The 103,529-nt window shown below is 45.2% G+C and overlaps 4 protein-coding genes, 1 long non-coding RNA gene and 2 pseudogenes across 10 annotated transcripts; 1 reads left to right on the plus strand and 6 right to left on the minus strand.

Annotated features, from left to right (window-relative positions):
- Positions 1–6,713: 6,713 nt before the first annotated feature.
- On the minus strand, positions 6,714–26,165 carry SCN2B (sodium voltage-gated channel beta subunit 2). Of its 4 annotated transcripts, none has more exons than XM_072822212.1 (4): positions 26,030–26,165; positions 11,455–11,621; positions 10,972–11,182; positions 6,714–10,487 (listed from the first exon to the last, which is right to left on the minus strand). In XM_072822212.1, the coding sequence occupies exons 1-4, from the start codon at positions 26,037–26,039 to the stop codon at positions 10,288–10,290; spliced, it is 588 nt and encodes a 195-aa protein (XP_072678313.1). In that variant the 5' UTR covers positions 26,040–26,165; the 3' UTR covers positions 6,714–10,287. The 4 variants fall into 4 exon arrangements, with proteins under 4 accessions (XP_072678313.1, XP_072678311.1, XP_072678314.1 ...); XM_072822210.1 differs by lacking the exon at positions 26,030–26,165 and adding an exon at positions 19,194–19,464; XM_072822213.1 differs by lacking the exon at positions 26,030–26,165 and adding an exon at positions 17,984–18,173.
- A 1,261-nt stretch (positions 26,166–27,426) lies between these two features.
- Positions 27,427–55,641, minus strand: JAML (junction adhesion molecule like). 2 transcript variants are annotated; one of them, XM_072822215.1, is made up of 11 exons: positions 55,533–55,641; positions 55,147–55,230; positions 49,682–49,745; positions 46,370–46,524; positions 43,997–44,222; positions 39,111–39,226; positions 36,583–36,820; positions 33,386–33,524; positions 31,048–31,108; positions 29,579–29,665; positions 27,427–27,925 (listed from the first exon to the last, which is right to left on the minus strand). In XM_072822215.1, exons 1-11 carry the CDS (start codon positions 55,569–55,571, stop codon positions 27,854–27,856), a joined length of 1,281 nt encoding a protein of 426 aa, XP_072678316.1. In that variant the 5' UTR covers positions 55,572–55,641; the 3' UTR covers positions 27,427–27,853. The 2 variants fall into 2 exon arrangements, with proteins under 2 accessions (XP_072678316.1, XP_072678317.1); XM_072822216.1 differs by lacking the exons at positions 55,147–55,230; positions 55,533–55,641 and adding an exon at positions 55,284–55,426.
- Positions 43,487–43,558, minus strand: LOC140631340 (U4 spliceosomal RNA; annotated as a pseudogene).
- A 972-nt stretch (positions 55,642–56,613) lies between the features above and the next one.
- MPZL3 (myelin protein zero like 3) lies at positions 56,614–80,870 on the minus strand. The gene is made up of 6 exons (XM_072822217.1): positions 80,712–80,870; positions 71,585–71,751; positions 68,223–68,433; positions 66,465–66,630; positions 64,151–64,214; positions 56,614–59,663 (listed from the first exon to the last, which is right to left on the minus strand). Exons 1-6 carry the CDS (start codon positions 80,782–80,784, stop codon positions 59,637–59,639), a joined length of 708 nt encoding a protein of 235 aa, XP_072678318.1. The 5' UTR covers positions 80,785–80,870; the 3' UTR covers positions 56,614–59,636.
- Positions 80,398–82,518, plus strand: LOC140631056 (uncharacterized). The gene is made up of 2 exons (XR_012028731.1): positions 80,398–80,963; positions 82,255–82,518. It is a non-coding gene; the product is annotated as an uncharacterized lncRNA (long non-coding RNA).
- Positions 81,810–94,280, minus strand: MPZL2 (myelin protein zero like 2). Of its 2 annotated transcripts, XM_072822218.1 has the most exons (6): positions 93,991–94,270; positions 92,835–93,001; positions 92,352–92,562; positions 88,871–89,018; positions 85,747–85,822; positions 81,810–84,177 (listed from the first exon to the last, which is right to left on the minus strand). In XM_072822218.1, exons 1-5 carry the CDS (start codon positions 94,046–94,048, stop codon positions 85,759–85,761), a joined length of 648 nt encoding a protein of 215 aa, XP_072678319.1. In that variant the 5' UTR covers positions 94,049–94,270; the 3' UTR covers positions 81,810–84,177; positions 85,747–85,758. The 2 variants fall into 2 exon arrangements, with proteins under 2 accessions (XP_072678319.1, XP_072678320.1); XM_072822219.1 differs by lacking the exon at positions 85,747–85,822 and having other exon boundaries at positions 93,991–94,280.
- A 4,818-nt stretch (positions 94,281–99,098) lies between these two features.
- Positions 99,099–99,214, minus strand: LOC140631337 (U4 spliceosomal RNA; annotated as a pseudogene).
- Positions 99,215–103,529: the final 4,315 nt, after the last annotated feature.

A 103,529-nucleotide genomic window follows, 5' to 3' on the forward strand; every position in this document is an offset into this window, starting at 1 on the left:
GCTTGAGAAATGCATTAGTGGCTAGAAGATTTCTACATTTATAGAGCACTTTCCTCAAAATTTTTCAAAATCCTGGACCATTGATCCAGCTTGGAGGATCTTCCTGAGGGTGCTCAGGGAGAGGGTGACAGAAGGTCAGGCTCATTCTCTCCTTCCTTTGAGAACCATCTCTTTGAGGAATCCTCCCTATTTGGCCCCCTCCGCCCAACTCAAGAGCCCCCAGTCTCTGGATGGGGGTGCAAAGCAATGTCACAGCACCTCGGCTCTTTGGTTCTCTTCCCACTTTTGGCTGGAAGTCCCTTGAGGGTGGGGATGGTAGCTTGGACACAGCTTCCAGTGCACCTGAGAGGCTTGATCCTCCGGTGATGGGTAATGCACACTCAGGTCTTGGGAGAGCCAGTTTTCAGGGATGCAGTGAGGGAGCAGGCCCCATGCCAAGGAGCTGCCAGGGAGCTGTCATTTGGGGGAGGGGAGGTGGCGGCGGAAGGATGAGGAGACTGGGCCCAGATTTAAAGAGAAGGAGGTTGTCTCCTGGGAAAGGGAGTCATGTAGATTCTCTGAAACAGTCAATCTAATAGTCCTCTCCGAGAGCAGATGACCTGTCAGTTCCTGTCCTCCAGGGAGCTGGATTGGAGCTGGAGGGAGAGCTGTAGAGGGTCAGTGTGTGGCTAGGGAGAAAGGGAGCCCCCAGCAGTTCAGGGGAGGAGCTCCACGTCCCAGTAATTGGGAAATGCTCTCCCATGGGAAGGCATTCATGCAGGGGTGGCTGTGGGGTAGGGGAGGGGTCCCACCTTCTACCAGGGCAGGTAGATAGAAGGTTCCCCGTCTCCTGCCAGTTCTCAGAAAGGCTGTCAAGACCCTGACAGGGGAGGGAGGGAAAGGGAATGCTCCTAAGAGGTCTTTTTTTAAGAGGAGTTTCTGCTAAGTAACAGGAGCCTGGCAGGGAGCCTCCCGCCCTTGGCTCCCCCAGGCCCTTGCTGCCCCTCTCCTCTCCACCCCCACAATCCCCTGCGCAAGGCTCCTGTCTCTGTCCCTGTCCGAGCCTTGCAGGTAACGGAGCTCACTGGCAGTGGCGCAGACTCTGCTCTGGGAGGCAGAGAACATGGGGCTCTGTGGGGAGTCCCTACACCCCCACCTCACAGCTCCTCTCCCACCAGCCTCTGATCTACACCAGGATCTGCTTCCACCACTTCTCTGAGCTGTCCTCCCTCTGCTTATGCAGAGTCCCAACCTCAGGACAGTGGAAATGCAGGTGACATTCTCGCCTGCATGCCTGCATTAATTTAAAGTTAAATGCCCTCAAACCCTTCTGCCTCTGGGTTGGGGTTGGGTGGATCCTACCTGCACGAAGTTTTGAGCGCCTCCTCCCTCGTGCACCTACATCTGTTCCCTGCGCTCCACTCCTTCCCTCCAGCTCAGAGTGCCTGCTTGCCCACCCCCAGCCACAGTGTCGGCATCCACTGAAGTTTGGCAGGTGCCGAGGGGGTTAACAAGAGAGCATGCACCAAACCGGCCCGCAGGCACGTGGTCTAGCAGTCCGACTGGGACCCAGTACTGGCCACTGCCGCTGCTCCCCAGCCCGCCTCGCCTGGTGGAGTTGGAGTAGAGATAAGCTCTTCCTGAACCCTCCACTTTCTAAGGGCTCTGGGCACAGGCAGGTAGGCAGGCACCTCCTACATCCCACCCACCCCGGTCTTCTGTTTTCTTCCAGGTTCTTTCCAAACATCCTTTCGGGCAAAGGGGGTGGGGAGCCCCAGACAGATGAGCTCATTGGGAGGAGGAGGGCCGAGGGAGGAGGGAGCTGAAGCATCCTGACCAGAAAGGTGCTCACCGGACAGTCCCAAGCTGGGGAGGGGCGTGTGCCCATTTCCAGGAGCAGGCGTCTGCTTCCCCGCTGCAGCTCAGAGATGGGGTGAGTCCTGGACATCTCTTTATTCTGGGCCACATCGGGGTGGGGTGTGAAGTCCCAGGCCGGGGTCTCAGCTGCCCCAGCCAACACCCCAGAGCTGTGCTTACTCCCTGCTTCATGGGTTGCCATGACCCCTGCCCTCCCGTCAAGTGAGCATGGGGGCTCAGGAGGGCTGGGGGCTGGAGGCATTGGGAAATCGGTGTCAGCCCGGCTGCCCCATGGGACTGCCTTGTCGGCTGGATGGCCAGATGTCCTGGCCCCTGGACCTGGTTCTGCCCTGAAGACTGGTGCTGAGACGCATCGACCAAAACAGAAGTGTAAAATGGTGTGGAGTGCCAGGCAAGACTCGCTGAATGTCCTGATCCTGTCCGCTTTGAGCACTGTAGTGCAGGAGCCCAGATCTGGCAAAGGGAGGAGACGGGAGGGGAGGGGAGGATGTGGGTAGGAGGGAGACATGGCAGGGGAAGAAGGTGGGGGAGATAGAGAGGCGGCTCCCTGGAGTGAAGGGTAACTTGGAGAAGTCAGAGTGTGACACAGGCCCAGGAGGAGGGGTAGGGCCCGGAGACAACTCCTCCCCCGGGCGAGTGAAGAAGAGGTTTTGGAGATTTTTAGAAACCAAGAGAGGAGAAGGCGGCCACCAGAGACCAGAGCTGTAGTAGCCACAGAGCTGTGGAGTCAAGGGCTGGGCAGTGGAGGGCAGCGGGGTGTTAGGGGCCCACTGAGAAGGCTTCGCCTCTGCTTCCAAACACTTTTGCCCTTCTCTGGTCCATGGTCATCTGGTGGGTTGGCGCTGAGCCACCCTTCCCCCACTCTCACTCCTAGGGCTTTGGGCCGAGAGAGACCAGTCCTCAGCCCCGTTCTGTCTGCATGACATGGTGCCTTTGGCATCACTCTGCCCTGGGTTTGAGTCCTCTGCCCTGCTCTAGCCTTGGACTTAATAGAGCAGAGCCTTGGCCTCCCCATCTGTAAAAGTCAGAAAAGTGCCCATTTGGGGAGTTGCCCTGAAGATTCCGTCAGCTGACATCCATGGAATACTCAGCTCGGGGCCAGGGGCATGGTCCATACTCAGGAAACCAGGAAACTGGTGGCCATCCTTACCTGCCCAGCCAGCTCTTACTCATCAGCCCCCCACTACACCCCCCAGCTCTCTGGGCTGGACTCAAACCCAACCCCACAGCCCTTCCCAGCAGCAGAGTGTCCCCGTGGTGTGAGCAGGACACAGGGCAGGGAGGGGAAGCTGGAGACTTTGATGAAGCCAAATGCCCTCCACAGAAGAGAAGGCTGTGAAGACTATTCTCTACAGTCTTGGCTGGAAGGACAGAGAAAGCTTGGCCCTGGCCAAAGGGCCAAGGACGCAATTTCTGCATGGCCTCATCTTTGGAAAGAGGGTCCCGAGGATGCGTGGCCCCAAATTTCTGCCCTCTTCCAGCCTATTTCTCACTGTGAATAGGTGCTTACCACCTCCCCTCCCCCCACCATGGATAATCAGGTAAAGAGGAACAGGGTAAGGGGGCACAAGGGCACAGAAGCAGGCTGGAGTAGAGTGTGACAGGGTTAGAAGGCAGAGGGACAGGAGCTTGACCCTACATGTGTCATATTTCTCTTCGGGCAAGCAAGAGTTAATCCCCCTTCTATCACTTGAATCCTAAAGTGAGAGCTGCAGAGGGATAATCGTCAGTGAACTTAGAAGTCATCTAAAAGTATGCCCTGATATATGAATCTTCTCAGCAACACCCTCAAGCTATACTTGAATACCTTCCAGGATGGGGATCTCATTACCTCAGAGAAACTCAACCCTCTGCACAGCCCTGACTTACATTGGATCAATATCTGTCTCTGCCCGCCTGCCCTAGTGTTTTTGCCTTGGGGCAGAATGGGACAAGTCTCATCCCTATCCCGGTGGCCACAGACCCAGCCACCGTATTGGCCAACAGCTGGGATGCACACTCTCCCCCACCCACAGGCAGAGAACAAACCCTCTCCATCTGCCCATTTGCCCACAAGAGGGGCTCTCAGTCTATTGAGGCAAACAGTTTCTACTCCCTGTGTCACCTGTTTACGGGGCAGTTGTCATTGTTGAGAAGCAGAAGCAGCTGTGGCTGAGATCAAGGTGACTTTGCCAGGGCTGTAAGGGAAGCCCCTCCCGTGGAATCCCAAGTAGCCAAGCTGAGTGCCCAGTGCTCACTTGCCCCCTTCCCTGGCACTTCCTGGGCTCTCGAGATCATTATTGCCAGAGAAAAGGAAAAGCTACTTTATCAGTCTTTCTCTTGGTTCTAGCCAGAGGCCTCCTCAGCCCTGCAGGGCAAGGGGCTCCTAGGCTAGGCCAGTCTATCTTAGGATCAAACCTATGTCAAGATGCCATGATAGAGCTCTCAGATGGGCTGCCCTCCTCAAGGCCCCCTGGAGCTCTCATCCACTGGACAGGTGGAACTTGTCTTGAAGGGTGGCTGGTGCCCTGGACATCAGCATGGCAGTGTGCAGCCAGGGAGGACTAGAACCTGGTGGGCTTCAGGGTGAGAGGTCTGTGGGGGGCAATGCTCCCAGGGCCACATGAGAAGAGTTCCTGCAGATCCTTGCCAGCGTGGACCTTCTGAGACCTCAAAATGCCGTGCAGGAGGGCCAGAGACCTAGTGGGGGCTCATGCTCCTGTCCATCAAGCTGCCCAGCCCACCTCCCCTCACCTGAAGGTTTTCAGGTACTACCCCCAGCCCTGCAAAATGAGAAGGAGACACATAGTCTAAGAGGGGCTCATATAAAAGCATGAAGCAAGCTACACTCGGGGTGTGGGAATGGGACTCTGGGAATTGGAGCCGGGAGACATGCGTCTCTTGTCTATTGATGGGCATCAGGTCAACCTGGGGAAGGCCTTACCTAGGGAAGAGAGACTTGGTTGCCAGCCCAGGCTCTTCATTAGCCAACTGCGTGACTTTGGGAGAAACACTTTCGCTCTCTGAATCTCAGCTTTATAAACAGCCTTTGCGGGAGCTCCACCCAGCCCCAGCTGGGGAGGGGCAGACAGGGTCCCGGGCTGTGTGTGTAGCTATGCCCAGCTGTGCCTAGCTGTGCCCAGACTGTGGACTGTGGGAAGAACCACCGACCTAGAGCCTGATAGGAGATCCTGTCCTGTCCTTGACGCATCGTGTGGCCTTAAGCCAGTCACTTCCCTGTTGTGATCCTCAACTTTCCCTTCAGGATACTCTGGAGGCTTAGCCAATGGTCCCCAAGACCCCTCCTTGTCTCTGATGTTGTAAAGATCTCCTCTCCCATCCCACTCCCTTTGGCCTTTGGGACCTGTCCTAGGGACTCTGAAATCACCCTCTCCCCGTGCCCATATGGACTCCTATTCCAGGCGGCAGGCAGTGGGTGGCTGGATGGGGTGCCCAAGCCCTGCAGGGGGCTCCGGCAGGAAGTGAAGGAGCCGCGGGAATGGAGAGGCTCTTGTACAGACTCCTCTATCTCAAATGGGGGTACAGAAAGCCGGTACCGATTCTGAACCCCAGAATGGCAGCTAGCTCTTCCCCCACAAGGCACCTCATTCTGCAATCAGAACTACCCCCACCCAGGCCCCAAGCAGGCTGGACTAGAGAACATCAATTTAAGGAGATTGCCAGAGCCAAATCCAACTCTCCCAGAAGCCAGGCCCAGATCCAAAGTGTTCTGGGAGAAAAGCCCTAGAATGAGGAAGATGCTGGCCCTACCCCAGAGAGAACCAGCCAGAATCCCTAGTGCCTTCTGCTGCCAAGTCCACAGGCTTTGCCTCAGTTTCCCTAGTTGTCAGGTAGAGAAGCACCGCCTGACACACCATCCTTGGAAGGGCTCAGGGACTCTGGAGGACAGACACCCTTTTAAGCCAAGGTATCTGTGGTTCAGTTGACTACCAGCCCCCTCTGTTTAATGCTGCTGCTCCTTCTGGCTTCGCTCCCAGGTAGCAGCAGCAACCCCCTCAGGTGCTACAACTACAGGGTCAGGGTCCTCTGGAAGTATTCTAAAGTGCATCTGGCCACTGAACACTGGCAAAGGTCTCTGGGTCACCAGGGAGGAGACAGAAATGACCAAGAAACCAGAACAAAAGTAGGAACCAACCACTTCCACTTGCCATTCAGAAAGTTGAAACATTTCTTACGTTTCGTGTGTGTGCATAGGAGAAAAACGCAGAGATGGAGAACAGGTAGCAAAAGAAAAAAAGGCTGGGTGTGTCCGGACTAGTGGAGCCCCTCCACCAGGGGGTCCTCTTTGGTCCTGAGCTTCCGAAGATCCAGGTGCATGTAAATAAGATCCAGCAGGACTCAGGTGGGACCTGAACATCCTGACTCTTCCCCCAGACACCCTCAACCTTGAAGGTGCACGAGGGCAGACTCAGAGCCACTGTCAACTGTTTCTTTCCCCCGAGTCCAGAGCAGGCAAAGGAAGCATCTGTCTGGTCAGACGCAGCTCAGACACAGGCAGGCAGGAAGGATGGCCCACCCATCCATGGAAAAAATAGGCAGCACCCACAATATCAAAGGTTGTCGTCATCCCAGAAGTAATCAAGAGGCCCCCCAAAAGTGGAGAGTGTTCAGACACCCTGTCTTCAGGGTGCTTCCAAGGTGGATAGAGTCCTCCAGGATTCTGAGAGAAGGCAAAGAGGGAAAGAGATAAGGCATTCGTCTACATGAGCAGAACAGAAGGACTGTGTCCTTGCTGTGGGCCCGGCAATGGCAGTGGGATTCCCATGAGAGGAGCAGGAGGGGTCCCTGGCAGGATCCTGGCAAAGCCTCCACTTGCCCCGCTCTGGAACCCTGAAAAAAGCCACACTCGAGGGATGTTCGGGGGAGATGATCTGTTTATTGTAGCCAATAGATCCAAGCAATACAACAAACTGCAAAGAAAACACAGCCTGCTCCCCAAAGCAGACACATCACAGCAGCTGGGTCACAGAGGACCATCGAAGTTGTTCTCCCCACCACCCCCTCCAACCACCCTGCAGCACAGAAAACCCAGAAAGTGCATAAGTAGCTGAGTTTTCTCCTCCAAGTGCACAAAAAGCAGTAAGAACATTCCATAATTTGCCTTTGGTGAATCAACTCAAAACACTGAGAAATGATGGTTTTTCCCTCAACACCCAGTGTAACTTTTGGAGTGGATGTAGTGAGATGTTTTATATTTGTATATATAATATATCTATACCTATATATAGACTATGTACAAATGCATCAGCAAGCTTCAATAAAGGAAGACATTAGCACGAGGCACAGCAAGAGACACAGGCTGTCTATCCTTAAGATGAGTTGCAAGGAAAATTTCTTGATTCATCACTCATTCCAACTGCATCACGCCATTCCTATGGCCTGGGACTGTCTTTTGGGACCTGGCCAGTATTTTCCATCGTCCATCTGCTTTAACCTGACCTTGTAAATACCAGCCCAACTTCCCCAAGGGGACCTCCAGGGAGAAATATGGAACCAGTCGGCTTTTCCTTTTTATAGATTGGGAATAACTGTGATTAGTCCATCGCTAAGGGGCAGACAGCCGTTTTCAAAGCCAGTTTCAAGGCACCTCAAGGCATTTCAGTCCTGAAAAATTGCACTCTGCTCTTATAAGCTCAATCGCATGGGTTGGCCAGCCCATCTCCTTACAGTGGCCCTTAAATTAGGAGGAAGAGACAGACAGGGAGTTCTAAGACAGCAGGAGAGGCAGGGGCTGTTGGGAAAACCAGCAGACTGGACCCAGGAGAGCGCAGTGATGGGAACATGCAGCCGCAAGTGGGAAAAGTGGGACGTGAACCCACAGTGCAGGGAGAGGAGCGGCTTGCTGGTATAAACTAGAAAGCAGGGTAGAGAAATGGCTGCTGTGGAAACATGTCACGGGTTTCCCACCTCTATGCACAGAAGCCCCATCTTGTTCCCAACCTCACGGCCCTGGGGGAGGCAGCTCTAGGAGACCTCCTCCCGAAGAGATTCAAAGAGGCTGCAGGAGAAAGTGCACAAGAGAGTGGGGCAGCTCGGGAGGGCCCCCCACCCTGGGCCAGAGCGTTGGAAGGAAGGAGCCCAGAAGTCTGGAGCTTCTTGATGGGGAGTTGGGATTTCTTAGAATAAACCTAGGGAATCGCGCAAAAAGTTCCCTAAATGTGAGGCGTGCCCCGCATCAGCACAGATCCTCACTCATCCTGGGAGAAGAGAATACTTGAGAGGTGGCTGCGAGGAGAAATCTGCGGGCTGCTTCTGCGTATCGCAACCGCCCTTGGTCTCAGCTGCCCATCGCTCCCCTCGTGGCTGGTTGGCTCCAAGGATGGCTGTGTCCTCCTGCCCCAGGCATCCTGGTGGCTTAGCCCACCCCCATTGGCAGTGTGTTGATTGGCAGTTAGGTACTGAGCTGGACTCCCCCCACCCCGGAGCTGTCACCCAGGCTGTCCGTCCCCCACTCTGTGCCCACTCTGCCTGGCCTGTCACCCTGTTCCCTGTTGAATCTCCCACCACCACCACCACCACCACTACCCGCCTTCCTGCCTTTCTTCCCTTCCCAGGGCCCAGATTTGGGACTGTCTTCCTTCTCCAACTCCAGCCCTGGAAGCAGTGGCTGCAGAGGTGGAATTAGATGCACCAAAAAAAATTAATCTTGGTCCCCACAGTGCTGACCTGGCAGCTTCCAACTGTGTTATGGCTTTGTGTGCATCCCTGGCACCTGGCACAGTGCCTGGCACACAGGAGATGCTCAATAAATGGATGTCGAATTGAAGTGAATTAAACTGAACCTCATGGATGCTACTGTTCTCTCCCCAAACTGGCCATCTGATGGGCAGAGGCAGAGAATGGTCCCTGAGACTGTCCCTGAGACTGTCACAGTCCTGTCTCCACTCACTTTCCCCAGACCGGTTCCTGCCCAGGACGCTGACTCCCAGAACCTGGGTGGGGTCTGAGCTCCTGGAAAGGCCAGGGAAGGGCTGAAGGTCAGTCAGTGTGGGGCAGGGGCAGGGCCTTGCCAGCAGCTCTGCCCTCCTGCTCCATCCCTCCATTCCCACCGGCCTGGGAGAGGAGCAGCCCTCCCTTCCGTCCCCTCCCCTCCTTATGGAGAGGAAAACTATGGCTCTGTTGATTCAAACTGGAGACTGAGGAGCCAGAGGAGGGGATGGCAGGACCCTTGGTCTCTATCATTTTGAACCCGTTTCCCCATCTGTAGTGGGACTTGCCTGGTTGATCCCTGAGGATCTTCCAAGGTAGTGTTCACGTCAGCAGTTTCTCTCTGGTTCTCTCCCTCTCTTGAGGCTTAAATGATTCCCTCTTAATGTGAGTAAAATGGCAGTGAAAGTTGGCTCTCCATAAATGCTACCTTCCTCCCCACAGAGGGAGTCCCTGGGGCAGGGAGGGTATAACATGCCCATAGCGTCTCAGAAGCTCCAAGGCTCCCCTCACTCTCCCCTCGGGGTGCTCCCTTCCCAGTCTCTGCCCAAAAGCCAACTAAAAGCCCTGCTGATGGTACCTGGGAAAGTTCAAACACAAAACACAAGGGCCCAGAGGAAGCCCCGACTCCCCACACCCACTGCTCCGCGTGGCGTGGCGCCTCCCCAGCCCCACACTCAGCTGACAGGGAGGTCACCAGGTTGGAGAAGCCAGCCTGCGACCAACTCCATCTTACAGTGCCACCCCCACCCCTTCAGATCTTAGCTGACTTTGAATTTTGTCTCCTGTTCTTTATGGCTATGGTGAAAAATGATACAACCTCCCCACCGCCCAGCTTGGCAACTCTTCAGCACAGTGCTCCCCCCTCCAAATCCCAAGAGATTAGCAGCCCACAGAAACCCCCCAAGGCTTCTGTGGTAGCAGCTACTGATGGAGAGGGGGTAAGAGCATGGGTCCCCGGGCTTAGGCTCCTCTCCACCTGCCCTCCGGCCCCAGCTTCCCTGCAATGTCCAGGAAACACAGTCGTCCCTCTGACACGCCCGCCACCCAAGTTATAGGAACCCACCAGCACCCCCAGCCTGACAGGGCCGCCAGGGCTGGAGCGGCTCCGGGAGGCAGCGCAGGAGAGCCCCTCCGCCGCCCGCAGGTGCTCCCTGAGGCCCACCAGACCAGTGCACAGACAGGGCCGGGTGGGCGCCCCGTGTCTTCCTGGGACCCTCTCACAGGCCTCCTGCCTCCACTCAGGGGCCGGCAGTCAGAGCCCACTTGTCCCTCCCCTGGGGGCCCACACATCCCACGCGCCACGGCAGGTTTCCCAAATGAAAGAGAGGTGGGTCACTCTTGGTGCAGGGTGGGGGACACGACGTGAGGGGTTCGGGGGCCCCCAGGTGGGCACTGGGACCCCGGTTCAGGAGAAGCACACCAAGAGAGGGCAGGCAGGGGCACAGTGTGCGGGGCGGAGGGTGGGAGGGCGACAGGACGCGAGGGGGGCTGCGGGGCCTGTTACTTGGGGCCGTCGTCCGCGTTTCCCTCTCCATCAGTCTTGCCCTCCTCGTCTGTCTTCAGGTCGTCGGTGCTCAGTTTCTGCTCTTTTTTCCTCCTCACACACTTTACTACCATCAGCACCAGGATGACCACCGCCAGGAAGCCGCCCACGGAGGCGCCCACGATCACGGCCACCGTGGAGTCCCGCTCAGGGGGCTCTGGAGAAGGAAAAGAAACAGACCCACTGAGGACCGGGGCCCCGAAAGGGAGCCTCCCCCAAGCACCCCCTCCCTGCGGTGTGTGCCCCCCCCCCACCCCCGTGGTCCTCACCGGATGCTCTTGGTGGAAAGGTCCTAACTGTACTATTCACTCACCGTGTGACCCTGGGTGATGCCCTCTCTATAGCAAGTGCCCAACAGATGAGAGCTGCTACTACGATTCTTTGAATCATGACCGTGACTGGGGTCATTATAAGGATAAAACCTGGTCTTAATCCTTAACTTAATCCTTACTTAATCCCTGGTAAATAGGGTGCCCAGCACACGCTGGAGATTCAGTTCTCTCCACCCCAGCCCTGCTCTACCCCAAGAGCACAGCCCCTCCCAAGGAGCCAGGGGGCTCCTCCTGCTGGAGGGTGGTGGGTGGGACAGGGGCCCCCAGGGCAGCGGGCTCCCCACCCTGCCCGCCCCGCCCGCCCCTCACCTTCCATGAGGACCTGCAGTTGGATCCTGCCGTGGCCGCGGTGGCGGTCGGGCGGGTTCATGATGTAGCAGTTGTAGGTGCCCACATCTTCGAGCTGCACGTTTCTCAGCGTCACGGACACATCATACTTGCTGGGGTTCCCCGAGAACTCCACGCGGTCCCGGAACCGCTCCAGCTTCAGGTTGATGATCTTCATGCGGAACTGGAGGAACTGGGGATGGAAGCTGGCTGAGCAAGGAGCCGCCAGGAGAGGGGGTGCTCCTCCCCACCCCACTGGAAGAGAGGCGGTTACCTCCAGGGCCTTACCCTCCCAGGGCCACCCAGGCATGACAGTACACCTTCTGCCAAAGTCCCCTGGAGCAGACTAGCCCACCAGGATCTCCAGGGTGCTGGTCGAGTGTGTGGGCAGGTGGTGAGAAATGGGGGCTTCATGCCCAGGGGCTCCCGCCCCCTCCCTCACCTCCACCTCCATCCCGGACTCACCATCTCCTCCGAGCAGTTACTACACTCCTGGTAAGTCCAGTTTAGGGAGAACTGTTTGTGGTTCACTGTATAGCAGGAGTTGAAGGTACAGGGCAGACGGGCATTAGAGCCATTGAGGACGTTGAGGGTGGTAGGTACTGTGACCTCCATGCTCCGCCCTGGTGGCACTGTGGATAAAGCCACAAACTGGTGAGAATTCTGGTTGCGGGGGTGAGGGGGGAGGTTAGGGATGGGGGCAAGCCTTCTGCACCTGCTGTCAGTGGGGCAGAGCTATGGCAGTGGATTGGGTCCCTTACGTCTGAAATTAGAGAGTGGAATGCAGTGGGCAAAGCTCCTAAGGGGTACCTGATGTGGGCCTTGGGGTAGAGCAAGGCTGGGGTGGAGAGAACTGAATCGCCTACCAAGCCAGAGGCAGACAAATGGCCCCAAGACTTACCTAGGCCATGGTTGTGCAGCCACTCCTCTGGCTGGCCTGCCCCAGCTTTACACTGCCACCTGCTAACTGAAGACCTCGGACTCTACTGTACTGGCCTCAGGTTCCCCTTCTTCCCCACCACTTCCAACCATCTCTGGTGATCCAAAGCTCCTCCAGCTAAAGCTGCAGTGTCTCCCATGTGGCAGAAAGCCTTCAGACAGATGGAGATTCAGAAGGCCTTGCTCTCTATACACCAAGACCAGAGTGAAGCGGCGTGCCCAGCCCAGCCCAGCCCAGCCCCCTCCTCTCCCCCCAGCTTCTAGCAAGCAGGAAAGAAGGCAGACAAGCAGTGGGAGGGAAGATGCATCCCAGAATAAGCACAATTCCAAGGGACTGACGGATGGTTCTATGAGGACAGGAGTCCCTTCTGCAGATGTCAGGCCTGGAAGCACCACAGCAAGGAGCTGATCCAGGCTGAAGGGGTGGCAGGGTGGGAATGGCAGTTTTCTGTCAAATCCTACAAGGAGCACCAGCCCTGGGCCAGAAGAGCTGGGTGCTGGGGCTGCCCGGCCCGCTCTGACATTCGAAGCAGAGCAAAGTCTAGGGTGAGGTAGGTGAGCCCAAGCCTTTCCAGTTGAAGCTGCAGTGATCGCCATGGGGCAGAAGGCCTTGAACACAGAATCGAAGGGAGGACCCATCCTCAGTGTCAGGCAAATACCTCCTTAAACTGTACACCATAGGCACCTCACTGGCCTCACCCAAGTCCTGACCTTAACACTAAGATTTTCTGCCAAAATCATCAAAACATCATCCCAAAAGGTTCATTTTCTTTTTTTTTTTTTTTTAATTTTTTTTTAATTTTTATTTATTTATGATAGTCACACAGAGAGAGGGAGAGAGAGGCAGAGACACAGGCAGAGGGAGAAGCAGGCTCCATGCACCAGGAGCCCGATGTGGGATTCGATCCTGGGTCTCCAGGATCGTGCCCTGGGCCAAAGGCAGGCGCCAAACCGCTGCGCCACCCAGGGATCCCGGTTCATTTTCTTTATAGGGGATAAACAGTAATGGTCAGTATGAGCCATGCATTTGCTCATTTACCCCCTATTTTTAAGCCACTCCCTATGCCCCACGCACTTAGCCTAGGCCTTGGGGGTTATTGCTGTGAACAAGCCAGGCCCGAGTGGCCACAACACAAAGCTTATGTTCTAGGGAAGGGAATCGACGTTCACAAGAAAAAAAATAATAATGTGACTTTACGTCATGATGCATGGTGGCCATCGTAAGGGGTGCTGTTTCCTGTTGGTAGTCAGGGAGGACTGCTTGGAGGGGCTGACAGGTAGGCAGCCCCTGGCAAAGTGAGGGAGTGAGCCATTTAAAATTCTGAAGGAATCAAGTTCCAAGCAGCAGAATATTAAGAGCAAAGTCCCAGTGGCTGCAACAAGCTTTGTGTGTCTGAAGCACAAAGAGTGGTGATTCAAAGGGCAAGTGGTGAGACCTGAGGTCCCAGAGTTAGGCAGGGGCGAGGCCCTGGGGGCCTTGGGGGCTAGAACTGGCAGTTAGGATTTTCATCTCCAAGTGAGATAGGAAGCCAGCAGGGGACTCAGTGGGGGTGAGGAGGCAGGGAGTCAGAGGGCTGACTAGGAGGCTGTGGATGCAGGATTAGTGTAGACAAGGAGATCCCATGAGATTCAGGTCCCATTCCAGCTCTGCCTTCAATCGGCTGGGAGAATGTGCGCAAGCTCCTTCACCTTCCAAGCCTCAGTCCCCTGCTCTGTAAAACTTGGCTAATGACACCCACCTCCAGGGATTGCCATGACCATTTTAAAAAGATAAAATATGTAAAGCATGAAGCATGATGGACAGTCGCAGCTCCTGTTACCCTATGTTCTCAAGTTCTCTAAACAGGAAGGCCTTCTGGGACAGTCTCCTCCTGGCAGAGGGCAGCCCCTTGGAATCCCCCCAGCTCTGGCACAAGGCCCAGCCCCCCCCCCAAACCCCTGCAGTGACAGTCCAGCAGCATCCCCTACAGGGCTCTGGTTTCCCAAACAACTGTGTAGGGCACTGCTGATGGGCCCCAAGCCGGAAGGACGCAGCCTCACAGCAGCCTGCAAGTAGGACTGTCAATCTGCTCAGCCCATCCCTCAGGATGAGTGGCCAGGGCTAGCGGACAGGACTTAAGGACAGGAGATTCTCCAAAATGCTGGCCCTAGAGGTCCCAACAGAGCCTCAGGTGGAGGGATTAGGCATGCACACCCACCTGCAGGGCCGTGGGTTCGGGTTCGTGTGTGGGCTGAGTACTCACTAGGGGAGCGTGAACTGGGGAGGCTGAGTGGGCCTGCCAAGAAGAACAAAGCCCAGTTCCCACAGCCCCGCTTTCATCACCATTATGAAAGCACCTAGCTCGGCGCCAGGCAAGGAGGAGGTGTGCGGCAAATGCCACTGCCGCCCCTGCTCTGCAGAGGCAGAGAATCTGCAGGGAAGGAACCCGGCAGGGCCTTGTCCTGAGTTCACCTCTTACCCGGGAAAGGCCCTGCTTCTCTAACCCCTTCCAAGCTCGAGCTCCGGGACCTTCCCAGGGCCCCCTACCAAAAGGGGTCTCCAAGTGACCCCACAAAGCAGGGGCTGTGAATCGGGCTGACCTATCCGCAACCCCTCTCCCAGCCTGGCCCACACTGCTCAGGCTAGAACTTGAACCCCCAGGGCAGCCCCCTCCACTGTGAAGGAGCCAGCATCCTCCCGCGTGGAAGGGCAGAGCTATGGGGAGGTCCTTCCTGGCTGGCGGGGGAGGGGGAGCACAGGTGCAATGCAGAGTCCCTTTCCCGCAACCCTGCAGCATGGCCCTTGCTGGAGGCTCCAGAAGGAACCGTGCACCCTCTAGTGGTCAGAGATGTCCAGCCAGTCCCAACTGCAGATGGGGCGCAGGATCACCAGATCAGAGGCAGCCAGGCAGGGGCACCTCCAGAATTGTGAATCTAGACCCACCGCCTCACCAGCGAGGCAGGTGAGGCCCAAGGGAGACACACAGAGGACAGGGACGAGCCCAGGCCAGACCGTACTTCCTGGCTCCTACTCCAACGCTCCCATGTCAGCCTGAGTCCCCACCAGGGCTTTAGGTCTCTCACCAATCCAGGCCCCCATTAAGGAAACCACCATGCAGCAGGGTCAGAGCTGTGAGCAAAATCCCAATAAACCCTGCGGCTTCAGGAAAGTAGCCGAGTCTCTAGCAAGGGTCCCAGAAAGGACTTCACAATAACAACTAAGTGCTTGCTGTGTGCCAGAGGCTGTCTTACCCATTCCAAGAATATGACCTCATTTGATACTTACAACTGCCCTATTACCACCCCACTTTCCAGACAATGCAATTGGGCACAAAGAAGTTACACGAACAGCCCAAGGTCACAGCTAGTAAGTGAGAAAGCTTGATTTTAGCCCAGGCTGCTGGGCTCCAGACAGGGGTGAGGGGCTGAGACTGGGTGACATTCCAAGGCTTGCGAGGGACCGAGGGACCGCCAGGCCTCCCACTGTCTCCATAGCAGAGCAGCTTCCAGCTCAGGGCAGGCTGGCCAGAGGGGAATGGTCCTGTTTAAAGGAACCTCCATACAAGGAAGCCCAGTCCTCCTGCTTGCCCCATTTGAGACCAGGTCGGTCTCCTGATTTCCAACTCATAGAAAGAAAATGAGAATTATTTAGGAGCACAGTGAGGATGTGGCTTCTGGTCTTAGTTCCAAGGCATCACTGGCACCCAGGCCCCCACTCTTTCTCTGGGGGCACATCTGGGCATCCCAGGCCCCATGTTATCCACTATTCTAACTGGCCCATCTTTCAGAGATCACAAAAATTTGCTCACTTCCGGTGAAGCGCTACCTCCTGGAAGGTAAAAGTGAATTTTCTTCACTCCTCTTTCCAACCCTACAGCAACCGATGAGGTAGGTTTATTTTCTTCTTGTTTAAAAGAGAGTGTCAAAAAAAAAAGAAGAATAAAAAATAAAATAAAAGAGAGAGCGTCCAAGCAGAGAAATGGTCCCCCCAAGCTTCTGGAGCACATTGTCTCCTGGAGCAGCCCCAGCATCCCAGGGGAGTGTGACACCCAGACCTCGCCTACTGCTTTCGGACCCTCCCCCACACCAGGATGGAAGCCCAGTCTACCCCCCACGCAGCATGTCCTCATCACCCTTCCACTGGCTCCCTGTTGCTTTCAGGATGGAGTCCAGGCTCCTGGGCACGGCTTCCAACCCTCTGCCATCTGGGACCAATCTAGGTCCTGGCCTCCTCTCCTGCCAGCTCCCAACCCTCCATGCTTCCTCCACTCCGGTGATCCCCGACTTCTTACTTTTTCTGTTAACCCCACTTTCTTTCACACCACCATGCCTCTGCACACAAGCTTGCTTCAGGTCGGGAAGCTCGTTCACCCTTCTCCACCTGGGGCCCTCTTACCTGTCCCGCGGTTCCCAGCTAACCAGGCATGCCCAAATGACAGCATCCCCAGTGCCTGGGCCCTCACCCCAGCCCTGTTCTCGCTTCTACATGACCAGAAGGCAGAACGGCATTGTGGCCAAGCGGCCTGATCTTTGGCAAGATAGTGAACCTTCCGACCTCAGTTTCCTCATCTGTAAAATGGGGGATGATAATAGAACCTGACTTCTAGGGCGCTTGTGAAGATTACATGACTTGCTAATGTAGGAAGCTCACAGCAATGCCTGGTGCATAGTCAGCCCTTGACGGAGGCTAGCCGCTGTCATTGTCATCATCATTATGATTATCATTGTGGCAGCACCTATGATGCTGTGCTCTCATTATCTGTTCATGTGCCTGTGCCCCCCAGGAGGCTCTGGGGAGCTGATTTTTGCTCATCTTGGTATCTCTGGATCTAGAACAGTATGTGATATGCAGATGGGCACTCAATAAACGTCTATAAAAGGAAGGAAAGGCCTTTTCCCTCCATGTCTGGATCCCTGCCCCCAGCAGCAGACATGTGCAGTGGACTTCAGTGAGGACCAGACTCCACCTTCTAGGCCTCGTCTAACATAACCCACATTTGGATAACTAGATTGGTACCCGCAGAGCCAGTGGTCTTAAGAAAAACTCTGGGAAGTCCAGGCATTTGGATTGCTTCTAGATAAAAACTAGTCTCACATGCTTTTCTTGTGTATAAGGCAGGTTGCCCAGCTGGTCCTCTTCCCCCTTTATCAGCTCTATGGTTATTCTCACAAACCCTGCCCCTAAGGCGGCCCCTCCTTCATAATTTGTCCCTCCATCTTGGGGACTGATACCACTACAACCACCAAAGTTCCATTGTGCCTCTGAGCCCTGAGCCTTGGAGTGCCAGGGCAAGCCTCATCATAGCATCGATCAAGCTCCCCGTTCCTGCATCCTCTACCACCCAGGTTTGCAGAGGCCCTAGCTTCCTCCCACCACTGCCTCACAACCCCCACTCCCTGACCTCTTTACTCCAGACCCCATCCTTCCCCTAAGATACACCCTGGTCACAGTCATGGAGCCCCCTTCCCTCCTTCACTTATATCAGGCTCTCACAAGACTGTCCCTCTCCCACAGAAAGCTCTCCCTAACTCCCAAAGGAGTCACCTGTCCTCCATCCCTGGCTCCTTACACACAGGTCAGCCACCCAACTCCCCATCTTTTTGCCTGCACTTGAAATTCTTTTATCACTGTTGATATAGCAGTACCATTTCTTGAACATTGGGGGCAGTAGAGTCCAACAGGTAAGTACCGGAAGTCAGACAAATGAGTTCAAAACTCAGTTCACCTTAAACTAGTCATGTGACTTTAAGTCACTTAATTTAAATAAGTTAGTTACTTCATTTCTCTGTGCTTGTTTCCTCATCCGTAACAGAAGGATATAGCAGTATCTGTCTCATTCGATTACTGATTACCGTGAGGACTAAAATTCTACAGCATCTGAATGCATGACAAGCATTCACAAAGTTCAGCTCTTATTGAGCACCTGCTGTATGCCAGCTTCCCCCCCAAAAAAACCAGGCATTCTCCAGTTTACCCACAAAGGAACCAAATCTCAGAAGGGTCAAGTAACTTGCCTATGGTCATGGGGTAAATGGCAAAGATGGCTTTAAACCCAGAGCTGATTCCAAAGCTCACCCTCTTGATACTGCTCCGCGCTGGCTTCCGTCACATTCCTGCTCTGTTGTTGACATGTCCAGTAACTCAGCAAAGCTAATGGGCCTTATGGCTTTCGTCACATTCCTGCTCTGTTGTTAACATGTCCAGTAACTCAGCAAAGCTAATGGGCCCCTTATGCCAGGGGCTCTATGTTGTCTCTGTCTAGGACTCCTGCCTAATATCCAACACAGCACACCAGAGAAAGAGGAGACAGAGAGAGGAAGTGGGATTCCATGATGGGGAGTATCCCACTGACAGTCCTTGGACTTGACCAATGAGTACACCACTGATGAGTAAGTGTAGGAGCAAGAATGAAACTACCCATAAAGCAGGCTTGCAAATAACTCTCTAGCCCACCTACTCACCAGGAAGTCATGAGTGGTCAAATATGAAATTAACATGTGGATCACTTGACAAGGCAGTCAGTGAGGCTGGGCTGCTCTTAAAGGGCCACAGCTACACCCAGCCCGGAGTTCCTTTTTTTTTTTTTTTTTTTTTCCTTTTTCTTTTTCTTTTTTTTTCCTGGTCCCTTCTCCTGGACCCTTCCTCCACTCCATCGGGCCCAAGTCAGAGGCCTCCATCTGCGCTTGCTTCAGCAAATCTCTTCCCAGTGCCAAGCTCATACCTCAAGCCTGCTTCCCACCTGCTCCCCCACACATTTCAAAAAATCAATGGTATAGATTTCCAGGAAGCAAGACCCAGACTCAACTTCCCACTTCCCACTCCCCCAAAACATTCTTTCTTCATATCCTGAATCCACCAGATCCCAAAGATCAAGGTCTGCAAGAGAAGCCCCTTAAGGGAGCAAGAAGACCCAGGACCCCATATTTGTAGCAGCTTAAAAAAAAAAAACACGAAGAGATTTTGCAGATCGACCTACCCTCTGCCCCCACCCCCACACAAGTCCATTTCAGGGAAATCCAAAGAAAAATCACCTCCCGTGATAACCCTCACCCCCACACACACAGGCACACTCAGATCCCACAACCCAACATTTCCATGACCAAGTAGTCAGCGTTATGTAGTCCCCAGTAATGTCTTCCCCAGTCCCCGTTCATTAGCTCCCTTCCCAAGGACATGAAGGGAAGCTCAACCAATATCTTCTTTCCTGCCCCCGGCCCCCATCCTCTTCCAGCTGTGGCTACACTTCTGGACCATCAGGAGCATGCAGATGTGCAGTCTAACTTACCCAAAGAGAAAAAGAGACTGAGCCCCGTGAGACTGAAGGCAGGGCGAGGTAGCCAGGCATCTCTGTGCATTTTCAGAGACTGAGATGTTAGTCGGGTGGGATGGGGGAGAGGGTGATTTGAGGGGCCGAGGGCTACAAGGGAGGAATGGTTAGATGCTAAAAAAAAAAATGCACAGATGTACTTCAAAGACACATACAACATTAAGGAAGCTTTATTTCCATCTCTCTAATATGGCCGGCTTGTATGTTGCTGCTAAAAAGAGAGAGGGAGTGTGTAAGGGAGAGAGAAAAGGGGGGATGGAGTAAATTTTGTGGTTGGTGGATTTTGAAAAGCAGGTGGGAGGGCAGGAAAAAAGTCTTTTTGAAAAGAACAAAGTTCCCCAGCAATTCTCTCCCAATTAAACAAGAACTAAAGCAAATCCTGCCTTTCTTCTTCTTCTTCTTCTTCTTCTTCTTCTTCTTCTTCTTCTTCTTCTTCTTCTTCTTCTGTGCTGCTGCTGCTCTTAGATGATTGTTGGGATTTGAAAGTTGTAAAAGAGCTCATTCATTTCAAAACTGCTGTAAAGGGGGGGGGGACTATTTTGTCATTTAAAAACACCCAAAAAAGGAGATGCTTGTTTTGTGTTATTTGGAAAGGGTTCAGGGAAGTGAGTTAGGGAGACTTTCTGGAAGTAAAGACTTCCTCGTTTTTCTACCATTTCCACTGAAACCAGAACATGTCCAAGTAGACCAGTGTAAAAACACCTAAGAGATCTTGCAATTGAATGTAATAAGAACCTTTGGGGACTCCTGATACCCAATCAAATCAATAGAAAAAAAGACATTTTTTGAGACAATTGGGAAAAAAATAAATGTGGGCTGAGTATTAAATTATATTAATGAATAATCCTTAATTTTGTTGAGTGTGATAAAAATATTGCGATTCTGTTCTTGAACGTCCTTATCTGTATTTTTTTTATTTAATGTCAATTTAGTTAACATATACTGTATTATTAGTTTCAGAGATAGAATTTAGTGATTCATCAGTCTTCTATAACACCCAGTGCTCATTACATCACGTGCCCTCCTTAATGCCCATCACCCAGTTACCCCGTCCCACCACCTGCCTCCCTTCCAGCGACCCTTAGGTTTGTTTCCCAGAGTCAAGAGTGTCCCATGGTTTATCTCCCTCTCTGATTTCATCTTATTTATTTTTCCTTCCCTCTCCCTATGTTCATCTATTTTGTTTCTTAAATGCACATATGGGTGAAGTCATATGGTATTTGTCTTTCTCTAACTGACTTATTTCACTTAGCATAATACCCTCTAGTTCCATCCACGCTGTTGCAAATAGCAAGATTTCATTCTGATGGCTAATATCCCATTGTATTTCATACCACATCTTTATCCATTCTTCTGTCAATGGACATCTAGGCTCTTTCCATAGTTTGGCTAATCTTCTATAAACATTGGGGTGCATGTGCCCCTTCAAATCACCATGTTTGTATCCTTTGGATAAATATCTAGTACTGCAATTGCTGGGTCTTAGGGTAGTTCTATTTTAAATTTTTGAGGAACCTCCATACTGTCTTCCAAAGTAGCTGCACCAGTCTGCATTCCCACCAACAGTTCAAGAGGATTCCCTATTCTCTGCATCCTTACTAACACCTGTTGTTTCCCGAGTTGTTAATTTTAGCCATTTTGATCGGTGTGAGATGGTATCTCATTTTGATTTGGACATCTTTATCTGTTATATACCCTGGAGGGTTTATAGGTAAGATGACAGGGTGAATTGAATTTGCTTTAAGATATTCCAGGAAAAAAAAAAAGAACTGGGGGAGGTAGGTGACACAAGCACAGGTGTGACTTCAATGAAGTTGGTGGCAGGTGCAAAGGACTCACTATACAATTCTCTCCTGGGTTGTATATGCTTGAAAACTTTCCTTTTGAAAAAGGAAGAAAATATAGGCAAATAGCACAAGTAGGAGGACTTGTGGTGGAGAAGCAAAGTGGCCCTGGGCACAGAAGGTGGCTCCCACGCTTCTGGGGAGACATTGAAGTAGAACGCAGGTTCCTGTGCAACAATTCTTCACACTTGCAATGGGCTATTGAGGCACCAAAAAGGGAGCAATGAATATTTTTGAGCTATAACTCCACCTGTGATACCCCAACTGGACTGTCACCCTGGGATAGGCAATTTATTATTATCTCTCTCTCTTTTTTTTAACTTGCAAATGGAGAAACTGAGGATAACCGAACTTACCCCACCCAAAATGACTTATGGTAGTCAAGGGCAGAGTCAGAGCAGTATTCAAACTGAGGTCTGTGTGAAACAAGGGGTACTTCCAAGTATTCCACATTGCCTATCTCCCAGGGGAGGAGACCCCAGACCTTGCACCAGGATGTTTAGAGGCACAGGGAAGAGAAGACTGGAATGGACAAAGCAAGGGACCTTTGCATAGGATATAAAAAGGTGCTAAATCGCAGGGTGTAGAAGAACAGAACCGGGAGCCCAGTGCAGAGTCTGGCTCAGAGCAAACACTCGAGAAACAGGTGATACATCACTGCACAAGAGCATGCCTGAATGAAGGAACCAAAGAATGAATGAATGAATGAGTGAACGAGCGAATGAATGAATTTGATGAGGAAATAGGGGAACACAGACAGCATCCTGAAGGCAGGTTTCTAGCCACCAAGGCGGCTGAAGCTGTGCTAGGCTGGGAGGAGTGATGTGAGTCAGGTTTTGTGGCAGTTGCTGAAGGCAGAAGGGTGGGTGGAGAGGTGCCTGTCCCTGCCGGATCTTCAGCCTCTGTCACTTGACTAGCATCTGGCTGTGGCTGGTTCAGCAGGTTTCTCCAGCAGGCAGGTTCCTCCACCCGATGCACAGCCCACAGGAAGGGAGCAAATGAGCAAAGGCGCGGAGGGGGCAGCCTAGGGAAGGTGTCCTCCAGTGGCCACGGTCCATCTCCCTCCCCACTGCCCTCGGGCCGCAGTCCTCCTCCACCACGCAGCGGCCAGGCTGCAGGTGTGCCCAGGGGAGAGGCTGGCACCAGCCCGGCCACAGCCCTGCCTGTCCGGGTCTGCGGCTCAGCCACCCATGCTGCCGCAGGCACATGTCAGCCAGAGAGTTTTGGTTTGACGTAGCCGGCCTCCTCCTTTTCCTTAATGCAGCTGAGGGTGACTCTGTGGGGCTCAGAGAAGCTGCTTCCTCAGCTCATTTGGTCTCACGCAGGGTCCAGAAACTTCTGGGAACATCTGAGTTAAGAAATTCTTATCTGCTTCTCTGCTTCTATCCAAAGTTTGACTAAGAGAAACCAAGTGTCCCCTTTATAACAGAATAGCCTTTGTGCAATTCTGTCCCCCAGGACTAAGGGTCAAAAGATGGGGGGGTGAGGGGTGTTGAAGTGTGCTGGCAGGGTGAGGCAGGAGGAGGGCTACCCTAGAACCTCCCATGGCTCACTTGGACCTCCAAACGCCCACGTGCTCCAAAAGAGTAAGCTTTCCCTAGGTGCCAGTAAAGCCGAGGAGGCTGAAACTCAGAGGTATTTTGCAGAATGAAGACACCAATATCAAAGATGAGCTATGTGGGGAGTAAAGCCCTATTTTTGGCATTTCTACCCGGTACCATTTACCACTGAATATTTTATGAGACAACATTCAATCACCTACCCTGCTGGGAGAAGCAGTGTTCTCAATAATCCGAAGGAAGGTCGTTTCCTTTTGCCTTTGGAATGCCGAATCCCAATTCTACAGAGAGTCTCCCTAGTGAATTTGCCTTAAAGCCTTGCTTCTCAAAGTGTGGTCCCTGGAGCAGCATCAGCAGCATCATGTGGGAGCTCCTTGGACACGCAGAGCCACAGGCCCCACCAGGACCCATGAAACCACAGCCTGCATTTTCAATAAGATCTCCAGGTGCTTCCTGAGCACATCTAAGACTTGACTTCAACTGATAGTAAAAGGTTTGCATCCTGTGAGCAAAGGGTGATGAGAACCCAGGGCTGGGGGCTGGGGAGAAGGGACTGGTAAGCAGGAGCAAGCATAGGATGAAAAGCTGGTCCCACACTCTGCAGAGCACCAGCCACCCAGTGAAGAATAACAAAGGCGTGGACTCATTTTACTCACCTCTCTTCTCGGCCCCATGCCCTTCTCCAGCCATTGCACACCGGGTGGTTCCCCTCACCCAGCACAGCGCTTCACAACTGGGTGTCCTTCCTTTGCAGTCTCTTAGTCTGGGAATGCCCATCCCGTCTTGTCTGGTCAGCAACCTCCTAGCCTTTCTTCAAAAATCTGCCACCAACTCATCTACTCCTTGTCTCCTATGTACCTCTTCTTTCCGTGGGCCCATGACACTGGGTACGTTCAACTCGTTTGTTGATCAACTCCCTCATTCAACAAACTCAAATATCTACTTAATATCCCCCATGTCCAGACACTGGGCTAGAAGCTAGAGACTCTGACATGAATGAGATACAGCTCACCCTCTGAGAGCTCGCATTCTAGATAAGGAGACAAAGGTATAAATGACCCTTGACAAGGGTACAGAAACAAAGGTATACTGGGTATTGCTTGGGTGTCAGAAAGTATTGTCATCTTTTGTTTAATGTGCCTTATCTCCCCAACTAAACTATAGCTCTTGAAGGACAGGGGTTGGGTCTTATTCCAGATTTGAGCAGAGCTTCTCCTTGTCCCTGAGCACATGAGAATGAATGAATGCCTACTTTACATCTGGGGAAAGGGCAGAAACTCCATCAACCTGAGCTTGTGCGGCCAACGTGTGGTAGAGCCCCAACTGGGAGACGGATCCAGCAGCTCCCTGTACATACTGGCCTATGCCGCTTCTAGGAATCCCATTCAACAAGGGACTGACCCACATGGGGTCAGATGCTACAAAGCACACAGAAAAAGACATAAAAATAGGATCTCTAAGAGCTTAAGATCTCTTGGAGAAAATAAAGCCCCATACCCATGAGACCATTAGAGAACATTAGGAGATAAAATCTGGTAAGTGCAGAGACAGTTAGGAAGATGTGAGAAACAGTCCACCCAGGCAGGACTGAAGCAGGGCCTTGAAAGAATGTTGATTTGGGCAGGAAAGAAGGGATAGAGAATTACAGGCAGGGAAATACCAAGAGCAAAGGCTCAGAAGCAAGAAAGACACAGGTATATGGAGCATAAGGTTCCATGAAAGAGAGAGAGAGAGTGAGTGAGAGAGAGAAATGGATGGGTAGACAACATGCCACTCAATCTCAGAAGGCCATGAACATAGGATGTGGGGTCCAGACAGATGCTTTGAAAGTTCTGGGACAGGCCACCCACTGTTGTTCTCATCAACCATAAAATAAGGTTTTAGCTTTCTGAGAAAACTCTGAGTTCCCTTATTTTTTTCTAAAAAAGATGTTTTGAGAACTGAGTTTTACAGAAGTGGTTATGGATTGCCTGATTTCCCTTGAGGAAGGCCAGACCACATTTGCAAACCAGCACGCCTGGGCAGAGGTCAGTAGTCCTTAGGAACTTTGTTTTTTTCTTAATAAGGGGATAACTGGTCTGTGTTGGGGCAAAATTTGTAACCTAAGGTTCTCTGGCCCTGAGTAACTAAGCTAATTCAGTGGTAGCGTGACCCTTTCCAAACCACCTGCCCTCGCCCACACACACACACACACACACACACACACACACGTGCGCACAGCTAGTGATTCGTAAAATAAACTGCCAGTGTAGACATAGAAGCATACTAAGCAGCCAAAAGGAGACAAAGTGGGGTGGGAATCAGGGACAAAGAGTAAAGGGCTGGTGGAAGGCTGCAGCCTTTTCCAGGAGGCACATCTACAGGTCCCCACGGGACAGGCTGAAGTGTTTTCAATTCCAGTGCCAAGCTCCGAGGCTGCTAGCTTCTGCATTACTCATGGGTGACCCCACCCTCTCCACCCTTTCAAGGCCCAATTTCTGTTGCCAAAAGCCTGCATACTTCTGGAAACCTTTGAATATGGGAGCATCTGGTGCTCTAGGGACTTAAACTAGTGCAAATTCAAGCAACAAAAGTGCTGGCAAAAGGACCTACCACAAGGAGCTCCAGCCTGCTGTCTCCAGCAGCTCTCCCAGCCCCAGGAGCTATGTAAAACCCTTCCGGAAGTTCAGCTTCCTAGCTCTCTCTTCCTTGGGGTGGGAAGAGGGATTTAGGTGTGTTGGGATAAAGGGCTTCCTCCCCATAGAAATAAAAATTAATGAGAAATGGAGACTGAGTCCCCGGAAGACAAATCTAGTGGGGGAAGAACATATTGGAAGGGGCTGGAGGGCCCGCACCAGGCACTGGCACCTAAGGGACCCCATTTAGCCCTCACAAAAAAACCCTGTGAGTCTCCATTTTATATATAGGGGCAGCAGTCTCAAAGAAGTGAAGTAAAGTTTGCAATATTGAAGAGAGAGCAAAAGGGAGAGCCAGGGTTTGAACCAGGCCTGTTTGAGCGTAAGGCACATCCCCTATGCCATATGTCTTCATACTCCTGGATTTAACAAACACCCCCTAGAAGGGCATGACAAGCAAGCAGGTCTCATGGCCCTGCAGGGCTGTTGGGGTGTGAGGCAAAATTAGTATTTGACATCTGTGCATTTTCCGTCTCCACCTCGACTTGAGGCCTGGGTATAAAAGGTTTGTGCGGAGGTAGGGTAGGGAGAGAGAAGTAGGCTTCTCTTCCTCCTCAGTTACAATTGCTCCACCCAGAATGGAAGCGACCCTTGGAATGAATCAAGTTCAAATCTGGACTTACCCACCTCCAGAGGGGTGTGCCCACGCTGCCCCCATCCAAGTGCCCTCTGCAGGAGCTTGTGGGCAACTGCATAGCCCACCCTCCAACACTTACCCCCATTCATTCTCCTTGACCCAGAACAGCAGAGTTAAAATCACCATCCATCCACCTAACTCGTATCCTCAAGGTCCTCATCCTCTGCAAATAATACTTGAGGAAGTAGAAAAAGACCCCCTAAGCCAGGAGAGGATGTTAGAGCCCAGAAATGAAATCACTTCCTCTCCATAAATGTTTAGGATATGAAAGAGTCTTTCTCCCCGCTCTACTTATCATGGCAACATGTGTCACTTCTCTGGTATGTCTTGGACAGGATGCATGTATTGCAAATTATTGACATACGCTTTATTTAGAGCTAACAGGTGAGAAGGGAACATTTAATGACTCTTAGCCTTGGCTGACCAAGAACAGTAAGAGACTACAGGACTCCAAGTAGACACCCAAGAACAGTTGGTAAAAGAGGTAAAAATGGATGTGTTATAAGAGGGTCCTGATGTTTGGAGAGTTAGGAGAATTCTTTTTTTTTTTTTTTAAGATTTTATTTATTTATTCATAGACACAGAGAGAGAGAGAGAGAGAGAGAGAGAGGCAGAGACACAGGCAGAGGGAGAAGCAGGCTTCACGCAGCGAGCCCGATGTGGGACCTGATCCCGGGTCCCCAGGATCACACCCCAGGCCGCAGGCAGCGCCAAACCACTGCGCCACCAGGGCTGCCCTAGTTAGGAGAATTCTTTAAAAATGTAGTTCCAGGGGCACTGGGGTGGTTCGGTTGGTTAAGCATCCGACTCTTGATTTTGGCTCAGCTCCTGATCTCAGGGTTGTAAGATTGAGCCCTGCATCAGGCTCTGAGAGGAGTCTGCTTGAGATTCTCTCTCTCCCTCTTCTGTCTGCCCCTCCTCCTCCCTCCAAAACAAAAAGGTAGCTCCACTTGAGGTTGATCAGAAACCCATGCCCTGAATGGCTAAGTGGGAAGGATGGGGTGCAGGGAATGAGGAAGGGCCTCAGTGGTTGAAGAGAGGAGGCCTGAGCAGAGCCCAGGCTAGAAATGGGAGCTCAGAACCAAAGGGTCTTTAAAACAAACCTCATTATATCTTACAGTGGTAACCAAAAAGTATAGGAACCTCACTTTTCAGACCAAGAGTTAAATCGGTGGCTGTCCACTTTGGCAACCCATGAGCAGCCATTTTTGAAAAGGACAGCAACGGCCCAGCAAAGAGCCTCCAGCCATTCTTATAGCCAACCAGGCTAACAAAGTGCTGGGTTAAATCCTCAAGCTGTATTCATACCCCACTTCAACCCACTCACCCCCACACCGTCCAAGGGCCAACACTGGTCTCCTGTGTGTTGACCCAAGAATGACTCTCCTCCAATCACTTCAGTTGTTTGAGGCATTCCTGACCATAAATTCCTTACCAAGTCTCCACTTGCCCCTCAGCCAGGGTACACAAACAAGATGATTTCCACAAGCCATGTTTATTTAGGGGTAATCTGCCAAAGGAATCATTTGGGTTGGTGTTTATTTCTGCAACTCTTCCCAGGAACCCATCCACGAAGAACACCGTCGAAGCAGAGGATCTAATGGAATGCTTGAGGCCGCCATAGCAGCTCCGCCACGGTCCCCAGGGCCAGTGTCCCAGTCCAGAAGGACTGCATGCAGGCTTTCCTCCATCGGGCCTGCTCCTCCCAAGCTGTCCTGTCTTTCTGCCAGGTTCTGAACCCTCCTTCTTCAGCCCTTTGACCAATGAGGCAAGAGAACAACACAGGGAGCAAGGAGTCCCAGAATGACCAGCATAGTAACTCAGGACACACAGAGGAGAGAGCCGCTGCCACTGCTAAAGACAAAAGGAACTCTCCCTTCTTCTCAAAAGTCTTGCTCTGGTTTTAGAATTCCCCCAGCTGACTTTTTTCAAGTGGATTATTTGGTGCTGATTTCACAGAAGGCCAAACTGGGTGCTGCAGGGGTGGGGGGGAGAAACAAAGCACATGCATAAGTATTTCGATCATAATAGTTACCATTTATTGAGCTCTTTCCATCTATCTGGCCCAATTCTGAATTTCACTGGCATTAATGAGTTAGAGCCTCACCACCTGGGAGGTGGGTACTATTATTCCCATTTTAAGGATGAGGAAACTGAGTGTCATAGAGGCTAAGTTACCTGCCCAGGGCCATCTAGCTTCTAAGTCACAGAGCCAGGATTTGGGCCCGGTCTGCCCAACTTCAAAGCTTGTGGTGTTAACCATTGTGCTGTCCAGCCTTATAAAGGGGACACAGTGTGGTGCCCCATTTATTGAAGTAAATGTAATCAATTCAACAACAACAATAACAAAAAACCAAAGATCTGTTGTTATCTCTGCTCTCTAAATAACGCCTCTACACCTGAGGTCTCAAACAGGTGGCCTGCAGGCCAGAATTCACCCTGAGGCTTCCTGAATTTGGCACACAGTCTTTAAAATAACTTGACCGGCTTCCACAGGCCTCTGAGTTTTGCGGCTTTGGCCTCTCATCACACTTGCTTTACTGGATCTGTTTCAAAAGGACAGAAGTGCTGTTTCCCATAGCGTTTCATGGGGAACTCTGCCGATCATGGGGAGGATAGACCTCCCAGGTTTTCTGCAAACAGCGTCAACCAGGTGGTGCCACACTCAGCAGTAGCCACCGTTAGCTGTCATCAGCAGGTCTCTAAGAGGCCAAACAAGGCCTGGCGGTGCCCGAAGCATCACATGGTAATAACGGGAGAGGGACAGAGGGGGAAATATGACTGCACACAACTTCAGAGTGGAGCTACTGTTTGATTTGCTGGAACCCGGCCAGGTCCCTGATCTCACGCTTCCTTGGCAGTATCTTTCTCTGCGGCAATCATCTGGGAATCATGTGTCCTCAGTGCTGGTGTGATGGGAACAAACAGAAGCCACCATCCCCCAAAAAGAGGAGGCCAGCCTTCCCAAGCCCAGAGGAACACTGCTGCCTTTATGGCCTGGGTGCCTATAATTAGCCTACAAATAGTATTGTGCCCACTGCCAGCTCACTCCTTCTGTCTTTACTCCTACTCACTACACGCCAGGTGCCTCTTGTAGGTGTTGTGCCTCCCTGAGGAGTGGAGGAAGGAGAAAAAAGGAATCCGACTCCATATTATTATATGGAATGCAGCATGCAGCCTTCCTGGCAATCAGATTATGTCAAAACATCATAAGCCACAGAATTTTAAAATGTTAGAATTGGAATGGGTTCTTGAATAGGATGGAAAATTGCGACACAATGTTTGTCCAAGGACCTAAGGTACCCTACTAGGTTGTGCTTAACCTCGAATGAGCCATTTTGTTTATCCTTGATAAAAGTGCTCTTTTCACCCCCCAAATCGATTATCTTTAGCCCTAATGACCTTTAATACTGGAGACCAGGTATGAAGGCAAGTTTGGTATTACTCCTCTATCCAGCACAGCGTCAGCTTCTCAGACTTCCCTATGACTTAGAAAAATCTCTGCCCTCAGCAGTGACCTCCCCAAGTGACCTAGCTATGCCCACCACGCACGGGCTTGCCACATCCTTGCCAGCTCCTTGTCCACCCTCCAGACACCTGGCTCGGCTGGGCCCAGAAGCACTCTCACCATGGTCATGTAGGTGGCCTCTGCTTTTCCATTTGATTCTTCGTCCTCAATCAGCATCGGTGTGGCTACTGAAGAATAAATGTGTTTCTAGAGGGACAGGAGTGGTGGGAACATTAACCAAAGATCAGCAAATGTTAGATGCCAGAGGAAAAAACCATCTACTACTATTCACAGGGCATCAACACCAAAAGGTAATTGAGAGTTAGAAAATTATCGTGGATAATGATAATTTAGTTCCCAGTCTTCCTGGCAATTAAGAAAGTTGGCTCGTCAGCAAAGATTACTCTCTTGAGAACCAAATTCTTTGCTTCAAAAGACAAAGTTCTTTGTTTGGACAGGCACTTAGGCAGCAGCAGGGGATTCTTATCTTGCTGGATTATTTGTATTCCATGCTTATTTCCTTCTGACTGGAGCCATGGCAGGATGGCATTGATCGGCCACTAACTGTGGTCATCTCTGAGAGGGTTTATATGGCAGGGACAGCCCTCACTGAACCTCACATCTGTGAGGTGGGTGGTACTTTGTGATTCACATTCCTGTCACTATTTGGGGAGGTGATGTCATCCAGTGACAAACTCTTGGGCTTCTGGAGGCCCCTGCACTATGTTGTGACAAAATCCTACACTTAGGTCATAAACAGGGCAAAAGGTGGAAAAAGTAAATATTCCAAGAGGAGTTTTTAAAAGAAGGGAGGGAGGGAGGGAGGAAAGGTAGTTTAAGGAAATGAATTCATTTCTCAGACCCTAATAGCAATTATTTATAGCCCCATTACAAAGTAATATGGAAGAAAAAGCTCTTCTTGATCCTCTTTCTTAAGGTACCCGAATATTTTTTTAAAGATTTTATTTATTTGAGAGAGAGTGCATAAAGATGAGCAGGGAGCCCCATGCAAGACTCAATCCCAGGACCCTGAGACCATGACCTGAGCCTAAGGCAGATGCTTAACCAACTGAGCCACCCAGCCACCTAGAGTCCCTGAATATTTGATCTGAACTGTTAACTCCTTCACTTAATTCCTGAATGTACCACAATTCTCCCCTATGGTTCCACAGTGCCCACAGATGATGAAGCACTTACAGATCATCCAGTTATTTGAACCTTACCACAGGGCAAATATGCTTGTCCTCATCCTTATTTTACTGGTGAGACAAGTGTGGCTCTGGGAGGTGGCTGAGGTGGGCTTGAATGGGGATTCTCTGACACTGAGCCCAGGGTTCTTTCCTGTGACCCTACCCAGAGTCCCCAGGGCCCTGTCCACTCCCTCCTGGGGTGGGGTGGGGGGCTCTCACTCTGTGATGAAGATTTCCTGAGCCCCTGTGCTGTGCCCAGCACTGGCCACCACACTGAGATACAATACTGAGTAAGACAGTCCACAGAGAATGCCAATGACACCCTGGATGTTGGAGCCATATCTACCCTGCCCCCATGCAGACACAGCTGCAAAATGGAGTTTTGAGTTCTTGCCTTACCTCTGGATCAGACTTCTTTATGTTCTCCAGGCTTTTTACCAGGGTTGTGGATGTCGCTGAGCTGCAAGGCAGGAAAAGCATGTGGAATTAACTGGCTGGCACTGTAAATTCCAGGGTGCCCACATGAGACCCCACAGAGTCTTGTGATGAGGGGGACCTCAGAGGGGGAACCATTGTCTCTAGACTCCCACCGCCAAAGCCACCCAGCTCACTGTGAAATCTGAGCAGTGCATTTCTCTGATGGAGAGAATGAAGCATTCCGGAGGTAGTCTGGGCTGAACGGCTCTGACTTCCCTATTACCTACTTAACATTTTTCTGCGTCCACACTGTTTTAAGTGAATTAATAGGGAGGGCCATCATGGGATTGGATTTTTATCATTAACCCGGGAGTAGGGAGATGTAGCCATGCCAGCAGGGGGCAATAGAAGCTCAGCTGAGACACACAGTTCAAAGGCTCCTCCCCTGGGGAAGAGGCTGAGCAGAAATAGCGCCACAAACCCCCTAAGCTGCCAACCCTGGCCCCTTCCCAGCCCTTGGCCTTTGATCTCTTGACCATCTGCCCTCTGCATCTGCTACTTAATACAGTTCCTTTTTTTTCCTATTTTGGTCTAAGGTAGAACTTAAAAAAAAAAAAAATCAGGGTTGAAGCTAGAAGTCATTTTTTTTTTTTTTTGTCTCAAAGTGGAGGAAATAGTTTTCTCATACATTATGATTATAAAGTTGTATGTTCTCACTGTAAAATAATTCAAATACTAAAGAAACACAGAGAGTTGAAGTTTGAAGTTCCAGAAAACCTCCTGCCCTTGTGGGATCCACCTTCTCTTTTCACCCAAACAGCACTACTAATACTTTGGAATTATTCTTTCCAACCTTTCTCAATGCAGGCCTTACTGCACTCACACAAAATGTATTTATTGCATCTGCTGCCAAAGTGAGTATTACTAATTTTCTTTTTTATAAAAATGAGATCCTGTTATATATTCTGTAATGTGATTCCTGGGACATCTTCCCATGCCGTTACATTTGGGATTGTGTAGTATTTCACTGAGTGGAATACTGATTTAGTGAATCATCACCTTCCTGACAGTTACTGAGGATGACTTCAATGTTGAATTATCATCAGGGCTACAGCAACCATGTTTATAAATCTCAATATACAAGTCTGATTATTTATTTCCTAAATCTTTAGGATTTCCATGTCTTTAGTACTGACATGGAAGTACTGATTTCATTTTGAGGGACACTGAGGCCCAGAGTGGGGAGGTGAGTTGATATGGTCATCTAACTTGGGCTGGGGGCCATCTGCATGCCCGGAGCAAAGACCCTCAGAGAGGCCAGCCAAGTTCAAACCAAGTCAGAGAGGCCCTGGGGAACGAAGTGAAGCCCAGCAGGCAAAGCACTTTCTAGAGAGTCTATGTTTTATGGGGAGACTCAGAGTCAGCACTCTAATGAGGTCCTTTGCCCATTGACATTTCAACAAGAGAGCCAATCTGCCCCAGCAACGTATCTCATCATCAACAGTTGAATCAATGGATGCATGCGGCCCTGCCAACAGCCAAACCTGCTGCCTTATTGGATGGAGCATCTGGGCATTTCCAAGATGCTGGGAGAAGGGGTACTGAAATTAAAGCCTTCAACAACACATTTCAACAATAAATAACTTAGGACCTAAGGACATCCGTTCAGAAATAGCCACTCAGAATTAGACTGTGGTCCTTTTAAAAAAATTTTTATTTATTTATTAGCAGAGGGAAGAGCGAGATCTTGGGGAGGAGCAGAGGGAAAGGGACAAACACTGAGCAGAGAGCCCAAAATGGGGTTTGATCCAATGACCCTGAGGTCATGACCTGGGCCGAAATCAAGAGTCAGACACTTAACCAGCTAAGCCACTCAGGTGTCCTAGAGTGTGGTCCTTTAAATAAAGCCACTGATAACCCTCAAGATCTGATCTTCCTTATGAAATGTGTATTGTACGTAATTCAAAAACCCATTTCCCTCAGGCATTGAATGGCACCATTATAGCTCTTGCATAAGATTTATACTTAATTATGTTCCTCTTAAACCACCATTTACAAAAGAGCTGAAAAATCTTTGTAAACTACCAAAACGAATGAAGAGGGTATAGGGATGTACAAGGCCCTCTGCAACACAGAGTGGAGGGTTGGGGTCACTAGAGTGAGTGGAGGGTTGGGGTCACTAGAGAGATGACATCTAATCTGACAACCACAGATGATTCTATTTTAAAGTATCCCCTTCCGGGAAAGTGGCACAGTTAGGGCCCTATCACTCTTCTACTTCAGGTTGAGGAACCGCCAGCCTCCCAACCCAGCCCTGTACCTCTTACTTCTGTGGGTCCTCTTCACGATCAAAATCAGAACAGGAAGCAGCAGGATAGTGACACAGACAATCCCCACAATGATCACCAGCTGATTACCACCCAGGATCTCAGGTCTGAGGGCTACTGGGGTCACCATTGCTTAGGAAAGGAAAAAAGCAACAAGACAGTCTCAATATTCCAGTATAGAGCTGGAAATCCCACCAGATCTATACTAACTCGGGAAGTTGGGAGAGAAGGCCAGACTCCACCCCATATTGAAATACTGGCATTCCACTTGTCCCCATTAGATGGAGAACCAAGTCTGGCCTCCTTGCTTACCCCTACAGTGTAGATTAAGGTGGGTGGGAGAAGAGAATAGCACCTTACCTACAGCAGAGTTTCCTTTTACATTAACAGTTCTATCTTAAAACAACAAAACAGATTTTTTAGAGGCTTCAGATCTTTCAATGAGAAAGTGGTTGGTTTCAAAAGGATATGTGGTACAACCCTCAGCCCCATAGTCATGATACCAAGTAAAGCGCTTCCACCCATATGGTACCCTTCATCCATTTCCTCTACATCCATTTCCTTTCACTCTACATATATACATAAACACCTCCTGGGTGCTAGATATCACTAGGCAAAGAAGCTACAAAGACAGTTAGTGCATGGTCCCTGCCTTCAAGGAGAGGGATGAACATGTCAATGGAAAATCACAGTCTGCTATAGGGACCAGGATGGAAGTCCATATGGGGTACAGGGGGCACAGAGAAAAGGGTACCTAATTCTACGGGGAGCAGATGAGAAGTTCTCAACAGTTTTAAAATTTAAAAGTCTTAAGGAAACATAAAGTTTGTTGGGCAGACAATATGGGAAAGGATGGGGGTGGTGCATTACACACAAGGTCTGGAGGCCCAAGAGGATGGGACTTTCAGAAACTAAAATAGTTCCATGGGTCTGGCTCTAGGTTGCAGTTGGGGGCATAGTGGGGAAGTAAACAACAGAGTCTCAATCATGAAGGGTCTTGATCTCAGCCAGGAGTCTGGCTTTCTTTCAGTAAGTGATGGAAAAACCAAACACTGAAAGACTCTAAGCACCGGGACAGAATGTTGCGACTTGTGGTTTAGAATGGTGGCACTGAGGGCTGCAGGAAGAATGAGAGCAGAGGCTGAGAAGGAGAGCAGACCCTGGTTAGAGGGCTACAGGCCAATACACAAAGGAAGACAGCTAGAGCGTGGTGAGGGACTGTGGGGAAGGCAGACTCAAAGTCAGTAGTAGAAATAACAGGACTTGTTGACCTGTTAGTCTGGGGGTCACGGGAAAGGGAAGAATCAGTACAACTCTCAGGCATCCAGCTAGGTAACCATGTAGATGGTGACAGAGATGAGCTAGGGGAGAGGTGTGCAGGGGCAGGTTTGGATATGTTGCATTTGAAGTTTTGCAGAATGTTTAGCTAGGATTTAGATGGAGACATAGATTAGACAGGAAGGAAGGAAGGAAGGAAGGAAGGAAGGAAGGAAGGAAGGAAGGAAGGAAGGAAGGAAGGAAGGAAGGGCAGGAGGGAGGGAAGGAAGGAGGGGGGAGGGAGGGAGGGAGGGAGGGAGGGAGGGAGGGAGGGAGGATCCAACATAGAATATATTGATTATATGGAGAATACTGTGTCCAATATTACTTGGGTAAAGAAGGCTGAGGTGGGCAATTAGAGTAGCATTGGTGACCTAAGCTAGAGCAGAGGCAGAAGCAGAAGCCAGGATGTGGTGCACTAAGAGGTTAAGGGAGGAGAGACAAGAGACACCACAGATGGCCTCTTAGCTACTTAGGTAGGTCAAGAAAGAAATATAGAATTGAGGGGATCCCTGGGTGGCTCAGCGGTTTGGCCCCTGCCTTTGGCCCAGGGCGTGATCCTGGAGTCCTGGGATCGAGTCCTACGTCGGGCTCCTGGCATGGAACCTGCTTCTCTCTCCTCCTGTGCCTGTGCCTCTCTCTCTCTACATCTACCATGAATAAATAAATAAATCTTTTAAAAAAAAGATTTAGAATTGATTGCGGTGGAGGTTGCGCAACTCTGAATATACTAAAAATCGCTGAGTTGTAGGCTTTAAGTGGGTGACTGTATAGTATGTGAGTTGTTTCTGTTTTAAAGAGAAGAAAGACACACAGGATGAGAGCTAAAGTAGCCCAGGACAGAAGGTGAGAGGAAGAGGTGAGCATATCTACAGTCTGGGTGGCAGGAGCCAGTAGACAGTGTGACGTGCCTGAGACAGGGAGAAAGTTCCACCTGAGCACAGAGGTTTGGATAAGCTCAGGGCAGAAGAGCCCCTGGGATGGTGAGACAGAGAGGTGAGGATGTGGGCAACGTAGATAGGCCTGGGGGGTGGGTGCTTGGTGGTTGAGTGGGCTCCCACTATGGAGTGTATTTTCTCTGTGAAATGGAAATAGGGCTTCTGAGAGGGAAGAAATCCCTCTGTCCCGCTCCCCCCTTTGCCATGTATTACAAGAAGGGGCCTTCATAGACTCAAGTCCTTGGTCAAAGATACTGAGGTGAGTTCCATCCTTGCCCACATCCCCACCCCCAAAAAAACCACAGCCAACCTCCAGCAAAGATCTGTAGCAAAATGCAAAGTCCACAGCCACATCCTGACTGTTAACTGTGTTATGGTTTAACTTTAACCCCTCACTTACCGACTTCTCTCAGATCTTTATTCCCCTACACACCACTGGCTTTAATGTACAGGGTTTGCCAGAATAGAGAACCTTTCATCAGAGAACATTTCTATTTTGAGTTCTGGTCTCTTCCTGTTTTCTCTCTCTTCTGTGCCATCTCTCACCAGCCCAGGGTCATTTACCCTTCTGCCGCAGAGCATACAGCATCCAAGTAAAAAAGAACTTTGGACATCAGCTCCAACCCATCTCTGAGCTTCTGTATCTTTAGATCAGGATATTACACGGGCAGTGAGTGAGTTCTGGCAGAAGGTTGGTGTTCACCAAATAGTGTGGAAAGCGAGGTGCCTAGGACTCTAAAGTTAAGGAGGTATCACCGTGAACATCATGTAAGTCCAGGGTACAAGGACTTGTATCAGGGTCGTGTGAGTACAGCACCTGAGAGTGATGCCTCCTTCAGCGTGGCACCCTACATGCCTCTCTGGCCTTCCCCTAGTCCTGGCCATGCCTACCAACTACAAGGACCCTCATGCCTCCCCAGCCGAAGATCAGATACTTTGGGGCTCTTTCACGATCACATGCAGCGTGGTGGTTTTCTTGAAGGTCAAGTTCCCCAGGTGGATACTGCAGGTGTATCTTCCTCTGTCAGATTCCTTCACTCCTTGGAGCATGATAGACGCATCATTGCGGGAGGTGTCACCCACCAAGGCTACACGGTTCTGGAAGCGGCCCCAGTTCTGGGAGTACCCCACAGGTACACTGAGTTTAGGGTAATAACTTAACACAACCTCCTCCTATAGAACAGAAAGGCAACATATGAGTTTGCAAGGACCGAGGAAGAAGGGGCATGGGGAAGGTTGAGTGGGGGTGCTCTCAGGACTTACCAGGCCCTGGATATGTGGGCGGTGAGGTGTGATGAGAAAGTATTTGATATCATAAGTCATGCACACACATGTGTCCACAGCCTGTGTGGCTGTGAAGGACGCCACCAAACCATGAGCAACTGTCCCGTTGGCAGAAAAGGATGAGGAAGGAAAGGAGGATGAGGGGCTTTCCCTTTTTGTAATTCTCCAGTAAAAGGAAGAAAAATACACCTTCACTTTCTATAGCATTTCCAGTTGGATTTCCAATAGGCACTTGAAACATGTCTAAAACTAAAACTCCAAATTATTGCCCCAAGCCAGCTCCTTCCAGTCCATTTCTTTTCGGTAAATGGCAAAGCCTTCTTCCAGATGATCAGGCTAAAATTCATGGAGTCATTCTTAATTCCTCTCTTTCCTAAACACACAGTGAAAGTCCCTCAGCAAATCCTGTCACCTCTACCTTCAAGATATATCCTAAATCTAGCCATCTCTCACCTCCTCCACAATTACCATTCTGGTCCAAGCCACCCCTTCTCTCACCTAAATTCCTGCAAGGAGCTTTCTGACTTGTCTCCCTGCTTACTCCCAACTACAGTCTATTCTCCACAGGTGAGCCTTTAGAAATATAAGTTAAATCATGTTACTCATCTACTCCAAACCCTCCAATAGCCCCCCATTTCTACTAAAAGTACAAGGCCCTCTATGATCTGCCCCACTCCATTTTCCTCTCTGATTTCATCTTCTACTTTTTCTTTCCTCACCTACCTGGGTCAATTCGCTCCATCCACGCTGGCCTCTTTGCTCTCCTTGACTACTGGCCACAGGGCCTTTGCACTTGCTGCTCCCTAAGCCTGGGACATGCTTCCCCCCAAGAAATACATGTGGTTCATTCTCTCATTTCCGGCAGGTTTCTGCTCAAATGTCATCTTTTCAGTGAGGTCTCTCTGCCCATCTATATAAAACATGAACCACAAATGCCTGCTTTCAGGGTACCTGTGTGGCTCAGTAGTTGAGTATCTGCCTTTGGCTCAAGTCATGATCCCAGAGTCCTGGGATCAAGCCTCGCATCAAGCTCTCCTCAGGGAGCCTGCTTCTCCCTCTGCCTATGTCTCTGCCTCTCTATGTCTCTCATGAATAAATAAATAAATAAAATCTTTTTTTTTAAATGCCTGCTTTCTTGTTCTCCATGGCTCTTACTATTACCTGACATATTATGTATTTATTTCCTCATTATTTTACCATGTATCTCCCTTGATCTTGATCATAAATCAGGAGTTCTGCGTGTCTGCCACATAGGCACTTAAAATACTTGGTAAATGAGTACATGTTGGAGCTTTTTATGAAGGGAAGTAAATATTACTATTTTTAAAAGCGTTTAAGAAAAGGAAATGGGTATACAGACATAAATATGAATGAAAACACCTGGTTCCTAATATCTTATCTATTGTGTTTTGAATTCACAGTTCAAAATGTCCATTCTCAACCTATTTTCTGCTGTGATTCACTTAGTGGTTGACATTTAAATGCATGACAAGCTCCCAGAGGTGGACCTGGGACTACATGTAATTCCCTATCCTCTACCATGATGCCACCCTTTGGGGCATACAGGAATCAAGTGAGTACAAATGACTTTTTTCTAGGAATGACTCTTAATTTAGTTAAATCTTTTATAAACTTTGTGCCTTAATTTTTATTAATAAGTGACCTGAGATAGCCCCCACAACATACCCTGACCCACATGTACATCACCATGCACGGATGACATCTACCAGTCTAGTGAACTAACTTGCCACTTGCTGCTTCAGAGTTCCCATGAACTTAGAGACAAGGCCACAGAAGTCATCCCCCTCATCCTCCCATGGACTCTACAAAGAGGAGAACGGAAAAGAAGAAGGAAACTAAAACACAGGGAAAGCACATACAAATGCTACATGGACGATCTAAAATACGTGTCTTGACAACCCTACAAGTTGAGCAGCAGCAGCAGCAGGAATATTATCCTCTTATTTGTCATCTTCATGAGAGTCATTTTCCCACCACAAAGCTGAAGTTGCCCAGCCAAGTGGCTGAGCTGGAGGCCCAGTTCTGACAAGCTCCAAAGCTCAAGCCCCTTGCAACACCATCACATGGCACCTGGTGCCTAAATTCTCCCTCTACCCACACTGTCCTGACACCAGCAGCCAGGGGCTTCTGCTACACAGTGATGGTTACTTCTCCTTACCTTGGCATTCTCTCCCGATGAGAACATCCAGTCTACCTTGGTCATGTGTTTGTCTTCTGCTGTGCTCTGGAAAACACACCCCAGCTGAGTCGAGTCCCCTACATGGACCGTGAGCTCTGGGGATAAAATGGTAACTCAGGTCAAACCCAAGGTATCATCTATAGAGGTCCAAGAACTTCTAGAAGAAATCATGCTTAGCCAAAGATCCTCAGCCATAAAATCAATGTCACCACCAAATACTGTACACATTCACTCTTGCAGATGAGCCAGATGATCTTGTGTGGACAAAGTACGAGAGGCCTCTCACTTACATGACACCCCGTGGGTAAGGGAGTAGCCACAGCCACCTACACACATCAATTCTGAGGGATCTTCATACTACAATAAACACTTTGTGATTCCCTTTAGCTCCCTGCTCCTTCCCCTTTTCTAGAATTTCTCCTGAGTCCCAGCTCCACATCAACCTGTACTAAAGAAAGTACAGAAAATCTCAAAGCCCCCTCTTTCTGTTCACCAACTTAGATACCCACATCTGTTGAACATAAACAGGAAGTAGAAAGTTACATAATTTTCATGCTTATATATAACCCACTGGCTCTTCTAGCTGAAAAACTGGTTCACAGGCAATTTTCTTCAATTTCTCTTATTCTTTTTACAAGTTGTCTTAGGACTTGCTTAGGATAGTTCTGGCTACAGTACAGGTCACAGGACTGCTTGCTAATTAGGCCAAGACAACAGACAGCTTTCCTCTTGGATTTTTTTTTTCTGTTTCAATCCCTGCCCCCACTCCCCCCAGAAGATCCTGCTTCCCTTCTTCCTTCTGCTTATTTGTGTGAGCAGCTGACCCCATCATATGCTTATTGCATAAGTAATTTTGAGGGGCTCCTGAAAAAAAAAATTAGCAAGATATTTCTGATTTTTCAATAATGTACTACACAAATCAACCACAAAGTCAGTTGAGAAATGAAAGGCAAGATGATATTTAGGGAGACACAAGCCTGGGTCTTAGCTGGGCCGAATTCCTTCAAAAGAGCATCAGGCAAAGCTCATGAAGGAACAAACACAGTGCATAAGCTGGCCTTTCATCCAAATTGTTTCTCTGGGAGAACATGAACTTCCTGCCCAGTGGGAGAGATGCACAATAGGATGAAAGCAAAGCAAAAGAAAATATTATGAACTTGAAACTCTATGGAGGGAATAATTTTGAAAGTAATAAAAATTCACTCCAAAGAATAGTAGGGAGGGGAAGTCCCTCTAAACCTGACAGTAGGGATCCCTGGGTGGCGCAGCAGTTTGGTGCCTGCCTTTGGCCCAGGGCGCGATCCTGGAGACCCGGGATCGAATCCCACGTCGGGCTCCCGGTGCATGGAGCCTGCTTCTCCCTCTGACTATGTCTCTGCCTCTCTCTCTCTCTCTGTGACTATCATAAATAAATAAAAATTAAAAAAAAATTAAACTAAACCTGACAGTACACTAAGAACTGAACTCTACATTTACAATGCAGTGATGGGGTGACTGCGTGGCTCAGATGGTTAAGCGTCTGACTCTTGATCTCAGCTCAGGTCTTAACCTTAGAGTCATGAGTTCAAGCCCCATGTTGGGCTCCACGCTGGGCATGAAGCCTACTAAAATAAATGCAATAATAATAACTGAGCCATTCTGCAGCTTTTATCGTACCAGGCATGTGCCAGACACCTTGTATGTAGCATGTCAGCTCGTCATTATGGTATTTTGAGATATGCACTGTTATCCTCCCATTTTCAGAAGAAGATGAAAGAATCCAAAGGCACATAGCCCATAAAAGGCAGAGACAGCAGGCAAACTCAGGCTGGAGGGAAGAAAAGCCCAAGCTCTCACTCACTATACCACCTCACATTAAGTGGAAGGAGAGCTGATTCTAGAGCAAAGGCACAGGAAGTTAATATTATTTTTATTTGCAAGAATGTTGCCTATGGTATTTAAAGTAAGAACTATGAGAAAAGGGAGTTGAAGTTGGAGAATCACAGAAAAATTATAAAGTGAGGAGTAAACTTTGTAGAGAAAAGTACAGATGGCTTCACATGGGGGAAGCCAACCTCCATCAAGCAAGCTGAATAACCTTCCAGTGGCTTCCAGGCACATTTGGAGGAGGTGCCTCTACTCCCTTTCTGGTTGAAGAGAAAAATACAGGTTGCTCCACTGGCTACCAGGGAAGTGTGTGACTAGCCCTAACATTGTTCTAGCCTGTTTCTATGGATTCTCCAATTCTGAAATTGGCTCTTTTTGGCTCATGCCCTCTCTGTCTCTTCAAAGAGAGAAAAGGCACCTATTCTGTAGACCATGCTTGTATGGACAAGTGTCCGGGCATGGCATCAGAAGACAAAGCAGAAAGGAGTAGCCCAAAAATAATCCTTGGGGAAGCAGCCAATTCATCTCCTCTTTTTGGAGAACTCAAGCTTTGAAGTCAAAACAAAGGGACACCTGGGGGGCTGAGTCAGTTAATCATCTGCCTTTGGCTCAGGTCATGATCTCAGAGTCCTAGGATCCAGCCCCGCATCGGGCTCCCTGCTCAGTGAGGAGTCTGATTCTCCCTCTCCCTCAGCTGCTTGCCCTGCTTGTGCGGCCCCCGCCCCCCAAATGAATAAATAAAATATTTTTTAAAAGAAATTTTAAAATGTCAAATGAAAAAAAAAAAAGGAAAAATGAGGAGAACGGGCCAGAGGCCACCTTCTACAATTCCTTCTACAACTCCATTTTTTCAAAACTGGATTCAAGTGAGAGATGCTAATTCAAGAATCTCATTCATTTAGGGCAGCCCCGGTGGCGCAGCAGTGTAGCGCGGCCTGCAGCCCAGGGCGTGATCCTGGAGACCCTGGATTGAGTCCCACATCGGGCTCCCTGCATGAAGCCTGCTTCTCCCTCTGTCTGTGTCTCTGCCTCTCTTTGTCTCTATGAATAAATAAATAAAATCTTTAAAAAAAAAAGAATCTCATTCATTTAGCAAATGTTTATTAATCGTTTACTCTGTATTAGGCATGGTGTCCGGGGCTAGTCAGAGGCTAAAGAATACAGACCCATGCAGACAGGGAAGATACAACTGGACAGGTATGATAAGTATCACCAAAGAGGCGCACAGGATGCTCCAAAGGAGCTCACGAACAGAGGGGACCTGAACAGCTGGGAGAGGGGAGGAGGTCCAGATTCTATTTCCCTAACTAGACTGCAAGCTTTCCTAAGACCACACACTATTCTTTCAACGCATACTTTTAAAGAACGTGTCTAATTCTGCGGTTTTCAAACTTTATTAAGGCAGCAGAATTTTTTTTTTTTTTTTTTTTTTTTTTATTCATGAGAGACACAGAGAGAGAGAGAGAGGCAGAGACAAAGGCAGAGGGAGAAGCAGGCTCCATGCAGGGATCCTGCCATGGGACTCGATCCTGGGTCTCCAGGATCACGTCCTGGGCTGAAGATGGCGCTAAACCACTGAGCCAACGGGGCTGCCCAGCAGATTTCTTTTTTTAAATATCCACCATTTGCTTTGATGTGGATGAAACTGGAGGGTATTTTGCTGAGTGAAATAAGTCAATCAGAGTACAAACATTATATGGTCTCATTCATTTGGGGAATATAAAAAATAGTGAAAGGGAATAAAGGGGAAAGGAGAGAAAATGAGTGAAAATATCAGTGAGGGTGACAAAACATGAGAGACACCTGATTCTGGGAAACGAACAAGGGGTAGTGGAAAGGGAGGTGGGCGGGAGGTTGGGGTGACTGGGTGATGGGCACTGAGAGGGGCACTTGGCGGGATGAGAACTGGGTGTTATGCTATATGTTGGCAAACTGAACTCCAATAAAATAAATAAAAATAAAAATAAATAAATTAATAAATAATAAATAAACATATATATATATATATAATCTTACATGGCAGCCCAACAAATAAAACAGGAAAAATATAAAGGACTTGGGTCCCAGTGGAGGTTGGAGCCTGAGGTCCTACCTGACTCGGTCCTCTATTGACCCCCTACCCTGTTCTCACCCTTTGTGCAGTCTACCAGGTTCATTGAACCTTCAGGCTTCTACAGAGCATGGTATAAAACCACCCACCTACTGAAGCCACTCCCTCCATTGACAAATGGGAAAATGAACTCCAAAGAAATTAGAGAGATGTCTTCTCTTTTCTATCCCCCAGAACACTTACCACAGGAACCTATGACATATGGACATGGCATCAGTGTGGATAACCAACAGGAAGTACCCGGGTAGAATAAAAGGAATAGGGACTTTGTTGTCAGAGGTGCCAGGTTTTAAGTACCAGACATCCCATTTAATAAATATGTGTCCTTAGGCAAGTCCCATCTAAGCCTCAATTACCTCATCTGTAAAATGAAAAGATCAATACTTCCAATTAGCAATAATCATGCCTCAGATAAACCTCATTGGCTACAATATTGCCACTGCGCAAAGCTAGACCAATACTTCCTACATGGCATTTTCATGAGGATGGAACACATGTAAGGTAATAATAAAATAATCATTCCCGGAACACCTGGGTGGCTAGCCAGGTAAGCAACTAACTTACTCTTGATTTTGGCTCAGGTCATGATCTCAGGATCATGAGATCAAGCCCCACATGGGGCTCCTCACTCAGCCCAGAGTCTGCCTGTCACTATCCCTCTGTTCCTCTCCGCACTCCCCCCTCTTAAATGAATAAAATCTTTTTAAAATAGTAAAACAAAATAATTATTCTCATTATTTTTATTTAAAGAGCACTGATTATTGTGGATTAACTCTGTGATAAGTATCTAGACCAAAGGCTGGCATTTGTTCAATAAAATCTGTTCCTTCCTTCTTTGCACACCAAATCTCTTGCCCCTTCACCCTTCTCTAAGTAAGCATTCCCATACCTTTGGGTTCCTCTGGTAGTACATGCAGCAGCACTGCTTTTTTGAACACCAGGCTTTCCTTTTCAAGCCGGATTTCACAGGTATAGGTTCCCTGGTCAGCTTCTTTCACGTCTTGGAGCAGGAGAGAACCATCATTGTGTAAGATGTCCCCCACCAAGCGCACACGATTCTGGAAGCGCCCCACAGGCACGCTGAGGTTGGCATAATAGTATAGCACATATTCATCCTGGAGGGCAACACAACATTGGGGAAAGTCTATAGTCACTGGAACCAGACCCATGAGTCCAGATCCAAAATACCCTGTTCTGTGGAAGTGGCAGCATCACCACCACCACCATCATCACCACCACCATCATCACATCATCATCATCACCATCATCACCACCATCATCATCATCAGAAAGCACTTGATACCCAGTGAATAAAAATAAAAATAAAAATAAAAATAAAAATAATAATAATAATAATAATAATAATAATAATAATAATGTGCTGGGCAATATTCTAACTTCAACAAGGCCCTGTGCCTTAGTGAAGTAAGGTCCACACATTCATTTCCTACAGTTTAAAGTAAAATGTAACACCCACTCTGAAGATCCCTCTCTGGGGATTCAAACCCAGAACTTTTGAAACCCTTGTTTCATGTTCACCCTGTTTTCTGCCATGGCCCCTGGACTGGATGGCACTCAAAGGCATGATGCAATCCTCCAGACTGAGAGTTGTGACAATTCCTGGCTGGCATGTCAGCTGTCGCCCATCCCCTTTCTGCCCTCCCCCAGGCAGTGTATATCATACAGCTTGAGAAGGAATCATCATCAGTGAATGGCTTACAGGCTGGGACAGGGAGAAATAAGGATTTCTACTTAAGCCACGGGCTTGTCCTTCTTATAATAAAAAATACTAATAAAATTTTGAGTGAGAATAGCATTATAAGAATAATGTGCTATGAGCTACAGAAAGAGTATTTCATTGGCAAGCTTCAGGACTTTACTATGGGTAACACATTACTTAGTATGTATTTCATAAACAATCCAGAATGTATCCCCTCTGATGAGGTTTATACACTGTTTCCCACTCTGAGTAGCTTCCATTAAACACCCTCCCTCAGCCTTGTTATATCAGCTGATCCCATCACTTGAAAACTTGAAGCAGCCATAAAGGAGAAAGAGGTGACTCCCCAGCATATAAATGGTGCACAGAATGGTAAAAGAATCTGGCCCTCTCACCTCTTCTGGAGAAGCTTAACAACGGGTGGATTGTTGTCCCGGAGATACCCATTTGGAGCTACTGGCTGCCGGTTGGTCACAGCAGCTGCCAAAAGATTATGGAAGGACGGAGGCCACTATGGCTTAGTGGCTGCCATGCTATGATTATGGAAGCTTATCCAAAATAATAGATAAAGAAGAGGAGACCTGGAGTTTCTGTGCAGCACTTGCACTAGGCAATGCCATTCTAATGCATTACTAAATGACATCCATAGTTCCTAGCTCCTCGTAGGAAAACACAATTTGTGGCCTTCTGTTAAATACTTTGCAATTAAGCCTTGCTAGTGTTCTGAGCTTTCCAGTAATCGTGGCTTATGGAGTTTTCAGGGATTTCTTAGTCACCACAATCACACAGTGATAACATTTAAGTAATTGTTTTTGGTCTTTCTTTTCGTTAAATACTAAGAGTGGTTGCAGTTTGGGGAAAAGGTTAGCTGAGGTTGGAATCATCTTTGTAACATTTGCAAATTATACTCTTTCCTATTTGTGACCTAAAGATAAGTATTTTCTAGAAAATATAAACCAATATACCTAAAGAAACTTAATTATGGGAAGATAATTCAGAGTTTAAATGTCACTGAAAACTTACAGTAAATGTTTAGATATATAAGTATGCTGTTAATCTTAATAATGTGAGAAAGTATCAAAGAAAAAAAAAGAATCTGGCCCTCTCCTCCGCAGAAAAGATTCTTGTGACATCATTCTCACACCTCTTCTGTCTGGACCAGGGCTCTTACCCTTCTCAGCCCTCCCACCCACCTGTACAACTCTACAAAGGGCAGACATTGAGAAAAGAAACAACAAAAAAAAACTTTATGTGCATGTCTTCCATTACTTCTCAATGACCCAAAAGTTAAGCATTACCATTATGATAATGACCCTCATCTTCACCGATAAGGAAGCTGAAGTTCAGCAAGGTTGAGTAATTTGCCCAGCTGATCACAAAGCCAAGGGGCCAATCTAGGAAGAGGCCCAGTTCTGACAAGCTTCAGAGCCCAAACTCTTGCAACACTACCTCATAGCACCTAATGACCTGTTTTTAACTCTGCCCACACTGTCCTGACACCATTGGCCAGGGACTTCTACAGTAATATTTCCTCCTTGTTACCTTGGCACGATCTCCTGATGAGAACATCCAGTCTACCTTGATCACACGCTTTTCTTCTGTAGTCTGGAAAACACATCCCATCAGGGCTGAATCCCCCACACGGACTGTTAGCTCAAGGGAGGAAACAATCAAGTCATTCAGGCCCAAGGAATAATCTATAGAAGTCAAAGGCAAGAGGAGACATCATTTAGACAAATATAAAAATCAGTATTAATCACTAAGTAACTCTACATCTTCCCTCCCCAGATGACGTGACACAAAGTACTCAGAGGCTCCTCACTCAAGCCAGCATGGCATTCCCAAAGGAAGAGAAAGACCCTCTAGGTACACACATGCCTCCCAAGTCAGAGGAGTTCTGCAATCTTAATACTGCAAAAAGGTTATCTGCTCTCAGTCTCCTAACTGGGCCCCTCTCCATTCCCCAGAATTCCTTTCTCCAGGCTCCTTTCTAAAGAAAGAAGAGAAACCTTGACATCCTCCTTTCAGGTCATGAATTTAGACATCCATAAACAGGAAATGAGGTGTCTCTGGATCCTAGTTTCCCATGGGTTCCCTATTTTAAAAAGCCCATTAACAGGTATTTTTGCATCTTTCTTCTTTTCCTTCTTTAGTTCCTTGACAAAAGCTTATCTCTGACTTTGCTGGCTAATTCTGGCTGTCATGCAGGTCTTTGTAATTAGGCCAATCCAGGGGTGCCTGGGTTGCACAGTGGGCTAAGCGTCCAGCTCTTGGTTTTGATTCAGGTCATGGTCTCAGGGTCCTGGGATGGATCCCCATGTCTCCTCAGGCTCTGGACTCAGGCTCTGGACTCAGGTTCTGTCTGCTTGTCCCTCTACCCCTGCCCCCACTCATGCTTGTACTCTTTCTCTCTCTCTCTCTCTCTCTCTCTCTCTCTCTCAAATAAATAAATTCTTTCTAAAATAGAGAAAAAAAATTCTAAAAAAAAAAAAATAGGGATGCTTGGGTCGTTCAGTCGTTGAGCATCTGCCTTTGGCTCATGGCATGACCCCAGGATCCAGGATCAAGTCCCACATTCGGCTCCCCTTAGAGAGCCTGCTTCTCCCGTGCCTGTGTCTCTGCCTTTCTCTCTGTGTCTCTCATGGATAAATAAATAAAATCTTTTTAAAAAAATGGAGGGGCACCTGGGTGGCTCAGTGGTTGAGCATCTGCCTTCGACTCAAGTCAGGTTCCCAGGGTCCTAGGATCAAATCCTGCATCAGACTCCCCACAGGCAGCCTGCTTCTCCCTCTGCCTGTGTCTCTACCTCTTTCTCTGTGTCTCTCATGAATAAATAAATAAAATATTTTTTTAAAAAGGCCAATACAAAAGCATGGCTTTCCATTGAATTTCCTTTGTGTTTGTCCTCTCCCCACCTTCCCACTCCAGTTTTATCATTAGCCCTGTCTCTTCAGCCTCTGGGTGTTTTGCACACATGACCCCATTCCGTTATCTGTGTACTGCTCGAGTCATTTCTCTTTTCACTAAAAGACAAAACCAGTACACAGATATTTCTGTTTTCACAAGATGTGCACTGTGCAAAGAGACAACAACATCAAGAAAGACACGTTTAGATGCTGGCCAGTTTATATGGAGGAAGAGCCAAATGAACGCATGTGGGAATAAACAGAAAATGTGCCAGTCTTTCCATGCAAGCTGTCGCCCTGAGAGAAGAGAGTTAACTTCCTGCCCAACAGCAGGCACACACAGTAGGGAAGACGGAAAAGAAAACATGAACTCTAAACCCTTTGGAGGGACTTGTTTTGAAAGAAATCAAAATTAGCTCCAAAACCGATTTGGAATTTTCCTGTAAGAAAGAACTGAGCAACTTTACATGTGGTGAAAGGTTAAGAAGCAAATTTCATTTAATACGAAGAGTGCTATATGTAGAATTAAGTGAAGGGTAGCTAGAAAGCAAAGAGCAGCCACCAGAGTGAAGAGAAACTTACACCTTTGCAGAGAGATGGCTGAAGAAAATGAGATTTTCTTTTTTAAGATTTGATTGATTGATCAGAGATAGTGAGCATAAGCAGGGGCAGCAGGCAGAGGGAGAAGCAAGCTCCCCACTGAGCAGGGAGCCTGATGTAGAACGTGATCCCAGGACCCTTGTCCATGACTTGAGCCGAAGGCAGATGCTCAACCGACTAAACCACTCAGGCACCCCCAAAATGAGACTTTCTACAGAGGAAGACAAACCTCTCCACAGAGAAATACAACCACCACAGCCACCACCACCACCCCTCATGCCAAGTGGCTACCTACAGGACTGGCTTGTTAACTCTGGCTGGAAGGGCAGAAACCTGCAGGCTGCTTCCTGCACCTCTGGGGAAATGTCTAAAGACCCCCAGAGCATTACAACCCTGCTTCTATGAAAACAAATTCTCTTAAAAAACATACTATTTTCTGGGGGAGGGGGGTGTCTGTGTGCCTGTCTGGTTGCCTTTTTGTGCACGCTCTTGGTTTGCCTGGAATTAGAGCAAAGGCAGTTCTTTTTGTACCTTGCTGAGTAGGTGTTTAGGTCACTATGCACAGTTTAAAAAAAAATAGTAATAAAGAGAAAACTAAAAGATGATGAGAGCAAAGCACCTCCTGAGTCATTTATTCTTCCTATGGAGCGCTATCCATGGATAAAGAGAAAAAGTGGGAAGAGAGGATGAACAGTTTAGAAAGAAGAGATGAGCCCCAAGCAGCTCCAAGCACAGAGGTTTCATGAATAGGAGACTCCAACTAAGCCTGCGGCCCGCAGGGGCAGCTAAAGGAGGTTTTTTAGAAGGAAGTGGGGTTTAAGGAGAAACCTGAAAGATAAGGAAGCCCTAGGCAGGCTTGCTAGGGTAAGTTGAAGAAAGAAAGCTCTTGGCAAAAGGGACTCCCCCAGATTGTGAAAGAGCTCAGCACTTTTGCAGAACCAAGAGAAGGCTAGAATGACAAAAAGCATGAATGCCATTGAGTTCTGGGGCTCTCTCTGGTGATTTCATTTCCTGATCCAAGACTAGCTGTGGTTTTAAAGTTACAATCTAAAAGGCAGGAATTCCAGAGAGACTTTCTCTGCAGCACATAGGCAGGTCCTAGAACACCCAGCTCAGAACCAGAAGGCCTTCCGTGTGTAATAGAAACAGAGGAAGATTCAGCTTTCCAAGAAAGAGTTTGCTCCCTGGCTTCAAAAACAGCTGTTTCAGCAAAACTCCAAAGTTCCAGGTTAGGATTTCCGTTTTCAACAAACCAAGGGGAAATGAAAATATATAAAATTGGCTTTTGAAAATGCACGAGACTTATGAGAAATCGAGTACCCTCCTTGGTCCCTTGGTTTCTACTTACCCAGTAACACTGGCATCAGGATGAGTTTCAGTAGGCAAAACATGCTGCTCGCCAATTTTTCAGTCTTAAGATAAAAGAAAACAAAAATCAGAAAACAGCTTCAAGAGAAGTTTGTCACTTTAACAAACCCACAACCAGTGCCTCTGTGGGCCAGCCTCTGTCGGAGACACTGGGATGCAGCCCCAAACAAGAAGGGCAGGGTCCCCGCTCACGTGCAGTTTGCAAGTTGGGGGGGCGGTGGGTGGAAGGGGAAAAAAAGAGGCAAATGAATGAACAAGAAAGTAGCAGATGCTGGAATCTGCTATGAAGAAACAAAACAGAGCGGTGTGTTTGGAGAGTCACTTGGGGGCCGCTTTATATTGGCTGTAAGGGAAAATTAGATGAAAGTGGCTTTTCGAGAGGAAAAAAGTGAATAATTTCAGGATATCTTTGAGGTGACAACCCTAGCCATTCTACAGTCTTAGAGTTTCACATAAACAGGAGATTACCAGAGACTCAGAGTGCAAGTTTTGCCTATCTCTCCAACTAAATTAAAATTACTACTTTTAAACATATAGAAAATGTTCTGGGCATGTGAGAAAGGAGATAATTTTCAACCCAGTTAAGGCATTCAGCAAACTCTGTGGCAGACAAGCTGCATGAAATGTCAATGGCGAGGTTGAGTTTTGTTTTTTTTTTTTTCCCTTTTATCCCCACTGTTTTTTAGAGAGGGGAGGGGCAGAGGGAGGGAGAATCTCAAGCAGGCTTCATGCCCAGCACAGAGCCTGATGGGAGGGCTCCATCCCAGGACCCTGAGATCATGACCCAAGCCGAAACAGTCAGATACTTAACTGATTGAGCCACCCAGGCACCCTTACCCCACATTTTTCTTAATGAAACAGAAGAACACCAACCCCAAGGAGTTATAATCCAACCAGCCTTGGGTTCCTACCAACTACTCTGTCTGGTCTCAGCCACGATCCCTGCATCCTGAACAGCCTGCCAATGAAGGGACTCTACCTCGAATCTGCTAGGAGGAAAGTTATCTTTTGGGAAATCCCATCACAGCACCCTGCCCAGTTCTGCTGGGAAGTCCAGCACATGCGGTGGCATTTTAACTTGTAAAAAAATATTACCTAAGAGATTCCTTACCTGCATTCTAATCAACAAAATCCTCCATCTGGAAAATCAGGGTCAAATTGTTCAAGAAGTTCCTACCCTAGGCCCCCCCTTATGCAGAGAAGTCAGCTGACCTTGCTCAACCTGTTCCCTTGCCTATGACATGGGAGTAATAATGCAAGGATCACGTATGATCATGTAGATAACAGTGCTTTGAATTACCACATAAGATCCTATTTTTCATAACCTAAAAATGAGATAGAAAACCTAAAAATGAGGAACTCCTGGGTGGCTCAGGGGTTGAGTATCTGCCTTTGGCTCAGGTCGTGATTCCGGGTTCTGGGATCCAGTCCCACATGGGGCTCCCGGCAGGGAGTCCGCTTCTCCCTCTGCCTATGTCTCTGCCTCCCTCTCTCTGTCTCTCCTCAATAAATAGAATCTTTTTTTAAAAAAAGAAAACTAAGCTGAGTGAAGTAAGTCAGTCGGAGAAGGACGAACATTATATGTTCTCATTCATTTGGGGAATATAAATAATAGTGAAAGGGAATATAAGGGAAGGGAGAAGAAATGTGTGGGAAATATCAGAAAGGGAGACAGAACGTAAATACTGCTAACTCTGGGAAACGAACTAGGGGTGGTAGAAGGGGAGGAGGGCGGGGGGTGGGAGTGAATGGGTGACGGGCACTGGGGGTTATTCTGTATGTTAGTAAATTGAACACCAATAAAAAATAAATTAAAAAAATAAAAAATAAATAAAAAAGAAAAAAAGAAAACTAACTAAAAATGAGATAGGAAATTTGTAGTGTTAATAGACTTCGGGGTTCTGAGCATCTACCTTTAGATAGAATGGCAAATGATGATTCAGAATGAACTGGAAACTTTTAAGTTTCAATTTTTGAATCCCATCACAATGTAGATAATAATTGAACTGACTCAGATATACCAAAAGTCACACTATGCTTCCCCAAATATAAGTACATCTGATGAAAACACAGATCTCTCTCAAGATAGCCATAGTCTTCTTCTGGCTCTAACACCCATCACATCCCACCCTACATGGGTGAGCATGATAAAGGACTTCCTTTACAGTATGTTATGATGTTAATTCATCACATCTGGGACAGCTGAGACCACTTCCCATTCTGGATGCATAAGAATGAGTTTCAGTAGGCAAAACATGCTGCTCTTCTGCAGGGAGTTGATTATGCTCCCCGCTCTTTGTCCACCAAACAGTTCTCATACATTCTCCAGAGCAGTGCACCACCTGCTTGGATTTACAGGTCTAATACCAAACTCCAATAAGCCTAGAGTCTCAAGGAGGACCATACATTCTTTTTTCAAGTATCCCAGGCCTGTGCCACAGCACTAGGAAAGTGTCTGGCAAATACTGGGTACGTGCTGATAGCTGCCAATATGACCATCACATTGACATCAACTTAGATCTCCTACAACGAGACCATTCTATTCTAAGAGGACACCAGCGGTCCTAAAGGAACTCTGAACCTAGTCACCACACTCAAGTCCTCAGAGCCACACTCAACCATTTTCAAACAAATTTTGAGAAATGTGCAATCTAATGACTAGAAGATACCATTTTTGGTTCAAAGTACTCATATGCACCATTAGAATTCTATGTGAATGAAGAGAGAAGCAATAAATTCATGGAAAAAGCACTGATTTGAATTTCTTTTTTTTTTTTTTAATTTGAATTTCTAAAAAAGTTCTCTTCCTGGGTCAGACCTTTCATTAACTAATTCTTTGATCTTTGGGAAATCGCTCAATCTCCCTAGGCCTCTTCCTTACCATGAAAGAATGGGACTTCTTCCTGCCTCGTTAATATAGTAGCATACCAGAAACCAGTTGTTGATAGGCAATAAATCAGAGAGGGTTAGGGATGCCTGGGTGGCTCAGTGGTTGACCGGCTGCCTTTGGCTCAGGGCGCGATCCCAGATCCTGGGATAGAGTCCCCACATCAGGCTCTCGGCGGGGAACCTGCTTCTCCCTCTGCTGTATCTCTGACTCTGTCTCTATGTCTCTCATGAATAAATAAATAAATCTTTTTTAAAAATCAGAGAGGGTTTTATGCCAGGTACTACCTGAGTGCTTTATACACATTGACCCACTTGATCTTCACAACCACCTTATGAGGTCTTACTGAAGGGGAAACTAAGGCACCAACTGGTGAAGTGACTTGCCTAATAACACATAGCAAGTGGTAGGGCCAGGATTTAAACTCAGGCATTCTGGATCAGAACCCATCCCCTCTCTGTAGTGATACTGCTCCTCATATTAGTGAAAGTATTCCATGTTTTAGAGCAAAACTTCTCTGAACTTCATTTATCAAAACAGGGTGAATCTGCTCCCTGGCTGTTCTTCCCACCCACTTCACCTAGTGAACTCCTGTTCAGCTTTTAGATCGAAAATTAATGTGATTTCTTTTTTTTTTTTTTAATGTGATTTCTTTAGGAAAATCTCTCCTGAGCCATGCTTACCAGGTCAGATTCCTAGCCATAACTTTTAATAGTACTATTTATCTTTCCTTTAGGGCATTTGCCACAATTTCTAGTTATCTATTGATTTGTATGCCTGTTTAATTAAAGTCTTGCTCTCCACCTTCACCTCCCAAGACTATAAAGCTCCACAAAGCCAAGAGTTGCGTCTGTGTGCCACTGGAACTCCAGTGCCAGCATGGAGTGAGGCCCAGGGTAGGATTCAGGAACCACTTTTCAAAGGACAGAAAAATATCCAACAAGACCAAAGATACTTTAGCCCAGTTTTCATTTCCTTGTTAGTTGGCAAATACTCAGAAATTCCTATCATATATATATATATACACATAAATATTCAGTATATACCAAATATATATGTCCTGAATATATATATAGCTGAATAATGAAATTCAGAATTTTACATATGCAAACATATAATATCTATATAAATGAATCTCGGTCATTAGAAATCCAACCAAAGCATCAGATGCTCCTTTAAGCACCTTCTAAATAAGATTCCATTTAAATTCTCAGCTTCTAACCTGCTCCTTCAGATCTTGACATCTCCTCAGCAGATGTTCTTGAGATAATTCTGCACAGTAAGGCAGTTCATATGTTGGCCAAACATTTTGACCCGAGCTCACAGTGCTTTCATAATAGAACTCCTAATGCATGTCTTCTATCTCCCTCGGAGAGTTGTAACTATAAGGATCCCCTTTCCCATTATTAAGAGTGCAGAGGAATTGTTACCCTTGGCACAATGATGACAGAAAAACATCTTCAGAAAAGAGACTCGTGACAATGAGACTACCACACAGGATGCGAAAATGACCCCCATATATTACAGCATTACAAGACAAAATAAGGGAGAGGCGCTGTTTCTGAATGCAAATGTTTGCCGCTCGTAAGGACAACCAACCACTAAGCAACAGACAACTGTCCAGGCTTCTCTTACGTGGCCCATCCCCCTTTGCCTAGCCCACCCCTCACCCCCCTGATGCTAAGTGCTCTCCATTTACCCTTTGCTGCACACCTCAAGGCTCTCATTGTTTTAGGTGTATGAATCCATGTAACCACTCCAAGGCATTAACTTCTTGAAATGCATCCTTATTTTTCCTTCTAAGACCACTTCTTCTACATTGGGCTGGGAGGTTACATGGCTCCTTACAAGGCAGTCTCGATTACATTGGTCAACCCTCTAACCTGAAGGGGACTTTGGAAGTCATTACTGCCACTCCCTCCTTAGACTGGGTTACATCTAAACCACCCTACAGCAGCTCAGGTCACCCTACACCCTTCATGAGATCAGAGCTTTACAAGGGGCATGACAAGAAAGAATAATAGTTTAGCTCTCTTGGGAGGTTTAAGTTCCTTACTTTTTAACATTAAATATTGACCTATCTAGGGGCGCCTGAGTGGCACAATCAGTTGAGACTCTGACTCTTGGTTTTGCATCAGGTCATAATGTCAGGATCGTGAGATCGAGCCCTATGTCCAGGTCTACACTCAGTGTGGAGTTTGCTTGAGATTCTCTCTCCCTCTCCCTCTGCCTCTCCCATTCATGCATGCTCCCTCTCTAATAAATAAATTAATCTTAAACACACACACACACGCACACACAAACACAGTGTCCTATCTAGGATTGGGAGAAGGGAAACAATGAGGGACAAGTTCTGCCATGAGTTGAAGGACAGCTAGTCAGGAGAACAACTAGTCACTGCTCTACCTGAAAACACAGGCAACTTAGAAGCTCAAGTCCTACCACCACCATCATCACCATCACTCTTTCATTAACAGCAAACCTCTTACCCCCTCTTTTCTCTGGGGATCTTAAAAGAAGCGACTCTCTAGAAAGGAAGACTGCGCCCACCAGCCTACCTTATGCCAGTAGTCTCTTCCTGCAGAGGTTGAGAGCAGGGTAAACGTGGCCATCAAATTAAAACCTTCAGAACCAGACTTCTTCTGAGAGAGAAAAGTTTGAATCACTCCTTAAGAAATTCAAAGCAACTGCTTACCCACAATGAGGCGCACCCAGGGGAAGCAATGCACTGAATTCTGCTTCAAGTGCAGTACCCAAGACCGACTCAAGAGACTTCTGCCTGCACAGAAGGTCGGGCTCAGAACAAACCAACTGCGTGCATACTGAAGCAGCTACAGATGCAAACAGGAACCTCTAAATCAAGGTTCTCGTTTCAGTCATCTGGCCCATGATCCAATCTTTATTTATACTCGTGTTCTAAAAAGAGATAATAAATTCAACTTACTGAGGAGAGCCTCATATTCCAGACCTGTGCAGGTGCCATCTCCTCTTCTAGATTATTAACCCTCTCAGAGGCTCTCTGAGGGCAGGGTCTCCAATGGCATCAGGCAAACATTCCCTGAGAAAGAAATCAGCTGTGTGCGAACAAAATACAATAAATTTAAGACTAACACAAAACATTGTTCTCTGTTTAAAATACAGCAACCTCTCTTATTTTTTTCTCTCATCACAGCGGTACAGTATAGCCAGGTGATCACTCAGTCCCTGCCTTCAAAGACATGCCTGCTCAGTCCTTCAATTTACCATGTTGATTTCCTCTGACCATGAGATAGCATTCACAGAAGGCAGGTAGTGTTTTCTCCCCCCAGAGAACCCATAGGGCGATTTTAACATCCTAGATAAGAACTAGGTACTTCAAGGTATCTTTTGCTTGTTAGTTGCCAGTTCAGAATAAATGTTCTCAGTGTATACACCTTCAACTTTGGCTTGACCTATGCATGGCCATACGTTTTCTTGGAACTTGTCCTGTATCATTTGAAAAGTTGTTAAAGGGGTGCCGGGGTAGCTCAGTCAGTTAGGCATCTGCCTTCAGCTCAAGTCATGATCTCAGGGTCAGAGGATCAAGCCCCTTGGTGGCCTCCCTGCTCAGCGGGTAGTCTGTTTCTCCCTCTTCCTCTGTGGCATCCATCCCCACCCCTGCTCCTGTTCTCACTCTATCTCTCAAATAAATAAATAAAATCTTTTAAAAAAATAAATAAAAAGTTGTTGAATACGTGCTCTTCTCAAGGACTATGCTATATGGTTCTTGAGAAGCAGTGTACACTGGTAAGCTAGCAACTTACATAAATATTCCCACCATAGCCTATTTCAAACTACTGATAAGTTTAACAATGGGCTTGCAAAATTCCTAAAAACTTAACAATCAGCTCTTGCTATGTGAGCTGGCTCCACCACCACACCACCAAGTCTATGCAGGTTCTTGCAGGGGTAGAGCTTAGAGACAAATGGCTGCTTGATGCTGGAAATCACAATGTTTCTCTTTCATATGACAGCTCTCATTTTATATTTAGACACATACCAAAAAGTAGCCAGAAAGTGCAAAGCAGTTTATTAATTGTGATGTAGTAAAGATCTCAAGAGTTATGACATCTGTGCACATGGCCCAACAGTGCACATGCTCCTACAAAAAAACGAAAACAAAAAAACGCAGTGAAATGCAGCTGTAAACAGTCCAACAGTCCAACACAGGAGCCAAAGGAATGGAACTGCCTCTTCCGGCAGCAAAGTTTCCAGCTGAGCAGTTAAATGACAGCCTTGGTCCACTCCCTACGGGTCTTCTTATGGCTCTCTTTTGGAACTATAACGGAGTGACACGACGGAACATTCAGATTCAAGGATTTGGCGTCCAACATTTGTTTTACACAGCAGCATACAACATTCCCTCTTGAAGCACCAGTGCACGGTTTGGGAGCTGCAGAAAACTAAGATATTCTCCAAGAAGCCTGGGGTAACTGGCCACATCGGAAACACAAAGCATTTTACAAATTCACATTTGGTGACAGAATTAAGAGCTCAATGCGCAAAATTTATAAGGTAATGTAACCATGAGGAAAGTCTTCAGCAGCCAAAGAAAAATTCTGAAAGGCTTTTTGCCCCTTCTGAAGTTTTCAGAATTAAATTTCCTTTCTAGACCAGACTGGTCTTCATACAGTGCGTTCTGCATAGAAAGCAGCAAAAAGAAAAAGAGAATAGCACTTGAGAAAATATTAAAAGAGTAAGTTTAAAAAAAAATCTCTTCCTTCCATCCTTAAAGAAGGCAGGTATCCAAACACTGATTTTTGCTCCTTTGGGGAGATGGGAGGGGAGAAAGAGAAAGAGAAGAAAAAAAGAAAAAGAAAAAGAAAAGAAAGAAAGAAGAGAGAGGAAGAGAGAAAGAGGAAGAGAGAGAAAGAAGGAAAGAGAGAGAGAAAGAAAAAAGAAAGAAAGAGGAAGAGAGAGAGAGAGAGAGAGAGAGAAAGCAAGCTGTAATCCAGACTCAGTATGAGAGCTGGCCAAGGTCACTGACAGCAGCCTTATGACTGATGTGACCATAAACCAATGGAGCAGACTAAATGATCAGCTTACTCTTATGAAGGATGCTACTATTCAGTCACTTAAGAAGGGCACTTGTTTGAATCATGATCAAACATACAAATAACATGACCGAGTATCCACACAGCACCATCTACCTACAGTGACAAACATACTACACTGGATTGATCCTCATAACATGCCTGAAAGGAAATTACAAGAAAACCCAGATAAAAAACAGTTCCTCAATTCATGAAATGTGGTTTTAGCTGGGTTCCTGTAGCATCATCTCTTTCTCAGAGAAATGAGGACCCATGAGAAGTCTGTCTCACAATTAGATCTCTATCTTTAAATCTTCTAGAGCCCAAAGTATTGACTCACGTTGCTCAAACATGTTTTCCCCTCTCTGCTGAGGTGTCAGACGGTCTCACTAGACTGGCCCCAGACAAGCCCAAGTAGCTCAAGACTCTGAGGGTTAACCACTGGAAATGAACAGTCAATGTGTCTTTTCCTCTTCTACTTCCTTACGTGACCAAAGAAAAGGTATAATGTCTCTTAATGAAACAGATTTTTCTCTAATGTACGGACTAGATTAACAAAAGAAGCCAGGCCAAACCTATACTGTATTTCTTAAAGTCTTTACTGATGACTTCCAGAACTCATAACCCAAATTTTAAAAAATAAATCTCGGCAAAGTGATTTTTTTGTATAACGTATACAGTGTATTATGCTTTGGTACGGAAACCTTCTGAGCCACCTAATGGAGAATCTCAGACTATCCTGTTGAAAAAACAAAGATGGGAGGAGAGAGTAATTTTTGTCTCTCGTAATTGAGAAGTAAACTCTATCACTCTTTTACAGAGGACTACACTGTCAATCCTTCTGGGCATGTCACACATATTTCTTAATGGCTTATAGAAAATCCCATGTAAATTAAAATTTGGAATAGGTTGCTGTGGGAAAATGGAGGAAGTTAATATAAGTATCGGAGGAGAGAAATGAGAAGTAGAGGTTATGTACCACCTCACTTCCTTAAGTCAAATATTATGCAAAAAACGTTTGTAAATACTCAGTTCACTCGTATTTGGCACCTTTTAGAACACAAAGAAGTTCTGAAGAATGAGACAGGTCAAAAAGATTATTTCCTATAAATAGAAGCTTCATTAAAGTCAATCCAACATTTGAACTCAAGTGGCATTTGTTTAAAAAAAAAAAAAAGTATTTCCTTGCAAAGAACTGAAAATACTCTTTACCTTCGCCAATAAGTCTTTCAAAGAGTTTTTCTTGCCTCTGATCTGGGACGTCAAGAAGGAAATCACTAATCAGTCAGCTATAAGGAAGTAAAGTAACAAACCTAAATCCTCACAAGACAAAAGAAAGGAATCCCTCTAGGTCACCATTCCTTTCCTTAATTATAAATTGATGGCACTTTAATACTTTAAAAACCCAGTCAAGGCAAACCATGGACTCCAGGCCCTACCAACTCTACAGAAATTAGAGTTCCAAGTTACATTGTGTCACAAAACCAGTGAGAATTTGCTCTTTGCTGATTCAAGCTGAAAACCTTCACGGAGCAAATATCAAAAGATATTTATCCCAAACAAACATTTCATCTGGTAGCATGTCAGGAACATACGAGCTCCATTTCATATTTTCAAAATATTCTGGCATCAGCAGTGTGGCCAACATTTCAGATTCTCCCCCAAATAACTGGAAGAAAACATGTAATACATTCAAGAGCAAAGGGGAGTCAAAAAGTATCTTTCTATTCAGGAAAAGAACTCCTTCATTCAACTAGCACATAAGTTATTCAAAGGGATAGTTTTGAGTTTCTTCTGAGGGTTCTTGAATAGTTTATAAATATAAAAAGAACATTTCTTCAATAAATAAATGGTTCCTGAAGTCTCTACTGATGACTTCCAGAATCCTCCAGCACTGCCATCCAAGCCAGCTCCTACTTCTCGCAGGCGCTTTAGCTGTCGGTGGGATGGGACATTGTCTGCTAGCAGGTGACTCTTCTTATACTGTGAAGACTTCATCAATATGTCTCTTCATAGTCTGAATCCTGGAGGGAAAGAACAGCAGTTGTGGTGGTTTATATGAAGTAGAATGCCACTGTCAGACTTTAGACGAAGACTTCGTGCTATGACCCCTCAGGTGGAACTCAGCACAAGGGGTCAGTCCCAGGGAAATGGCACTGACTCAGCACACCTGCTTTCCCATGAAGCATCACAGGACCTCCATACACTGGTTGTCTTTTGGACTGATTTCTGCTTTGAAACCCTAACAGTTCCCTTTTCCATGACGGATATTTTTTAAAAACCTCAACACACATGAAAAGGCACCTGTCTGCAGCAGAACATGCAGGACCATACCTCGGAGTCTGGGTTTCTCAGTTTCTCTGAGTTCTAATGCCAACTCCACCCCCTGCTGGCTGCACGACCTTGAGTAAAGTTATTAAACGTCTCTCAGCCTCAGTTTCCTTATCTGTAAAATGGAGGGTAATAAAAATACAGACACCTCACAGAAAGTCTACAAGAACTGAATGGGATGATGTATGGAAATCACTTCCCATTGTGCCCAGCACTTTGCAAACATTCATTCAAGATTAGCTACTATTGGGACGCCTGGGTGGCTCAGCGGTTTAGCACCACCTTTGGCCCAGGGCGTGATCCTGGAGACCAAGGATCAAGTCCCACATCAGGCTCCCTGCATGGAGCCTGCTTCTCCCTCTGCCTGTCTCTGCCTCTCTGTGTGTCTCCCATGAATAAATAAATAAAATCTTAAAAAAAAAAAAAAAGATTAGCTACTATTACCATGATTCTTATTTTTATCATTTAAACTTGGATTCATTACTCCTCCCCGCAAGTGGCCCATTAGTACTACCTGGCACGCCACATTTCTCTGGCCCATTCATTCTTCTATTCTCCTGGATGACTGTTCCCAACCTTCCTCTCTCTTCTCAAACCCCCAGCACCTCTTCCTCACTTCCTTCTTAGCTAATCACTTTGCTGTCTCCCACACTCAGGATAGAGTAGCCAGCAAGGAAACTCTGAGCTCCTGTTGCCATACTTACATGCATCTGGGCTCATCTGCGTGGCCTTCCCTACTCGTCTTATGGATACCCTCTCCCTGCCTTTCTCCAAGATCAACATTCCTGTTGTGCATCACATCCTGGAGCTATGTCAGCAACTTCCCCTTCTCCCTCCTGCAGCATCATTTTTCCCTTTTCTACTGAATCATGCCCATCAGCCTATAAATGTGCTATAATCTCTCTCATCTTAAACAGAAAGTAACTCTTGACACACATCCCCCACCTACCTATTGCTCTATTTCTCTGCATCTCTTCACAGCAAAACTCCTGGCGAGAGCTGTTTACACCCACTGTCACCCATGTCTCTCTTCTCGTTCTTTCTCGACCTTACTCCCATCTTCCCCACTATTCTCCCGAAGCTGCTTGTGCTAAGGTCACCAATGACCTCCACGTCACCAGATCAGCCAATAATCAACCCTCCGCTCTCATTTTACTTGACCTGACTCAGCAGCAACTGACACGGTTAATCACTTTCTTTTCCTTGAAACACATTCTTCACTTGGCTCCCAGGATGGCAAACCCCCTTGGCTTTCTCTTACCTCACTGGACGTTCCTTCTCAGCCTCCTTTCCCAATTCCCCCTTCCTCTTCCAAACTGCCAACCTTTCAGAGCTCTGGGGCTCTAGTCTATATCTCTTCCACCTATGCTATCAATTCCACCAGTTGCTCAAATCAAGAATCATGAATTATCCCTGACTCCTCTCATTCTTTCACAGATACGTGAAACCCATCCATAAATCCTTCAGGCTTTACCTTCCAATTGGAATCAGAATACGACCACTCCTTACCACCCTGGCTCAAACTAGTACCACCTTCTCTCACCTGCATTATTGCTAAGGTCTCCTAATTGAGTTTTCTGACTCTCATGATCCCTTGACCGTGATATCACCTATTCTCAACACAGAAGCCAGAGTAAGCCTTTGGAAATAAGTAGTGCTTCTCTTCTTAAAAACCTCCAGCGGGATCCCTGGGTGGTGCAGCGGTTTGGCGCCTGCCTTTGGCCCAGGGCGCGATCCCAGAGACCCGGAATCGAATCCCACATCGGGCTCCTGGTGCATGGAGCCTGCTTCTCCCTCTGCCTGTGTCTCTGCCTCTCTCTCTCTCTCTCTCTCTGTGACTATCATAAATAAATAAAAATTAAAAAAAAAACCTCCAGCATGTTCCATTTCTTTAAGAATAAAAGCCAAAAAAAAAAAAAAAAGAATAAAAGCCCAGATTATTCCAATCACTTATAGTTTCTAAGATGTGACATTGTCTCTCTGATATCAACAAATGCTATTCTTCACCTTGCTCACTTCATTCCTGCCACACTGGTCTCCTTGCTGTCCCTAGAACTTGCTGTCCCTGAAATGTGTTCCCCTCCACAAGGTCTTTCCACCTACCATTTCCTCTATCTGGAATGTTCCTGCACAACAGCTATATGGCTGCTTATCTACTTCTTTTAGGTGTTTGCTCAAATATTGTTTCAATGAGGGTGTCCCCACTCACCCTCTATCCAACCATCCCATCTCCCTTGCCTATCTTATTTTTCCTACTGCATTAAGTACCACCTGGTATATTCTATGTTTTGCTTATTTTTTAAAGATTTAGTTAGTTATTATTTGTACCCACAATTTAAGGGAAGGTGACGTTTCAGTTGTGTCTTGAAGAATGAGAGTTTTCTTTCTTTTTAAGTTTTATTTTTAATTTATTTATGATAGTCACACAGAGAGAGAGAGAGGCAGAGACATAGGCAGAGGGAGAAGCAGGCTCCATGCACCAGGAGCCTGATGTGGGATTTGATCCCGGGTCTCCAGGATCGCGCCCTGGGCCAAAGGCAGGCGCTAAACCGCTGCGCCACCCAGGGATCCCGAATGAGAGTTTTCTACACATGGAAAAGAATGTGAGTTATTTGAGGGCAGAGATTTTTGTCACTATTGTTCACTCCGGTTTCCTAAGTACCCAAAATCATATCTGATACATAACAGATACTCAGTAAAAACTACTGAATGAATTAATATCTGAAATGTGGGGGCACCTGGGTGGTCCGTTAAGCATCGAGTCCCACGTCAGGCTCCCTGCTCAGTGGGGACCTGCTTCACTCTCTCCCTCTGCCCTCTGCTCTCTCTCACTACCTCTCTCTCTCAAATAAATAAATGCAATCTTTTTTTTTTAAGATTTTATTTATTTATTCATGAGAGACAGAGAGAGAGAGGCAGAGACACAGGCAGAGGGAGAAGCAGGCTCCATGTAGGGAGCCCAACGTGGGACTCAATCCCGGAACCCCAGGATCACGCCCTAGGCCAAAGGCAGCGCTAAACCGCTGAGCCACCCAGGCTGCCCAAGCAATCTTTTTTTAAAAAATATCTGAAATGTGGATAATAATCATGGATACTAACTTATTTTGTATTACTAGAATATTCAAACCCTGAAGGGTTATTGCTAGATCCTCTTCAACTTTCCCCTCATCTTACATATTATATTCAAGCTTGAAAGAGAGAGAAACAAAGAACACTGCAGTGAATAGTTGGGCTATGGTCATCTGGCTAAGTACTGAGCTTGGCCATAAGTACAAAGAGAACTCAAGTTTAAACCCTGCAAATGACAGGTATGTTTCATATTAGATCATAAGTTGCTTTTGACCTGTTTCCAACTTCACCACATCAGAGGCTCTTTCCTCCCAGGACGCTGGGACAACCACGCAAGCCTACCAATCACAGCAAGAGCTTTAAAAAAAAAAATGGAGGGATGACAGCTTTGAAAATTTAAATCAACACTCAGGCCTTCAAACATGGGTATTTCTATTTTTTTTATTTTATTTTATTTATTTTATTTTATTTTATTTTATTTATTTTATTTTATTATTTTATTTTATTTTATTTTATTTTATTTTATTTTATTTTATTTTATTTATTTTATTTTTTTAAGTAGGCTCCATGCCCAGCATGGAGCCCAACACATGGCTTGAACTCAAAACCCTGAGATCAAGATCTGAGCTAAGATCAAGAGTCAGACACTTGGGAGCCACCCAAGCATTCCTCCAACATGGGTATTTTTTATCGATAAAGCCACAAGTCACCTAAAAGGTTATATCACTCCAATTCCCTGGGAAAAACAAAAAAACTGAAGCAGAGCAGGAAAGTTCAGTTCAGGATTCTGAGTCCAGGCACCCAAAGTCTCCTAGTGTGACGTTAGTGGCATGGGCCACTCCTCTCTCAGGGTGCTCTCTGTCAGTAGGCAGAGACGTGGTCCCCTTCCCTAACCTAAGGACACCACTCTATGCTCATGAGTGAAACCAAAATAATGGTTAGAATTGGTAGGGGCTCCTTGAGACCAAAATACTTTGGGGAAAGACCTTGGTTCATACCCTACTTTGGACCTTAACTGCATATCCTCTGCTGCCTCTGAGGGCAAAGGATCCCCTTAAGTAAGCAGGAAAATGGAACATGAGTAGTAAACAAAGAAATGGCATGGGCTTACCAGGCACTCAGCACAACGGACGCAGAGCCTCGCCATGCAATCATCCCCCTCCTCTTGGTCAGTGCTGGAGAAAAAGAAGAAAACCAAATCTGAACAATTATTGTCCTTGGTACAGTAGAGCACTTAAGGGCACAGCTGTTGAAGTCAGACAGGTATCATTTTAAATTCCAGTTCTACCACTTACAAGAAGTGTGAGTAGGCAGGTTACTTACACTCTGGGATAAAAAATAACCGCATGTAAAACACGTACCACAGGGCCTGACACATAGGAAGTGCCCAATAATAGAAGCTGGTCCCAATCATTCATTTAGAAATGTACTGAGCACCAACCATGCCTGAGCCATCCTCTTGGGCTGGGGATCAAGACACAAATAAAACACTGCTCCTTTGAAGAGTTCACAACCTCCAGGGTGTGAGAAACCTGTTGAAACCTAACAAGTACGTTATGATACAACATAATAAAATGTTTTAATAAGCTTAAGGTCAAACTGCTGTGGCAGCAAAGACGGGGGAGTAGCCTGTTCTCCTAGGTGGATTCCAGGGAGATTCCAGAGAAGAAGATATTTCAACTGGGTCAGGGAGGATCAGGAAGTGTTTTCTAGGCAAACAGGGAGGGAAGGAGAGGATTCCAAGTCAGAGAAAAGCATGCAGGGGGGTAAAAAGAAGAAAGACCTGAGTGAATGCAGCTTATTTAGAGAAGAAAATAAGCTGTGTAAGCTGGCATTTGGAGTGAACCAGGTGAAATGTCAGGAAACAATGGGCCTGAAGTTTGGATCATAAGGAATCTTGTTAGAGCATGCTTAGAAATAGACACCTCAGGGCGCCTGGGTGGCTCAGTTGGTTAAGTGCCTTCGGCTCAGGTCATGATTTTGGGGTCCTGGGATCTACTCCCACGTCGGGCTCCCTGCTCAGCAGAAAGCCTGCTTTTCCTTCTGCCTCTGCCCTTCCCCTGCTCGTGCCCTCTCTTCCTCTCTCTGTCTCAGGCAGTCATTCTCTCAAATAAATAAATAAATAAAATCTTTTTTAAAAAGAAGAAGAAATAGACTTCTTAGTATTTCTACCAAGAGCTCTTTACCTTTTTCAGGGGACCAAAGATCCCCACAAAGGGCACTCTCTCTCCAATCAAATAAACACATGTACACATGAGCATGTGCATGCACACACACATGCACAGACAAATAAAATTTTAGACTTCCCCAAGGAAGACTTCCTTAAGTCTTAAGGTTCCTTAAGGAAGTCTTAAGGTTAAGAACCTCCGATATAGACAATGAAGAATCAAAAGAGGTTTTAGGCAGACTTTAGTCACCTGTTTTCTGTGGGTTTTTTTTTTTAAGATTTGTGTTTTGGGTTTTTTTTGTTTTGTTTTGTTTTTTGTTTTCATGAGAGAGACACAGAGAGAGGCAGAAACACAGGCAGAGGGAGAAGCAGGCTCCCCTCAAGGAGCCCGATGCGGAACTCGATCCCAGAACCCGAGATCATGCCCTGAGCCAAAGGCAGACACTCAACTGCTGAGCCACCCAGGTGTTCCTGTCATCTGTTTTTAGTAGATTTATTCTTAGGGAAAATACTGGATCATGCCTGCTCACTGGCAACATGATGTTTCATAAATGCCTTCGATAATCACAGTCCAATTAGCCTCTCAGAGCACCTGCTGACCAAGAACAGATCTTTCTTATTTAAAATGGTTTTGCTGTCCAAGGCTATCCTTAAAGCCTTCCTATTGCTTAGGCATTTTCTGTTGGGACACATCAGCTTGGTGCCAAAATGAGAAGGGAAAAATAACTGACTTGTTGGAATTTCCTGTTAATTTTTAAGGATTGTGATATTCATTCCAGAATTTATTTATTTACTTACTTACTTATTAGAGAGGGGGAGAAAATGAGCAAGAGAGGAGAGGCAGAGAGAGAGGGAAAGAAAGAATCTTAAGCAGGCTCCAAGCCCAGCACAACACCTGATGCAGGGTTTGATCTCATGACCCTGAGATCATGATCTGAGCCGAAGTCAAGAGTCAGATGCTTAACCAACAGAGCCACACAGGCACCCTCACCACTTCAGAATTTATATGTAGAACCATAGCATAGTACAATCTGATTTTCAAAGCAGAGACTAGGACCCCATATTCACTGCTCCATCTCTCTCTCCAAATTAATATCCACTAGCTTCACTTCCAACCTTCCTTCTAATACTCCTTGGCAGAACTAAACTTGGCCTGGGAAAAAGGAAAGGGGTGGACTCAAGGGCTCTGGGGACTATCCACAAAGCAGGGCTCTGCAGAGAAAAGGAGTTAACTGCTCAGGGCTCCAGCTGGACTTACTCATCTGAAACTTCAATGGATGACTTCTTATAGCCAGACTTGCTCCTCTTCTTCAGCCCTGCCGACTTCCTCGCCATCCTCACCAGCAGCAGAACCACCACCACAGCTGAGGGGAGGAAGACAAGGATGGAGAGGAGGGCCACAGAGGAGAGCATGGTGCCAAAACCTAGAGGAAGAAAAAAGGAAGGTGAGAGGGACAGACAAGGTGCAAAAGGGCCTCCTTTGACATAACTAGATTTTACTTTTGCATTTGTATCTCTTCTGATAACAACAAGCATTAATTCATTGTAGAAGAGGTGGAAAGTACATGAAATTACAAGGAAAAGCAAAAATGTAGCCATAATGCCACTACATAGGATTGACACATTGGTATCTACCCATTCAGCGTTCCTTCTCGGAGTTATGTGGGTATGGGTCTGCAGATAGGAGAGTGTTTATTTTTAGAACTTTGAATCATATTTTACAGACTACTTCTAAACTCCTTTTTTTAAATGTAATATATGATAAATTTTTCCCATGTCATTAAAAATTCCTTCCCAGTGTTACTTTTTCATGGCTGCGCAGTATTCTACTACACTGAATAATTTGCTGAACCAATGCTGGGCATTCAAGCTGTTCCCAATTCCTTTCTACAAGCTACATTATGATGATCATCTTTGTACATAAATCCTCATATTTACCTCTATTTCCTTAAGATAAGATTTAAAATGGGATTCCTGGGTTGAAAGGCATACACTTTTAAGGCTTCAGATTCATATTACCGAACTGTCTTCCAAAAAAACAATACTAGTTTCTACACAGCCTGCAGCATGAATGTGCCTATATCTTTGAAATCTTGAGTTACCGTCTCAAAAAAAGAAAGAGAGAGGGAATGGGAAGGGAGGCAGAAAGAAACAGGGAAAAAAAGACAGACAGGTAAACTTGAGAAAGACCTGGGAGATAAAGCATCTATAACAAACCATAATGCAGTTCTGTATCTCTACATCTTTGGTTCAAATCCAACAGAGGATTAGAATGACCACTCAGTATTCACCCAGGAATAATGTAGAAAAAAAGGTGCGTCCTTAACCTACTTTCCTGCACTTTCACACTAAAAGGAAAATGCTGCCCTTTGTAACAGAAATGTGCTGCTTCCCATCATTAGAGGGGGCACTCTTTCAACACACAGGCAAGATCATGGCCTCATAACTGAGGATATGAACAGATTAGGGAAATCAAATGGCTTCTATTTCATACTGATAACAAGCCTCCATTGACTCAGGTTTGCCATGCATTTCACAAGACCTCTGGTCACCTGAGGTTAAAATAAAAAATACATAATGGGGAAACTATAACAGCATTTGAAAAACAACTTCAGTTTGCAAAATAAAGATTAAGAAATTCATCCTAGGATGCCTGGGTGGCTCAGTCTGTTGGGTGGCTCCCTTCAGCTCAAGTCATGATCCCAGGGTCCTGGGATGGAGCTCTGCATCAGGCTCCCTGCTCAGTGGGGAATCTGTTTCTTCCCCCTCCCACTCTCCCTGCTTGTGCTCACATGTGCTCTCACTCTCTGTCAAATTAATAAATAAAATATTAAAAAAAAGAAAAGAAAAGAAAGAAAAGAAATTCATCCTAATAGATAATTCAGGATGGCAGACTGTTCCACTGACTGACTGGCTTATAAAGACAGTAGGTGGTTTTGCTTGTCCCTAACTTCTACAGTAAGCACCATGGAAGTCACAGAGCCTGGCAGAAGAAGGCTGGTGGCAGTTGGCTTACCCCTTTCTGTCACTGTTAGCTCTGTCACGGGAATATTATGGTGCACATCTGGGGGATTCTTCACAGCACAGCTGAATGTCCCATTGTCCTTTATAGTAGGGTTGCTTATGCTTATAGATGCATCCCCTTTGTATACATCTCCAACCCAGGAAATTCGATCCCGAAATGTGCCTGCTGTGGTTGGGTACTGGAAGGACTGATAATGGAAAATCTAAGAAAGCAACACCATAACAACAACAACAAAAAAGTTAATTTGCAAAATGCAATGAAAATGTAAAGCTAAGTAGGTCCAAAATCAAGTACAAAGGTATAATGGATTTTCTCAGTTGGACATTTTCTTTGTAATATTTGGTTCACCTCCATCCTATGGGTTAAAAGACAAGTTAATACACTTATCAGGAAAAGGCCTGACAAAAGAGTCCTAGGATCCTAACTCTCAGATCTTCTAAATTCTCCCTGAATTCCTAAAGCAGTAGTTGTCACCCGGGGGCCAATGTGGGTCTCCAGGAAACATCTGGCAATTATTGGAGACAGTTGTGGTTGTCGCGGTTGGGGAGAGTGCTACTGGCATCTTGTGGGTAGAGGTCACAGATGCTGATAAAAATCCTACATTGCATGGGATAGCTTCCCACAACAGAGAATTATCCAGCTCAAAACGTCAATAGTGCTAAAGCTGAGAACCCCTATTCTAAAGTAGCATCTGTTATTTGTGTGGTACTTTCTGGTTTGCAAATGATTCCCACCGATTTACTCACTTGAGCCGCATAACAACACTGAACTATATACACGGGGCAGGTATGATTATCCCAAATTTACAGAAAGGGAAACAAAGCCAAAAACTAAGTGAGTTACTCAAAGGCACACAGCTAATAAGTAGGCAGGGGAAGTTTTTGTTTATTCCTCAAACAAACAGAAGTAGGTATAATATAATCAAGCCTCTCTCAAGTTATCTATCTTGGCAATTAATAAAACCCCCAAGCCAAATGCATGATCAGGACTCAATGAATGTCTGTTGAATTAAAACAGCGCTGCTTCAGATTGATGGTCAGACACTTTGTCACCAAAAGCACTTCATTATGTCTGGTAGAGGGCAGACAGGTACTACAACACAATATGGTCTTTCTCTCTTATGCAAGATTCAAGGCTTTCCTCTTTTTTTGTTTACATGGTACTTCCCCATTTACAACCACCAAATTGCCCAATTTTGAAGAGCAACTTCCCAGAGAAGACGCTGAATCACTTAACACTTCATGCACTCATCCAATGAATACTTATAGCACACTTACTATATATTGGGCACTATGTTAAGCAAAAAAATTCAGTGAGAGCCAACCAGGCATAGTCCCTAATCTCATGGATTTTTACAGTCTAATGGGAAATACAGATATTAAGAAATAGTAACATGTGTGATGAATGTTCCAAAGAAGGAGATAAGGGGCACCTGCCTGACTCAGTTGGTGGAACAGCAACTCTTGATTTCAGGGTGTTGAATTCAAGCCTCATGTTGGCTGTAGAGATTACTTAAAATAAAATCTTAGGGATGCCTGGGTGGCTCAGTCAGTTAAGCGTCTGCCTTGGGTTTATGTCATGATCCCAGGGTCCTGGGATCAAGTCCCACATTGGGCTTCCTGATTAGCAGGGAATCTGCTTATCCCTCTCCTTCTTCCCCTCTCCTGGCTTGTTCTCTCCTCTCTCACTCTCTCTTGCTCAAATAAACAAAAAAAAAATCTTAAAAATAAAATAAAATCTTAAAAAAAAACAAAGAGGGAGGTAATGAATGCCTATAATAATAATCAGTGGATTATTAGCATCTATATAAAAGGGTTTGGAACTCCTTACTGACAAATCAAGGCATGCGTGTGTATCTTCAAGATTAATCCAACCTGTAAATTCCAAGTTAAATTGGTGATACTCATATCCTTGCTACCCAATTAGTGTGACAGGATCCTGACTGACTTGACCTGGACCATGACATCATGTCTCATGACTTTAAAGGTCCACTGATCCCAACTTGTGTGAGCTTGCTGAGTTTCTGACCAGCCTCATAGAAAACAGCACCATACAAGAACTGATGCTTGCAGTTAAGGTTTCTGACCCAAGAAGATCCCCTACTGCTTGCTCTGTCCTACTTTTGGCCAATGAGGCAGAGTCGAAAAAGGCCAGCCGTAGTTTTCTGACCACTCAAAATAAAGTGAACTATTTTAAGTCTAAAGAAAAAGGGAGGGGCACCTGGGTGGCTCAGTGGTTGAGGGCCTGCGTTCAGCTCAGGCTGTGATCCCAGAGTCGTGGGATCAAGTCCCACATCAGGCTTCCTGCGGGGAGCGTGCTTCTCCCTCTGCCTATGTCTCTGCCTCTCTCTCTGTGTTTTTCATGAATAAATACATAAAATCTTTAAAAGAGAGAGAAAGAAAAAGGGACCACGAATACAGCCTAGCTTCCTTCACTGGAATCCCCTCCCCAACTCCTAGCTATGTGGCATTCGATAATGGGTCCTAAAACAAAACTCAAAGCTTATATATTAAAATCAGAGAGAAGGGTCTCCAATGAAGGAAACAGGATAAAAGAATTAAGGATGCTTTCAAAAATACAATTTTAACATACAGCTACAACATTCACATTATTGATAGCACCTATGCTGAACTGAGGATACTGCTGGAAGCATAAAGAGAAAGGGTTTTTTATAGCATTGCAATCTTCAATTAGACATCCACAATGAGATCCAAACCATAAATGTGTTTTATATGTGTATATAAAGTATATTGCTTCTAATACCGCAAGACCATCTGTCACTAACAGCATCTGTCATCCACACGAGGTGCCACCATCTCCTTCAAAGGGAACAATATAAATCAATGCAGATGTTTATACACTAGGAGACGATGCCAAGATAAATCTACAGAGTATAGTTAAACCAATAGATATACCCACTGAGACAACCTCATACCACAGGAAATGAGCAGCTTTATGAAAAAAGACATCTATGACTGGGACCTATAGAATTTTTCTATCCAGCGGTCCTGGAGGTACTCTTTTTAGTATCTTGAATCTGAAAACAAGCTTCGAAAACATGCAAGAGGAAACAACAAAGAGGAAACAAAAGTAAGCCACGTTTCCTCTGAATTTCTGACAATGTTTTTCCTCATAGCTTATGTACAACATCTCACACTGAAGAATGAGAAGCCCTACATGACCAAATGAACGCCACATAGGGTAGCAGCTCATCTTCTTCTATTCATATAGAAGCTCATGTTCAATTCTAAGATGAGAAGACCTGAGGTACACCTGGGACCTGGAATAGAAGGATTCCAGAGCTGTTGACTACTGAAGACTCAAAGAAATCTCCTTAATAGGAAAACACTCACTGATTCTGTACGACTGCTGCCAGGGGTTCGGTATGTCCAGTCGATGGTAAGTTTGTCAGTGACAGATGAAGTCGACTTAAAGGTGCATTTCAACTTGATCTTCTCTCCCACATAACCCCGGACATGGCCATCCACTTTAATCTCCAAGGAAAGAACGACGTGAACACCTAAAGCAAGCCCAACATGTAAAAGGGATGCATCTGGGTGAACACATAGACTTGAGTGAGCAACACAGAGACACTATAGTTTTTTAGGGCTCTTGTAGTAATAGATAAATATCTTCTCAGGCAGGCCCAGAAGAACAAGAACAAGGAGCAGCTATCTGCATTAACCAAGGGGTAGTCTTTTTTTTTTTTTTTTTTTTTTGTCATTTTACAATATTAAATTACAGAATAAATGCTTGGGTAAAAAACTCTAAAACCTGATCACACCAGCATTTTTCCAAATACGGACTTGTGGTTAAATGCAGTACAAACAAGTGGGTCCGCCTACGGCAGCTGAAACACAATGCCATGTACTCCCCCTCCTCCACCCCCTGACACACTTATACCCCAGGAATTATAGCAGCTGCTGTGGTCTCAGGGACTTACCCCCAAGTACAGCACACTTGTAACCTGAAGCTACCACTTTCTCAACCACCAGCAAAATAAGAACAGAAAATAAGAGGAGGAAATTTTTTCAAAGAATTTTTGAAAACTGCCCCCAAGTTCTATCCAGTTGTGTTTTATTTTTTTCCCCCTCTTAAAGCTGCTTAATGAATCCTACATCCATTAAAAGTAAATCATGGGGAAGGAACACAGAACAATTTAATGCATTCTAAAATGCAAAAATAAGATAATCATTTTTAAACTCCCTAGAGATTTAACTCTTTCCAAAACAGGCTCATATATCCAACTTTGGCATTCCAGCTCCACCCAGAAAGAGGTCCCAATTTCTTCTGACCAATCCCCTTTCAAAAAACAGAGTAGAAATTTATCTTCCACTAGGGAGCCATTTTTTAGGGAAGTCATCAGCACTTTGTTTTTACTGCTTTCTTCTCTACTGCAACAAGCCCCGATTCTTTTGTCAGGCCCAAGTCAAACCGGGCAGCAAGGATTCAGAAGAGAACAAACCCACACACCATCCTGAAAACCCACAGTCCCCCTGGTCGAGGCAGGATGCAAATCCCAACTCTATCGCTTGCTAGCTCTATGGTCTTAGCAAGCTATTTTACACTCCAGCTTCTCACCCTGGTGAGAATAATTAACAGCACTTACCTTAGAAAGTCACTGTGTGGAATAAATGAGTTAAAACAGATGTAACACTATAAAGCCTGCCTACCCCCGGAGAGTAAGTGTTCAGTGAAGGTTAGATGGCTTCAACCTTACCGGGGCCTTCAGTTCTGCCTACACTCTCTCAACCTTTCCCATCACAGACACAATTATGAGTCATCAACACCTTTACCTCTGTCTGCTTTGAATCATTTTTCTTGCTCCTCTCAAGACAATCTAGTTTGTTCACATTCCTCTTAAAAGGAGGACACCAAGACTGAGCTCACAACTCTAATAAGACTCTGACCCATCCCAAAGATGAGGATTACCTCTCTTTCCTCCACAGTAGCCACTCTTGACGTTGCCAATGACCTGTCATTCTTCCTTTGACTTTGCAAATGCTGTTCCTCAATCTGGAAAGCCTTCATCCCTCAGCCCCTATTCTCTCCCACAACCTCAGGAATGGATGGATAATCCACACTCTCCTCATACTATTCCTTTATCCTAAAATGTAAATATGGTTGAGAGATTTGAAAGCATGGATTTCGAATTAGATAGACCTGGACTTGCATTCTAGCCCAGCTACTTTCTAGCTGTAAGATTTTAATCACAGTTACCTAACCTGTTTAAGCTTCGATTTCCTTAGAAAGGAAAAAATGACAAGACCTACTTCACTGGATCACTGTAAGGATTTGATAAGATTAAATCAGACAACACATAAAATGCTTATTAGCACAGCATGTGAAATAGAACCTTTCAATAAATGTTAGCTGTTGTTATCAAAATGAATACCACAAACATTCAAAAACCTTCAATAATTCCTTCTTTGGGCTATAGAATAAAACCCACATAGTGACAATCTGGTCCTAAACTTCTGCCTCCACCTATCTACCCATCTCAACCCCTTCACCATGCCCAGAATGTCTGCCATTCCCAAACTTACTCTGTCCTTTCATGTCAATGTGCCTCTTTTTGAATATGGCTTTGTCTGGAAGGCTGTCCCCATTTCTACCAATCCTGCCTGGTCCTTCCATACCACACACAGCCCAAAGCTTGCACACCTTCAAAACTCTGCTCACATAGTACCTCTGTGATACCTTTCCAAATTCCCTGGTGCAGCTCACTGTTCTTTCTTTACTGTTCTCATAGCATTTAGTACATAATGCTCCTCAAGCACACATACTGTTGATTGCCCTCAATTTGTAAAGACTATTTCCCCTGTTACACACAGCACATCAAGGGCAAAAACTCACAGGGAAGGGAGCAGACAGAGATTGAGAGAAGGAAGTGGACAGGTCACCAAAAATTCCAGTATAGGGACAAAGTGTGCTGATCAGATACCCACTCTCTTCCTATCCCCTTTTTGCAATATTTTCCACATTCTGAAGTCCTCTACACTCCTCCCTTTCCAGTGTACCCATTCAGGAAAAGCTCAGCCCTAGATGACCACTCCTATACTATGCCTGTCATACACTGAAGGAGAATAATCACACAACTGCACAGATAGATACCATAAGAAAGTCATGGATTCTACCCATAGCTGAGCCCTTAATGAGGCATGATGACCCTTTAACCAGCCTTAGCTCCTCTTCCTGATTCCTCCAACCTCTGACATTCTCACCATCCTCTATGCAACCTCCAAATCCCTCATTCTCAGAAGAAAATTTCTCCTCTTACTTTTTTCAAGAAATGTAAAGCCATACAAACTGCCCATCCATGCACTCTCCTGCATTTACACCTATCCCCACATCCAATCTGAAAGGGTGTGGTATCTCTTTTCCTACGCAAGGCCAAATCCTTTGGTTCTGCCCTGGATCCCTCCCTTCCAGGTCCTGCTTCAGCAGAAAAACGTCTCTACTCTCTTCGAACTCTTCCTTTCCAGAGGGGCTCTCTCCCCCTTCAGACTTTAAATACAAAGAAGTCTCTCCCATCCTTAAAAACAAATAAACAAGTAACAATAAAGCAAAATAATAATGATCTTTTCTTAACCCCAAAATACTACATGTTACCCCAACTACTGTCTTTTTTTTCCTTTCTAAGCCAGGTTTGTGAAAGAGCAGGGTATGCCTGCACTTCCTCCCTTCCCATCCACTTGTGGACTGCTATTGTACAATACAGAGTCCACTACCATTTCTGGTAAAGGGCATCATGTCTTTTTTTTTTTTTTTAAATTTTATTTATTTATGATAGTCACACACAGAGAGAGAGAGAGGCAGAGACACAGGCAGAGGGAGAAGCAGGCTTCATGCACCGGGAGCCCGATGTGGGATTCGATCCCAGGACTCCAGGATCGTGCCCTGGGCCAAAGGCAGGCGCCAAACCGCTGCGCCACCCAGGGATCCCGGCATCATGTCTTAAAACTACAAAATCCAAGGGATAAAAACTCCAATAGGTATTTTTCTATTCTGATTTTACTGATCTCTCTGATACAGTGACTCCTTGCTCCTAGACCTTCTCTATCCCAAGGCTTTCATGACAATACTCTTATTCATTCACTCATTCTTCAAACATATAGTTACTGAGGATCTGGTTTGTGCCACCCTCTGAGCCTGGAATTAAATGTGAGCAAAATAAATACACACCCTATTTTGGAGCTTAAAATAAAGCAAAAGTTCAACACATTAATCAAATAATCATAAAGACAAATGTATAATTACAAAATCTGATAAGTACCATGAAGCAAAGACAAAAAGAGTGATTATGAGAACTGCACCAGTTATGGTAAAGAAGCAAGGAGTGACTAATGAAAGCTTCACTGAAAAAGTTACTTTTTGAGTTGGGCTCTGAAGAAAAGGTAACAAGGTGAGGAGATGGAGAGCATTCCAGGCAGAGAATACAACATATGCAAAGGTCCTGGGCCAGGAAGGAGCACAGTCAGCCAAGGAACCAAAAGGAAGGCGGTATGGCTCCAACACAAATAGCATAAGAGAAAGGTGTGGCTAGGAGGTAAGCAGGAAGCAGATCATGCAGAGCCTCAGACACTTGGGTCCTTATTCTTACAGTAATGGAAAGCCATGGAAAATACTTAAACATAGGACTGAAGGAGAAGAGACATGATGGGGTTTTCATTTTTAAAAGATCACTCGAGGGAAGACATGCAGGAGAAGTCAAGAGTAAAGATAAGATTACTTAGAAGGCTACTAAAATAGTCAAATGAGAAATAAAGAAAGCTTGAACTGAGTTGGTGGTAGTAGACATGGAAAGAACCAGGAAGACAATACCTACAGATTAAAATCAGCAAGAATTGGTGTTAGCTTAGCTGTGGAATGTTAGGGAAACAGAGATGTCAAGGATGACTCCCAGGTTTCTGACTTGGTGATACCATTCACTGACATAGGAAAGACCAGGCTTGATAGGAAGTACCAGGCTTGATAGGAAAGAACATAAGCTTGATTTTGGATATGTTTAATATGCCTTTGAGATAGCTGAGAGATAATATCAATGGTTAGTTGGCGTAGGGTAAAGGTCAGCAAACTATGGCCCATGGGCCAAATGTAGCCTACAATGTCTCTTTGTAAATGAAGTTTTATTAGAACATAGCCATATTTATATATTTATAAATTGTCTATAGCTGCTTTTGTGATACACAGAACCTTATAAGTAGTTGCAACAGTGACCATATGGTTCACAAAGCCTAAAATATTTATTCTCAGGATGCCTGGATGGCTCAGTTGGTTAAACATCTGCCTTCAGCTCAGGTCATAATCCCAGGGTCTTGGGATTGACCCTGGCATCGGGTTCCCTGCGCAGGTGGGAGTCTGCTTCTCCCTCTATCTCTGCCCCTCCCCCACTCCCAATTGCTCTCTCTCTTGCTCTCCTGCTCATGTTCTATTAAATAAAATATTTAAAAAATAAAAATCAATTGAACATATTTGTGTGGACCTGCTTCTGGGTTCACTATTCTGTTCACCGATTTATGGGTCCAGTTCTGTATAAGTACCACAGTTCTTGGACTACTGTAGCTATATAACAAACCTTAATATCAGGTAGAAAAATAAAAATAAAAAATAAAATATTTATTCTCTAGCCTCTTACAAAAGTTTGCCAACCCTGGTTTAGAGCAAAGAAAAATATATGGGTTACAGTTCTAAGTAGGAATCTCATAATGTCTCTCCAGCCAACTCTGTTACACACACACATACAAACTCCACATGTGATTTAAGTTAACCCACTCAAATTTTAAGTTTCAGAAAATTTGTTTGGAAAGTTATTTAATGCCTCTATGCCTCGTTCATGTTCCTTTCTACATCTGGAATTTTACTCATTCTCCATTTTCTTTCAAGATTTACCTTTGGTGGCACATCCAGGAAGTCTTCCCTGTACCCTCATGGCAGATTAAGGGCACCTCTTCTGTGCTCCCACATTCTTCTCTTAGTACCAGATTCTAAAATTACCTGATGACTTGTCGGTCTTCTCCAATAGACCCTGAGCTCATCAAAACAGAGCCTAGCACACTGTGAATGCTCAGTAATATTCAACTGAATGAAACCATCAAAGTTTCCTTTTTATGGAACAAAAATTATTGCAAAATAAGCTTAAAAACTACAAGTTCTCAGCAAATTTTGGTTACTGAATTATAGTAAGTACACCATTAATAAATCTACCTACCAACTAACTTCTTGTTAATATATTTGAATTCCATATTCACAAGCATGATTCTCCCATAAAGTTATCAATATGTAAAGTCATTTTGCTGAAATCTAAATACTAAGTAAGTGAGTCTTAAGTGTATAGAGAAAAGTAAGAGCCATGGATGAACTAAACTAATCTATATGTCAGGACGTTGGTTCCCCTTGGGAGAGAAAGGATAATAACTGAAAGAAAATAGAAGGAAGATTTCTGGAGTACCAGTGACATTCTATATCTTGATTTGGGTGCTGGCTACCCAGGCGTGTTGTTTCTAAAAATGCATTAAGCTAATTATGATATGTGCATTTATATACATATATATATAAATACGGAAATTAAAAGTGTTTTATGATAAACAGATGTAAAATAATTTGTCTAATCCACTCAAAAAGTAAGAAAAAAATTACTAATCCACTGTTACATTCATTTAGAAATTTTCAACCTAGGGGTGCTTGGGTAGGTTAGTCAGTTAAGTGGCAGCCTTTGGCTCTGAGTCATGATCTCAAGGGTCCTGGGATTGAGCCCCTCATCAGGCTCTCTGCTCAGTGGGGAGTCTGATTCTCCCTCTCCCTCTGTCCCTCCCCACTACTTGTGTGCTCTCTCTCAAATAAATAAAATAAAATCTTAAAAAAAGAAAAAAGAAATTTTCATCCTAGGCCTAATGTGCTTAGGGAGATTTAAATTTTCTCCTGAGTAAAAAAATCATTCTTGCCAGGTCAAAATAGCCAATATATATATACTCATAATAATTAACAATTTTTTTAATTTGGGAGGAACCAAGAAAACCACATTTAAACACACATTAATTTTATACACGAAGGAATGAAAAAAATGTGAAAAAACTCCCAGTTTTGTACAACCAATTTCCCGAAATACAAATCTGTCAATATTTGGTTCATAAAAGTACACACTTAAATGGAGAAAAGTGTAAGAACTCTAAGCTAATTTATTGTTTCCACATGCTATGACAACTGATATAACAGGACCGTGTTTATAACTTGGAGAATTCAAACAAGCTAATCATTTAATGGGCCCTATCTTTGAAGAGGAAAAGCAAATAAACACTGATATGAGACCAAAGTCTATTGGCTAACGGATTTTTTAAAACGTTGAACCTTGAAAACATACAAAGTGAAAGAAACTAGCCACAAAGGAATGTATATGATTCCATTTATGTGAAATGTCCAGAACAGGCAAGCCATAGCAATAGAAAGTAGACTGGTGTCTGCCAGAGGCTGAGGGAAGGGAGGAATAGGGAGTGACTGTTGATGTGTATGAAGTTTTTCTTTGGGATGATGAAAATATTTTAAAACTGATTATGGTGGTGATGCACAAGTCTGTGAATATACTAAAAACCACTCAATTGTATCTTTTATTTTTTAAAGATTTATTTATTTGTTTATTCATGAGAGAGACAGAGAGAGGAAGAGACACAGGCAGAGGGAGAAGCAAGCTCCCTGCAGGGAGCCCAAAGTGGGACTTGATCCAGGAACTCCAGGATCACGCCCCGGAGCCCAAATGAAGGCAGAGGCTCAAAGGCTGAGCCACCCAGGCATCCCAACTGTACCTTTCAAATGGATAAATTGTATAGCACGTGAACTGTATCTCAATAAAGCTGTTATTTTTTTTTAAGACAAAAGATAAGTCAATTCGAGTTTATATGGACCATAAAACAAACTTTTAAGTTTGAATTATTTGATATGGAGTATTTGATGGATACTTCTCAATATGAAATGACATCAAGTTTAAGAAACCACTCATCCGGGCAGCCTGGATGGCCCAGCAGTTTAGCGCCGCCTTCAGCCCAGGGCATGATCCTGGAAACCGGGGATCGAGTCCCACGTCCGACTCCCTGCATGGAGCCTGCTTTGCCCTCTGCCTGTGTCTCTGCCTCTCTATCTGTTTCTCATGAATAAATAAATAAAATCTTTAAAAAAATAAAAAATAAACCACCCATCGTTTCTAGGGTTTTTCCCTCAGTAGGACAATATCTGAATATTTGCGTGGGAGAGAGGGAGAGAGACAAATGAAACTGGGATTATTTAGAGTGATAGTAGGTCAGCCTAAATATTATATTGCAAAAGAATTTAGCTGAAAAACTGGACACTTGTGATGACACAAAGTGCTGGGAGGGATCAGGGAGTGTGCCAGCAACATGAATATTAGTCATCAAATAAATATAAACTTCTTGGCATTACCTGCTAAGATTTAGAACTGAAGATTTCACGATAAAGACCCCCTTCAGAAATTCCCACTTACCCACGGGAAACTTTACGAAGTTTCAACAATCCAAGTTCTACTAACATATGATTTCCTGATAACACACACACACACACACACACACAAATCCAGGAAATAATTGCACTCCAAAATGAAAGGTAATTAGGTTGGACTTTAGTGCAATTTGAAAATTGCATAAAAGCAAAATTTATCCTAATTCTGATTATACCATAGCGTGAATACTGTACTTCTGATATTACTTAATAGATTAAAATTTTTAACATTGATACGCCCTTTCTTGTATTATAAAAATGTTATTAAAACGCTACATTAGGGACACCTAGGTGGCTCAGTGGTTATCCCCCATCCGGGGATGGAGCCCAGCACTGGGTTCCCCGCAGGGAGCCTGCTTCTCCCTCTGCCTATGTCTCTGTGTCTCTCATGAATAAATAAAATCTTTAACAATAAAATAAAATAAAATGCTACACCAGTTGCTTTTCCCCCCAACAAAATGTGCCTCTTGGAACGAAATCACAGCACATCCTTTCTGTGACTAATAAATATTTCACTTTCAAGGCTCTGGCAATCACCTACAAAAAATTAAAAGTACCAACAGTCATGATTTTCCCTCCCAAAATTACTGAGCCAAACTCCTGAACACTAGAACTGCCCCTTCCTATTCAGGACACACAGACCACAAAACCACAGCAGCGTCAAGCGCTGATAACCCATCACAAGATAGCACAGGGTGCCCCCAAAGCCGGAGGCCTCCGTGGTTCCATCGGGTGGAGCCATCGCCAGAATACACGTGAGCCACGCAAGGTGGTCGAGCCCAGGGCTCAGGAAAGCACGGACAAGCTGCCCACTCAGCGGGTGGCGAATACAAGAGGCGCACGCCCCCTCCCACTTCCGGCACTGCGAGGAGCAATGTGGGGGCTTTCCTGAGACCCCCCCCACCGGAACCGGAAAACCGACCATCTTCCCTAACCCCCCGACCGGAAGTGGGGGGCGCCAGCCGGAGCTCTCACCCTGGAAGAACAGGACGCCCAGCAGTGGGAGCAGAGCGCAGCCACGGCCTCCAGCCGCTCCGCTCTGCTGCATCCCGACAGTTCTCTGGATGCTTGCACACCTTGTTTACGGCTCCCGGTAACCACACAGGTGATACCGGAAGTGACGTCAGGGCGGGAGGCCGCGAGAACACTTAAAATGGCGATTCGTAGTTGCCATAGGAACGTGGCATCTTTCCAGAGCCACACCTTGAAAGGTGCTCTGAGTCCCGAGTAAGAGTTAATTATTCTCTTTTGCTTGACAATGAAGTAGGCCACAGACTTTGTAAAAAATTACAATTTATTTGTCTGGAATTCAGTGGTACTAAATAGTCTTGATCTTCCTACTCCTCATAAGTCTTTTTTTTTTTTTTTACTCCCTACAGATTATTTTATTTGAACTGATTCAAAATAGGTTCCTATAAATTTAGAGCTAGAAAAGACCTAGATCATACAGGATCAGCCGATAGATAAAGATGTATTGGGCCTTCCTGACGAATGTGTAGCTCAAGTGTCTTTGGTTCGTGGTGCGTGTAACTGTCGCAGCATCCGACTCAGGACCTGCATCAGTTGAGTGTTTATTTAATGTTTTTTTTTTTTTAATTTTTATTTATTTACTTATGATAGTCAGAGAGAGAGAGAGAGAGGCAGAGACACAGGCAGAGGGAGAAGCAGGCTCCATGCATCGGGAGCCTGATATGGGATTCGATCCCGGGTCTCCAGGATCGCGCCCTGGGCCAAAGGCAGGCGCCAAACCGCTGCGCCACCCAGGGATCCCCCAGTTGAGTGTTTATTAAACTGCTGCTCACGGTGACGATGATGAAATGACTACAACACAAAAATAGAGGGAAAAGGAACTGGATTTGGGTATCTTTGGGTGGGAAAAGTGAGCAACTCCTGTTTTCATAATGCTGGAAGTGACATGAAGAGAGGCTGTCCCATTCTTCTAAAAAAGATGGGGTGAAAAAAAATAAGAGATGGGGTGGTACCCTGCTCCAATCGTTAGTCAACCGATCCTCTTGGAATCTGTGTGTATTTGATGAAAACAAGAGGGGAACAAAAGCAAGCTTCGGCTTTGGGGAAAGTTTAATACGCTTTTATTTTTCAATTCCCGTTCCATTACCAGACTTGAAAGCTAGTCATTTTTCTCTATTAAGAAGGTAACAAAAGAGTACCAAACAGAATAGATGATACTCTTCTTTCAAAAGAGTTCCCAAACTAAATAGTTTGTCATACCCAATTCCCAGTTATCCAAGTCAATGTAGAATTCTGTGGAAATCCATACACATTTATTTATCCAGAATAAACGAATTTTATCCACTATTGACTTCTAGGCTCCCTATAAGAAAATTCTCAAGGAAAGGTAAAATATTTGACCATCTGATTTTTGATACTTGCTTTGTATAATCTGTAGATTTGTATATAAGCAAATTATATAACTGATGATTCTTTATTACTAAAGGTTATTTACATATGTATTTAAAGCACAATAAAAAATAAATTACAATACAAAACTTCTTTTTAGGAAGAAGATACTGCGGCAGCCCGGGTGGCTCAGCGGTTTAGCGCCACCTTCAGCCCAGGGCCTGATCCCGGAGACCTGGGATCGAGTCCCACGTCGGGCTCCCTGCATGGAGCCTGCTTCTCCCTCTGCGTGTGTCTCTACTTCTCTCTCCCTCGGCCTGTGTCTCTCATGAATAAATAAGTAAAGTCTTAAAAAAAAAAAAATGGAAGAAGACACTGAACAACAGGGTCATATTAACCCCTGAATATTTAACCAAGAAACAAGCTACAAGTTTTGCTGCAAAGACTTTCCATGAGTTTTTAATTACTTAGTCATTACACTATGGAACATCATCCAGGCCATTTGTTTGAAAAAATACTGTTATTTCAAAAGTTGAATTATGGAGAAAAATAGAAAATGTGAGTTAAAGATAATATAGACCTTAAATCTAATTTTTAGTTTCAAAACTAAGTATTAAAACTACTTTTTATTGTAAGACAAAATGAGACAAGTATGGAATGAATTCAAAATCAAGGTTCATATGTAAATTGTACCCATTATTTTTAAAATACTCAAAAATATGTCAAGGTTCAGCATCTTTAAATACAGGTGACCTATTTCAAAATTCCAGTTTGTTAAGAGAAAGAGCATCTTTGGCCCAGTCAGTGAAAACTGAAAATATGAGACCATAAAGATGGGGTGAGGGGTGGGCAACTAAACTTTCAGATGTTTTCTATTTTTTTAATAAATGCTACTATACCTTAAGTTTGGAAGGACGCTGGGAGACTAAACACTTTTAAAAAGGACTCTTCTTTCCATAGCCCACTTACAAAGTTTGCTTTCTCTACTAGTATAAGGGAAAAAATGAATAGAGTTGGTTTCATATTGTTAGTTTTGCTATTTCTTTGTCCCATACCAAATCCTCCCTCCCACAAAGTAAGCAAGTAAATAAAAGCAAAAATAAAATAAAGGGAAAAAATAAATAATCTCATCCAGTTCTCAGAGCTTTATATAATACTGTACAAAATTAACATTTAGGGTTGATTTTTTTCACCAGCCCTAAATTTTTATAGTCGTAATATACTATTTCAGAATCCTTACATGTAACTGCTTAATGACTCCAGTCTGCAAGTGAGCAAAGATTTTGCTCTGTTGTTATAGATAGCTGAGTAGTAAGCTAAACAGTATCCACTGCTCATGAAAGACCTGCACCGTCAGTTTTCACAACACAGTGAAAAAGGTAACAAGTGATTCGTCCTAAAGTGGCATTTGTCAACCTACGAGCATTTATGTAAACTTTTCTAACTACTTTAACTACTTTATGATTTAGATTTGTGCTATTGTAAAACTTGGATCAATAATACAAAAAAACAAATGTCATCTAGGATACTGAAAGAAATTCAATAAAACAAGATGTGCCCCATACCTAAGGACAGCCATAAAAAATTAAACTGTTCTTTAACAGTTTAAGATTTTCTGTTAATCAATCAAAAACAGCTGAATTAGTTCACCCTCTAATTGAGAGTGAGAAGGAAAGAGTAAACACATTAACCTTAGCAGGAGTGTTACTCTAAAGGAAATGTCATGACAGACAAGATGGCTTTCATCTATTTGATACCACTGTATGTGTATACAATTAATAATCCACAAGGAGTGTTTAAGGGCAAAAATGTAACTTCTTAGTATAAACAGCTAAAAATGAGCATTTAAAAAAATATTTGCTCTCTGAAATTAAATAAAACCTTAGTAATGGGCTGTGTGTGAGTTTGTTGGTATCTACTCAAGAGGGCCCTATGCCAGTTCCAGAGAGATGTTGCTTATCTACATGGTTATGTACTGCAGCAGAGCTGGTTGGAAGACAGGTCACAACTGGAAAAGCCAAAGAAAAGCTTCCATCAACTTCAGCTTATCCTAGGGTTCTTGTTCTTGGGAATCTTCGGCCTCCTGAAATACAAAAATTTAAATGGATAATGCATTTGGGAAGAGTGCATAGAGGTACCTGGAATTATGAATTACATATATATTATTAGATATGTTCTCCACTATGAAAGAAAATATTTTTAATGTACTTGTTCTCCTCTTCAATTAACTTTTAAAAGATGTTTCCTGATCTTTATTACATAGTTCTCAGTGTCAGTGTCCTTAATCCATAGCCTCTGCCTTGCATGGACACTGGGATGATCCACAGCTCACTCATACCCATGCATGCCTTCTCTTTCTCTGTCTCTCTCCCTCTCCTTCTCCCTCCTTTTATTATAAACAAAATCAAGCACACAGAAAAATAGAAAAGAGTGTATAGAAATCACCCATCACCTGATTTTAAAGCATTTTGATATTATTTGCCATATATTTATTTGGCCTTTAATTTGTTATATATAAATGAATACATATACAAATTTACGTGTAATAAATTAATATTATATATAAATGTATGTTTAAAATAGGGTCACTTTCCTCTGTAACCACAATACCTTTATTATACCTAATAGAAATGAACAGTAATTCCCTAATATTATCCATATTCAAAATTTTCATATTCAAGACTCCCACTTGTCCCCCCTCAAATTTTTTTACAACTCGTTTGTTCAAATTAGTATCCATCCAGGGAGGACATCTAGTCATATTGCACTTGATTGTGTTAATTTCTTAAATTTATTTTCAGTTCCATCTTCATTTTCTATGACCCTAACTTGTTAGAGGATCTGCTTGGTTTTAAAAAGACAATAGAAAAAAAATAAAAATAAAAATAAAAAATAAAAATAAAATAAAATAAAAAAATAAAAAGACAATAGCCCTTGGTAAAATCTCTCTGATACCAAATTCTTCTGGGTTTACAATATAATCATTTCTCTCCATATTCTATTTTATAAATTCTTGAGGCCTTTCCCTGAAGCTTTAGCCTCCAAAAATGTGACTCTCTTTGCAAATAATAGTGGACCTACTTCAGAGAATAGAAAACATTCTGATGATACAAAAATTAAATCATCCTACCTATTAAGCATAATAAACCTGAAAACTGGAAAAAAAACTACACACTACTAAAAATAGATTCATGGTTCCAATAACTCAATGAAAGGAGTAGAAATGAATCCCAAGTAGTATAAAAGTTCTTTCTTAATGTCAGACATATCTGTTGAGTCATTCTCTTGATGCCATGATTGTTTTAAAACAAAACAAGTAGATATTACTTCTTTCATTTAAAAAAATAAAGATTTATTTACATGCTGAAAGTGAATTTATTATTCTCGGTTATGGTAAGCATAACCACAAGGCCTCAAATAATCTTAGAATTCTCCCATCTTCAATGGCAGCAGGGTCTAACTGCCTCATTCTTTGCACAAAACAAAAAAGAGGAACTGTCCATAACACTAATAGAAGACTTTTATCTCCCTGACCCAGCTTCTCTAATTTCGTGTAGAAAACACCAAACAGTCCTAAAATCTGGGAAATCCACCTTAGAGATGGACCAGACAAGAAAGCTAAGGAAAGAAATCAACCATCTATGAGCCTCACCATGTAAGAATGTTAGTCTATGTCTTCTAAATAGACAGAGACCTTTTTTTCTTGGTTAAGCCTTTCCTCTTCTTTTCTGTAACAAAGAAGCAGAAACCAACTTCAGGTGAAAATAACAAGAAGCAAGGGAGGCAAATCTTAGAAAACTTTGGGGAATGTATCCCCCCACCCCATTTTGAGAAGCGTTACATGTATCTGGGAATGGATCCAAGTTCACAGAGAGCTAAACCACTAGTGCCATCTATCTAATAATACACATGCCTCCACATGACCCTGGGTATCTGAACTTCTACATTCTTCAGAATACTTTTAGACGGGAATACAATTTGGAAACTTGAAGGATTTAAAGAAGACACCTTAGTTTATCATTAGTATCCAGACCCTAATTCCATTCCTTATTCAGAAAAAAAAAAAAAAAAAAAGTTTTGTGTTGACCTAAAAGTCATCTTTATTCCTTTGTAGTCAAACTCTAAAGTCGGAATTGGGTTTATTCGGCTCCATAAAATCAATTGTATTTACTTCAGTAAATATTTCTTGAGGAAAAGAAACAAATGGTGCTGGGACAACTGGAAAAATGCAAAAGAATGAATTTAGACTCCTACTTCACTCCATATACAAAAATTAACTCAAAATGAATCAAAGACCTACCATAAGAGTTAAAACTGTAAAACTCTGAGAAGAAAGCAAGCACAAATCTCCATGGCTTTGGATTAAGCAATGATTTCTTAGATATGACACCAATAGCAGAAGCAACAAAAGAAAAAATAGATGAATTGGACTTCATCAAAATTAAAAAGTTCTGTGCTTCAAGGAACATGAAGAAAGTGAAAAGGCAACCCACAAAAACAACCCAACTTTTAAATGGGCAAAACATTTGAATAGATAGATCTCCAAATAAGATATGCAAATGACCAATAAACACATAGAAAGATTTTTAGCATCATTAGTCATTAGGAAAATGCAAATCAAAACCTCAGTGACATATAACTCCACACCCACTAGGTGGCTATAATCAAAAGATCAGACAAGTGTTGTCAAGGATATGGACAAATTGGAAGCTCATACATTGGTGATGGAAGTATAGAATGATGTAGCTGTCTTTTACAACAGTCTGGCAATCCCTCAAAAAGGTAAACAGAGAGTTACCATGTCTTCCAACAATTCCACTCCTAGGTATATACCAGGAGAATTAAAAACAAATATCTTAGGGGCTCAGTGAGTTGGGCATCTGCCTTCTATTCAGGTCACGATCTTGGGGTCCTGGGACTGAGCCCCACGTTGAGCTCCCTACTCAGCAGGGAGTCTGCTTCTCCCTCTATTCTCTCTCTCTCTCAAATAAATAAAATCTTAAAAATATATATATGTCTATACAAAAATTTATAAATAAATGTTCATAGCAGCATTAGTCATACTGGCCAAAAAGTAGAGAAAATCTAAGTGTCCGTCAATTGAATGGATAAACAAAATGTGGTATGTATGTGCCATGGAATATTATACCGCCATAAAAAAGAATGCAGTACTACTACCATATGCTCTACATGGATGAACTTTGAAAATATTCTACTAAGTCAAAGAAGTAGACATAAAAGGCCACACTGTATGATTTATATGAAATGTCCAGAATAAGTATAGGAATGCTGGCCACACTGGCTGCCTCTTTGACCCACCCTCTTCTTGTAGTGTGCTTAATGACCTCTTCAGGGCTACAAGTTCTAGAGTAATGTATAAGATATAATGTAAAAGATGAATGTACAAACTCCACACTCACATTCCAAACACCAGAATGCCCAGCGAGTCTATTCCTGATTTCAGTGGGCCTATTAAGATACTGGTGCAGATATCAGTTTTCTGCAGAGGCACAGATGGTGCCAGAAGGTCTGCTAAACTTTAGCGATCACTCACGTGTATGAGAACACTCCCCACACATCCCGCTCCTTTAAAACCAGCAAACTAAACGTGGGACTTCTGAGAAGACTAGCTGTGTAGACTAGTTGTCCAGGTGGCAATTCTCCTGACCCTCCCTGTCAGTAAGTCACTCAACATTAAACTCTGTGTATTCCGTATGGAGTTGCCTGCTTTGTTTTTCAGCTTCAAAATGCCTTCTCATTTCGGGGGCACTTAAGTTCTCCTCGCCTTTGAACAATAGGAAAATCTATAGAGACAGAATGTAGATTAGTAGTTGTCAGGGGCAGGTGGAAGGGGACAATGGTGATGGCTAAGGGAATGGAGTTTCTTTTAGGGATGACGAAAATTCTGGAATTAGTGGATGATAATTACACAACTTTGTGAATATTAAGAAGGTGAATGTTAGGGACGCCTGGGTGGCTCAGTGGTTGAGCTTCTGCCTTCAGCTCAGGGTGTGAACCCAGGGTCGGCTCAAGTCCTGCATCAGACTCCTTTCAGGAAGCCTGCTTCTCCCTCTGCCTGTGTCTCGCCTCTCTCTCTCATGAATAAATAAAATCTTAAAAAATAGTGTGTCTCTCATGAATAAATAAAATCTTAAAAAAAAAAAGTGAGTGTTTATAGTAGGTAAATTTCATCTCAAAAAAATATTTATTGAGCACCTTCTATCAGCATGGCTGACTTTCCATAGTGCCCATGCTGACTGCCCAGGGGTTCTTACAAATGTACACTTTACATTAGAAATAAGCAATGTCTTGGGCGGCCCGAGTGGCTCAGCGGTTTAGTGCCACCTTCAGCCTGGGGTGTGATCCTGGAAACCCGGGATCGAGTCCCACGTTGGGCTCCCTGCACAGAGCCTGCTTCTCCCTCTGCCTGTGTCTCTGCCTCTCTCTATCTCTCTCTCTCTGTCTTCATGAATAAATAAAATCTTTTAAAAAAAATAGAAGTAAGCAATATCCTAGAAAAGCTTTACATAATCAGATTCTGATAACATTAAATCCTTCATAATAAAGCCTACAATGAAATCTTCTATAAAATTAAGAAAGCTTTTGTAAAGTTACTAAATCACACCCTAATTTATCCATCCTGTGAATTTGAATTCTTTCCCAAGACTTACTCAGAGGGAAGAACATCTGTTCCAAAATCTTTTAGCTCAAGTGTAAAATACCAAAAGTCATGATAAAAGAGCATTAAAAGACTTTTCAGAACTGCCCAGCCTTACGGTCTTATCTCCACCACTTTATGAGCTCTTTCAGCCCATCGCTTCTTCCGAAAATGCTGGACGAGGACCACCACGATTACTATTATGACCATCAGTGCACAGGCAGAGCCAATGGCCAGAGCCAGGAAGTAGATCTCAGAGAAGCGGACTGTAAGGAGAAAAAGGGAATCTCATGTTTCTAAAAAGAGAAGGAACATGATAAAATCTAAAGAGATAAAGATGTATTTTCATCATTAAATGGAATCTTCCTTTCTCCTGCTGTATTACCTTGTGAATTCTAGTAGCAATAAGAAAGCCATGCAGACTACTTTAGTGGTTCTCAAACTGTGATCCCAGAAGTAACAGCAGCACTCTTAAAAACTTTGAAATGCAAATTATCAGGCACCTCCTGAATTCCAGGTAGGGCCCAGAAAATCTGTTTTAACAGGTCCTCCAAGTTATTCTGACATAGGCTAAAACTTTGAGAACCTCTGAGCCAGTGGAACCACCTAGGGGGGTAAGTTTATTGCTGAGCTAATCAAATCCAGCACCCAAACTGTTTCTCCTGGATTCCCTCTCACCTCTGGCATTCGGTCGGTCATTATCCAACTTATTAAGGGCCTAGTATGTTCAGACATCTTGATAATTGCAAAGCCAAAAAAGACATTACCTCCAAGGAACTCATGCCCACTGGGAAGATAGGCAAGGAAATCAGTAACCATAGTCTAATAGATAAAACGATGCAAGAAGGAGCACAGAGGGAAAGATCCCTGGGTCTCCTGTCTTTTAGTTCGATTTCTGATTTAAACATCAGTTAAGCTCAGGGCGCCTGGGCAGCTTAGTCAGTTAAGCATCTGCCTTCAGCTCAGATCATGATCTTGGGGTCCTGGGATCGAACCCCAAGTCCCTGCTCAGCGGGAACTGAGGGCATCTGCTTCCCCTTTTTCCTCTGTGCTCTCTCCCCTTCTCATGCTCTCTCTCTCAAATAAATAAATAAGTAAATAAATAAATAAATTCTTTTAAAAATTAAATAAATAAACTCCAGTAAACTCTCAGAGCCAGAAAAGACATTAGAAAATGTCTAGCCCAGGGGTTCCCAGCCTGGAGTCTGTGAAGAACGACGGGGAGAGAGGGGAGCCACAAGCCCACAAACCCCCCCATATCATATTGTGAGTGTTTATTTTTGTGGGAAGCAGAGCCCTGGCTTTCATTAGATTCTCAGAGTAGTGATCACAGTCCATCTAAAAACCGTGTGTTCTTGTCTAACCCGTTCATGCAGGTTAGATGCAGATGAATTCAGACACTGAGGTCCAAGGACATTCCATTACTTCCCTCGGTACTCAAATGACTTCTCCAGGGTTACAGAGCCCTCTTGATGGGGCCCCGAAGGATGATACTAGGAATGAAAGGAGGAAATCTATCACTTTATAGCTTATGCATTTTGGGCAGTAACATAATGTGTTGGTTAAGAGCACACACCAGAGAGAGGTTAAAATACCAGGTCCTCCATTTACTAGCTGTATGATTTGGGGTAATTAACTTATTTGAGCCTCAGTTTCCTCAAGTTATTAAATAGGAGTAAAAATATCCATTTCTTAACTTCTTATTAAGAAAACTACTCCTGGGGCACCTAACTGGCTCAGTGGTTGAGTGCTTGCCTTCAGCTCAGGTCGTGATCCCAGGGCCTGGGATGGAGTCCTGCTCAGGCTCCCTGGGGGAAGCTTTCTTCTCCATCTGCCTATGTCTCTGCCTCTTTCTCTTTGTCTCTCAAGAATAAATAAATAAAAATCTAAAAAAAAGAAGAAAGGAAAAAGAAAGAAAGAAAACTATTCCTGGGGCACCTGCCTGGCTCAATCAGAAGAGCACACAACTCTTGATCTCAGGGTTATGGGTTCAAGCACTACATTGTGTGTAGAGATCACTAAAATAAATAAACTAAAAAAAATTGTGTAAATTGTTCTATGCTGTGCCTACATAAGATAAACACTCAATACATGGTAACTATTATGGGATGCCTGGGTGGCTGAGCAGTTGAGCGTCTGCCTTTGGCCCAGGTCGTGATCCCGGGGTCTGGGGATTGAGTCCTGAGTCAGGCTCCCTGCAAGGAGCCTGCTTCTCCCTCTGCCTATGTCTCTGCTTCCCTGTGTGTCTCTCATGAATAAATAAATAAAAATCTTTCAAATCTAAATATATATAATATATTATATATATATTAAGAACTTTTTTTTCAGTGCAAGTCAGAGTTTGGGGAATTTTTGCATTCATTATCTCATTTTATGCTCACCGTAATCCTCGCTATATTATTCTCACTATAAGGAGAGAAGAAAAAGATTTATTGACAGTTGGTAAACAATAACAGCAACTCAAACCCAGATTTACAACTCTGAAGTTTTATGGCCTTGGATCTTTGTTACCTGGCACAGTTTCCAGGTTTGCCTCTACAGGACTGCAAACAATAGGGTGCACTCATTTAGAGTACAGTTTTGAAGTCAAAATGCTTGGGTTTGGGCAGCCTGGGTGGCTCAGCGGTTTAGTGCTGCCTGCAGCCCAGGGCCTGATCCTGGAAACCTGGGATCAAGTCCCGCGTCAGGCTCCCTGCATGGAGCCTGCTTCTCCCTCTGCCTGTGTCTCTGCCTCTCTCTTTCTCTCTCTCTATGTGTGTCTCATGAATAAATAAATAAAATCTTTAAAAAAAAAAAAAAGAAAGAAAGAAAAGAAAAATGCTTGGTTTTGAGTTCTAAATGATTCCATGTATCAGCTCCATGAATTTGGACAAGTGATTTAATCTCTATGAGCCTCAGCTTCCTAAGTGCACCATAAACTGATGTGCTATATAAAGATTAAATAACAAATGCAAAGCCACCGGCATGTAGGAAGTTCTCAATAAATGATAGCTGTCATTATCAGTATCTGTCGCCTAGGGTGGTTGTGTGAATTAAATGAGCTAGTATGGGGGATTCCTGGGTGGCTCAGAGGTTTAGTGCCTGCCTTTGGCCCAGGATGTGATTCTGAAGTCCCAGGATCGAGTCCCACATCAGGCTCCCTGCATGGAGCCTGCTTCTCCCTCTGCCTGTGTCTCTGCCTCTCTGTGTCTCTCGTGAATAAATAAAAAAATACTTTTTTAAAAAATGAGCTAGTACGGGTCAAGCGCAGGACAGTGCCTGGCACAGAGTAGGTACTCAACAAGTATCTGGTGAATAAATGAGTGAATGAACAGATCTATTGTCAGCCTTTTATCAGAGAACTGCTTCCTCTCCCTTTTACAATCTCAATGCCATTTCTGTAACAGATTCCCTTGGTCTGTTTGCTTAACTCTCTGTTTCTTTCCACAACCAAACAAAGCCTTTCTCTTTTTACCCCACGACTCTTCAGTCTCCCTCTGTAGATCGCAGATCTGAAGGGCCAGCCCTGCTCTCTACTCTTCCAGCCATCACAAAAGATCACCCCGTCTGTTCTACAAGCTCTCACGCTTCCCAAAACCATTTTCCCCTGCACGACCTACCAGTGTGCACAACGCTGAGCCGAATCTCCCCTACCAGCCCATCAACGTCAGGTGGATTCTTCACCTGGCAGGTATATGTCCCATTGTCATCAAATTGCAGCTTCCACAGCATGATGGAGACATCGTACCGCTCAGGGTTCCCGTCCCAGACCACCCGATCCTTGAAACGCCCACTCATGGGTTTGAAGGGATCCACATGGTAGTAGAACACCTGGAAGGGAGAAGTGGCCAAAGGTCTTCTTCAGTACCTGGGCAAGGAGGCTGAGCTGGAGGGGGCCAGCCTCACTGCCCCACCTGCACTCTCCTCCAAGAACCTCCCGCTTTCCCGTTGACCGACCCTCTCCATTCTGTTGGTCTCTGTCCCAAGAATTGTTTCTCTGCTTCACCCTGCACTTGTTGCCAAGAAGAGCACAGGAAGGGCAAAGAGAGGAGGACCTGCTTCCCAACCAAGGGTCCCCTGGCCAATGATGATAATCTACTTACAAACTGCTCGGGCCCCCCCTCTCGAGGCCGGAAGTTCCAGGTCACTGTCAGAGCATCACTCACGGGGGCAAAGCTGGAGAAAGTGCATTTTAACCGAACATCTGTCCCGTTGACAGCCTCTAGCGCTTGGGAGGTGTAAATTTCCACAGCCGCTATGGGCCAAAGGGCTGTCGCAAAGGAAAAGAAAAGGAAGATGTGTATTAGGAGAATTTCTGCTGACACTGCTGAAATAGATGTCTAAGTGAGGCACGAAACTGAACTGAGATGCCCCAGTTCTCCAACTTACTTCACCCTGAGTCTGCACACTCCCACTTACATGCAACCATGACCTTGCCATGCCTATAACAACAGCGAGCCGTCTTAGTGAGCTCATTGTCTCCACAGCACCATACCCTCGCCTCACGGTACCCACCCCAAACGGTTCTAACAAACTATAAACGTCGGCAAAGAAAATTCAAAGCAGAAACAAACAACTGAAAAAAAATCAAAAGCAATCCTAACATGAATTAGACATGTTTTCAGATGAAGCATTATGTGTTGTATGTGTGTGTATAATGGTCCCCTAGAAGCTTTCCAGAAAGAGTCCTGGTTAGGTTATGATTTCATACTGTTCCTCATCTTCTGCAGAAATTGAATTAATCGACCCCAGACAGTTTCTGCTTGCACCCCTGGAACCTGTATACCACGTGGCTTTCTTTTTTTTAACACGATATTTGCATTTAGAGCTTGCGCACTTTGGGGCAGTTGCAAAAATTACCGGAGGGTCTTTCTTCTTTCAGCTTTCCCAGGGTTGCTGCGAGTCCCAGAGAAGACCCGCACACAGAAACCCAAGTGCCAAGTCCTGCCTGCATTGGGAAGTTGAGAGTAGACACACACACACACACACACACACACACACAGTTTGTAACCTGAGATTAGAAAGCCTTCTCTGTGCCGGAATCACTAGCAGCGGAAACACACTTAAACCTGTTTGTCCAAAATCAGTTCTCCAAAACCAACCCACCAACTTCAGTTTCAGTAAAGTCAAAACCTGAGTGAACTGCCACCATGGCTCAGGCTCCCCCCACAAAACTCTCGCAACTTCTGAGATAATTAGCTAACTTTGTGGGGTCAGCAGTGAAGGAGGACACGCGGAGAGACGCCCACCTGTCCTTACCTGTGAGCTGTATGCCAAGGAGAAGCAGCCCAGCACGCGAAGTGCTCTTGCCATACATGAGGGAACCCAGCCCTGGCCCCAGAGACCAGACCGGGCAGACCGATGGCTCCAGCACCCTGCCACGGCCACTCCAGTAAGAACAAGCACCGAGTTTTCCCAGAGACCAGAGCCAGTCCCTCACCTATTGGGAAGCTGAGTGCCAGGGCCTGTGACTCATCCCTGCTCTGCCGGTGCACTTCCTGGAATGAAAGGTGGGGCCTCAGCTCCCTACGCCCTCCTTCTTTTCCTCCCTCCCGCCCTCTCTATTCTACAAGCAGTCTGTCTGCACAAGTTCCAAACTCCGCACTCCGCTCTTTACTTTCCAGTCAATCTGCCTGGGCTCTGGCCTCTGGATGGCCTCAGAAACAGCCAGAGGAGGTGGTGCCAGCCTGAACCGTCCCAGGCTGCTTTGGGTTTGGCCCACACACACTGCTTTTTCTAAGCGGGCTTCTGGCTTGCCTGGGAAATAAATGTTGAAACCGCCTTGCTGTGATTCCACTTCCCAAAGCATCTCCCTGGGGCCACAGGAGCCTAGACTGGATGCATGACTCCAAAGCAATCAGTATTCCTTAAGACTCTCTCTGGACAAAATGTCCTGCCTCTTATACCCTCAGTCTCAGTCAAATGTTACCACAAGGATCTCTGCATCTTTCCCAGCTTGGAGCTTTCCCTGACACCCACCTAAAATAACTAACCCAGGGCGCCTGGGTGGCTCAGTGGTGGAGCATCTGCCTTCAGCTCAGGTCATGATCCTGGGGTTCTGGGATGGAGTCCCGCATTGGGCTCCACGCAAGAAGCCTGCTTCTCCCTCTGCTTATGTCTCTGCCTCTCTGTGTCTCTCATGAATAAATAAATAAAATCTATAAATCAATCAATAAATAAAATAAACTGACCCAAACAAATCTCAATGTGTAATGATCCCTCCACGTCAAAGAACTTAAAGAAGAAGCAGGACATCACCCCTGCTTGTTTAACCTCCTATCTTAATCCAGTTCACCTCTACAATACTCCCATAAAGTGTTCTCATTTTTCCAGAGAGAATACTAAGAGCCCAGAGAAAGTAAGTGATTTGCCCAAGGTGGCACAGCCAAGAGGTAGCAAAACTGGAATTTATCTGACCTTAAGTCCAATGCTCTTGCTGCAAAATTACACCCGGCGTGAACCATTAGACCCAGAAGACACTCAAGGAAAAGGTTTTCATAATAACTTTTCTGTGCCTCATTTTTCATCTGCCATTTTTAGGGCAGCCATCTGTCTGAAAAAATCTGAAGAACTGAGGACTTTAAATGAGAAAAGGTGCCTCCCTGTCTGGAAAGAGGGTGGCTAATTGTTACAGATTAACGACACAGCACTGCAAAACAGCCGAAGACAAATGAAGATTACACATGAAGTGAAGAAATAGGCTTGAGCAGGAGCCTAACCCTGAACAGAAACAGATTAGCCTAATCTCTGAATCAGCAACCTAGAAACTCTAGTGATTCCTGGTTAAACCCTGGAACGGAGAAGTGGCCAGAAAAGGGAGAGGAAGGAGGCAGGTTGACTGGAAAGGGCAAAACTTCATAGAGGGAAGAAAATTCTACTAAGGGACAGGCAGCATACAGAAATGGGAAAGAAAAGCCAGAAAGATAAAGAAAAGCAGCAGGAGAAATGTCATGATTGTGGGGCAAAAAAAGAAAATGAGAAAAAAAAGAGAAAAAAACGATAAACAACAAACAACAGTTGTTAGAACAGAGAAACCCAAGGGCTACCCCAAATGAAGATCAGCGGGGCCCTAGCATGAATTTTTTATTTAGATGAGTGTTCCTGAAAATAGAGTGGCTCCTTTGTCAGCTTCTAGGTCAGAGATCAACCTAAAATCAGAATGCTGGGGAAAATCTTCAAAATGGTGATGGGATAAAATAGAGAGGCTCTCTGGTATGTAGGTCTGTAGAGTTCAGCTCCAGGAGCCCAAAAGAAAAGCAGTGGAGGAAACTCGATCCTCTTTGTCGGCTTTCAACTTGCAGAGAAATGCAGCTCTAAAGGAGGAGGGCGGGGGGGGGGGGGGGGGGGGGGGGGGGGGGGCAAAGCCTGAGGTTTTGAAGTCTAGAGCAAATTGCAAACTTTGGTGAGAGGTAGAGTTACCAAAGAGCTCAAGGACACAGAAAAAGCAGCAGGAGAGGAATCAGGGCAGGCAGCCCTGAACAAACTGCCTGTTGTCAGGAGCAGAGGACTCTCTCTGCCCCCAGGTAGCCAGATGCCGTGTGAGCTGGCCGCCAGCCCTGCTCTGAGGGTCCCCAGCTCCTCAGATCCCACTCAGAGGCAGAGTTCAAGTTCCTGGCTTTCGGCCCAGCAACGCCCAATTTCTTCCTGTTAACAGGAGTGGCTCCAGAGTCATCCCATTCCCTTCCCTGGGAGGGGAGGGAGGAGACCAAGGGCTGGACTCCTTTAGTGGAGAAAACAATGAGTAAACAGGACATTTGCCCTTGAGTCCCCAGGGTGCCTGTCACAGGGCTGTGATCAAAACTGGAGGCATAGGGGCACCTGGGTGGCTCAGTGGTTGAGTATCTGCCTTTGGCTCAAGTCATGAGCCCAGGGTCCTGGGATCGAGTCCTGCATCAGGCTCTCCACAGGGATCCTGCTCCTCCCTCTGCCTATGTCTCTGCCTCTCTCTCTGTGTCTCTCATGAATAAATAAATAAAATCTTAAAAAAAAAAAAAACTGGAGGCATCTAGCTAAAGGATGCTTCGTGCCTAGGAAAAGGAGAAACGAAGAAGAGAGAAATGTTAGAAACATCACTTTTTTTTCCCTAAACTTTTCCGGAGAAAAATCCAGATTATCATTAAAATTGATGGAGTACCAAGAGTTGTGAAAGCACCTCGTCTGTCCCAAACCCCTCCATGCTTCCCAAAAATATTTCTAATAGGGTACCTAGAAACCCACTGACGAGGAGGAAACTCATCCCAAGGGACTCAAAAGATAGAAAGGACAACTGGCCAGTATCAATATTTGTAAAAACTGTCATCTTCACATGCAAGACAAAAATGTGTTGTTGGCTTTTTTTTCCACCACAAAATAAAATTAGCAAGGGAAGCAAGTAATTGAGCTCTTAGGGTGGTTCAAATAAAGCATTTGTTTACTCAAAAACTTTCTGTCCATATGTTTTCTTATTAGGAAAGATTATAATTAATTTTTGTTATATGCTAGGCAAGACATATAATATAGAATAAGACATATCTGCCCAGGGAGAAAAATCAGAGTCCAAAGAAGATTTTGGGAGGTGCAATGTGTATGTTAACAAATACTCACCATATTTGTGACTGGGGGGAGGGGCGGAGAGAATTCCAAGCAGACACCACACCCCTGCATAGAGCCCCACGTGGGGCTCGATCTCACGACCCTGAGATCGTGATCTGAGCCATAATCAAGAGTCAAATGCTTAACCAACTGAGCTATCCAGGTGTCCCTGAAATGTGTCCTTGAAGGACAAACAGGAATTCTGGAGAGAAAAGAGAAACAGAGGCACTCGTGTTGAAACAAATGGGAGGGGAATGGGCAGGAAATGTGGTCTCTGCGGGGGCCTGCAAATGATTTCTCCGGCTCAGGCAGGAGTGGCAGGCTAGGAGGCTGGAGAGAGAGGCCAGGCCAGAGGCTGAGGGGGTCCTCATTCTCCATCCTAGGGAGTACAGACTTGATCCTGACAAATACACCATTTGGAAGTAGCTAATGTATGACCCAAAAAGAGAGGAATTACTCTGGTATTTACCAGACCATTGAAAATAATGAGGAAAAGCCTTGGGATCTCAACTACCATGTACTCTACCAACTTTCTCATAGGCTCACTAGCCTGGGAGCCAGAATGAAAAGTACAAACTTAATACCCACCTTCAGAAGACGCAGGGACTCCCAGCCATCCCTACCAACAATAGTGTCAATTTATAGCTCCTTTCTTTCTCTTCTCTTCTTTTCTTTTCTTTTCTTTTTCTTTTCCTTTTCTGTCTTTCTTTCTTTACTTATTTATTTCTTTTTTCTTTTTTTTTTTTTTTTTTGAAACTTCTGGTGAGCTTCTCAAAGATGAGAGAGGGAAGCTGGGATATAGATGATAGGTGGGCTCTCAGCCCAAAAGAAGCCATGTGTTCCCCTTGGTTCCCCTCCTTGCCTCCTTGCCTTGCATTCTCTAGAGATATTTATTCCAAAGCCAAGTCTGGATCTGAGACTGAGCTCTAATAGCTTAGAAAAACCACAGGAGGGAACGGCTTTCCATCTCCCCACCTCACAGCAGCTTTTATACCTCCCCAGTAAAGCCCCGGGCTCCTTTCTTAATTACAGAGAAGGGGTATTGTGCTTTTATTAACCAGCCCATGGAAGTGACTCTGAAGTTTAACCCTTCCCTTACTCTGGAGAACAGCTAGATGGCTTTGCACAGGGCGGGAGAGATGGGTGTCTTTGAAGATAACCGAAGGAACTCCCTGTTCACCATAGGTACCACATCGAAATAATAGGTGAGAATTTACCTTTACATCATGTTTATTGATGAGCATAGTATCTTCTGGTTACCATGACTAATATTCGTTCTTAGGAAGTTAATTCATTTCCTGAGAAAAGACACAGCCATTTCCTTTTCTTTTTTTTTCCTACTATACACTGGGAGGCATGAGGCAAGAGTTTGACTCCCACTTGCTTAGACCCAAATGGACACTGGGCCACTGACTAGCTGTGGGGCCTTGGGCAGATAATTTCATTCTCTATGCCTCGATTATGTCATATGTAAAATGAGAATAGTAATATCTGCCGCATAGGCTTGGTGTAAGAACCAGATGAAATACTGTATTTAAATACAGCTCTGTGCTCAGTGCCCATAGAAAAACAAGATCTGGTTGTTTGTGATTATACTCAGTTAAGATATTGAAAACTGCTCCCATGACCACTTTGGGAGGAGGTCTGAGAGTTTCTTATAAAAGTTTCATATAAAAGCTAACCACCAAAAAAAACAAAAAACAAAAAACAAAAAAAAACAAAAACAAAAAAAAAAAAACAAAAAAAGCTAACCACCTTAGCAATTCCACTCCCAGGTATTTATCCAAGAGAAATGAAGCTATGTAACAACAAAAAGAATATTTGTAGAAGTTTGATTCATAATAGTTTCATTTAGCAATAATCATGCCTCGGATAAACCTCATTGGCTACAATACTGCCACTGCACAAAGCTTAATTCATAACAGTTCCAAATTGGAAACAGTCTAAGTCTCCATCAACAGAAAAATGGGTACTTCTGTAGAATACTCATACAATGGGATATTACTCGACAATAAAAAAGAACAAACTTCTGATACATTCAAGCACATGTATGCATATCAAAAATACTATGTTGAACAAAATTAGTCAGATGTAAAGTAGTATGTACTCTCTGGTTTCATTGATATGAAGTTCTAGAACAGGCAAAACTGATCTTTGGTAGAAAAAAAATCATAACAGTGTTTGCTCTTAGGAAAGTGGGGACAGGGGTTGACAGGAGGGGCATGAGGGAAATTTCTAGAGTGATATTATTCTGCATCTTGATAGAGGCTATGATTACACAGGTTTGTGCATTTGAAAAAACTCTTTGAATGGTGTACATTTAATGTTTTGTGTGTTTCAGTGTATGAAAATTTTATTACAATATTTTTATTTTTTAAAGATTTTATTTATTCATCAGAGAGAGAGAAAGTGAGAGAGAATGAGAGAGAGGCAGAGACACAGGCAGAGGGAGAAGCAGGCTCCATGCAGGCAGCCCAATGCGGGACTCGATCCAGGGTCTCCAGAATCACGCCCTGGGCTGAAGGCAGGCGCTAAACCGCTGAGCCACCCGAGCTACCCATTTCAATATTTTTAAAAGGAATTTTAAACAACTATTGGACTCATTAATGCTAAAGTACGTAGAGGGATGGGTCCTGATATCTGCAATTTAATTTTAAAATACATCAGAAAAATAAGATACATTGATGGATGAGTGGATAAAGGGATGGATGAGGAATGAGCAGATGCATGACAAAACATGTATAATAAAATATTAATTGAAGAACCAAGGTGGGACATACAGATATTCACTATAAAATTCTTCCCACTTCTCTGCAGTTTTGAAAACTTTCATAAGATGTTGGCAAAATATATTCCCTCTTTCACCAAGTTTCCTTAGCATTAAGTAAATGTTTTTGTTTTGTTTTGTTTAAAGATTTTACTTATTTGAGAGAGTGAGAGAGAGAGAGAGAAAGAGAGAGAGCGAGCAGGGGGAGTGGCAGAGGGAGAAGCAGACTCCCCACTGAGCAGGATACCCGACATGGGGCTGAATCCCAGGACCCTGGGATCATGACCTGAGCCAAAGGCAGATGCTTAACTGAGCCCCCCAGGTGCCTCCCATTAAGTAAATGTTTATAAAATGTTTAAGATTTATTGTTTTACATTATTCTAGTTTAAACATTATTCCTTAGAATACTGGTAGTTTTTTTTTTTTTAAGATTTTATTTATTTATTCATGAGAGACACAGAGAGAGAGGCAGAGACACAGGCAGAGGGAGCAGCAGGCCCTCCGTGGGAGCCCGATGTGGGACTTGATCCTGGGACTCCAGGACCATGCCCTGGGCCGAAGGCAGATTCTCAACCACTGAGCCACCCAGGTGTCCCACTAGTAGTTTTTAACAAATAAAAATTACCATTAATAAAAAAATAATTCCGGGCACCTCGGTGGCTCAGTTGGACTAGCTGCTCAGCAGTCTGTTTCTCCCCTCCTTCTATCCTTCCCCATGCTAGGGGAGTGTGAGACCCTTGATCTCAGGGTTACAAATTCAGTCCCATGTTGGGTGTAGAGATTACTTAAAAATATTTTTTTTTTAAAGTTGTCTAATATTGGGCAGCCCCAATGGTTCAGTGGTTTAGCACCACCTTCAGCCCAGGGCGTGATCGTGGAGTGCCGGGATCGAGTCCCTTGTCAGGTTCCCTGTGTGGAGCCTGTTTCTCCCTCTGCCTGTGTCTCTGCCTCTCTCTCTGTATCTCTCGTGAATAAATAAATAAAATCTTTTTTTTTAAGTTGTCTAATATGTACCCAGTGCTGTGGTAGGCAAATTATACATATTATTTCTGATCTCCATAATTGCGAGATAAGCAAATGTCTCTACTTCATAGATGAGGAAATTGAGGCTCAGAGAGATTTATTCATTCTAGTACCTATTGAGCCCTATTGTAGGTAGAGAGAAAAGACTAAAAAGAATGATTAACCAGGGGTGAGGTTGAAAATCTAATCAGAAGCCAGGCCCTAACGGCTCTTGATAAGGGTTAAGATGTTTGGACTTTATCTTGAAGACAAGTGGAGAGACTTTTAAAACTTTTAACCAAAAAATAACCTGATCAGATTTGTGTATTTAAAAAAATCACTCAAGGGATCCCTGGGTGGCGCAGGGGTTTAGCGCCTGCCTTTGGCCCAGGGCGCGATCCTGGAGACCCGGGATCGAATCCCACGTCGGGCTCCCGGTGCATGGAGCCTGCTTCTCCCTCTGTCTATGTCTCTGCCTCTCTCTCTCTGTGTGTGACTATCATAAATAAATAAAAATTTTAAAAAAATCACTCAAGGGGCACCTGAGAGGCTTAGTCAATTAAGCATCTGACTCTTGATTTTGGCTCAAGTCACAATCTCTCTCCCTCTCCCTCTATCCCTTCCCCTATTCGTGCCCATACACACACACACACTCTCTCTCTCTTAAATAAATAAATAAAATCTTTTTTAAAAACAGTGAATGAGAGAGAGCATGAGCCAGAGGAGGGGCAGAGGGACAAGCAGACTCCCCACTGAGCAAGAAGTCTGATGTGGAACTCAATCCCAGGACCATGGGATCATGACCTGAGCCCAAGGCAGACATTTAACTGACTGAGCCACCCAGGTGCCCCTAAATAAATAAAATATTTTAAAGAAAGATCACTCAACTGGGAGGTACCTGGCTGGCTCAGTTGGCTCAGTTGGTAGAGCATGTGACTCTTGATTTCAGGGTCATGAGTGCAAGCCCCACATTGGGCATAGAGTTTACTTTAAAAAAAAATTTTTTTTTAATGATCACTCAACTAATACATAGAGAAAGCAAATGGAGAGGAATGAGACTGGAAGCAGGAGGCTGTTCTAGGAATAGTAACTCAGGCCAGTGATCTGACCTGAACAGAAACCATGGCAGAGGGAATGGAGAGAAGTTAGGCACTTGGGAGATCTGAAGGAGAGGAGATAGAATGGATAGAGATTGGTACATGATCAGAAGTGGAAGTGAGGGTGAGTCAGTACTGAAGGACAATTCCCAAGTTTTTAGCATAATTGACTTGGTGGACAGTGGCTGCCTTTCTCTGAATTAGAGCAGATGAGGAGTGGTTGAATCTGACATTCTTGTGGTGGGACAGCCAAGCAGAGATGCTCAGCACCTCACCAGATAAACAGACCTCAGCTCCAAAGAGAGCTCTGGGCTAGAGATTCCAGTTTCAGGTCTTTCACCCTTCTAGAAGGCAATTGTGGGAATGAGAATAGATGAGATGTCCCGGTAGCACTGTAGAGGGAGAAAGGATGAGGTCCTAGGACAGAATCTACAGGCTGAACAACACCTAAGGAACAAGAAGAGGGAAATGTCTGCAGAGACTGAGGAGGTGTGTCCGGGTGAAAGGGAAGGAGAGAGGAAAGCAACAGGAAAAAGTGGTTGTCACAGAAGCTAAAGGAAAGCAGAGCAAATATACAAAATAGAAAATGCTGCTGAGAGTCAAGTAAAATAAGGACTGAAAAGTATCCACCAGATGCCCCAATTGGTGACCTTGGTGAAAGTAGTTTCACCAGAAAAGTTATGACGTGGAGGCTATTTTGCAGGAGTTTGAGGGGTAACTACAAGGTGAGGAAGAAGTTTTCAACAGACAGAGCTTAGGAAGACAAGCAGAAAACAAGATAGCTGGAAGGGAACACGGGTAGAAAGAAGATTTTGAGATTTGGGCTCATATATTGATTTTAAGAAGGGAAAGTTTTAGCAGGTTAAAATGCTTATAGGAATGAGCCAGTAAACAGAAGGAAGTGTACTCCTTTCATTGTTAGTAAGAGATTAAGAATGTTCTGGTTGCTCAGGAACATTCTAGTTTATACCTGTTGTCCTGCTGTAATGATTAACAGTACCCCTTCACACCTCAGTGTTATGGTTTGGGAGGTAATTTATATGGTCAGCCTAGATAAGGGGAGCCCCAAGATGGGCATAGACAAGGCTAACTTTGAAGGTAAAAGGGTGGGGGGCAAAAACTGAAGAAGTTTTCCTGTGTGTGTGTGTGTATGTGTGTGTGTGTTTATCAAGTTTTCTCTCCTCTTGGGGGAGTTCTCCCCTAATGACTTCTCCGTTATGTGTTTGGTAGGAAAGAAAGGTCACTGTCCCAGAATAAGACAGGAGATGGGGGATCAGTCGTGTGAAAGAGAAAGTAGGAGGTCTGCGATAAGCTGATGGCAAGAATGACAGAGGAATTTCACCCAAGTCTGAGACTAAGAG

Source organism: Canis lupus, chromosome 3 (genome assembly GCF_048164855.1).
Source record: "Canis lupus baileyi chromosome 3, mCanLup2.hap1, whole genome shotgun sequence".
Lineage (NCBI taxonomy): Eukaryota > Metazoa > Chordata > Mammalia > Carnivora > Canidae > Canis > Canis lupus.

Bases quoted from the DNA above. Each gene is read 5' to 3' on its own strand.
- MPZL3 (XM_072822217.1), bottom strand. From the start codon at position 80,784: ATGCAGCAGAGCGGAGCGGCTGGAGGCCGTGGCTGCGCTCTGCTCCCA. The intron at 71,752-80,711 runs GTGAGAGCTCCG...GGCTTGCTTTAG, and splicing joins GGGCGTCCTGTTCTTCCAGG to GTGTTCACGTCGTTCTTTCC. The intron at 64,215-66,464 runs GTAAGTCCAGCT...CTTTTTCTCCAG, and splicing joins TCCATTGAAGTTTCAGATGA to CACTGACCAAGAGGAGGGGG.
- SCN2B (XM_072822210.1), bottom strand. From the start codon at position 19,395: ATGTTGTATGTGTCTTTGAAGTACATCTGTGCATTTTTTTTTTTAGCA. The intron at 11,183-11,454 runs GTGAGTCCGGGA...TTCCATCCCCAG, and splicing joins GTAACTGCTCGGAGGAGATG to TTCCTCCAGTTCCGCATGAA. The intron at 10,488-10,971 runs GTGAGGGGCGGG...TTCCTTCTCCAG, and splicing joins ACTGCAGGTCCTCATGGAAG to AGCCCCCTGAGCGGGACTCC.
- JAML (XM_072822215.1), bottom strand. From the start codon at position 55,571: ATGGCACCTGCACAGGTCTGGAATATGAGGCTCTCCTCA. The intron at 44,223-46,369 runs GTAACAAGGAGG...GTTGCCCTCCAG, and splicing joins CATCAGGAGATCGTGCCAAG to GATGAATATGTGCTATACTA. The intron at 36,821-39,110 runs GTAAGGAGAAGT...TCTGTTCTATAG, and splicing joins CATCGGGAGAGAATGCCAAG to GAGGAGGTTGTGTTAAGTTA.
- MPZL2 (XM_072822218.1), bottom strand. From the start codon at position 94,048: ATGTATGGCAAGAGCACTTCGCGTGCTGGGCTGCTTCTCCTTGGCATA. The intron at 93,002-93,990 runs GTAAGGACAGGT...CCTTTGCGACAG, and splicing joins CCTTGGCATACAGCTCACAG to CCCTTTGGCCCATAGCGGCT. The intron at 92,563-92,834 runs GTAAGTAGATTA...TCTCCCTTCCAG, and splicing joins AGGGGGGGCCCGAGCAGTTT to GTGTTCTACTACCATGTGGA.